Source organism: Chiloscyllium punctatum, chromosome 11, assembly GCF_047496795.1.
Source record: "Chiloscyllium punctatum isolate Juve2018m chromosome 11, sChiPun1.3, whole genome shotgun sequence".
NCBI lineage: Eukaryota > Metazoa > Chordata > Chondrichthyes > Orectolobiformes > Hemiscylliidae > Chiloscyllium > Chiloscyllium punctatum.
Window position 1 is genome coordinate 51,603,143 of NC_092749.1, and position 109,148 is coordinate 51,712,290.

The following is a 109,148-nucleotide window of genomic DNA, read 5'->3' on the forward strand; positions in this document are numbered from 1 at the left end:
TGTTTGAATTAACCTTTTTTGCCAAGGGGTGTGTTTATGGGATATTGCAGGAAATGGGAACAGTTCTTTAAGTTATGATTCGGAGATGCCGGTGTTGGACTGGGGTGTACAAAGTTAAAAATCACACAACACCAAGTTATAGTCCAACAGGTTTAATTGGAAGCACACTAGCTTTCGGAGCGACGCTCCTTCATCAGATGATTGTGGAGGGCTCGATCGTAACACAGAATTTATAGCAAAAATTTGCAGTGTGATGTAACTGAAATTATACATTGAAAAATTGATTGTCTGTTAAGCCTTTCATTTGTTAGAATACAGTGATAGCTTCACTTCTTTCATGTGTAAATCACAAAACCCTTTTTTTAAAGTTGCATTCTCAGGTTAGCTGTTAACAATGGTGATAGTTAGACAATATGTTGAAGGTGTTAGCCCCCTGTGTTCTCTGTCTATGACCTGATGTTTAGATTGATTCTAATCTAAAAAGTGAGATAACAGAGTTTTACATAAATTCATGCGGTTTTTGAGCTCAGAGTTCTACATGAATGTATGTAGTTTTTGAGCAAAGTGCAATGTAACTCTGCAAGTACAAAAAAATTCACCCCACAAAATATATATGTGCATGTGGGTCTCTGTCTGGACTCTGCAGAGTTAACTGAGCTGGACATGCCTTTGTGTCTGCTATCTTGATTGATACAAGGTGGTCCACCTAGTTTCATGATATTTTATAGCAGCAATTTGATACAACTGAATATCTCAGTAGGACCAATGCCCAAAGTGTTCTTCCAGGTTTTTGGATTAATAATTCAATAATATAATTTATTTGCTATCACATGGTTGGTCTTACTATTATGAAAAATTGAAACTAAAGCTTATTTAAAATCAGTCACAAACAATTGAAATTTAATTAATTTCTGTACAATTGTATACAAAATGCTGGAAAAGACATAACAAACACATAGGTATTACATTCCTATTCTGTAATGAGTAAAATATTACAATTTTTTTTAAAAAGCACAAGTTTATTTGTCTTTTACAAATAAAACCATAGTACATTAATATTTTCTCATGTACTGAATAAAGGCTGTTACTGGTTATGAAACCTTACCCTACAAACACAGACTGGAAGCTCAGAACACAAAATTAGGCCTATGAAAAAACTGACTTGTTACAAAATCACAGCACATTTAAAGATTTTTCTGAATTATTCAAATTAATGGCTTCTGGGATGACCGAATAAGGTCCCCCAACTCAAAAAAGTAACTTACGAGACACTAGGGAGCTGCCAATATTTTACAGAAAATTGAAGTCAGGATTAATAGAATAGTTTAGAAATAAAATACAAAAGTGTCAGTTTCCTGCAAACAGTAATCTTAATTATTTTGTAATATTACTAAGCTGCACCTTTACAGAGGAAATTTTATTGCTTTAAAAGCTGTTTTATATATGATAGTTGGCATTATTAATGGAAACAGTGATTTACAGAGAGTAAAGATTGTACTTTGTGCACTTTAATCAGCTTTGGTATTTCCATTTTGTACCTCCAGAACTACTGCAGAAGATTTTATAATAGAGTTCACCTGCTAGTACTGTCCTATTTCTACTATGTTTGTTCACTGTACTTTGCAATTTTCATTTTCTTCACTCACAGTAATCTGTTTGGTGGAATGTTTCTTTTGTTCCATAAATTTCTTTGTATTCATTGGGCACCTACTTTTTTCCGATTGCTTCCCATCATTAGTATTAAAGCCCATTTTCTTTGCACTGTTTGTTACTGATGATAGAGGTGGCTCTGCCATAACTGGTACTGAATCCAGATGCAATGCTGGAAATTCAGCTGATTGCTAAAAAACACAATAAAGATAGATGTCAAAACACAAAATTATATCATATGATATGAGCAAATATCATCAATCATTTTCTATTTATTATGAGGGAATGCAATCAAACAGGTGAAATATGAATAGGAAACTGCAGTCCAACAGACAGGAGAAAATTCCATTCCAACATTTGCTTTTGTGGCTGTGCTATACACTAAAGGAGCTAATAATTTGGAAGTATACTTTTAAGAAAAGCTTTTGACATGATTTTTTCTTTGTAAACACTCTGCAACAAGGCTCTCATATTCTAGTCGTGTCACTAGTCTGGAAAAACACAGCAGGTCAGGCAGCATCCGAGGAACAGGATGTTGCAGCACACCTGCTGTGCTTTTCCAGCACTACACTCTTGACTCTGATCTCTAGTCCTCACTTGCTCCTTCACATTACAAGAAGAACATAACCATACAGCTAGCAGACGCAGGGACCTGACAAAGATGCAGCACAGTGGCTCAGTGGTTTGCACTGCAGCCTCACAGCACCAGGATCCCAGGTTCGATTTCAGCCTTGGGTGACTGTCTGTGTGGAGTTTGCACGTTCTCCCCGTGTCTGCATGGGTTTCCTCTGAGTGCTCAGATTTCCTCCCACAGTTCAAAAATGTGCAAGTCAGGTGAATTGGCCATGCTAAATTGCCCATAGTGTTAGGTGCATTAGTCAGAGGCAAATGGGTCTGGGTGGGTTACTCTTCAGAGGGTCGATGTGGACTGGTTGGGCCGAAGGGCCTGTTTCCACACTGTAGGGGATCCAATTGTGTCGCTAGTCTGGTAATTTAAAATTAATGTGTTGGGGACATGGATTTGAATACCACTAAGGCATACGCTAAAATCTAATCTGGAATTAGAATATAGATGACCATATAGCCACAGTACATTATTGTAAATATCTAACTGTTCCTGGTCTGGTGTCTTTGGGACTCCAGACCAGAGCAATATATTTGACTCTTAACTGCCCTCTCTAATAGTCTAACAAGTTCAAGGGTAATAAGGGATGGGCAATAAATGCTGGCAATGCCCATTTCACATGAATGAATAAAAATGCTTTTTTAGAGTTAGAGAAGAATTAGTCCACAAAAGGAAGAAGAGAAAATTCAAGATAAAATATAATTTAAAACTTAATTAACTAAACACTAAGCCTAAACTGAAGTGAAACACAATGAAATAAGAAAAACAAAATAAATACTTCATTAATTTTTATATAGACAAACGGATGAAGATTAGTGACTAAAACTAGTTGAGATAGGATTTAGTCAGAAATTAAAATTTAAAATTCTCAATTTCATCTCAACATGCCAGATTCAATGGATGTGGAACAAGAAATGAAAAGCAAACCCCAGGTGCTGAGTTGGTAATTTAAATATTTAAACAAAGCAGGCAGCCTCTGACTTAACCTGCTTTGAGATTTTGTAGTAGCCACTTAGGAAACCTAGCACCTGAAGCACTTCAAGGAGAGCTTTGGGGAAGAAGCAAGTAACTTTACGGCATTGAGCAAGGCAATGGAAAAGTCTTTTCTCCACTCCTCTAAGCTCCCCACTATCAGACCCCCATGCCACTCTTTGTGCCATACTACAACCCCAGAAGTAAAGACTAGACCTTTCTTCATTAGCGTCAACATCTAGGCCAAAGTAACTTATTAGCCTCACTCACCAGACAATTCTACATCTTGAAGACAGTGTAATATTTCTGAAGGATACAGCCTCAATTTTTTGCCATGTTTATTTCTTCACATTCTACCAATGGGCCAACACTTTTATATCAGGACTAAAGGGTCTGTTTCATGCTATTTGCCTCTATCAATTATATAATCACAGGAAGTAATGCACCTGCTGAATAAAATTACCTGCTCGACAGAACTGCTTTCTGCTATTGTCTCCGACTTGTTGCAGATTTGCACTCCTCCCTTATGTTGCATCTGCCTATAGGGAGATATTCTGCTCTGAACTGCAAGGCTGGAACTAGCTCTGTTGAGTAAGGTTGTCCTACGCAGTATGTAAGGGCTGTGTGATACAGTGGGAATGTCCGCAAAACCTGAATAAAAAAAAAGACGATTATACATAATCACTGCATAAGTTCCAGAATTGCACAAATATGTATTGCATCAACAGTTGTTCAACCTGCTCATGAACAAAAAACCCTAAATCAATTAACTTTTGTAAATAGGTTTCAACATTTTTGCATTCAAATTCACCTTTTTCATTAAGACACTGACTTGCAGGATTATTAGAACCCCTCAAGCAAAGGATTACAGACACTGCCAGAGGTTTCATTTGACATCATTCAGGACAAAGTAGCCAGCTTGATTGGCACCACATCTACAAGCATTCACACTTTCCATCAACAATCCTCAGGAGCAGAAGTATGTACTATTTATGAGGTGCACTGCAGAAATTCACCAGGGATCTTTAGACAACACCTTTATACCCGCATCCATTTCCAGCGGAAGATCAATGGCAGCAGATACATGGGAACATGCCACACACCAACCTGACTTGGAAATGGATCATTCTTGCTGGGTCAAAATCCTGGAATTTCCTCCCGAATAGCATTGTGGGTTTACCCACTGCACTGGTTCAATAAAATAGCTTATCACCACCTTCTCAAGAGCATCTAGGGACAGGCAATAGACACTGGCCAGCCAGCAACACCTACAACCCAAGGGAGAACATAAAAGAATTCTCCTCTCCATTAAAGAGATGAAAACCAGCCACAGCATAAAAATGGAAAGTCAATTAGGCACCACTTATCTTTTGTTGCTGCTGAAAATTAGAATCAGCCTTTTTCATTTCTGGCGTTCTACCTAAGCTAAATAGCCAATTTGTTATTAAATTGGTCTTAAGTAAGCATTGTCAAAGCATCTGACTGGGGGAGGGAGGTGCTTGTGTGATGTCTGTGGTGGTAGTTTAGAGAATGAGAGAGAGAGAGAGAGAAAGCAAATAAAAAGAGAGAGAGACAGAGAGAGGGAAAGAGAGAGACAGATGTTTTCACTTGGAATTAAGCTGCAAACTTGGCTGATTGTTTGCAGTTCTTGTCCTTGGACATTAGTAAGGTGTACCATATGTGCAAAAGTTAAGTCGGGAAATTATCTTCCAGGTTTCAGTGATTGATAAAACCACAGAAACAAGTTGGCAATTATAATGATCTTGATCTTTATCATTCCATAGGCATGTGATTGAATAAACTCACCCTTTTTAACAATATGTGGAAGACCCTCTGGTTCTGATGGAGATTTATCTTTTGCAACAGGCCTTAAAATATTCTCATGCTCTTTATCACTTCTTGTCCTCTTTGCAGAATTCTGCAAAGCTTCTGATTTCAATTTATCTCGTTCCTCCTTAGATTCTGCTCCCCTTACTCTCTTTGCAGTAAGGTTTGATTGAGCATCTGGGCGCTTTTGGTGACTTTTGTTTCCAGCTAATTCCAATGGAGCATCCATGGTCTGTTCTGCAATATTGCACACACTTGGAGACCTCAGATATTTTTGCTGACTCTTGGACTGACTAGGTGACTTCTTTTCACACTTGTGTACAAGTGATCTTGGTACAGCAACTTGTTCTACAATACCATTCTCATCTTGAGCATTTGACTGTTGGAATTTATTGCTCAAGAAGACCACCCTGCTCTTTAACATTTCATTTTCCTCCTCCAGTTTGTGGCTGCTTTTAATCAGGTTCCAATATTTCTCCATATTTTCGTCAGCTTCTTTTGTTTTTTCCTCTAGTGCCTCTTTTAGTTTCTCCACCTCAGTCGTTTGGTCCTCTATCTGTGAATCTGGACAAGACATTAAAATGATTAATCTATGAAAGCCTTACAAAGATTGAATAAAATCAGGGTTATGGCAAGCTAAGTGAATTTTATAACCATTGTTAAATTTGATTTGCCTAAAATTTATCATTCATAACACTCATCCATAAATAGGTCAGGTCCTGTTATCATCTCATTTTAATCATTTGGCACAGTGCTGGTTAAAGAAAATATACTTGTGATGATGAACAAATAAATATATTTCTATGTTAAAATTTAAGTTCAGAGAGAAAATAAAGAAGAAAATGTGTCTGTATGATGCATTGCCACCTATCAAACTTGAAATTCAAAATAAAAATTCAAATAATTATGAGGTATAATAATTGTTGTTGAGAATATACATAACAATGGTAATGGTATAGATAAATTATTTTTTGAGCAGCAAAATGAAGGACTACAAAACAGATTCATTTTGCAATCTTCTTTACTAAGGATAGAAATATTAACATGATCGAAAAGATATCAAAGGTACTAAAGGAAAAGAACACAGTGCAACTTTTAACAAGTTTTTTTTTCAAAAAACGTTTGAAGGAATAGTATCCCTTTGTTCCTCAAATGCAATGTCAGTAATTTTTTCCAAAAGAATGCAGTGCAGTTTTTAAAGTTATTTTTAGAAAAGTAAGTGAAGGAATAATATGCAATAATACCCTTTGTTCCTTGAATACAATGTCTGAAAAGATTTCCAAATTGCAGCAGCGCAAATCTTTGCATCTCATAATCAGTCAAGAATGATTGCTACTAGAATAGTCCGTGTAATGTCAACGTCTGACAAATTTTGAGTAATTTTCTGTTGTGAATGAATATAATATATAATTTAATTTTTAAGCTCAGAATTTCTTTGAAAGAATGGATGTCATTGTTTGCACAATTATGAAAAATATTGTTCAGTAAAGCAAATACCAAAGGAAAAGATTTACAAGTTATGATTAGGAAGGAGTCAGGCAGAAGTTAACAGATGTTTTAATTAGTCCAAAATAAATTAACTAGTTCAAAGGATGAACTAAACCATCTGCATTACTTGCACATTTTGTTTGAACTGACAAAAGTTAGTTGAATTTCACTCATTTTCTTTAGTTCAAATGCTGGATTCATCTACGTCTACTTACCTAGTTTTGGGTTTTTTTGTAGTTGTGCAATTAGCTCCTCTTGTTGCTGAATGTGTTTCTTCAGTGACTCCTTTTCATGTTCAAGCTGCTTACAGCTTTTCATCCAGAGTAGCAGTTTATTTTGAGCACATTCTTTGTCTCCTTTTAGCTTAGCCATAGATTTTTGCAGTTCATCTGCCTAAAAAATCGTCATTGATAAAAAATTCTTCAATAATTGTTTAGGTACTTTTATTTTCCAAATAAATGTGTTCATTCAAGTTTGTAAACCATTTAATAACTTCTTAGATACTAAAACAAATTCTCTCCTTCCTAGGCTCAAGAAAATCACGTGATGAAGAATAGAACTAGAATTAATCTCAAAACACTTTAAAAAAGCATCTAGGTAGAGCTTTTTCCCAAGTAAACTTTATTCTTAAAATTTGTAAAAGTTATATACAAACATTTTGACTTGAAAATTCAATGTCAAAATACAGCAGGTTCCATTTTTATATGTCTCAATACAACTTTCTGCCCAATTACCTGTTTCTTTCAATCTATTCCTATTCATAGAGAATAAATTAATCTCCAGTTAATGTATTGCATTGCATACAACTGTATACAATTAATTCACAGCAGAGGTGGGTCATGAAGTGCTGCAATTCAGCGTTTAGATACAGTACTCGATTAATGTTTACAGAGGAAGTACTGAAATGACATTGGTTCAAATGCTAACAGTCCAGCAGCAGGGAGAGGCGCCTTTTGGCCCAAACTGATCTGTGCCGACCAATATGTCCATCCACACTAACCCCATTTCCCTGCACTTGGCCCATATACTTCTAAACCTTTCCTGTCCAAGCATTTGTTCAAATGCCTTTTAAATATTGTTAATGGACCCACATCAACCACCCCTCTGCTGGCAGCTCATTCCATACACGTACCACCCTCTATGTAAACAGGTTGCCCCTCAGGTTCCCATTTATTCTTTCCCCTCTTACCTCAAACTGATGCTCTCTAGTCCTCGAATCCCCAACCCTGGGAAAAAGACAGAGTATTCAAAGTATCCATGCCTCTCATGATCTTATACAATTCTATTAGATCCCCTCTCAGTCTCCTATTCTCTAAAGAAAAAAGTCCTAGCTTGTCCAACCTCTCCCTCTAATTTAGTTCATGAAGTTCTGGCAACATCCCAGTAAATGTCTTCTGCATTCTTTCCAGTTTAATAACAACCTTCCTACAGCAAGGTGACCAAACGAACACAATACTCCCCAAGTGCGGCCTCAATAATGTCCTGTACAACTGCAACATAACTTCCCAACTTCTATACTCAAATCCCTGAATGATTCAGGCCAGTATGCCAAAAGCCTTCTTCACTACCTTGTCTACCCGTGACTCCACTTTCAAAGAACCATGCACCTGAACGCCAAGGTCCTTCTGTTCCACTACATTCCCGAAGGACCTACCTCTCACCATGAAACTCCTACCTTGATTTGACTTTCCCAAAATGCAACACCTTACACTTATATACATTAAACTCCATTTGCCATTTCTCAGCCCACTGCCCCAGCTGATCAAGGTTCTGCTACAATTTCTAATAACCTTCCTCACTGTCCTCGATGCTGCCTGTTTTAGTGTCATTTGCAATGTGCTAAGCTTTTCAGTTCGTTGCCCAAAGATTTCAAACAATTAATTAGCCCGAGTGCTTGTTTGTAAACACGTCACATTCACTATATTAGAATATGCATGATCGTGCGCACTAGGAAGGATTATTTAGTATAAGCCTTTTCCTGTAATTCTGAACAGAGGAAAACTAGAGAAAGAGACGGGCGGTTAGATTTTTATTTTTAAAAATCCCTGCAAATGTAACCCTCTATAGGCTTCAAAACAGAATGGAACTGGGGAAAAATATTTTGATAAAGCAGGACAATTCTGTTATTTGTGGTAGGAAGCATTTTCATTCCTTTGTACTATTACATATTACTCTAATCATCTAGTAAATCTGATAATACTTTCTGATCTTACAATTGCAAACATTAAAATTAAACTATTTTGCGTTTCTTTTCTGTTCCTGTTTACTGAACAGGTGCACACTTCCAACGAGAATATCCAGGTCAAATCATACCCTCGAGTTAGACTATTGCACAATGTTTTTATTGGGCAGCATGCACATTAAACTAAAGATATGTCTGTCAGATTTGTATAGCATTAAAACCTTGAACAATTTGAACACTTGTCTGTGGTCTGTTTACATCAATAGAAGTCTTAAGTGTAGTAATAAGCTGCTATCCAGACTTCACTTAAGTTTTACCTTGCAGATGGCATCTTTTAAGGTAACATTCATTTCTTCTTTTGCAGCTTTTAGGTTGTTCATTTCTATTTCTTGTTCAGTTAGCTGTTTCTGCATTCCAGCCAATCTTTTTTCATCCAGCTGCATTTGAACATCATGCTAACAAATTAAATGTAGTATTTATAATTAGTAAGGAAGTATTCAGTCTTTGGGGTAAATACGAACAAAATTCTCTGAAATAAACACTGATAAAGTAAAAGCAAAACAAAAAGGTTACTTATAACAAGATTTTCATGACTCTGTCCAATTTGGAACGGATATTGGTGAGCTTTAAAAATGACAGTCAGGACCCATTTCATGGTCTTTGCCCACATCAACAATTTTTAGCCACACAGGGTAAGGGTACAGGAATAAAGCCTACACATAGCATTCCTGACCTCGGCAGCTCCATTGCAAATGTGGGCATTTCAGACCCTGAATTTTAATAGAAGTCAAGCCAGCTTTTTAAGATATAGTCATGGCAGCTCAGAGAAGTTGTGAACTGTAAAGGATATTTGGTCTGGTACAGGGTATCTTTTAACAAGTAAGTTTCAACGTATTACTAATTTCACATGTCATAATTCTGTATATTGAATCTGTTTAGAATGCAGCAATTGATGATGCTCTTAAAACTGACCATTAATCTGACCTGCCTGATGAGAGTAAAAAAATGTTCCAATACTTTACATTACATTATTTAATATATAAAGTGCATTGGACAGTACTGTTATTCAGATGTGACTGTATCAGTTGTTCCCTGTAGTTTAAAGTTTTCGTTACTTGACAGCTCTGACATCTCTGCTTCTGCTTTAAACTGTTAGCAGCTTTTTCATTGTCAGCTCAGTCATCTGTTTCACCTAGTTTATGCTTTGACGACATGGTTCAACACTGTCATTGAATTTGAAAGCCTTAGTGTATTCAGCTCCATAAGTTTTGTTTATACAGATGGGCTATGCAATTCTATATGAGTGCTCGGATAGGTTCTAAATGTCAGAAATGGATTCAGCCGATGAGGGGTTGTTGTCACAGCTCTTAAGGGAAATGCAATTTTATTCAGCTTATAGGTTTAGGTCTACTTTTTAAGAATCTTTGTCTTGAAATGGTTGATGAAATAACATTTGTTTACTTCAATAGTTTTACCACCACAGATGACTGAATGATTTTGTTTTGAGAGTTTAAGAGCATCACAAAGACTTTCCAATAGTACTGCAGGGCTTAAAGGTTATATATAATGGATGCAGAGTGAGTGGCCATGAAAGTGATGGATATGGGTGAGAGGATGTGGTTGAGTGTTATGGAGAGGATGGCAGGGGAAGCAAGGTTGGTAGCTTGACACTCAGCTACCAAGTTGTACAGATGTTACAGGGTACTGAGGGAGGACTTCTAACCTGACAGCATTGGCATTTGTCCACCTCCATTTCTTCCTCAGGTTTGCATTATGAGGCGGAGTTCCTGACTCCAGCCAATAATCAATCAACTGTGAACATTCTTGTTTAACAAACCCTTCAATGTTTTATTTAACGAATTAGATTAGATTAGATTAGATTACTTAGATTAGATTAGATTAGATTACTTACAGTGTGGAAACAGGCCCTTCGGCCCAACAAGTCCACACCGCCCCGCCGAAGCGTAACCCACCCATACCCCTACATCTACATCGACATCTACCCCTTACCTAACACTACGGGCAATTTAGCATGGCCAATTCACCTCACCTGCACATCTTTGGACTGTGGGAGGAAACCGGAGCACCCGGAGGAAACCCACGCAGACACGGGGAGAACGTGCAAACTCCACACAGTCAGTCGCCTGAGGCGGGAATTGAACCCGGGTCTCTGGCGCTGTGACTCTGGCGCTGATCCCTATCTTTGGGCCATGACTTTAAAAAGTGTTTTTTGTACCTTTCCACTCAATCTCATTAACATTCTGTTTAAGTCCTAAAAACATCAAAGACCCAAAATATACATCTTCCATGTGGAAAAGCTTACTTTTCTATCAAAGAACAAGAAACATAGCTTCACTCTGGGAAACCATCAAAATTGCTTGTCTATGTGCAGTTATTGCCAGGACCTGCCAACTAGAACAAGCAATATGCAAATTCAGATCTAGGTTAAAGGTTAATTACTTCCCACAATGACACAACAAGTGCCTGCAACAGCAATAAGATGCACAATTAAATACTCAATTTTAGCAATATTGTTTAACAGACAATAGACAATAGGTGCAGGAGTCGGCCATTCTGCCCTTCGAACCAGCACCACCATTCATTATGATCATGGCTGATCATCCTCAATCAGTATCCTGTTCCTGATTTATCCCCATAGCCCTTGATTCCACTATCCTTAACAGCTCTATCTAACTCTTTCTTGAAAATATCCAGAGACTTGGCCTCCACAGCCTTCTGGGGCAGAGCATTCCATACACCCACCACTCTCTGGCTGAAGAGGTTTCTCCTCAACTCTGTTCTAAGTGGCCTACCCCTTATTTTTAAACTGTGTCCTCTGGTTCGGGACTCACCCATCAGCGGAAACATGTTTCCTACCTCTAGAGTGTCCAATCCTTTAATAATCTTATACGTCTCAATCAGATCCCCTCTCAGCCTTCTAAACTCAAGCGTATACAAGCCCAGTCGCTCCAATCTTTCAGTGTAAGGTAGTCCTGCCATTCAGGGAGTTGACCTCGTGAACCTACGCTGCACTCCCTCAGTAGCCAGAATGTCTTTCCTCAAATTTGGAGACCAAAACTGCGCACAATATTCCAGGTGCGGTCTCACCAGGGCCTTGTACAGCTGCAGAAGGACCTCTTTGCTCCAAACTCAATTTCTCTTGTTATGAAGGCCATCATGCTATTAGCTTTCTTCACTGCCTGCTGTACCTGCATGCTTGCTTTCATTGACTGATGTACAAGAACACCTGGATCTCGTTGTACTGCCCCTTTACCTAAATTGATTCCATTGAGGTAGTAATCTGTCTTCCTGTTCTTGCCACCAAAGTGTATAACCACATATCTATCCACATTAAACTGCATCTGCCATGCATCTGTCCACTCACCTAGCCTGTCCAGGTCACCCTCCTAACATACTCCTCACATTTCACCCTGCCACCCAGCTTTGTATCATCAGCAAATTTGATAATATTACTTTTAATACCTTCATCTATATCATTAATGTACATTGTAAAATCTGCGATCCCAGCACTGATCCCTGCGGCACACCACTGGTCACCGCCTGCCATTCCGAAAGAGAGCCATTTATCACTACTCTTTGTTTCCTGTCAGCCAACCAATTTTCAATCCATGTCAGTATTTTGCCCCTAATACCATGTGCCCTAATTTTGCTCACTAACCTTCTATGTCGGACTTTATCAAAGGCTTTCTGAAAGTCCAGATTTACTACATCCACTGGATCTCCCTTGTCCATCTTCAGAGTTACATCCTCAAAACATTCCAGAAGATTAGTCAAGCATGAGTTCCCCTTCATAAATTCATGCTGACTCTGACCTATCCTGTTACTGCTATCCAGATGTGTCGTAATTTCATCCTTTATAATTGACTCCAGCATTTTTCCCACGACTGAGGTCAGATTAATTGGTCTATAATTCTGTTTTCTCGCTCCCTCCTTTCTTAAAACGTGGGACAACATTAGCCACCCTCCAATCCACAGGAACTGATCCTGAATCTATAGAATATTGGAAAATGATCACCAATGCATCCACAATTTCTAGAGCCACCTCCTTCTGTACCCAGGGATGCAGACCATCAGGTCCCAGGGACTTATCAGCCTTCAGACCTAACAGTCTCTCCAACACCATTTCCTGCCTAATATAAATTCCCTTCAGTTCAGGTCCTTCAGCCACTATTACATCTGGGAGATTGCTCGTGTCTTCCTCAGTGAAGACAGATCTAAAGTACCAATTCAACTCTTCTGTGATTTCTTTGTTCCCTGTAATATTCACCCGTTTCGGTCTTCAAGGGCCCAACTTTAGTCTTAACCATTCTTTTCTTTTCACATACCTAAAAAAAGCCTTTACTATCCTCCTTTATATTTTTGGCCAGTTTACCTTCGTACCTTATTTTTTCATTGCGTATTACCTTTTTAGTTACCCTCTGATGTTCTTTAAAAGCTTCCCAGTCCTCCAATTTCCCACTCATCTTTGCTATGTTATACTTTTTCCCTTTTGTCTTTATATGGTCCTTAACTTCCCTCATCGGCCATGGCCACCCCTGCATCCCCTTAGGATCTTTCTTCTTTTTGGAATGAACATATCCTACATCTTTTGCATTATACCCAGAAATACAATACCTGCCATTGTTGTTCCACTACCATCCCTGCTAGAGTATTGCACCATTGAACTTTGGCCAGCTCCTCCATCATAGCACCATAGTTCCCCTTATTCAACTGAAATATTGTCACTTCGGATTCTGCCCTCTCCCTTTCAACTGCAGATTAAAGCTGATTGTATTGTGGTCACTACCTCCTAATGGCTCCTTTACTTAGAGGTCCCTGATCAAATCAAGTTCGTTACACAACACCAGATCCAGAATTGCTTTCTCCCTGGTAGGCTCCAGCACCAGCTGTTCTAAGAATCCATCTCGGAGGCACTCCACAAACTCCCTTTCTTGGGGTCCAGTACCATCCTGATCCTCCCAGTCGACCTGCATACTGAAATCCCCCATAACAACTTAGTAATATCTTTGCAACAGGCCAATTTCAGCTCCTTATTCAACTTACACACTACATCCAGACAACTGTTTGGGGGCCTGTAGATAACTCCTATTAGGGTCTTTCTACCCTTAGAACTTCTCAGCTCTATCCATACTGACTCTACACCCCCTGATTCTAGGTCCCCCCGCGCAAGTGAGTGAATATCATTCTTTACCAACAGGGCCACCCACCTTACGAAAACACGTATAGCCTTGAATAATCATTTCCCAGGCCCTGTCCACTTGAAGCCACGTCTCAGTTATCCCCACATCAACGTAACTGCCAATTTCCAAATGAGCCTCAAGCTCATCCACCTTATTTCTAATGCTTCGTGCATTCATATATAATATTTTTAATTTGTTACTCCCCTCACCCTTCCTATCAATACCCATTTCACTTGACCTTACAGCATGATCCTTTTTTGAGTTTTCTGCTCCATTGATTTCGTTGTCTTTCTTGACTTCTCTTGTTCTAACTTTTCCTTGAACTTCCTTCTTAAACTTCCAGTTTGTCCCCTCCCCCCGCTATTTAGTTTAAATGCAGCGGTGTTGCAGTGGCAAAGCTACCTGCCAGAATGCTAGTCCCCCACCTATTAAGGTGCAACCCGTTCCTCTTGTATAATTTATCCTTACCGCTAAACATACCCCAGTGATCCAAGAATTTAAATCCTTGCTTCCTACACCAGTTCCCCAGCCACACATTAAAGTCCAGTATCTCCCTGTTCCTGTCCACTCCAGCCCGAGGAACTGGAAGCAAATTGGAGATAACCACCCTGGATGTCCTGCTTTTCAGCCTTCTTCCGAGTTCTCCGAAGTCCCGCTGTAGAATACCCTTCTCTTCTTCCCAACGTCATTTGTGCTGACATGCACCACCACATCTGGCTCTTCACCTTCGCCCTTGAGGATTTCCTGCACTCTGTCTGCTATGTCCTTAATCCTGGCACCAGGAAGGCAACACACCATCCTCAAATCCCGCCTGTTGCCGCAGAAACCCCTTTCAGTCCCTCTCTCTATGGAGTCCCCTATTACCACGGCTCTGTGTGATGTCTGTCTCCTTGGCTCTGCCTCCACACCAATTTCTGATTGGCAGACCTGACCGCCTCTCGGACTGGCAGTGACGTCTGTCTCTACGGTTTCCAAGAGATTCAACCTGTTCCTGGCAGGTACTTTCCCCAGGGTCTCTTGCACTTGTCTCATCTCTGCCTTCCTCATAGTCTTCTCCCTTCTACTCTCTCCTGGTATGCTCAGTGTAATAACCTCGCTGAAGGTCCTGTCCAGAAAGATCTTGTTCTCTCGGATGAGCCTGAAGTCATCTCGTTCTTTCTTCAGTGCTGCAATATGCTCTGTCAGAAACTGAACGTGAACACATTTTCCACAGTTATACGAGCCAGCTACACCAGCGTCCCTGACCTCCCACATCATGCACGCAGTACACTGAATCAGCTTGGCAGTCATGTCTTCACCCTCTTCAACTGTGGCATAATCACTTCTCTCATTTTCTTTGTCAAAGACTCCTGAGCCAAAGACTCGCTCTTTTCTCAACAGAAACTTCCCTCGACCCCCAAGTTTTGTTGCAAGTCTGTGGACCTGGGGCCTAGAACACGCCTACTTAAATAGCACTCACCCACCTTCCCAACAGCCTCTGCGTTCCGACTTCACTTCCGCCCAGGTCCCACCACTCTCTGCTGCAAAAGTGTGATGGATAAATAATGACAAGGAAACAGGGAAAGCTTGCATACACTTCTGCAAATAATTCCAACTATTGTTTATCTCTGCATACTCAGCCAATGGACCTTGATGTAACTTCTCTTCAAAAATATGGCCCCTTCAAAATTAAAGCGTTCATTCTGCTGAGGTGCAAAGATGGATTATGTACTCCTCTAAACTGATTTTAAACTCACCAACCTCTGTCTCTGAACTGAGACTGCTACAATTGAAGCATGACAGGCAACGTACACATCTGGGTGCTTGAAAACAGAGCAATTAAATACTGAAATAATCAGAGGGCAATAAGAAAGAGAAAAAGGTTTCATAATGTTGACTCTCATATTAGAGGAGAGTATTGCAAATATTTGCATATAAAAGGAATTCATATTATGCTTGAGGTCATATTAAATATAACTAAATCACAAATAACCGGCCATTCATCCCATTACGTGTACTAGGCCTTTACCGCTTCCTTTTGTCATGCAACAGTCATTACATTCTAAAGTTAATTCACCATATTATGTGAAACCTGATTAATGTCAATCCGTGTATTCTGCAAGATTCCCAATTCTACACACAAAACTAATTATTTAATTTTTGTCTTAGTGCTGGATGAATCTGTTATCAGCCCCGGTTTGGTACAATATATTACCTGATCTTGTAAACCTTTAAGCACATCTTGATGCTCTTCCTGGATGCACTTTAATCTGTGTTTATGTTCATCTAGATCCTTCTTGAGGACATCAGTGATCTGAAGTTCATTTTGAAAATGTCCAACATTCTTTTCTAACTTGTTTTTTTCTGATTGAGAAATTTCTAGCTGCAACTAAAGTTAAAGGCAATTTTAAAAATGGAGACAAACACATCTAAAATATTACTTCTATTACTATTTTTCATTCTTGTATTGAATCTTCAACTAACTTTTCAAGGAATCAATGAATAATTAGCCTCCATTTGCCTCTATTACAAAAAAAATGCTATTCTGGTTAGATTCAAGACTGCAGTCACAACTAATTTCTTAATACCAGGAAGTGTAGGTGACTAAGTTATCATAAAAATAGTGTCTTTTTTAACTTTACAAAACCCATTCCTACAACCAATACTGCTGTTTTTTCATAAATATTTACTTTGGTCACAGTTTTATAGATAAATACCAAATTGCTTGCACTAAAAAAAAATCCAAACAATCAATACTGCTGTTATTTTAAATATTTACTTTGTCCACAAAACTGTGACCAAATACCAAATTGCTTGCGCTAAAAAAAAATCCAAACTTCTTATACTTTATTGTTAATCACATTGGTGAAAACTTTGATTTTTGCAAATGTCAGATTGCTGGAATTTTATGATACTGAACCTTAAAACTTTCTGTCTGACTTCTCAACTCTTCAAGTTGTGCAGAAATCAAATTCTTCTCCACATCATATTCCTGCTGCATTTTCAGAATCTTTTCATTGGCTATAGTTAAGTCATCCAGCAGTTTACGATTATTCTCTGTCAGATCATTTACCTGAAAGATAGCAATTTCATTGATTACTAAGCATTACAGTTGTTTGATCACTTTACCAAGTGCCAATATCTTGTCATGCATTTGATGTGACAATATCAAAAGTTACCTTGGAAAAAAAAAGTTTCATTTTTAATATTAACATAATTGCTTTAAGACACATTTGATAACAGTGGTCCAGATTTTGCAGCCAGCAATGTAGTGAAATACATGAGCTAGTTGGCTAGAGACTCTCTAGTTCCAGCAGTGCCAGAACACAGTAGTGACCACTGCAGTAAGTACTAGTTCACTGAAAACTGAATACGTCTTTTGACTTTAGGCATTACAAATTCATATTTTCCATCACTAATACAAATGTAATGCCAAGTCAGGGACAGCTCCAGGTGATACAGACATCAATTAAACAGCGTGAATAGTAAACCACATGGAAATTCTCATGGATAATAAAGCTGACAGTAAAATTCATTTGTAATGCCCTCTCAATGATGTTTACAGAAAGCAAAAATACACATTGGAAGCTGAAATATTGGGAAATATTTTATGTTCCGTCACCAGCATATATGAAGTTTAAGAATGAAGTTACATAAAATAAAGCAGCCGGTCAACGCATAACCTTGCTACACACGCTTGACTCGTCTCCCATATGACCATGGGTGGGAAACTGACCACTGCAAAACCTCATTCCACCTCTGTGGCTGTGAAGTATGCACCTGGGGAACAATCAGCCAGTCTAACAGCGGGTAGGAAAGGGGAATACTACCTCTTCTGGTAAGAATCCATGGCCAGCCGGTACCTGCACCCTCATGATGATAAAATCTCATGTCATTAAGGTCACCACCACAGCAGTATTACCGCAGGGAAGCCAGATTTGAAGTCAGCGAGGTGCTAACCAATTTTTCAAACGGCATGAAAGGAATATTTTCCCCTACAAATTCATCCATTATTACTACACTTATATTATTGATAGTACACAAATATAAAATTAATTTTCAATGGGCCAAGTGGTTGTTCAATAATAGTTACAAATATGTATACTATTAAATATACAGTTACATATTATTAGCAAATCAATACCTTTTTCAGACTTTAACAATAACGTTACACAGGAAAAGGGAAGTCCTCATCCTTTCAGTGATTTGTAAAAAAAAATTGTACTGAGTGCTCCAACAACATACAGGAGCAGGGAATCTCTTGACAGCAGCTTTTGGATTTTCGTGTTGAATTGCATATATCTGAAGACCATAATGATGAACACCAACTCTTTCACCATTATTAAATTACTTTATCTCGGAATATAGTCTGGTAGCCGTTCAAAGATCATTATGTGTAACCAGGTATATAGATACATAGGGTGTAGGTTTGCTCACTGAGCTGTAGGTTTGATATCCAGACGTTTCATTACCTGGCTAGGTAACATCATCAGTGGCGACCTCCAAGTGAAGTGAAGCTGTTGTCTCCTGCTTTCTATTTATATGTTTGTCCTGGATGGGGTTCTTGGGGTTTGTGGTGATGTCATTTCCTGTTCATTTTCTGAGGGGTTGATAGACGGTATCTAGATCTGTGTGTTTATTTATGGCGTTGTGGTTGGAGTGCCAGGCCTCTAGGAATTCTCTGGCATGTCTTATATAGATATATTTACAGTATTTACACTGTCATGTTTACCTGATTTTTTATGAAATCAGTGACAGCACTATTTTGCCACCTACATTTAAAAAAAACCAAAGTGCAAAACTGGAAATTTTGTATTAAGTATACAAAAATCAAGAAATACTAAATATTAAGTCAAGAAACAAGAAATGGCCTTCTGCACTTGACAAAACACTATCTATCATTGGTAGAAAAAAAATCAAGCCTTCTCTCAAAATTTTTATTCATTCACAAGATATTATGTTAATCTTCCCTTTAGGCTGCAAGGACTGCTTGTCTCATTCTAGAACAAATAGGCTGTGTGAGACCAATGTTCCCTTTGAGATGCATACATGTATGGAGATACAGCAAAGAACTGCACAATGCAACAAATGTGCCCCAAAACGAAAAAAGACATTTGGGACAACATTCCTGGTAAAGTCAGCATTTATTACCCGTTCCCATATGCCTGTAAATGGGTGACGCTATACCACTTCAAAGGGCAGTTTAAAGCCAACCAAAGTGCAGTAGATCTGAAGTCACATTCTGACCAGATCACAAAAGGTGGCTTTCCTTTCCTAGAATAGGATATAACATATCTTTTTAGGGAAGTCCTGTAGTTATGTGCGCACTATTACTGGTACTACTTTTAAAATTCCAGATTCCTTTCTAATTGAAGCAAAACCCACGGTTTTTCCCAATCATTAGTCTGGACCACTGGACTTTTGATATGGTAGCAAAACCACTCTGCTAGCAATTCCAATGACTTCTTCCTGAAAATTCCATTGCCACACCTCATTCTCTTTTTCAATACAGGTTTAAAATCCAAGGTGGTACTCTCCCATTTTCAGACAAAGTACAAAAGCAGATAAGTTTCGAGGAAGGAAACCTGCAATCTATGATTAAGAGAATGTTCACCATAAGAAAACCCATGAGATCTTCCAAGGAAGTGGCCGGTAAATTACTTGCTGTTGGTCTTTTTATTGGATTTAAGACCCAAGTTGAGACTGTCCTGGCCACCAGCCAAACAGAGCCTGGCAACAGCAGAATTTGGTAGCATCATATTGGAGGCTGTGGCTGCTGCCAGTATAACAGCCCCTACACCCCCAGTTTAGGAAAAGGTGACATTACAGGGAGGTAATGGCCTAGTGGTATTACAACTATATTATTAATCCAGAGATCAGATAAGGTTCTGGAGACCTGGTTTCAAATCCTGCATGGACTATGACATAATCTGAATTCAATAAGAAAATCTAAATGAGAAAATCAATGAGAGTCTAAACTATTGTCAAATGCCAGAAAAACCCAGAAAAACTGCAGTTTTAACCTGGTCTGACCTCCATGTGACTTCAGACCCATAGCAATGTGGTTGACTCTCAACTGCCCTCTGTGCAATTAGAGACGGGCAATAAATGCTGTCCGAGCTAGTGATGCCCACGTCCCATGATTGAATAAAATCTTCTTGGTAGAGGTTGCAGTTACAGAGAGGCAAGGGATTGCTCTCATCAGCGAGCTGACCGTGAAAAATGACATTTGGCCAATTTGACCATAGATTGTGGGACTCCCTCCCACTTCCACACCCAGAAATTTCCCACCCACCCATTCCAGTTAACCAAATGGATAGAGTAACTCTTATTCATTCCTGGAGCTGCCCAGGTAGGTCAAAATCCTTCCACCGTTTTTAATTGACAATTCAGGTTTTACTTGGTAAGAGGGCAAGAATGTGGGTATTAGGCCTTCCAGTTTAGTACTGAAGTGAAACAAAGCTGGTGAGTTTTGGTCCATCACTATACCAGTTAATCAAGTTCCCTTCCTGTCTTAGTACCCAGAAGATTCTGCTCCAAGACTCAGGAGGAGTATGGCATATTTTTCTCTGTTTTAAAATTGTGATTGCAGACACTACCTGGATAGAAGGCTAAGGGTTTCGCCATATTGGCCAACATCTCGTCTTATCAATCTCCAATGTCTCTGTTTAGCTTAGTAATGGGAATGCTTTGTATTTTTGAAGTATTTTCTACATTAATGATGCTCTATCAAAGCAAATGTTCGACATTGTGATTACAATATTGGTCAGAGCATTTGCTCATGCAATTAATGTTTGCTTTGCTTAATTTATGAATATAGAACATAGAAAAATACAGCGCAGTACAGGCCCTTTGGCCCTCGATGTTGCACCGATCCAAGCCCACCTAACCTACACGAGCCCAGTATCCTTCATATGCCTATCCAATGCCCGTTTAAATGCCCATAAAGAGGGAGAGTCCACCACTGCTACTGGCAGGGCATTCCATGAACTCATGACTCGCTGAGTAAAGAATCTACCCCTAACATCTGTCCTATACCTACCACCCCTTAATTTAAAGCTATGCCCCCTCATAATAGCTGACTCCATACATGGAAAAGGGTTCTCATGGTCAACCCTATCTAAACTCCTAATCATCTTGTACACCTCTATCTTCTTTTCTCCAATGAAAACAGCCCCAAGTGCCTCAGCCTTTCCTCATATGATCTTCCTACCATACCAGGCAACATCCTGGTAAACCTCCTCTGCACCCGTTCCAGTGCCTCCACATCCTTCCTATAGTATGGTGACCAAAACTGCACACAATACTCCAGATAAGGCCACACCAGAGTCTTATACAACTGCAACATGACCTCAGGACTCCGGAACTCAATTCTTCTACCAATAAAAGCCAGTACGCTATATGCCTTCTTCACTGCACTATTTACCTGGGTGGCAACTTTCAGAGATCTGTGTACAAGGACACCAAGATCCCTCTGCTCATCCACACTACGAAGTATCCGACCATTAGCCCAGTATCCCATCATTTTGTTACTCATACCAAAGTGAATCACCTCACACTTACCGACATTGAACTCCATTTGCCACCTTTCTGCCCAGCTCTGCAGCTTATCTATATCCCGCTGTAACCTGACACATCCTTCCTCACTGTCAACAACTCCACCGACTTTCATATCATCTGCAAACTTGCTCACCCAACCTTCTAGCCCCTCCTCCAGGTCATTTATAAAAATGACAAACAGCAATGGTCCCAAAACAGATCCATGCGGAACACCGCTAGTAACTGCACTCCAAGATGAACCTTTACCATCAACTACTACCCTGTGTCTTCTTCCAGCCAGCCAATTCCTAATCCAAACCTCCAACTCACCCTCAATACCATACCTCCGTATTTATTTGCAGTAGCCTACCATGGGGAACCTTATCAATGCCTTACTAAAATCCATATACACCACATCTACCGCTTTACTCTCGTCCACCTGCTTAGTCACCTTCGCAAAGAATTCAATAAGGTTTGTGAGGCATGATCTGCCCTTCACAAAACCATGCTGACTATCCTTGATCACATTATTCCTATCCAGATGTTCATAAATCCTATCCCTTACAATTCTCTCTAAGACTTTGCCCACAACAGAAGTGAGGCTCACTGGCCTATAGTTACTAGGGTTATCCCTACTCCCCTTCTTGAACAAGGGAACCACATTTGCTATCCTCCAGTCTTCTGGCACTATTCCTGTAGACAACGAGGACATAAAAATTAAGGCCAATGGCTCTGCAATCTCCTCCCTTGCTTCCCAGAGAATCCTAGGATAAATGCCATCAGGCCCAGGGGACTTATCTATTTTCACCCTTTCCAGAATTTCCAACACCTCTTCCCTACATACCTCAAAGCCGTCCATTCTAATTAATTGTGACTCAGTATTCACATTGGCAACAATGTCCTGTTCCTGAGTGAATACTGACAAAAAGTATTCATTCAGTGTCTCCCCAACCTCTTCAGCCTCCACACGCAACTTCCCACTACTATCCTTGACTGAACCTATTCCTACCCTAGTGATTCTTTTATTCCTGACATACCTACAGAAAGCCTTTGGGTTTTCCCTAATCCTAACAACCAAGGACTTTTCATGTCCCCTCCTTGCTGCTCTTAGCTCTCTCTTCAGATCCTTCCTGGCTACTGTCAATCGCCCCAATTGAACCTTCATGCCTCATCTTTACATAGGCTGCCCTCTTCCCTTTAACAAGGGATTCCAATTCCTTATTAAACCACGGCTCCCTCACACGACCCTTTCCTCCCTGCCTGACAGGTACATACTTATCAAGGGCACTCAATAGTTGCTCCTTGAACAAGCTCCACATATCAATTGCGCCCTTGTCTTGAAGCCTACTTTTCCAAGCCACGCATCCTAAGTCGTGCCTCACCGCATCATAATTTCCCTGCCCCCAGCTATATCTCTTGCCCTGCAATGCACACTTATCCCTCTCCATGACTAGAGTAAAAGTCACCGAATTGTCACTGTCCCCAAAGTGCTCACCTACCTCCAATTCTAACACCTGGCCTAGTTCGTTACCCAGAACCAAATCCAATATGGCCTCACCTCTTGTTGGCCTGTCTACATATTGTGTCAGGAAACCCTCCTTGCACACATTGGACAAACACCGACCCAGCTAACGAACTCGAGCTATAGCTTTCCCGGTCAATATCAGGAAAGTTAAAGTCCCCCATAACAACCACCCTATTACTTTCACTCTTCTCCTGAATCATCCTCGCAATCCTTTCTTCTACATCTCTAGGACTATTAGGAGGCCTGTAGAAACTCCTAACAGGGTGACCGCACCTTTCCTATTCCTAACCTCAGCCCAAACTACCTCAGATGGCGAGTCTTCATCCATCGTCCTTTCCACCGCTGTAATGCTATCTTTGACAAGCAATGCCACACCTCCCCCTCTTTTACCCCCACCTCTGACCCTACTAAAACATTTAAACCCTGGAACCTGCAACAGCCAATCCTGTCCCTGTTCTACCCATGTCTCCGTAATAGCCACAACATCGAAATCCCAGGTACCAACCCACACTGCAAGTTCACCTACCTTATTTCGTATACTTCTTGCATTGAAGTATACACACTTCAAGCCACTTTCCTGTTTACAGGCACCCTCCTTTGAGATTGATGCCATGTTCCTAAACTCCCTACACTCCAGGTCCTGCACCCTAAAGCTACAGTCTAGGTTCCCATGCCCCTGCAGAGTTAGTTTAAACCACCCCACCCCACGAGCACTAGCAAACCTCCCCCCAAGGATACTGGTGCTACGAACTTGCAATTACTTCATGAAGGTTTCCAATTATGACAACTAAATAACATTGAAACCATTGTAAATCTTTCAAAGGCAATGCAAACTTGTTAGCTGGAACACTATTTGTACTAATATTCCACTGCAACATTTTCACTGGGAATCAGTACGTCAATAATGACAAGGTAAATGTAAAGGACTGAAGTTTCACTACAAGTAGGTCAAGTGTCATTTTCAACGAGGTAAAACAATAACTGCAGATGCTGGAAACCAAATTCTGGATTAGTGCTGCTGGAAGAGCACAGCAGTTCAGGCAGCATCCAACGAGCAGCGAAATTGACGTTTCGGGCAAGAGCCCTTCATCAGGAATAAAGGCAGTGAGCCTGAAGCGTGGAGAGATAAGCTAGAGGAGGGTGGGGGTGGGGAGAGAGTAGCATAGAGTAAATGACCTGGGAGTTGCAGTGAGAGAGGGACTCCCTGAGATTCTTGGAGAGAGAGGACTCTTAGGGAGTCCGATAATGTCCTATATTCTATAATGTGCAGTTGTACAAGAACACATCTAGAAACACTATCTGTATGCCATGAAGATATAGAGAAGCTGGTACTTGATAGATTCAACTTTCCATGACCACAGGGTACTTATGGCACGTACTCTCAGATGTTGGCGATTGATGTCAAAGATTGAGGTCTAGAGGAAAAAGCGTAACCATTTGTGACATTCATGACTGTCTAGTGTCTATACGGTAATTGGGTGAGGTGCAATGATGGATTACGTACTCCTCTAAATTGATTTTAAACTTACTAATTTCTGTCTCCGAAGTAAGGCTGCTACAATTGAAGCATGACAGGCAACCTCCACATTTGGGTACTTGAAAATTGAGTAAATAAAAACCGGAATAGTCAGAGAGCAAAAAAAAAGAGAAAAGGATTTCATAATGTTGACTCTCATCTGGGCAGAGAGTACTGCAATTATTTGCATATAAATGGAAGTTGTATTATGCTTACGATCATCTTAAACATAACTAAAAACAGAAACAACCTGCCTTTCATCCCATTACATATAATAGGCCTTTACTTGTACAAAATGGTTCCTTTTTATCATGTGACAGTTGTCATATTCTAAAGTTAATTCACCATATTATGTGAAACAAGGCTATAGACAGTTCTTGTATTTTGCAAGATTTCCAATACTAAACACAAAACTAATTACAGGCATGCCCTGCTTTTTGAAAGTTCATTTTACACCACTTTGCTTTTATGAAAGACCTACATTAGTACCTGTTTTCGCTAACCAAAAGAAATCCAAAGAGCATTTTCATTTTTACACAAAAAAGCAAAATTTATCCCATATAAATGAATGCTTCTTCGCGTTATGCCATTTCAGCTTACGAAAGGTTTCATAAGAACGATCTACTTTCGGATAATGGGGGATACCTGTATTTAGTTTTTGTCACAGTGCTGGATGAATCTGTTATCAGTCCTGGTTAGGTACAGTATATTACCTGATCTTGTAAACCTTTAAGCACAGCTTGATGCTCTTCCTGGATGCACTTTAATCTGTGTTTATGTTCATCTAGATCCTTCTTGAGGACATCAGTGATCTGAAGTTCATTTTGAAAATATCCAACATCCTTTTCTAACTTGTTTTTTTCTGATTGAGAAACTTCTAGCTGCAACTAAAGTTAAAGGCAATTTTAAAAATGGAGACAAACACATCTAAAATATCACTTCTATTACTATTTTTCATTCTTGTATTGAATCTTCAACTAACTTTTCAAGGAATTAATGAATAATTAGCCTCCACTTGCCTCTATTATAAAAAAAATGCTGTTCTTGTTAGATTCAAGACTGCAGTCACAACTAATTTCTTAATACCAAGTGTTGCTGGCTGAGTTATTGTAAAAATAGTATCTTTTTTTTACTTTATAAAACCCATTCCTACAATCAATACTGCTGTTATTTTGTAAATATTTACTTTGGTCACAGTTTTGTGGACAAATACCAAATTGCTTGCGCTAAAAAAAAATCCAAACTTCTTATACTTTATTGTTAATCACATTGGTGAAAACTTTGATTTTTGCAAATGTCAGATTGCTGGAATTTTATGATACTGAACCTTAAAACTTTCTGTCTGACTTCTCAACTCTTCAAGTTGTGCAGAAATCAAATTCTTCTCCACATCATATTCCTGCTGCATTTTCAGAATCTTTTCATTGGCTATAGTTAAGTCATCCAGCAGTTTACGATTATTCTCTGTCAGATCATTTACCTGAAAGATAGCAATTTCATTGATTACTAAGCATTACAGTTGTTTGATCACTTTACCAAGTGCCAATATCTTGTCATGCATTTGATGTGACAATATCAAAAGTTACCTTGGAAAAAAAGTTTCATGTTTCATTTATTATTTATTAAAAAGTTTCATTTATTAACATAATTGCTTTAAGACACATTTGATAACAGTGGTCCAGATTTTGCAGCCAGCAATGTAGTGAAATACATGAGCTAGTTGGCTAGAGACTCTCTAGTTCCAGCAGTGCCAGAACACAGTAGTGACCACTGCAGTAAGTACTAGTTCACTGAAAACTGAATACGTCTTTTGACCCAAGTCATTATGAAGTTCATATTTTCCATCATTAATACAAATGTAATGCCAAGTCAGGGACAACTCCAGGTGATACAGATATCAATTACGCAGCTCGAATAGTCACCACATGGAAATTCTCATGGATGATAAAGCATACACTAAAATTCATTCATAATGCTCTCTCTATGAAAATTACAAAAAGCAATAATACGTACTTGAAGCTGAAATATTACGGTAAGTTTTATGTCCCATCACCAGCATATGTGAAGTTTTTGAGTGAAGTTACATAAAATAAAGCAGCTGGTCAACGCATAACCTTGCTACACACACTTGTCCAGTCTCCCATATGACCATGGGTGGGGTACTAACCACTCCAAAACCTCATTCCACCTCTGTGGCTGTGAAGTATGCACCTGGGGAACAATCAGCTAGTCTAACAGCGGGTAGGAAAGGGGAATACTACCTCTTCTGGTAAGACTCCATGGCCAGCAGGTACCTGCACCCTCATGATGATAAAATCTCAAGTCATTAAGGTCACCACCACAGCAGTATTACCGCAGGGAAGCCAGATTTGAAGTCAGCGAGGTGCCAACCAATTTTTCAAATGGAATGAGAGGAATATTTTCCCCTATGAATTCACAGTATTATTAATAGATTTATATTATTGATAGTACACGAATATAACATTAATTTTCAATGGGCCAAGTGGTTGTTCAATAATAGTTATGAATATGTATACTATTACACAGTTGCATATTATTAGCAAATTGCAACCTTTTTCAGACTTTAACAGTAACATTACAGAGGAAAAGGGAAGTCCTCATCCTTTCAGTGACTGTTAAAAAAAATAATTATACTGTGAGTGCTTCACAACATACAGGAGGAGAGAATCACTTGACAGCAGCTTTTGGATTTTCATGTTTAATTGCATATATCTGAAGACCAGTACTGAACAACAATGAACAATAACTTTTTCACCATTATTAAATTACGTTATCTCAGCAATATGGTCCTGTATCCCTTCAAAGCTCTTGCAATTTGGAATACATGTAAAGCCAATAGCTTACTTTCTGCCAACTATTGTCAACAAAAAAGCTTAGCTTAAAAAGAGAAAAGATGTCTGTGTAGAGTTTGCACATTCTTGCCGTGTCTGTGTGGGTTTCCTCTGAGTGCTCCGGCTCTTTCCCACAGTCCAGAGATGTGCAGGTTAGGTGAATTGGCCATTGTGTTCAGGGATATGTAGGTTAGGTACATTAGTCAGGGGAAATGTAGGGGATTAGTTCTGGGTGGGTTACTCTTAGGAGGGTTAGTGTGGACTTGTTGGGCCGACTGGTCTGTTTCCACACTGTAGGGATTCTATAACTTACAGTTTTCACACCATCATGTTTACCTGATTTTTATGAAATCAGTGACAGCACTATTTTGCCACCTACGTTTAAAAAAAACCAAAGCCAAAAACTGGAAATTTTGTATTAAGTACACAAAAATCAAGAAATACGAAATATTAAGTCAAGGGTCAAGAAATGGCCTTCTGCACTTGACAAAACACTCTCAAACGATCATTGGTAGAAAAAAAAAATCAGGCCTTCTTTCAGTTTTTATTCATTCACAAGATATTTTGTTAATCTTACTTTTAGGCTGCAAGGATCTCATGTCTCATTCTGGAAAAAACAGGCTGTGTGACCAGTGTTCCCTTTGAGATGCATACATGTATGGAGATACAGCAAAGAAATGCACAATGCAACACATGAGCCCCAAAACGAAAAGAGACATTTGGGACAACATTCGTGGTAAAGTCAGCATTTATTACCTGTTCCCATATGCCTGTAAATGATTGACGCTATACCACTTCAAAGGGCAGTTTAAAGCCAACCAAAGTGCAGTAGGTCTGAAGTCACATTCTGACCAGATCACAAGAAGAGTGGCTGATTTCCTTTCCTAGTATAGCATATAGCATATCTTTTTAGGGAAGTCCTGTAGTTATGTGCGCACTATTACCGGTACTACTTTTAAAATTCCAGGTTCCTTTCTAATTGAAGCAAATTCCCCAGTACCCACGGTAGGGTTTGAATTCAATTCTCCCTCCCATTTTCAGACAAAGTCCAAAAGCAGATAAGTTTCAAGGAAGGAAACCTGTAATCTATGATTAAGAGAATGTTCACCATAGGAAACCCCATCAGATCTTACAAGGAAGTGGGCTGTAAAATTACTTGCTGGTGGGCTTTTTATTGGATTTAAGACCCAAGTTGACACTGTCCTGGCCACCAGCCAAACAGAGCCTGGCAACACCAGAATTTGGCAGCATCATGTCAGAGGCTGTGGCTGCTGCCAGTATAACAGCCCCAACACCCCCAGTTTAGGATAAGGTGGCATTACAGGGAGGTAATGGCCTAGTGGTATTACAACTATATTATTAATCCAGAGATCAGATAAGATTCTGGAGTCTTAAATAACAGTTTAGACTCTCAATTTCAGATATTTTTATTGAATTCAGATTCTGTCATAATCCATGGCAGGATTTGAAACCAGGCCTGAATTTAAACAAAGCTGGTGAGTGTTCGTCCATCACTATTCCAGTTAATCAAATTCTCTTCCTGCCTTAGCACCCAGAAGATTCTGCTGCAAGACTCAGAAGGAGTATGGCATATATTTCTCTGTTTTAAAATGTGATTGCAGACACTATCTGGATAGAAGGCTAAGGGTTTCACTATATTGGCCAACATCTCATCTTATCAATCTCCAATTTCTCTGTTTAACTTAGTATTTTTGAAGTATTTTTGAAGTATTTTGGGGTATTTTCTATATTAATGATGATATATTGATGCAAATTTTCAACACTCTGATAGCAATATTAGTCATAGCATTTGCTCATGCAATTAATGTTTGCTTTGCTATGAATTTGGGAGTTCAGTTCGTCGTCACTGGGAATCAGTACATCAATAATGACGAGGCAAACATAAAGGAGTGAAATTTTACTACAAGTAGGTCAAGTGTCATTTTCGTCAAGTTTCATGGATGCTTTCTCTCTAGGCCTAGCAGTTTTTTCTCAGATGATTACCACAAACACACCTCATTATGTAAGTACTGCTAAGCAAATACTCACTCCTTGGGATCCTTTGCATTGGTGCCATTTTTGAACCACAGCCATGTCCCCAGTCAAATGCTGGTAGACTTGATTTGCCCTTCACCACATGCTGTGGGACTGCATCGACAATCCAACATTTCTCATGCCACATACATGGCACAGCTGACATATCACTGCACAATTATACATTCCTGCACTTGTTACTTTTTAAGCATCAATTCATAAAGCCACAGCCCATCTTACAAAGTGATCTCAGTCACTGCTACTCTTTCTCAATGCACAATCCCCCACGCTGCACTGCAATGAAAAATGCCAGTGCACTTCAAAGTGCAGCACTGCAGTGCAGGTGCAAACTGTAAAGAGATTGGACATTCTGCTAGAAGTTGCATTCTGTTAATGCAAATTCGCTGTAGTGATTGACAAGTTGGGGACAATGTTCCTAAAGTGTGAACTTTTAAAATGTGTTAGCTGTGATGCAATTACATCGCCAACACTTTAAGCACTGGTTCTAAAGCACGATAACGCCAGGTTGCACAAGAACACAACCATCACAATGTAGAAAAACCACCTGTACGCTATGAAGATATAGAGAAGCTGCTACTTGATGGCTTCAGTTCTCCATTAACATAGAGTATTCATGATGCGTACTCTGAGATTGATGTCCAAGATGGAGGTCCAGAGGAAAAAGCATACCCGTTGTGACATTCATGTCTGTCTAGTGTCTATATGGCAAATGGGAAAATAGGAGACTGCATACTAATGAGGCATGATTACATAGTAAGGAGGGTCAGAATATTGTCTTGACATTCAGCATTTGGTTAGAAAATCTGACCTATTAGTCTCAAACTAAAAATCATCTCACTTAATTTTCTCAAATTTCTCACCAAATCCCACATCCTTCAGGGCCTGGAAAGATTCCACACAAATTGCATCAAAGTAAATGCATCAAAGATCTACAAAAATAAATCTTCCTTGTAAATTGATTAACGTAGTATGATAGGTCTAGAATAATTAAATAGGCTGCATACTCAGCCCCATAACTGTACTCCTTATACACTCATGAGTGTGGCCAAATTCAGCTCTAACTCCATTTTTAAATTTGTTGCTGACACCACCACGGTGGGTTGGATCTCAAACAACGACGAGCCAAACTACAGGAAAGAGATAGAAGAGTTTAGTGTAAAGACAACAATCTCTTCCTCAATGTCAGTAAAGCGAAGGAGCTGGTCATCAACTTCAGGAAACGGAGTGAAGGACACATCCAACAATATTGATGGTGATGATGTGAAGGTAGTCGAGAGCTTCAAGATCGTAGGAGTAAAATATCATCAACAATCTGTCCTGCTTCATCCACATCGATGCTTACAGTCAAGAAAGCACACCAACATCTCTACATCCTCAGAAGGCTAAGGAAATTCGCAAGTCCACCGTGACTCTTACCAATTTTTATTAATAGCATCTTATCCGAATGCATCACAGCTTGGCATGGCAATTGCTCTGCCCAAGACCACAAAAAATCACCGAGAGTTGTAAATGTAGACCAATCAATTAAGGAAACCACCCTTCCATCCATTTACTCCGTCTATACTTCTCACTTCCTCAGGAAAGCAGATAACATAATCAAAGACCCATTCCACCCCAGTTATACTGTCTTGCACCCTCTTCCATTGGGCAGAAGATACAGAAGTTTGAAAACACATACCAACAGATTCAAGAACAGCTTCTTCCCTGCTATTATCAGACATATGAATAGACCTCTCATACATGAGAATTGATCTTTCTCTGCACCTTCTCTGTGGCTGTAACATTATATTTTATGTTTTGTTCTATTATCCTAATGTACTTATGCAAAGTATGATTTGTCTAGATAGCATGCAACACAATTTTTTTCATTGTATCTTGGTACATGTGACAATAATAATAAATCAAATCAATAGGGTAAATCATAATGGAATTACTGCTCTGATCCAAGTTTGGGAGTTAAAGAAACATGGGAACAGCAATATGTCATTCAGTCCTTGACGCAAATTCCACCAATGAGATCATTGCTAATCTGTGGCCAATCTATTTCCAAATACCTGACTTTGGCCCATACCTGCTGATACTTTTGCTTAACAAAAATTTATCTATCTCAGATTTAAATTAACTTCTGATCTCATACCAAGTGTGGACTGTGAAAGAGAGTTCCAGACCTCTACCACCCTGTGTATGTAGAACGTATATACTTTCTAACATCTTTCCTCAATGATCTTACCCTAATTTGTAGACTATGCCCCTAGTTTTAGAATCTCCAGTGGAAATAGTTTATTTTTACCTTGTCTTTTCCTGTTAATAGCTTGAAGATTCCAATCAAATCATCTGCTAACTTTCTAAATTCTAGAGAAAACAGACTTAATTTATACAATCTCTCCTTATAACTTAATCCTTGAAGTCCAAGTACCATTCTTCTAAAACTACAGTAGTCCCTCCAAGGACAAGGTATCTAAGATATCTTCCCAAGGTGTGGTGCCAAGATCTGCTGAACAAAAGGAAGTGAAGATAAGACAAAGACAGTTTATCTAAACTATAATTTAAAACTGAAATGGAGGCTTGTGTATGTAATGCTACCAATCTGTTAATTGCCTAGTTCAATATGTAATTAACACAAATCTGCTGAATGTCTACTTTAAATGTTGCAATGTACTAGGAATATGAGGAAGAGTTAGCCAAACTTGGTGCACTACAGCGAAGGCACTGGATGTGTGTGGGGATTGCTGCACTGAAGGGATTGTTTTACACACAAAACATCACCATATAAGTTTATAAAGGATTGAGATGAATGTGGTTAGAAATCCAATATGCTAGGTTTATAATTTATTTTACCAAAAATTGAGAGGAATATCTAGTTTATATTGTACTCTTTGGCTAACTATCACAGTTTGAAATGGACACGTGCACAAGTGAAAGACATTTAGAATTTGTGCACGATAAAAGCCATGGTCAATTTAACCTCTCCTAACGGTGTTCAATTTACATTAAGCGACATATGTTGCATGTGGCCAGATTCCACTATGTTTACCTTGCAGATGGCATCCTTAAAGGCAACATTGATTTCTTCCTTTGCAGCCTTTATCTTTTTGATTTCCATGTCTTGTGCAGTAAACTGTAATTCCATTTCGACCATTTTCTTTTGGTATGACTGTACTTGAACTTCATGCTAACAAATTAAAGACAGCACTTGATAAGGAAATATTTGTCAAATTAAGTATGTACAAAGTACTCTGACATTAATACTAATGGCCGATAAGGTAAAATAAAAAAATACTAGCCAACAAGCATTTGATCTCCGAAAAGTCCAAAACATGTCAAATGATTATTACAATCAAATTGCAACAAATTTCAATGAATGATTTACATCAGTCTAACTTTGACGAATAATTAGCTAAAAATAAATATTATCTCTCACAAAACCGTTTATTCAATGTTCTATTTAGGAAAAGTATTTTTCTTTTACTGTCCTTACCAACGAAAAACATATTTATTTTCTTAGAGAACTCAGAATTCATCTTCTAGAAGGAAGCAGCTTGTTCACTTCATTTCAAAGAATGATAAATAACAACAAAACTGTATGCAGGAGCAATATTATTTCAAAGAATTTCTCAAATAAATACTTAAAATCCAAGCAATCTGAAGCAGCATTTTGATTAGATTAGATTCCCTACAGTGTGGAAACAGGCCCGTCAAATTTAATTCAGATTATTCATGGCTAACTAACTAGTCAGGTATAAGCAGGGAATGAAAACGCTCTACATATCACAAATAAAGAGGCAAAACAATAAACTTTCAGTCTGCATGGCTAAAGAAGAACAAATATGAAAGAAGTGTATTCATCTGACAAATGGAAGGCAAGCTTATTGCTGAACCTGCAAAGTTTGAGAGGCATTTTTAAAACCTTGACATCATTCTATTGCGTTCAAAGTTTCAGGAACAGCAAATAATTCACTCCCTTGCTGATTCATTCCACAGTGTGGAATGCAGATTCATACTCATTGTATTCAAACAAATAATTTTAATTCCAGAAGTGAATTAAAATCTTATGCCCAAAGACTATATTCAACAAGTACAGTAATAAGCATAGTCTCTTCACAATGTGCAAGATTCCCTGGCATCCCTACCCCAGCTAAGGGAATGGGGTAAAGATTGCCAAGATGATCGCTAATTAGCTATTAATGGACTTGAGGTAGACGACCTTTACCTCGGGACAGCAAGTCCTGTCTAACTTGGAAGGCAACTAGAGATCAGCAGCTCCCAAGATTTTCATCAGAATCATGCAATGTTGGATCAGAATTTGTACATTTGGAAATCTTGTCAATTGTTAAGATGGCAGGAACTTCTCGGATGGACAGATGATGGTAAACCTCTCAGATGGTAAAAATGATGGACAGCCGAAGTTTGAGAGGCCATTAAGGGAGACTATTGTATGGAGAAATATAATTTTGGGAGGGGCACTCAAGATGGAATCAAGGAGCCCAATTAAGGAGGATAATCCACTGCTCATCATCAGCTCTTGCAGGGAATCTGCTGGACCATTTCAGTGGGGGCCTCTTCTGCTGTTGGTTGATGCTCCAATCCTTAAAACCTTTTTGACAGGGAAGCATAAAATCTATTTCCAACCATGACCCATGCAATTGTACCTTGCAGCTTCTCGCATGGTCAAACAGAAAAGTACCCATAAATCAAAAAGATATATGAACACACAAGTGGTGGACTGAAAGTACCTTGGATCACGCAGCTGCTCCTGAGACTCAGGCTTATTTCTAGATTTATTTCTAGATTTCTTACAGTTATTAAGAAATACTTGGAGGGAGATGGGCCAAGCCCAGGTAGGTGGGGCTAGTTTATTTTGGGATTGTGTTTGGCATAGACTGGTTGGACCAATGAGTCTGTTTCTGTGCCATATGACTCCATGAGAATAAATATTGGCCTGGAAACAGGGAAAGCTCCAACTTCTCATAAGAGTGTCACGAGATCTCATCCTCTCCAACAAAGGACTGAATAGGCCTCTGAATTAACTTATCTGTGCATAGTTTCCTCCATACTCTACCAAGGTGCCAGCCTGGATTATGTGCTATGGGTTCAAAATCAAACTTAGATTTGGAGTTTACTATTGAGCCACAAAAAGAAAAGTACATGTCAGAGAAGAAGGACAATTAAAGACTGGAACACTCTGGCTGTAAATAGAAGAAGGAAGAAATTCGATAACATTGACCTTCAACTTCATTATTCTGAAGAAGAGTAGTTTCCAAGTATTATGGTGTCTGGTGGAACGACACAGGGCAAACCCTCCTGCTTAATTTAAAACCAGCAACACCAAAAGATTTATCCCGTACAGTAATCTGTAAAGAGCGAGTGGCCAAGAACTATTTAAAGTAAAAATTAACTACTTTATTCCTTAAAGTATAACAGAGAATAATGAACTAAACACTATTTACAATTTATTTCTATAACTTATCTTTTAGCTTCCCTTCTATAATACTAGTCCAATAAAACTCACAATTAAAAATTTACAAAACAATACTTCTTATCTCAAAACCAGGCAGCTGTAGGTTCTTGTCTTCGGATCTTCCAGTGTCTTCTTTTCTCCTTGTTAGGAAGTTCGGCATTACAGGTACTGATTGAAAAGGGACTTTTAAGAGAACTATTTTTAGATCGTCTGGTTACATGCTGGGGCTTATCAGTTCTCCTCTCAGCTGTTCAATTTTTCCCAGTCTTATACACCAGAGCATTGGATTGTGTCATTGTCTTTTAAGATTGTCAATATACTCAATTCAAACATAATTTGAGTTTGATATATTTCAGGTATATAACTGATTGACCAAATTCAAATTTGTTTTTGTCACCAAGCAACGAAATAATCAAGTGGTTCGACTCAGTGTTACATTGTTACCATTTTTGAGTACACTTGGTGCTGGGTCCGGTAGTTCTGCTGCTTTTAACTCTCTTAAAGGTATACCCACATCTTCATAACACTGGAGTCATCTGAAATCATCATTATATTTGATAGCAACCAATCATTCCTCTCATTACATTTAATAGGACTTTGCTCATACATATTAGTTCACATTTTGAATCTGACAGTATTTATGTTCTAAAGGCAATTTGAGATGTTAAGCACTGGGATGATCAGAAAGGGGTTATATTTTGAAAGGTTTCCAACTCTGAACACAAAATTAATAGTCTGAGCTTTATCTTAGCACTGAATCTTTTATCAAACCTAATTTGGTGCAATAAGTTACCTGATCTTGTAAATCTTTAAGCACAGCTTGATGTTCTCCTTGAATGCATTTTAGTCTTTGTTCATGTTCATCTAGTTCCTTTTTCAGGACATCAGTGATCTGTAGTTCATTCTGAAAATATTCAACATCCTTTTCTAACTTGCATTTTTCTGATTCACAGATTTCTAGCTGCAACTAGAGATAAAATCAATTTTAGAATGAAAAGAATCACATTGAAATCACCACGTCCAAACTAACATCCACATTATTTTCTATTATTATAGCTCATATTTTATTACAAAAAACAACAGGATGTTTTTCTCCTCAATATATCTCTCTGTTACAAAAAAATAGGAATGCTGTTCATGTTAAAGACCATGGTCACAAAGCTTTCTTGTTTCCCTAAATGTATGGCATGGCTAATTTATCATAAAAATAAAGCACCTTAAAAACAAAGCACCTGTATTATAATACTTGTGCTCATTTATCTATTTTGAATAGAAAAAAATAAATTTGCAAATAGGGCTCAAATTTTACTTCCAAAGTTGGAAAATTCCTGATTCTCCAAACCAAACTTAGGAGGAAACCACCTGGAAGCTTTGAATTTCACTCTGGGTGAGCAGATGTTTAACAGAAATCGAGCTCACCTCCCCTGAAAAATAGTGCAGAGGCGGCCATAGCAATGTGAATACTAGATGCATAGAAAAAATCCAATTAAAAAAGAAGACAAAAAAAACAGTCTGTTCACCCTTCACATCTCCACATTCTCTATCCATAACAACTCATGCCCCACCACACCACTGCCTGTTGTACTCCCCAAGCAAACTTATGCCCCTACCCACCCTACAATGACCCCTCACCCCCCCGTGAGAATCCATGCCTCTCTGCCCAGTTTTCATGACCCTTATATCAACCTACAGCCAATCATAAACACACTTGCCTTGACATCCTCCATTGCCAACCCCAGTATCCACCACAGGCATACCTCAGGAGTCATACTGAATTCAAATAAAGTTCTAAGCTTTTCTTATAGACAATCAATGATAAAATCTCATTCATTACGTTCAAATGATTTAAACTACCTTTCAAAATCACACATTTCATTCAAGTACATAATTTTTTTATCAGAATATAAAAATGTATAAAAACACTTGCACTCATAACCCTGCATATAAAAACTTTTGAACAATCAAACAGTGAACTGACAGACACCAAACCTTAATAATGATAATCAGTTATGAAGCACGAAACTTTAAAAATCTTTCAGATTTATGCCAACACAGTGTTAAAGCAAGCACTCATTTTTATTTTAAAATTGCAGATGCTTCAATTTAAAGAGAATTTAAACAGCTTGATAGCTTAAATAGTTTATCCACTCTTTATACTTTCATATCTACTTTTAACAATCCAAAAAGGGAGTTAACTTTTCTCAAAGGTATTCCTGATCCCTTATCTGTTTAAAAGGATACCCACTTCCCAAAGAACTCCAATAAGTTAGATCTTCTCCTGAAAGGTATGAAGCTTAAGTTACATTACAGAAAACTGGGTGGCAAAAATAACATTTGAGTGAAGACATTTTCCACAACGTCTTTGTGTGTGAGACTTTGAGTGAGCACTGTAGCATTAAATGCCAGAATGAACTTGCAAATAAACAATCTTATCGCTCTAAACACACAAAAAGTTTGCTGCTGGTTCTCAAATTATCCTCACATGGGGTTTAAAAATGTGAGCACTTTCCTTTCAAAAGATTATTAATTATAGACCGTTTGGAAATTGGATGAGAATTTTCTCTCATCCTATCTACAATAGTGTAGCTAAATAGCTTCACATAACATATATTTGGAACTTTTGTGCTCCATGGCTTTCCATGGTTAGCAGCTTCAGTAAACTATGGATGTGCAAAGTACAACTCAATCACAGTCTCCTCCGCCCTTCTACAGAGAAATTAGTGGATGATGAGTTTGGGGATGAGACTTTTGAAATGGGGCCATGTTGGAGAACCTCTTGAGCCAAAAATACTTTTGTTCTTATGCCCAATAAAGATGTCATATTCCAAATTTTCAATGAACAAACTTAACTAATGTCAATTTCAAGAAATCCACATTTCCTTTAACACGTGGACAATGAGCTGGAAAGAAGGAGTGAGATTAGAAATTTCTTCACTCAGAGTAGTGAGCCTGGGGAATTCTCTGCACAGGAATCTGCTCAGGCCAAAACATTGGATGTTTTTAAGAAGGAATTAGATATAGTTCCTCGGGCTACAGTGATCAAAGGGAATGAAAGTGGGAACAGAATTCCAAGGTGAATAATCAGCCACAATCATACTGAATGACGGGGCAAGCTTGAACACCTAAATGGCCTACTCCTATTCTCTGTTTCTATGGTCATCAAAGGTCAGATCATCTAGCTTGTATATTTAAAAACTGACTTACCGTCCAACAGAAAAAATCAACATCTGAAATGAAAAGATATTAACCACACATATTCTGAAAACATAAAAAAAATTCCCAAATTGAATGGGTCTGCTTTGAAACAAAGGATGTGATCAACATAATGTCCCTTGGGATGTGTCTATAAAACAAAATGTGGTTAATCAACCAAATACCTCACTATATTTAAGAAAGAAACTGAAGTTGTGAGAAGTCACATAATAAGGAAGCTATGTTTGTCCTTTTTCAATTTTTAAAGGCTGACTGCAGAACATAAGATACGGCAAGAGCAGAAAGGCATCTGTTCTTCCTTTATGGGTCCACTAATCCAGCAAATTGACCCCAGTAAAAAGACTACAAGCAACTAACTTTATGACATGCAGAAAGTCCATCCCTTCGAGAGAATCCTGAAACGAATTTGGAATGCGGCTTCAGCTGTTGAATTCACCTAAACTACGCTTTAGGAATGAAGGCGTCTTCCTCATCAGGCCTGCAACATGTGTTTTCCAGAATAAGAAAATCATGTGAATAATTAACTATTCTTTTGCTGATAACCTGTAAAAACGCAATATTCTCATCAACTGCATTCTCTTTGTGTGTGAGACTTTGAGTGAGCACTGTAGCATTAAATGCCAGAATGAACTTGCAAATAAACAATCTTATAGCTCTAAACACAAAAAGTTTGCTGCTAGTTCTCAAATTATCCTCACATGGGGTTTACAAACATGAGCACTTTCCTTTCAAAAGATTATTAATTATAGAGAGTTTGGAAGAGAATAGGGGCTTCAGCAATTTTCTCTCATCCTATCTGCAATAGTGTAGCTAAATAGCTTCACATAAAATATATTTGGAACTTTTATGCTTTTTGCTGATTGAAATCGTAAAATCTTTGACCTTTGGCAAATGAGAAATTCTTGGACTTTTTCTTATACTGAACCTTAATGCTTTCTGTCTGATTCCTGAATTCTTCAAGTTGTGCTGAGATCAAATTCTTCTCTGCATCAAATTCCTGCTGCATTTTCTGAACCTTTTCACTGGCCACGGACAAATCATCTTGCAGCTTACAGTTATTCTCTGTAAGATCATGAACCTACAAGACATGATGGTTCATTATTAAACTAATGTTGGAGCATTTCAAGAAGATTATTGATTGGATTTCCAAGTGATAATATATTAATGATACAAAATGTAAATACACAAAAGGTTAACTTGGAAAGGATGATCTGCACCAATATCAAAATTGTTGAGAAAGGATATATTTTGTTGAAGACATGCTGTTTGATATGGCACTTATTTAAGTGATGGCCAAAATGTTATTTTGGCTTGGCAAGACCATTCTGTTAATTGTGAACACCTCTTATGTTGCATCTGCCTGGTGGCATTGTGAAACAGTTAACTTCACCATTGATCAAATTTCAAATCACTAGGCATCTACTAACAATCGATATTACCAGGGCAGAATGGACCATGGAGCAGCATGTCCTGGCAAGCCGAAAGGATCACCTCAGCAAACCCTGTGGACAGAGACGATTAAACCAACTTCCCAAACTTTTTCTCCATCCATTACACCAATTTATTTTGCGTGTATCTGTAATGTGTGTGTATCCAGAGTTTTAAAAGATAACTAGACTTTTACCAGTAGAGTTATATATAGACAGTTCATAGTTGTTCACCTATACCTAGAATCTATTTTCAATAGTAATTTTTGTTAAATACAGAATCCTGACTGTGCTTTTTGTCAATCTAAGTCTAAAAAGAGATGTAATTTGAAAAATTTTGGGCATTTTGATAAGATTTTTTATTCCTGCAGGAATATCGGCCTTGATTTCCAGCATGCTACTCCAATGATTTGTGATAATATTAAAAATAACAGGATTAATCTAATGCAAAAATAAGGCATTTCACAGTATATAATTAGTTTTCCAGGGCAAACAGTATATACAGCACTAGTTATTAGTCAGTACATTACTAACCTAATAAACCTGTTTGTAGATGTTATTGCACACCCTCTGAAGCAGGTGGAACTTGAACATAGGTCTGCTGGTTCAGAGGTTGAGACACAACCACTATGCCACAAGAGCCCCACTTTAATAGGGTATCCTGTGAAGGATTAGGGGAAAAATGAGCAGACTTTTTTTGATTTCCACATTTAACAGTAACGTGGAACACAGAAGCAACTGTCAGTCTTACAAGGCAATGATGGCAAGTGGCAACAGTTTTGAAGACAATACAATTGAAATATCTGGGCTAATAAATTCCTGTTCCCATTCTAAAAACCGGCAAATTAGAAAACATATAAAACTAATTCCTTAATCTTTGCCTGTCATATAGAGAAAATTAAGGCTTAAAAACAGGTGAAGAAAAGGATGAATGAACTTCTTTTACATTTCACAAAACAGTTAAATGGGAACTTTGACTGTATTGATCTGTTTTGCATAAGGTCAATAATGGCATTGGATTTTTTATGTTCACTCATGGTTAAAAAGTAAACTATGTTACAAACTGCACATTCCATTTTCACATAGTCAGGGAACAACAAATGATCTCATGCATCTCTCAAAATTATTTGAGCATGGGTTGGAACTTACCAATTTCTTTTAAACTGTAGGATAACATGTTAAGTGGCGAGTAACATGCCACTCCAAACTGGTGAGGTAACGCAGAGTGCCTGCCATTCAGCTCACTAAAGCAAATGAGGGTGAGGATCTCACCCAATCACAGGCCTTTACACTATTGACCAGCAATGAAAAGATAGATTTTGTTTTCTTCTTGTGGGGCAGGGTATGGAGAGAGGGGGTTTTGAGCAAGGGAAGGCAAATGGCTTTCAGAAACCATTCCTTTGTCAGCCATCATGTCTCCAACTGACCCCAGATTAGGGCAATAGGAGGCTCCCCACCAAATCAGTGAACAGGTTGCCATAATTTCTCAGTTAGGAAGGCAGCTGATGGAGGTGGCATGTTGAAGCCCTTAATTGCGAGTAAAAGAAAGCTAGCCATGGACCTTCTTTCTGATCTCACAGAGGTAGCTAGAAGGGGTTGGGTTTCCAGGGCACAGGCGAACAATTATCTCCCCTTCTCATCATCTCTAGCAAGGGGAAAATCTGTCCATTAAGTACTCAGCTACCTAGATGCCCTCTCGAAATTTCCACCACTAACCTGTGTTCTTTCTCTTTCTCCCCTTTTAAAAACTACACTAATAAATTAATGATCATAGGGGTACAGAGTATATTTCCTGGTGTCTAAATGATATGGGCAGGGGTACCCCAAGATTGCAAGGTCTACAGCCTTATTATGATGACCAATTTCTAGTCCTGTTTAATTGATCACCCTCTTAATCAAGTCAAATCACCCTCTCATCAGTCAAAGTATTGAGTACGGGAATTGGGATGTCATGTTACAGTTGTACAAGGCATTGGTAAGGCTACATTTGGAATACTGGGTACAAGTGTGGTTGCACTGCTAATAGGAAGGATGTTATTAAACTGGAAAGGGTGTAAAAAAGATTTGCAGGATTTTACTGAGACTGGAGAATTTGAGTTATAAGGAGAGACTGGATAGACTGGAACTTTTTTTCCTGGAGTGTAGGAGGCTGAGGGGGTGACAAAATTGAGGAGTTTTAAAATCATGAGGCATAGATAAGGCAATTAGCTAAAGTCTTTACTTCAGGATAAACTGAAGAAGGGCTGATGCCCAAAACGTCGATTCTCCTGTTCCTTGGATGCTGCCTGACCTGCTGCGCTTTTCCAGCAACACATTTTCAGCTCTGATCTCCAGCATCTGCAGTCCTCACTTTCTCCTCCTTCAGGATAAACTACACAGGATAGGATTAAGGTGAGAGGGGAGAGATGTAAAAGGGACCAGAGGGGCAACTCTTTAACACAGGAGGTGGTGCATATGTGGAACGAGCTGCTAGAGAAAGTGGTAGAAGCCAGTATAATTACAGCACTTCAAAGACATTTGTACAGGCACATGGATAGGAAAGATTTAGAGGGATATGGGTCAAATGCAGGCAAATGGGACTAGTTCGGTTTCGGAAACCTAGTTAGTATGGATGAGTTGGGCCAAAGAGTCTGTTTCCGTACTTCCATAGTTCCGAAGAATCTGTTTCCATGACTCCATAATGCTAACACGGAGTCAAATTTGGGATTCAATAGTCTGATGACAGAATGTAGTGAAGATAGCAAGTAAAGTGGATACATTAATTCAAAAGTATTTTGAAGAGAATTTGGGAAAGATTATTAAATGTGGATTTACTGTTTGTGATTAGCAAGTCATCTAAACCAAAAAAGTTAGAGGTATTTTATTGAAATGATTATACCTGATCAAGAAGTGTAGTAGTTTGCAATTGTGCAACCTGTAGTTCGTTTTGTAGCTGCTTCTCAGAATTTTCCTTCATGTTTTGCATTATTGTTAGTCTAGATGTCAAATCTTGTGCTTCTTGCTGAGATTTCACTGCTGCTGTCTGCAAGTTGTGCATTTCTCTCTTTAAATTCTCCGTGTCAATATGCAAATTACTCAAATCCATAGAATTTTTCTGCTTCAATTGCTCCAGATCTATGATCTGCTGCTGAAGTTTCTCTTTCTCTTCTGTATGCATATCCAACTGATGTTGAATTATTTGAAGATCTTTACTTAGTATTGTATTTGTAGATTGTAGCTCCACATTTAACTCATCAGCTTTACAAAGTTGGTTGGTCAAGCGAATATTTTCGCACTCTAAATGTGTATTTTGATTGAGGGAATTTCTCTCATTTTCTCTCAATTTTTCCAAATTTTCTTGGCAGATTTTCATCTTTTCATTTATATGGCTAATGTGAGACTGCAGCTCACTAACAGAATTTTCATAGGCTTCAGTCATTTTGACTTTTTCATTTTCAGATGCTTCAGAATTTCTTGCCAAACTTGAGCATTCAGTTTCTAACTTTTCCTGACTTTCTTGCAGTTGCTTCTCTAAAGCTTGTTTCTCAGCGTTGATGGCATTGAGGTCCATTTTCAATCGCTTCATATTTTCGGTAATCATTTCCTTCTCTTCCTTTAATATTTCAACCTGCTCCTTTGCAGTTTCAGCTTCTAACACCATTTGCTCCATATTTTCTTCGGAGGTCTGAAGCTCCCGTTCAAGTGCTTCAAACTTGTCTTGAAGGGAGTCTGTTTTTCGTTCACTGATTTTAAGTTTTTCAGCCATATGCTGATGTTTATTATGATCTACCTCAATGCGCACTTTAAGTTTCTCAATAGCATGCCGCATTTCAGCTACTTCTGCCTCGGTGGAATTTAACCTCGCTGCAACTTCACTTTTTTCTGATTTAGAGAACTCCAAAGACTGGAGTAGTTTCAACTTTTCAAGCTCTACCGCATTAAGCTTGCTCTGCAGAGCTTCAGTTTGCTCCAGAATGGATATGTTTTCCTTCTTCAGCTGATTTAGTTCTTGTTCTAATTTCTCCTTTCCTTCTCTATCCAAAACTGAATTGTTTTCCAAACAATCAATTTCCTGGATTATGATTTCCTTTTCCTTTGAACTTTTGTCCATTTGTTCAGTAAGAGCTTGTCGCTGACTGGTTAGTTTCTTCACTTCACCTTCAAGCACCCGGATTGTATTAAAATTGTAGATTTTCTCTGCTTCAAGCTCTTGAACTTTTTCCTTTAGCCTTTTACTAGTTTGCTCCAATTCATTATTTGTCTCCGCTAGGGTACTAATCTCCTGAATGAACTCATTATTTTCGGTTTCAAGCTCAGACACCTTTTCTGTCTGAATGGAAATGGTCTTTTGACTTGATTCATGTTCTTTTTCTAACAATTGCTTTCTGATTTGTAACTTATCCAGATCAACTTCCATTTCAAGGATGTGTTTTTCCAGGTTAGCTTTATCTGATTTTGCTCGCTTCAGTTCATTTTCTAGTTCAAGGAATTGCTCACTCCTGTCTGTGTTATTCATCTCTGGACTCTCCAACATCTTGGTTGCATCAGGCAATTTAACTTTATCCATTTTCAACTGTAATGTAATATTGCTGAGCTCCTTTTCCAAACTGTTTACTTTGTCTCGAAGATTTTGATTTTCAAGAACAGAAGACTTCAATTCATTACATAGTTGGAGCTCCTTCTCTTCAAACATTAGCATTTTCTTTTCTAACTCAGTGTAAACAGTGGTTTTATTAAATAGTTCTTTTTGACTGGTATTTAGCTTGCTATGCAAATTCTCTATCTCATGGAGTAGTTCTTCAGTTATTTTCTTATTTTCATCATTTAGAAGGAGATGAAGAGCTTGGCTAGACTCCTGGTCCAATTGTAACTGAGATCCAACAAAGGTTTCATGGATTGATTGGTGTTCCACCGGGACACTAACTTCATCATTACCTAAATGTGTTGATTCAGCTATGCGCTGTTGTTCTGCGTTGCTTTCATTCAGTTCATTATCAATGTTGTTGCTTACATTCTTAGCATCATTAAAGTAGATGGTGTAGTCTCTAGTAAATACAGGACTTTCTCCTGTTTTGCCAGATTGTAAACTGGGTTGTTTCTCCCTTTGAACATTAGAGTCAAGGGACACATTTTGTCTGGTAACAGATCCCATTTGATCAGTGATGATCATCACCTCTGTTTGATGTTCTTTTGAATCAGTATGCTTCAACTGAAAAACAAAAATAGTTATAATTTAAACATATCAATCCTTACAAACAAAATATAGTCAATTGTTGGTTTCAAGTATGTAATGCCAAACTTGATATATGAATGAAATACTGTAATTATGTAGCAACATACAAGTCATAAAATAAAACAGTAAATTATCCCATATAAAGCACAGTACTAAAATATGCCTGCCATTTTATGTATTTATTTAATGCTCTTACATCTTAGACAAAACAATTGGTTCTAAAATATTAGTAAGTAACTTTGAGATGTCCACAATGATTGGTACGTACTATGAAAGGTAATCATGTCCTTCTAAAATATACACACTGGTAATACTTTTGCAATTGTACACATGATTAAAATGCTCAAATTCCATTCAAAACCAAGGTTAAGTTTTTAAAATGAGTTAATTATGTATATACTACTCATATATTCTTCTCAATTAAAGAGATATGCAGAATGAATAGAAAATATGGAATTATTCAATATCTTGCCAAAATAAAAAATATTCTATGAAATTTTCAGATTGTTGGATACACTTTCTGTACTATACTGAAGACAGTTCACAAGCTCTGATTCACTGATTTCAGATTGAGTGACAGAAGAAATACTACAAATGGGACTGATTAACCGTGATCACTTGAGAGAGAAGGTTTATAGAGCTAGGATTGCTATTTCTGAATGTCATTTGATTAGTACTGCTATAAGGAAAGACATGCTTAGTAATGCTTATTCGAGATCTAACCAAAGATTGCTGTGATTTCCTTCATGAACAATAAAATATTTTTCAAGAGTTACAGCATTTACTTAATTTAACAAGTTCACACTCTATTCACACACTATGACATTTATAATAGACCAATGAACCACTTACTACATATCTCAAAATTTCACAACTATTAATATTGATTTTTATCATTCACCTTATGCGGAGTACTCTCTTTGGAATGAGAGCTAGCAAACAGCAATGACTGGGAACTGAGGTCCAGAGATTGAAGCTGAACTCTCGCACCTTCTAATTCTGCAGACAGCTGCTCAGTTTGCTGCCTCTGTGCAGCCAACTTTATTTCCATCTCCGTTGTTAGATTGGTCAACTTCAACTGCCATTCTTCAATTTCAGATGAGTGTTTTTTTTTCAGAAATTCAAGTTCTTGCTTTGTTGCAGTTAAGGTTTGATGCAGTTCCCAGGCTTCTTGATCTGTAGCCTCTTTCTGTTTTTGAAGTTGTTCTCTAAGCAATGTAATAGACTGGTCAGAAGAGTCAGAACAAGGTTCCAGTTCCACAGGTTTCATTTTCAGGTTATCATCTTCAACAGAAAAGGTTGTTTGGTCACTTACAATAGAGTTGGGTGAATTTTCAATTGCGTTCAAAAGGTTTTTCATTTTATCTGATGAATGATTCTCAATAATGTCAGCCACCTCTTTCTCTTCTGAAATGTTTTGATGCCGACATTCCAGGGATGCAATCATGACTTCTTTTACGACTTTACAGTCTTGAGTATCAAGATCAGCACTATTGTTTGTTAAATCTACTTTACACAACAGCAATGTTTTTTCAGTTTCCAAAGCTGCATTAAGAGACTGTAACTCAGACACCATTGAGGTGAGATGTGTTTCCTGTTCTTTACTTTTTTCAAGTTCGTTCTTTAGATCCTCATTAGTTTTCCTTTGTAGAGTTATCTCTTCCATCAAAGATTCATTATGACGTTTGCTTTCAATGACATGCAAGTTCATAGCTGATAATTCAGACTGCACCTTACTGAAGTCTTTCTGCAGAAGAGCTCTTTGCTCCTCACTCTGTTGCAGTGCAACCTCCATATTACTCAAAGTAATTTGCATTTGTGCTTTTAGCTCCTGTTGTTGAGAAACCATTTTAGATGCAATATCACTATTTTGACTCATTAAATCACTGATACGAATTTCAGTCTGACACAGTTTCTTTTGAAGTTCCTTTATCTCCTCGTCTTTCAGATTGCATTGCCTTTCTGATTCTTGGTTTTCAGCAAGCTGGATTTGCAAGGAATGGAGATAATCAAGATCCATTTTTTGTTTATCAAATTCACTCTGCAGCTCTTCAGTTGTTTGCCTCTGTAGTGTTATTTGTTCCAGCAAAGCTGATTCTTGGTTCTTGCTTTCATTTAATTTCAAATGCATATTTTCCATCTCTGTCTGCATTGAACTTAATTCCTTCTCTAGAAGAAGCCTATTCCCCTCACTATTCTGAAACTTACTCTCCATACTACTAATCTCACTTTGCATTTGTTCTACTTGAGAAATATAAGACTCTAAAGAAGCCTCTTTATCTTCAAGGTCCATCTGCAGAAGCTGAAGTTGAGTTTGAATTTTCTGAAGTTCAATTTCTTTTGTAATGACAGTGTCTTTCAGTTGTTCTGAAATAATATCTTTCTCTGTAATCAACTTACAATGGTTAACATTTTCAGACTGCACTCTTATCAAATCATTTTCAAGCTTTTCTAATTTAGTTGTAAAAATGGTTTCTTTTTCAATTTTCTTTGTTATCAGATGCGTTAATTGTTCTTTTTCCTGCAGCAATTCATTGTGATCTTCCAGTATTTTGTTTTGTCTTGCACGTGATTCAACAAGTTCTTTTTTTAATTGATCAATTTCTTCCATCTTCTGCAGCTGTAACTTGAAACCATCTATTTCTTCAAGCATGGTTTTAATCCTTTCTTTACAGTCTAGAATTTTGGCATTATATTCTGTGGAACACTCAGTATGTTTTCTTTGCAGGTCCTCAGCTTCTGTATTTCTCATCAATAATTCTTGTGATCTCTCATGCAACTGCATTTCCAAAAAGTCTTTGTTTTCTTCTAAAGCACTGCATTTTTCACGAAGATGTTTTAACTCTCCTTCTAAAGCAGCATACTGTTGCATTAACTCAGCTTCCCTAGTTTCCTTCTCATTTATCTTCTCTAGCAATTTCTTAGTGTCACTTTCTTTCTCTGTGACTGTGTTCTGAAGTAATCTTTGATTTGCACTTAGTTCTTCATATAGAGTTTTAAGATCTTTGAGTGTATTTTCTTTAGTAACAGCTTCTCCTTCATATTTTTTAGTTAATTCTTGTAATATTGTTTCATTTCTTTTCATTTCATCAGCGAAACTAGAATTCACTTTGTTCAACTCTATATTTTCCTGCATCAAAGAATTGTTGGAATTTTTCAGTTCTTCATTTTTCTTAGAGAGCTGTATGAGTTCTTTTTCCTTCAAACTAATTAACTCCTCTTTTTCCTGAATGCACTTCTCAGACAAAAGACAAGCTTCCAGCTTTGCTTCTAACTCTTCATTGGCTACCTGCATACATTTCAAATTACTTACACTGGTCTCAAGTTCTTGTGCAATATTTTCAATAGATTTATTTTTCTCATCTAAAGTAGCTTGCAATACTCCATCATGTTGCAGTTTCAGTTGATCAATTTCTTGTTCCATTTCTTTTTGCAAATCAACATATTCCTTTTCCCTCTCCTCAATTTTTTCTTCAAGTTCTTCTCTCTGTTTTAATAGAGCTTCACATTTGTTCTCAACCTCAGATCGTTGTTGTTTCTCAAGATTCAGTAAAGATTCTTGAGAAGTAATCTGCTCCTTGAGGATGGAAATATCATGTTGGTAAATTTCTAATGTTGACTTTATATTTTCAATTTCAAGTTTGTCAAGTAAAACCTTTTCATACTCCTGCATTACATGCGTTTTCTCTGCTTCAACTTTAGCAAGCTGTCCTTCAAGATTATTTGTGGTTTGCAAAATGTTGTCCTTCAAGCTCAAAATTTCCGTTTCTTTAAGTTCAATGAAGCACTCTTTTGACTTCACCAGATTACTGACATTTTCATAATCAGCAATCAATGCACACTGAGACTCTTCAAGTTTCACAACTTTGCTTGTTTCTTGTTGCAAATTTCTCTCCAGTTCAGCTATCTGTGCTGTGAGCTGAGAAATGCTCAAGTTCAGGTTTTCTATTTCCTTTCCATTCTTTTGCTCTTGCTGCTTTGCTTCTTTCATGAATTCTTCAAAGGATTGCCTTTGTGTTTCTAACTCAGAAGTTTTGCTGTCTAGAATTTGCTTGAGATCATCAGTCTGGCATTGCAAATTCTCTTTTTCATCTTCAACTGACCTAAGTTTTTCTGCTTGCTTTTCACTTTTGTGCTGATGAACTTCTAGATTCTGCTCATGTTCTTGATTTTTTTTCAAACTCATTTCAAGATTATGTTCTAATTCTTTAATGTTGTTATTCATCACCTCCTTTTCACTTTGAAAAACATTCATAACATGCATATTTTCCATCTTCCACTGAGCCAGGGAATTACTTTCCTCTTTTAGTTCTTGAAATGCCTTTTCTTTTAGATGTATATTTTTTTCTAGTTGTTCAATTTCATTTGCCATTTTTTGAACTTTGATATTTAGCTGTTCCATGTTTTTTTCTTTCTCTTTCATACCCTTACAAGCAGAATCAAGTGCCTGTTTCAACTTTTCCACATTTATACACATTGACTTGCTTTGTTCATCTAAATTGTGTTGTAGACTTTTTATCTCAGCTTCTTGAGCACTGTTCTTACCTAAAAAGATAACAGGCATGTAAATATCAAAAGCAATAACCTTGTCCACAAATCAATACTCGACAAAAAGAGGAAGTGACAATGGGCTTCCAATAGTTAATTAATATTCAAAACATATGTCTACCACATTTGTGAAGGAGGAGGACTTCCTCTGCGTGTTACGATTAAAGTTGTAAATATATTTAATTTACAAACATGAATTAGTTCACCAGAGTATAGCTTCTACAAAGTACTTAACTTGCAGGAACGTGGGGCTGATGACACTAGTCTGACCCACAACAATCATTCCTGCAGTAAGTTTCTGTAGTTTGAGGAACTTTGACTGAGAGACAATGAACAATAGTCCAAGCTTTGGACACTGATGTTTCAGGAATGGAGAGGTTTAGTTCAAAGTAAGGGAGGAGAATGTGACTGTGAATGAGGCAAGTATGGGTTTCTATTTAAGAAGCCTCACCCTTTGCACTTTCCCAGCAAATACACAAGTCCAAATTTTCCAATGATGGCACTATTTTTGAACAAGTTGTACATAGGAACCTTCAGGAATCCTTTTCGTAGCACACCCCAAAGGAATTGCAGAGGATGTCAAGTTTTCTGCTGGGCAATTTATTTACAGCTGAATCTCTCTGAAAATCTTCATTTGAATTAAGAGTTCAGCATGTTCCAATGAAAGTAAGTAAACGAATTACTTAGAAAAAGTTTGAATATTTAATGCATGGTCTAACTCATGAACAACTATTGACAGGGGCTATAACTTACCTCACACACACTCCCTGATCTAACCCAAATCCCTCCATTCTACATATAACCCCCCATTTAGAAGCCACAGAACAAATTACTTTACATATGCTATTATACAATGAGACTCATTAATCCAAAAGTAATAATCATACAAGAGCTGGGAAATTTGGTAAAAGAACAAACTGAGAGGCTTTGTACCTGAATGCAAGACTTATTGGAATTTGGAATAAAATTAATGACTTAACATCACAAAAAGAGACAAATGAGTATGATTTGGTGACAATTACAGAGATGTGATTGCAAGGAGGCCACATTTTGGAATTGAATGTCCAAGGGTACTCAGTATTTCAGAAGGACAGGCAGGAAGGAAAAGGAGATAGTGTAGCTTTGTTAGTAAAGGATGACAAATAGTAATGCAAAATGATATCATCATTCAAGGTAAAGACCTGGAGTCTGTCTGGGTAGAGATAAGAAACTGCAAGGGAAAGAAGTTCCTGGTGGAAGTAATCTATAGGTCCACCAAACATAGTTGCACAGTGAGACATTGTATAAACCAGGAAATCCTGGGGGCTTATAAGAAATAGTCATCAATCATGATGGGTGATTTTAATATGCACACAGACTGGATGAATTAAATTGATAGAAGTAGCCACGAAGGAGTGTTAACTCAATGTACGAGAAATTGTTTCCTGGACCAACCTGGAAGCACTTTTTTTTTGGATTTGGTAATATGTAATGAGGTGGGATTAATTTCTCATTGTAAAGGATTCTCAAGTGAAGAAGTATCGTACCATGCTATGATTTCGAATTCACCTGAACAGCAAATAACTGGAGCCCCACATTAGTATTTTTGAGTTAAACAAAGGCAATCACATAGGCATGAGGAAAGATTAGCTTCAAATAGATTGGGCAGAAAGACCATATGGTAAGATAATTGATAAGCTGTGTCAGATGTTTAAGGAGATATTCAATTGCTCCCAAAATATACTCCAGAAAGGAAGATAGATTGTGGTGGGGCGCGAAGAAACATCCATGACAAAGCAAGGAACTTAAATATTCAAAAAACTATGGCCAATGACATGCTGGAGGACTGTGAAACTTTGAAGATCAACAAAAAAAAGTAACAGAGATAGTGAATTCACCAGTTACAATATTCCAAAATTCCCTGGATATAGGACATGTCCCACTGGAATTGAAAAATACGAAAATAACATCTTTATTAAATGAGGGAGGGGGAGGCAGAAAGTAGGAACTATAGACTAGTTAGTTTAACTTGTGTTATCAAGAAATTGTTAGAATCCATTATTAAGACAGTAATAACAAAGACATTTGGAAAGTTAAAACACAATCCATCAGAGTTAGCATGGTTTTATGAAGGGTAAATTATGTTTGACTAATTTGCTTGAGTTCGTTGAACATGTAACAAGCAAGGTGCATAATGGGGATGCTGGTGATGTGGTATTTTGGACTGTCAGAAGGCATTTGATAAGATACCCCACAAAAAATACTACATAAGGTCGGATCACAAGGGCTTGGATAATTTATTCACTTGGATAGAGGATTCAGTAGTCATCAGAAAGCGGAGAGGCAGGATAAATTGGGTTTTTTTCTGGTCAGCAAGATGTAATTATTGGGGTGCCATACGGTTTGGTGTTTGAGCCCCAACTACTTACAATCTACACTCATGACTAGAATTCAGGGATACAAAAAAATTGCAGATAACACTAAAAATTAGTGGGAAATTAGATTGCAATTAAGAAATAAGAAATTTACAAATGAATATGGATAGGTTAGGTTTCGGGACCAAAATTTGGCAGATAGGTTTAATATGGATGTGTGTGAAGTTATCCATTTTGATCAGAGGAATAGAAAAACAACTTATTATCCAAGTGGAGACAAAGATCAGAGTGCTTCAGTGCAGAGGGATCTGGGTGCCCACATGCATAAATCACAGAAAATCACCTGCAGGTACAGCCGGTAATAAACAAGGTAAATGGAATTCTAGCATTTATTGCTAAAGGAAAATATAAGAATAGATAAGTGTTGCTGCAAATGTATATGGAATTAGTGAAACCGCACCTTGAGATTTGCATACAATTTTGGTCTCCTTGTTTGGAGTTTAAAAGAATAAGAAGAGATCTAATTGAGATACACAAGATGTTAAACAGTATTGATAAAGTAAACATAGATAAGATATTTCCTTACATGGGGCATTCTAGAATGAGAGATCATTGTTTCAGTATATACAGGGAGCAAAATTAAAATAGAGGAGGAAAAATTACTTCTTTCAAAGGGCAGTGATGTTGTGGAATTCATTGCCCTAGAGTGTAGAGGATACTGGGACATTGAGTAAATTTAAGGAGATAAACAGTAATTAGTAATGAATTGAAGCATTATGGACAGCGGGGAAGAAAGTGGAATTTAGGCCAAGATGAGATCAGTTGTGATTGTATTATTCGGTGGACAGGGTTTCTAATTTTTATATTCTTATAAAGGCTCCTCAGAGCAAGAGTGATCCTATTATAATAGAATTTTATGTTCAGTTTCAGAGGAGAAATTTAGGTCTGAAACTCATGGCTGAAACTTAAATAAATGAATTACACCATAGTATAAAAGATGGATTGTGTATGTAGATGAGGAAAAATAGGTTAAGATTTAAGATGATTAAGTAATGGTAGGCATTTCAAGAAGTCAGTTCATTACTCCCAACAAAGATGCATTTCATTGAGAAATCAACATCTGAGAAGGGCAAACCATTCATAGCTAAGTAAGAAAGTTAAGGATGTTATCAAATTGAATAAAAAGCATACATTGATAAGAAGAACTCAGTGTTGCGGGGGCAATCTATTACTATAGATCGAGGATTGGCCAACCATTGGAAAATATAGTTTAGATAAATGGTAAAACAGGACATTTTGAAGATAAATATCCAGAATCCAAATTTACTGACAATATAAAGACAAGTGGAAAAGTGACAAGAACATCAGGAAGTCGGAGTGGTTGATGGGGATCTTGCCCATTGGCGGGACAGCACCATGTCACCTCTTTCCAGAAAAGCATCCACATTAAATGCCTGAAGGCAACAGCAACTACTGTAGTCTGCAGAGCTCTGATGGAGATTGCTTTGCATGTTTCCAGAGTGGAAAGTACCTGCAATCTTAACCTCCCTCTTGCCCAATTAAATTCTCTCTTCATCATAGGAGGAGACTATTATAAGATTACAAGACAGTGAAATATGAAGCCAGGTGCAATACAAATTAGATATACAAAAAGAATTTTGATCTTTACTGAAAAAGGAACTGAAGTATAAAAGAAGGCAAGTGTTGCCATAACTGTTGTGAGTACAGTATGCACCCTGCATTTAAGGAGAAATGAACTTACATTGCGACAATTCAGAACTCGTTAGGTTGATACATAGAATGAAGCAATCATGTTATAGGGAAACGCTGAGCATGTTAGGTCCATGGTTTTTGGAGTTTATAAGAATGAGGTGACCTATTAAATTCTGAAGGAGCTTAACAAGTGTGGAAACGGAGAGGACATTTCCATTGTAAGGGAATTTAAGCGGGGAGTAATTTCAGAAAAAGGACTTTTGTATTGAGATGGATAAAAAAGCTGAATTTCTTATCATGGAAACAGACCCTTAAGTCCAACTAGTCCACACCAACCATGTTACCAAACTAAACGAGCCCCATCTGCCTGCGCTTGGTCCATATCCCTCCAAACCTTTCCTATTCATGAACTTATCCAAACGTCTTTTACATGTTGTAACTGTACCTGCATCCACACTTTCTCTGGCAGTTCATTCCATACACGAACCATTCTGTGCAAAAATTTGCCCCTCATGTCCTTTTTAAATATTGCTCCTCTCATGTTAAAAATATGCCCCATCGTTTTGAACTCTTCCACCCTAGGTAAACAACCCTAGTCATTCACTTTATCTATGCCCCTCATGATTTCACAAACCTCAGTAAGGTCACCCCTCAATCTCCCATGCTCCAGTGAAAAACGTCCCAGTCTTTTCAGTCTATTCTTATATCTCAAACCCTCTATATCCAGCAACATCCTAGTAAATCTTTTCTGAACCCTCTCCAGTTTAATAATCTCTTTTCTCTAACAGAGTGACCAGAATTGCACACAATACTCCAAAAGAGGCCTCACCTACATCCCGTCTAACCTCAACATGACATCCCACTTCCTATAGTCAAAGGTCTGAACAATGAAGGCAAGTGTGCTAAATGTCTTCTTAACCACTCTGTCTACCTGTGACACAAATTTCAAGGAATTGTGTACCTGAACCCCTAGGCCTCTCTGTTCTACAACACTACCCAGGGCCTATCATTAATTTTGTATAAGTCCTATCTTTTATATTATCAAAGTGCAATATCTCATATTTATCCAAATTAAACTCTGTCTGCTACTCTTCAGTCCAGTGACCCAATCGATCAAGATCTCTTTATAGTCTTAGACAACTTTCTTCACTGTCCATTATACCACAAATTTTGGTGTCATCTGAAAATTTACTTATCATGCTTCCTTTATTCTCATCCAAGTGATTTATATAAATGACAAACAAAAGTGGACCCAATATCAATCCCTGTGGAACACCCCTGGTCACTGGCCTCCAGTCCAAAAAATTAATCCTCGACAACCATCCTCTGACTCCTACTACAAAGCCAGTTTTGTAATAATTGGCAAGCTCACACTGAATCCCGTATGATCCAAATTTACTAATTAATCTACCATGCAGAACCTTATCAAATGCTTTACTAAAATCTAAGTAAATAACATCCTCTGCTCTGCCTTCAATCTTTTTGGTTACTTCACTAAAAAATTTAATCAAGTCTATGAGACACGATTTTCCTCGCACATGACCATGCAGATTAGCCCCAGTCAATACCAGTATGTAGCTCTCCTCAAGCAGCTTGGCTGTGGACAGCCTAGTAGAATCGAGTTGGAAAATAATTTCTTGGTAAATACCTAACATTTTATTCTGATCCAATAATGTTTTCCTGCATAAGGTCAAAAAAGGGCAAGGGAACCTCATGTTGATGTTTAACTATTCCCACCCTCACCATGCCTCAGCTTATGAGTCATGTTGAGAACCATTTATACAGAGCACGTTGGGAAAAGTTTAGTCATTTAAATAAAAAACTGACAGGGAGAGGATGGACACAGGACTAGAAACATTAAGTTGTTGTTTTCTCTCGACAGATGCTGAGTTTCTCCAATGTTTTTAGTATTTTTCTTTCAACGTTTATTCATTTATTCATTCATGGAATGTAGGCATTGTGGACTGGGCGAACCCATGCCTAGTTGCCACTGAGAATGTGATGGTGAGCAGCCAAATGAGATTTGGAACTATCATAGCCATTTGAAATTTTCTACATCAAGAAAGCACTGGAATCCCTTGATGCTACAGATATTCAATGCTGATTGTGTTAAAGTTTTGACTTACAAGGCAATCAAGTAATATGGGGAGCAGAGAATAAAATGGATGGTGAGGCCATAATCAAATCAATCATGATCTTAGTGAAGAGGGAAACAGGCTCATGAGGCCAAAATTTCCTACTCCTCTTTCTTTATAAATAATTAGCATAAATATTAGTTCATATATTTTGTAACCAACCCTAAAACTATTATTTTCTTTATTCCATAAGTCTTGTTCTGAGTATTATTCTAAAGTTGATATTGGAATAATATTCTATTGAACTGATTGGGAAATCATCCATAACTATTACTGGTATTAATCCAGAAACTCAGGTAATGTTTTGGGGACCCAAGTTCAAATCCCACTCCAGCAGATGGTAGAATTTGAATGCAATCTTAAAAAATCTGGAATTAAGAATCTACCGATGATTGTTGATTGTCAGAAAAAAATCAATCTGGCTCACTACTATCATTCCAGCAATTCTTACCTGGTCTGGCCAACATTGGATTCCAGAGCCACGGAAATGTGGTTGACTCTCAATTGCCATTTGAAATGGCTGAGCAAACCACTCAGTTGTATCAATGATTGCAAGTCTCAACAAAAAACATGAAACTAAGTGGACCACATGGCATCAGGAAAGACAAGGGAAGAAACAGCCCTGTAGACCCTGCAAAGTCCTCCTTACCAATATCAGGCAGCTCGTGCCATAAATGAGAGTGCTGTCTCACAGACTAGTTAACCAACAGCATGACATAGTCATACCCATAGAATCATACCTAGAGACACTAGGAATAATGTGGTAAGTAACTCACCTCCTGACTCCCTAAAGCCTGTCCACCCTCTACAAGGCACAAGTCAGAAGCATGATGCAGTCCAACAACATTCAAGAAGCTTGACACCACCCAGGACAATGCATGACTTCTTCAAGTATCCACTCCCATCACCACCAATGTTCAGTGGCGGCTGTGTGTACTATCTATAAGATTCACTGCAGAAATTCACCAAAGATTCTTAGAATACCACCTTACAAATCCATGACCACTTCCATCTAGAAAGACAGGGCAGCAGAAAGGTGGAAACATCTCCACCTTTAAGCTCTCCTCCAAGCCACTCACCATCCTAACTTGGATATATATTGCCATTGTGCCTGGGACAAAATCCTGGATTTACATCCCAAAGAGCAGGGTGGGTCAACCTGCAGCACATGTACTGCTGCAGTTCAAGAAGGCAGCTCACCATCACCTTTAGATTAGATTAGATTAGATTACTTAGTGTGGAAACAGGCCCTTCGGCCCAACAAGTCCACACCGACCCGTCGAAGCGCAACCCAGCCATTCCCCTACATTTACCCCATTTACCTAACACTACGGGAAATTTAGCATGGCCAATTCACCTGACCTCCAAATCTTTGGTGCTGTGGGAGGAAACCGGAGCACCTAGAGGAAACCCACACAGACACGGGGAGAATGTGCAAACTCCATACAGTCAATCGCCTGAGTCGCGAATTGAACCCGGGTCTCTGGCGCTGTGAGGCAGCAGTGCTAACCACTGTGCCACCATGCCGCCCACCTTCTTCAGGGCAACGAGGGATTGGCAATAAATGCTGGCTCGCCAGTGATTCCCACATCCCACGAATGAATAAAATAAAATTGCAAAATATGGCATGAGAAAGACTGTTACTGTCGATGATGCTACGCTTGCCCATAGGCTGTAGTGGAGAGGTTCCAAAGGACCTGTAAACCCCAAACAATCATAATAGGAATTTCCATTCTTAACACAATTAGTTTTGCTGTAAAAACCCATGAAAAATGTTAAACCTTCTTAAACAATGTGTAACCAGGTTTTTAATGTCATACTAGCTTCATAATTATTACTAATCATCCCCAGTGATCTGGAGAAATTAAACTTATGTTTAGGGAATGCCAAATTTCTCCACTCTGATTAAAAACTAATTATTTAAAACTTGTGCTTTTCTAAGAATTTTGGTCACATCCATTTTAGTCACTATCCAATACAGTCATGCATTCATTTCCCTTTACAAAAATTTGAATTAAAAGTGAAGTAGTTCTATTGCTTTTTAATTCCCAGTTGGCGAATACTTCAACCAGAATGTTTGCCTATCTGCTTGCTCATATCACTATTGCAACTCCTGATTTAATCTGCCATGGTAAAAGGAGAAACCAATGCCAGAGATGACTTGACATCAGTCGTCAGATTGATTCATGGTCAGTGGCAATGTCCGGCAACAGCCTCGCCACTTAAACTGACTTACACCATGCCCTACATTCTCATTTCTGATTTGTGGCCTTTAACTGCCTTTGCTGCCTTTTTGCTGTTTCTTCACTTCATTTAAATTGAGTCTATATCTGGCTCTTCAAATTTAAGATCTGTTCTCACTAATATATTGATCTCAAGTTTTATTACCATACCTGCTTTGTCTTTTCACCAACTCTTCTTAAAGACAGAAGGATTACGCGGCGAACTAGGTTCAAGGTACTCAGTTGGTTTTTCATATAAAAATTATAGATCAGGAGCGTAGCCCACCCTTATTATTTGCTTACATATGGGAACATAATTTTCATTTACTACATTTTCATTTGGCACACTTCTTCTTAGATTGCTAAACCAGTGATATCTATCCCCTACAACACACCAGATTTTAAAGGAACTGTTTTTAAAAATTGGTTCAACATGAAATTATAGCAGTTAACCAGTTTTGCTAATATTTGCATATTCTATAAAGATATTGGTTAAAGAGTTTACTTTTCATCTCTTCCCCAAAATTCCAAGAGTGGTTAAAATCCTGTTTGGTCTTCTTTAATTCATCTTCCAGTTGGTGAATTTGTGTAGAACTCTGAGTAAGCTTGTTGCTCAGGCAGTTTCTTTCTTCCTGAGTACTCTGTAATTAGAAAGTTGTTTGCAAAATTTGATTCGACTTAAATTGATAATGTGAATAAATAGCTAAATTTAAAAATGTGAAGTGTGTAAAAAAAAAGTCACTGATAACTGTTACTATTCAGTTTCTCCCAAAGGAAATAAAAGCAAAAAAAAGTAAGACCTCTAGCTTCTACCATGCCTAATTCATTTGCCACTCTAACCACCCAGCAATAGGTCATTTCCAAACTCAAACACTCTAATGCTCTTCGATGACCTTTTTGAGGTTTGTTAAGGTTATTGTGCAATGAGAAGATTAATTAGCAACATTGTGGTGCAAGATCCTTGGGGAATACTGACCATAATAAGGTAGAATTCTTCAGTAAGATCAAGAGAGACACAATTAAAACTGAGATTAGGGTCCTAACTTTGATGCTATGACGCATGCATTGGCTAGGATAAGCTAGCCAAGGATACTTAAAGGGTTGACACTGAGATTAGGCAATGGCTGACATTTAAAGAACACATGGATGAACTTCAACAAGTGTACACCCCTGTCTGGCATAAGAGTAAAACTGGCAAGATGGCTCGACTGGCTAATAAGAGAAATCAGGGATAGGGTTAAAGCTAGAATAAGGAGCAAACCGGAGAACTGGGAGAAATTTAAAATTCAGCAGAGGAGCACAAAGGGGTTCATTTGGAAGAGGAACAATAGAATATGAAAGTAAGATCGCAGAAGACATAAAAACTGACTACAAAAGCTTTGAAAGATATGTTAAGTGAAAAAGACTGGCAAATCTGTTAGAAACAGATGAATTCATAATGGACAACAAAGAGATGGCATACCAGTTGAACAAATACTTTGGATCTGTCTTCACGAAGGAGGAGACAAATAACATTCTAGAAATGCTAGGGGACAGAAAATCAAGTATGAAGGAGGAACTTAAAGAAATCCTTATTAGTCAGGAAATGCTTTGGGGAAACTGAAGGGATTAAAACCTGATAAGTCCCCAAGGCCTGATGCTCTCCATCCTAGAGTACTTAAGGAAGTGGACCTAGAAATAGCAGACACATTGGTGATCATTTTCCAGCATTCTATAGACTCTGGAAGAGTTCCAATGGACTAGAGGGTAGCTAATGTAATCCCACGTTTTAAAAAAGGAGTAAGAGAGAAAACAGGGAATTATTGGCCGGTTAGCCTGACATCAATGGTGGGGAAAATTCCAGAATCAATTATGAAGGATGTAATAACTGAGCATTTTGTGACAGAAAAGCTCCAAATGAGCATGGATTCACTAAAGGGAAATCATGCTTGATAAATCATTTTTGAGGATGTGACCAGTAGAGTGGACATGGGTAAATCAGTAAGTTTTGAGTATCCAGACTTTCGAAATGTTTTTGACAAGGTTCCACACAAGAGGTCAGTCAGAAAAATGAATGGTCATAGCATCTGAAGTAACGTTTGGACATGGATAATGAACTGGTTGGCAGACAGGAAGCAGAGAGTTAGAGTGGCAGTCTAATGGGATATTGCAGGGTTAGGTCTAGGACCCTAGCTGTTCACAATATACTTGAATGATGTGGACGAAGGAACGGAATTCAATATCTCCAAATTTGCAGATGACACGAAGCTAAGTGGCAGTGTATGCTTAAGGAGGATGTTAAGAGCCTGCAGGGTGACTTGGACACGCTGGCTGAGTGGGCAAGTAGTTATATAATGTGGATAAATGTGAGGTTAGCTATTTCAGTCACAAAAATCTGAAGGCAGATTACTTGAACGGTGGGGTTTAGAGAAAGGCAAGATGCAAGAAGTTTTGGTTGTCATGGTGCAACAGTCACTGAGGGTTGGCATGTAAATGCAGTAGGCAAAGAGAAAGGCTAATAGCATGGTGGCCTTCATAGCAAGAGGATTTGGATATAGCAGTAGGGATGTCTTGCTGCAGTTATACAGGATCTTAGTGAGGCCACACATTGGGAATCGTGTGCAGGTTTGGTCTTCTATTCTTAGGAAAGACATTCTTGCAATTGAGGAAGTCCAGTGAAGCTTCATCAGACTGATTCCCAGGATGGCAGGATTGAAATATGAAGATAGATTAGATCAACAGGCCTTGTATTTGCTGCAATGTAGAAGAATGAGACGGGATCTGATAGAAATATATTAAATCCTGATGAGACTGGACAGGTTAGATGCATGGAGAATGTTCTTGATGTTGGGAAGTTCAGAACCATGGGTCACTGTCTAAGAATAAAGAGTAAGCAATTCAGGATGGAGAGGAGGAAGAATTTCTTCATTCACTGAGTTGTGAACCAGTAGAATTCTCTACCACAGAAATCTGTTGGGGCCAATTTGTTGGATATATTTAAGAGGGAGCTGGATGCGTTCCTTGCAGCTAAAGGGTTCAAGGAGTTTGGGGAAAAAGTAGGAATGTGATACTGAAATTGCATGATCAGCCATGATCATATTGAATTGTAGTTTAGGCTCAAAGGCCAAATGGTCTACTCCTACACCCAGTTTCTATGAAATCATCAGGTGCCCTGATAAGGTGAATGATAGGGTGGGGAGATCAAAACTAGGAGGCATATTTTTAAGGTGAGAGGAGAAAGATTTAAAAAATGACATAAGCAACAATTCCTTTTAGTGTGCAAAACTGCCAGAGAATGTGCTGAATGTATGTACAGTTACAACATTTAAAAGACATTTGAATAAGTTCATGAATAATAAAAGCTTGGGTGAGATATGGGCCAAGAACACACAGGTGGGACTAGTTTATTTTGGGAACATGGTCAGTGTATACTGGTTGGACTACAGGGTCTGTATCCATGCTATATGATCTATGACTCTACTCTAATGAGATACCTATTCTTCACTTTGAAGTTTTGGCTCATCCAAAATGCAGCATTTTGTATCAAGTCCTATTCATCAATTACCCTGGCCCTCCATACCTTACATTAGTTCTCTCGCCCTGTCATTGCTCAAAATTTTAAGTGTTAACCTTATATAGAATTATCTCTTCATTTCTTCACAACCTCCAAACCTGACAACTCCCCCACTTGCACAACCAAATGATCTGCTCCTGACTTAGTCTCTTGTGCAGTATCTCTCCTTTTCTGCCTACCACTATAGCTGCCTAGGCATTGAGGTAAAACTATAAGAAAGCAAATGCTAGAAATCTGACACAAAAAATGAGACGACTGGAGAATCTCAGCAGGTCTGGCAGCATCTATGGAGAGAAAATACAGTTAACATTTCAAATCCAGTTGAGGCTGCCATCCTTTAAATATTATACTTTCTAAAGTCCTTTGGTTCAGAGTAATTTTTCCCCAAGCCTCAGTGATATACCTAGAGTGTTTTCTGCCTCAAGACTCTGTTTAAAAGCAAGTTACCGTTGATATGACAGGTATATTGAATATCAATGATATAGTCTGCCTCATTCTTTGAATGCTGTCTCGCTTCTATATACAAAACAGTGTAAGAACATTCATTGAGAAAAGGGAAGTGCACACTTATTTAATAAACTAAAATGCCAAGCAGAATTGTTCATTCTTCCAAAAAAGTTTGAATTAGTTACTAAATCTTACTTCGAGTTTTTTTTTCAAGTCAATTTCCTTTGTCTGATTTTCCTTTAGCATTTGGTTAGACCAAGATAATTGTTGCTTGATTTCATCTAGTTCCCTTTCTAGTTTTTGTTTGTGTGCTGTTACCTGTAATTAAAATTTCAAATGTTAAAAACCTTTCGATCACTTTTTATCCTTAAGTAAAATGAAAATATTTTATAAGATCAGTTTTCCTAATTTGAAAGTAATTAAATCTTATTGAATGGACATTATAATGAATGGACTGTAAATCCCAGTTCTCAAACACCTTGTGCACCAAAATGAGAAATTTGCATATAGTTTGAATCATAGCTCACATTGCTTTTGAAGCATAACAGAGGAATTCAATATCCAGACATTGTTAGAGTTACAGCTTAAAAAATTGAGCAAACGAGTCTAAATTTGTCAGTAAGTGCATTCATTCAGATAGTTCAACACAGCAAGTTGTACACATTAGATACATGAATTGAGTCCAAAATTACATACTTTATCATTCTCCAACTGTAGAGCACTATAATCATTTTTGGCTTGCTGTAACTCCTGGTTCAGCTTATTTTTCATTTGGCTGAATTGTTGGTCCAGGCTCTGCAGGGAGTGTTGTTGATGAGAAAGCTCCTATGAAAGATATAAAATTTAGAGATTAAATATACACATATGTCTATATAAAGGAGCCCTGGCAAAGCTGGAACTTTGGGAACTAGGGTGAAATCTCTTCATTCATTGAAATCATAGAGTACAAAGGAAGACTGTTTTGGTTGTTGGAGGTCAATTATCTCAAGCGCAAAATATCACTGAAGCAGTTGGTAGTGAAACTTGAACAGATGTTCCAGTCTAAAGGTAGGGACACTGCCACTGTGCCCCAAGAGCCCAATGAATTTCTTAAGTTAGATACTTTCTATTCAAACTCTTTGGAAATATTATTACACACCTCTGGAGCAGGTGGGATTTGAACCTGGGTCTCCTGGCTTAGAGGTAGGGGCACTATCATTGCATCCCAAGACTGTCAGACCCAACGATTTACAGTTGCCTCATTAATCATTTTCCATCCACCATAAGATCAGAGGTGGGCATGCTTGTTGATGATAGCACAATGTTCATATACTGAAGTAGCCCACGTCAGGAGTGACAGGTAATATTCATGCTGCAAAAGTGCAAGGCATTGACCATCCCCAACATGAGAGAATATAACCATTTCTCCTTAACATTCAATGGCATTAACATATCTTGCGGTTACCATTGATCAGAAACTACACTGGATCCGTCAGATTGATACTACAGCTACAAGAACAGATCAGAGACTGAAAATTAAGCAATGAATAATGAACTTCCTGACTCTTCAAACCCTGCCCAGACATGTCAGGAGTTTCACTGAATGATCTTCACTTGCCTGATTGAGTGCAGCTCCAACCACACCTTTGAAGGTCAGCAACACCGAGGAGAAAGCAACCTGCTTGACTGGCACTCCATTTCGGACCTTCAACATTCATTCCCTCCACCACTGACAAAACCTAGCAGCAAAATGTAGCATCTCCAAGATGTGTTGAACTAATTCAAAAAGACTCCTTCAACAGCATATTCCAAATCTCTGATCTGGATTGCCGAGAGTTACAGGGAACAGGTACATGGGAACACCACTACCTGAAAGTTTCTTTCCAAGTCACATACCACCCTGACTTGGCCCATTCCTTTACTGTCACTGGGACAAAATCTGGAAGCTTATTTGTTGCCTGTTGGCCACCACCCTTGAGAAGGTCATGTCTATTTTTATACCATAACATTCACCCAAACATATTACAGGTCACTGAATAATACATATCCTTTTTCGCAAGGTTTGCAGCTCAGGTTGAGGTTTACTCGCTGAGCTGTAGGTTTGATATCCAGACGTTTCATCACCTGGCCTGGTAACATCATTAGTGGCGACCTCCAAGTGAAGCAAAGCTGTTGTCTCCTGCTTTCTATTTTATTTATGTCTTTCTCCTGGATGGGGGTTCCTGGGGTTTGTGATGATGTCATTTCCTGTTCATTTTCTGAGGGGTTGATAGATGGCATCTAGATCTATGTGCTTGTTTATAGCGTTGTGGTTGGAGTGCCAGGCCTCTAGAAATTCTCTGGCATGTCTTTGCTTAGCCTGTCCCAGGATAGATGTGTTGTCCCAGTCGAAATGGTGGGTTTTTTTTTCATCTGTGTGTAGGGCTATGCGGGAGACGGGATAGTGTCTTTTTGTGGCTAGCTGGTGTTCATGTATCCTGGTGGCTAACTTTCTTCCTGTTTGTCCTATGTAGTGTTTGTGGAAGTCCTTGCATGGAATTTTATCGATGACGTTGGTTTTGTCCTTGGGTTGTACTGGGTCTTTTCAGTTTGTTAGTTTTTGTTTGAGAGTGTTGGTGGGTTTGTGTGCTACTAGGATTCAGAGGGGTCTAAGTAGTCTGGCTGTCATTTCTGAAACTTCTTTGATGTATGGTAAGGTGGTTAGGGTTTCTGGCTGTGTTTTGTCTGCTTGGCGTGGTTTGTTCTTGAGGAATCTGCCCACTGTTTTTTGAGTATCCGTTCTTCTTGAATACGTCGTATAGGTGGTTCCCCACTTCCTCTCAATTCTAGAAACTAGTACTGCTCTGTCCCCTCTCCAGTCATGCTCAATGCCAGATGAAGCTCCACTAGGTTATTCATGCCTAGAATTTTGTGTACTAGTGTTTAAGTCAAAGATATTGACACACCACAGTTCTTGACACACTACTCTGAACTATTGAAGTTTTAAACAATTACGGAAAAGCCCCCAAAACCAGACATTGCATTAGGAGCAAGAATAAATCGTCCTTTGTTAGAGACAAAAAAGTTGCAGATGCTGGAATCAAAGGGTGACATGCATGAGGCTGGAAGAACACTGCAAGTCAGGCAGCATCAGGAGGCGGAGAAGTCAACATTTTGGGTGTAGCCCTTCTTCAGGACCATCCAGAACAAAAGATCCAGCAACTAACTATCAACTGGTTGCTGTTCCCTTTGGATAACACTTGGGTAGGGTGGGTTTGCAAGGGAAGATTTTGTAAATTCAATGGTATGAAGGGACATATGATGCTAAGGAAGCACACACACTGCAGTGTGGAACTAAAAAATGGCACTAATGTCAAAGCATCATTACACAATGATGGATGTTACAAATTTGCCTGTTTTATGTGCTCCCAGTTGTTTTTAGTTTGCCTGAACACACACCTTTATAATTGCACGGTCCAGTGCACTTTGTATTCAAACTATGCCTGTATGTAAACATGATCTTGACAATTGAGGAGATCCACAAAAATAGGTGCTAATAGAGCCCTTTTTGACCCTTGATCTCAGCATAATGGCTAACTTTTACGGATCATTCTGGTCCTGCCCCATTCGGCTAGAAAGTCAGCAATGAGCACACACACCATACTGTTGGCTGTACTTTAGCAATTGATGATCAGAATCAGCATTAATTGCTATCCCATAAGACTTCTACTCTATCTTGAGGGTAAGTCTTGCTTCAGAGAGCTGGAAGGATGTAAGCTCTGTAGTCCCAGCAGCATCACAAAACAACAGTGGCCACTGCTGGGACTACAAGCAGAAACAATGAATAGGAGCTTGATTGATAGGTCAATCCAGGCTCTCGTTAGGGCCAGAAAAGCAGTTGCTGGCAAGGAGGGTGGAGGGCCATGATGAGCGGTCAGATGGACAAGCAAAAGAAGAAACATAATCTGGAGATGGTGCAGCGTTGCCTCTGATGGGCATAGTGCTGGACTAATCCCATTGCAGGTAAAATGGCAGCACAGGCAGGATGTGGACTATTAGTTGCCCATTTAAAAACCTCAAAAGCTCCAAGTATGTGCTAGCTGCCACCTCTCTCCCGTCCCTCACAAAATATCAGACAACTTAGGAGTAGGTAGCAGGAAAGTCACACACTGGATTTTACAGCATTCAAACCCATGACTGGATACATGTAGCATCCAAACCATTCATATATTTAGGATGCGATACATGTAGAAACATAAATAAAGTGATAGAGATGTACAGCAGAAATAAAGGCCTTTGGCTACCCTAACTTTGGCAACATTAATCAAGTCAGGTTGGTAGATGCGGAAAAGCCTGAAGAAATTCATCCCCATGAGTGAACTCCAAGCCACACATATCAGATACAATAGTATATGGAAATTGCATACATACTATCAACTGTTTTTGTCTTCAAACTACAATGCAAACTTTTACTTTAGCGGGTGTTGATTTCAAATAATGCTGAGAGCATTGTTATCACCTGTTGGAAATCCTTTTCCTTATCTTTTAACTTCTGTTCCATGTTGCGTCGTGTACTTTCAGCATTTTGTCTGTGACAACTCAGTTCATCAGATACTTGCTTCAGCTTTTGTTCAACCATCAGACACTAACAAAATCAGAAACAAATATGGATGTGACTTCTTTATTCTGGAATGGATTCTAGTACCAATACAAGCAGAAGCAAAGATAATGGAATATAATGCATAAAATATCAAATTGAGGTTTCTTATTTGATTTTATGCTACTTATACCTACAAAGATAGACAAGTTGATTTCACAGCAGTTCTCACAGTTAGAGCTTATATCTTGATCAAATCAGGATATGGAATATTTTGCCTTTTGATTAAATAAATCCTCTGTTCTTAGCTGAAGATGGTGGCTGGAATCTTTCTGTCACCAATCAGACAAGAGTGGAGGTGGGCTAGCAAAAATAAATAACATGTAATGCAGGTGAAAAACACCATATCTCTCCCCCACCCTGAATTTGTACTTGCAGAATTACATTTTACTTTGCTCAAAAACTGCATGAATCCATGTAAGATTCTGTAAATCCATTTTTTAGATTAGAATCAGTCTGACCATTGTGGCACAGACAGTTTCACACAGGGCAGCTCCCACCTTCAATACATTATCTGGGCCAACATGACATCAATTGTTAAAGTTCACTTGAGAATGTAACTTTTTTAAAAAAGGTTTTGCGATTTTCATATGAAAGAACTGAAACCAACATGGTCATTCTAAAAGATGAGAGACTTATCAAACAATCCAGATCTTTTTTCAATATATAATTTCAGTTACATCACACTGTAAACTTTTGCGATAAATTCTGGGTCTTACAATCTTATTCTCCACACCATCTGATGAAGGAGTAGCGCTCCGAAAGCCAGTGCTTCCAAATGAACCTGTTGGACTATAACCTAGTGTTGTGTGATTTTTAACTTTGAAGCAAATAAGCATGACAGATAAGAAGGAGAAAAGCTAACTTGGTAAGATGGGAATAAAATTGAAAAGATAAACTAAAAACAAATACAAAGAGATAGAACAATAAAGAGTAATGTTTAAAACTGATTAATAGTTCAGGAGCTACCTGAAATAACAACAAAAAATGCTGAAAGCACTCAGCCAGTCAGACATCATCTGTTCAGAGAGAAACAAAAATTTTTGTTTAGATTAATGACCTCTTAGAGTACTGATTCTCAGCTCCGGGACATCTCTGCAGGACCTCCTTAGGAGTGTCCTAAACCCAAACATTCACAGCTTCTTCATCAATGACCTTCCCTCCATCATAAGGTCAGAATGGAGATGTTCACTGATGATTACGCAATGCTCAGCACCATTTGTGATTTCTCAGATACTGTTGCAGCCCACGTTCAAATGTAACAAGATTTGGACAATATGCAGGCTTGGGCAGACAAGTAGCAAGTAACATTTGCACCAGACAAATGCCAGGCTATGACCATTATCAACAGGAGACAATCCAACCATCACCTTCTGACATTCAATGATGCAACCATCACTAAACTCTATACTAACAATAGCCTGGGAATTAATTGTTGACCATAAACTCAACTGGATTAATCACATAAACACAATGGCTACAAGACCAGACCAGAGGCTAGGAATACTGCGGCAAGTAACTAATCTTCTGATTCCCAAAAGCCTGTTCTTCACCCACAAGGCACAAGACAGGAATGTGATGTAATACTCCCCACTTGCCTGGATGAGTGTAGCTCGAACAACGCTCAAGAAGCTTGACACCATCCAGGACAAAGCAGCCCACTTCATTGGCACTATATCCATAAGCATCCACTTCATCCACCACTAATGCTCAGTAACTTCAGTGTGTATCATCTGCAAGATGCAGTGCAGAAATTCAAAGATCCTCAGACAGCACTTTCCAAACCGATGACCACGTCCATTTAGACGGGCAAGGGCAGTATACACATAGTCGAGCGTGTGTTACTGGAAAAGCACAGCAGGTCAAGCAGCATCCAAGGAGCAGGAGAATCGACGTTTCAGGCAGGAGCCCTTCCTCAGGAATGGGCTTGGGGAGTACAGTGAGAGAGATTCACTGAGATCTTTGTTGAGATAGGAGGAAAACTTCTTAAAGGTAGGCATCCTTGGAAGATGCTTTATGGTCAGGTTAAAATCAACTAGGAGAAAAGGAAGGTCTGCAGATCAGAGGCGAGAGTGTGTTGCTAGAAAAGCATAGCACGTCAGGCAGCATCCAAGGAGCAGGAGAATCGACATTTTGGGCTGGAGTCCTTCATCAGGAATGATTCTTGATGCTTTTCCAGCAATACACTCTTGACTCTGATCTCCAGCATCTGCAGACCTCACTTTCTCCCAGCATATACATTCAGGTTCCCCTCCTAACTTGGAAACATATCGCTGTTCCTTCACTGCCACTGGATATAAATCCTGGCATTCCCTCCCTAACAGCATTGAGGGTATACCTACAGCGCACGGAATGCACCAGTTCAAGTAGTCAGCCCATCACTACCTCCTCAAAGGCAACTAGGGACAGGCAATAAATGCTGGCCAGCCAGTGATGCCCACATCCCATAAATCACCAAGAAAAAAGACAAAGATTCCATACCTGAATTAATTATTTCTCTCTTCACAGATGCTGGCTGACATGCTAAATATTTCCAGCATTTTCTAATATGATTTCAAATTTCAAACATCCACAGTACTTTACTAGTTTTTAAAATCAGGAGAAATATATTTCACTAAAAATCAACAAACTAACCAATAACAATATTCTATGGATGAATAAAGACAAAATGAAACTAAGAAAAACACATTGGGAAATATGATGTATTTATACATATAGCACTTTTTGCAATAAAAACTTTGATTTTGCTGGTCTAACTCAAGAATAATTGTCTCGAACAAATGAACTGCATACTGAACTGACATAGTTTTAAAGAGTTCATCCGCTTGTTGCAGTGAAACATCAAGTGGTAAAAGGGCAAAACTACTCTTCCCCTTCTCACCTGGTTATAACAGGATACACTCAGGAATCACTAAAGTAAGCAAATCAGCTTTAGGAGGTTCATGAGGTAAAGCAACCAAGCACTGGGAAAAAAAATTCTCGAAAAAAACTGAAAAGTCAGGGAAGTTAAACTTGAATTCAGGAACAGTTGGAATGATATATACTGTTCAGGTAATCTTATTATAAAAATACAAAAGCAGTAGAATCATTGTGTAAAAAGAAAAGTTTAAAAAGTTAATACCAGAATTGGTAAGATTGAGTACAGGAGTTGGAAGGTTATGTTGCAGCTGTACAGGACATTGGTTAGGCCAGTGTTGAAATAGTGTGCGCAATTCTGGTCTCCTTCCTATTGGAAAGATGTTGTGAAACTTGAAAAGGTTCAGAAAAGATTTACAAGGATGTTGCCAGGGTTGGAGGATTTGAGCTATAGGGAGAGATTGAATAGGCTGGGGCTGTTTTCCCTGGAGCGTCAGAGGCTGAGGGGTGACCTTATAAAGATTTATAAAATGATGAAAGGCATGGATAGGATAAATAGACAAAGTCTTTTCCCTAAGGTGAGCCAATACATATCCAGAGGGCACAGGTTTAGGTTAAGAGGGGAAAGATAATAAAAGAGACCTAAGAGACCCCAACTTTTTCGGACAGAGTGTGGTACGTATGTGAAATGATCTGACAGAGGAAGTGGTGGAGGCTGGTACAATTTCAACATTTAAAAAGCATCTGGATGGGTATATGAATAAGAAGGGTTTGGAGGGATATGGGCCAGGTTCTGGCAGTTGGGACTAGATTGGGTTGGGATTTCTGGATGGCATGGACGAATTGGACCAAAAGGTCTGTTTCCATGTTGTAGGTCTTTATGACTCTATAAAAACAGCTGAGGAGTGACCTGAAAGAGATCATTAATATAATAAAAAGGTTTGATCGGGTAGAAATAGAGAAAATGTTTCTACTGCTGAAGAGGTAGAAAACCAGAGATCAGAAGTATAAGATAATCACTAATAAATACCACAGGGAATTAAGATTCTTCTTTACTCAGAATGGGAAGAATGTGGAATACAATTCTACAAAGAGCATTTGAGGGAAATATAATTGATTCATTGGAGGGATAGCTAGATAATCTTGTAACAAGAATGAAATTTCCTGATATAGTTAGGAGGAGGAGAAGGATGGGACAAGATTCATGCGAGCATAAATGCTGCCATGGGCCAGCTGGATCAAATGCTTGTTCAGTGTAGTACATTCAATGCAACATTCTCATAAGATAAAAGATAAACATAAAAATGGAAAATTATTCAATGTCAAACAGGTAGTGTACATGAAAGAATAATTTATAGTTATTGATTTTAAAAACTGAATAAAATTAAACTAATTAGCTACATTATAATCATTATAATAAAAATGACAAATTAGCGTTAAAGTGAATTAATGGATCTTACTGTACCTTTGTACTGGCTTGTTCACACTGTGCAGTTACCTTGGTCAATTCATCTCTGGACTTACTGAGTTTTTGTTCTTTCTCTGAAAGATCTACTTTAGCTTTATCAAACTGGAATTGGATTTCATGAAGTTTATTCAGATGATTTTTGATTTCTTTCTCCTGAGTTTTAAGTCGAAATTCCAGATCAGAAACTTTAGCTTGCAGGTCTTCAAAACAAAAAGTGCACATCTTTCATCAACTCTACAAATTAAATATAACTGCAGTCCAACAATTAATCATTTATTCTGCTTGAAACATTTCAACACTTAAAACTATTTTATTCAAGAGCAATATTACAGCTAGTACTAAAACACTTCAGAAAACACAGGGGCATCAGTCGGGTGTACAATTATAGAATGCAGTATATCTCAGGCTGTTAGATCCAAAATTTATATTCAATTTATTATTCTAGCTTGTTGTTCTGATGTGTAAATCATTATTGTGTAATTGTTCTACAAATGACAAATTTCTGTCAGCCAATACTTTTCACCATTCAAACAAGTATAGGTAATTCAATAAAATGAACCATTGTTGAATTTACTAATTTCACGTCATGTTTTATATGGAATTAGAAATTTAAATAAAAATATTGACAACATTGCGATTTTTAAACTGCTGGCTCATCAGTTATGCTTTCATCCTTATTTTAATAAGTGGCCAACTGTTTGGTAAATGGAAGTATAATGTGGGAAAATGTAAAATCGTCAATTTTGGCAAGAATAAAAAAAGCATATTATCAAAACGATGACAGATTGCAGAGCTCTGAGATACAGATGACTCTGGGTGTCCTACTGCTTACACCACAGAAAGCTAAAGTAGAAGAAAGCAAATAATTAGGAAAGCTAATGGAATGTTATTTATCATGAGTGGAACTGAATAGAAAAGTAGGGAGGCTACGCTTCAGTTATGGAGCACTGATGAGAAAACATCTGAGTATTGTGTGCAGTATTGATCACCTTATTTAAGATAGGCTGTAAGTATGTTGGAAGCAGTTCAGTGGAACCTTACTCAACTAATACATATTTTTGTCTTGTGAGAAAAGGTTTGGATAGGCTAGGCTGCATACTCTGGAGTGTATAAGAGGAAGAGATGACTTAATTGAAGTAAGAGATCCTGAAGGATTTTGACAGGATAGATTTGAGAGGATGTGGCAGAATCTAGAACTATGGGTTGTTGTTTAAAAATTAGGGGTTGTGCATGTAAAAGAGATGAGGCAAAATATTTTCTCACAAAGGCCCATGTGTTTTTGGAACTTACTGTCTGAAAAGGTAATGAAACATTGACATTTCAGTATTTTAAAGGTATAAGTAGATAAGCTTGTTGCAAGTAAGGGGGCAGAATGGTATCAGATGTTGGTCGATATTCCAATTTATGGTTAAAATCAAATCAGCCATGATCTAGTTATATAATGGAGCAGGTTTGAGGGCTGAATGACTTACTCCTGCTCCTTATTCATAACATACATTGATAAGACCACATAGTTAAATTTAAAACTGGCCAATAATATGACAGCTTCGTGACTAATTTAGCCAGTGAAATTTTCTCATTGTTAATGAAATCCGTTTTCCTCTGTAAAAGTATGGACCATCCACTCTTGCACTAATAGCAAAACACTAACAGTTCAAAATGACTGTCAAATCGTGGAACAGAAAATTTAAATCATCATCCAGAAGCTGAAAATCATCAAGTAAATCAAGTAAGGCACAATGTTAATATTAATTTCAAAAAGAATTAGGATTTCTGAACAAATACGTTGTGGCTGGCATAAAGATGAAGAAAGGTTGAAAAACATGTCAAGATGAATGACAGGAGTATATAGCAGTCCCAACACAAGATGATGTGGTCACTATGGATCATCATGAGGCCCTAGTGTATTTGAGTCAAGAGAAGACAATGCTACATAAATGACTCAAACATAAAAATGCTGACTTTGCATTACTACGTAGTACACCAGGAAATGAAAAAAGTACAAATGGTAACATACTATAGCCTGCAAAGAAAACATAAGAATTTCTTATATGCTCAATTAGTTGATTTACTCTAATTCAGGGCAATTAATTTAATGATTTTAAAAAATGCCATGGGATAATCAGAAAGATATAGATTTATAAATCGGTGTAAAGATTAAATTGCATAAAATATATATTATTTATCAAATAAAGGATTCTTAGGATTGGATGAACTTCTCTTCAATCTTTCGGAGTCTTCATTTAAACCCGGTTATGTCTTCTACAAAATGAATTTGAGTAATCCACATCTTAGTGGATGCAAAGATATACTACAAAATTGATACTAGTTTGGATGTAGTGAATACTTAATTGTGTGAAAGGTAAAAAGATTTACTCTTATGCAGTACAGGGATCAGTTCTAAAGTTGAATTAGGGTGCATTACTTAGAATAAAGAATGTTAACTATAAGTAAGAGATTGAAGAACACTGCAGGACACCTCAAAGATTAGAATGATCAAGTGAGATGGACAAATCGAGAAGTATATTTAGTGAAATGGGTATATTTGTTTGCACACTACTTGCGATCCTCATGCTTTATAGAATTATAAAATTGTTTCTGAAAGCAATTTCTCTCAAAATGGTTAGTTATGAGTAATTACTTTTGGATCACTACAATACCTTGATTTTGTAATTTCAGTTGGTCTTCCTGCTTAGAGCTGTCCACACTGTTACTAATCCAGCTTGTTGAGTGTGTAGTCTTTTGCAGTGATTTGGGACAATGCTTCAAGGGAGTTTCTTCTTGGTCCCATTGAAAATTCATGGCAATACCCTTCTTCATTGGGGTTTCTAGTGAATGAGAGGTTTGGTGACTTGGAGTTTGTTCTTGTTGCCATGGAAATACAAAAGAGGATCGCTGATGTGCCATATTCCGATGGCCAGTGGTGCTTTGAGACTGCGTCTGGTTAGACAACTGAAAAATGGGAAAACAAATTCAATTCAGAAAGGAGTTCTCTAACAAGTGCTCTACTTTTAAATATATTTGTTAATCTGAAACTGAGAACACTCCTATTGCTGTATGGATTTTAATTTATAGTCAGCATAGATATAAACCAGATTACAAAAGCAGGAAAGTGTACTCATTTATTGTACAATCCAGGTCATCAGGAAAGTGCCTTGCTACATTAGAGATGAGAACTATCAAGAACTACCACAATATTACTGAGCATTTATATGAAATTTCTAAAATGGACTATATTGCATAGTGCTTCAAAAAGGTATAACAAAAATAAATGCCACCAAACCAAAGAAAATTAAGTGAGAGGAGCTAAAGGATTGTTAAAGAGCTGAATTTTAATAAGGATCCTAAAGGAGCATAGGGATGTGGAAAGGCTGAGAGCTCAGAGACAGAATTGCAGAGCATGGATCCTAAGTAGCTGAACACAGAGCTGCCAGTGGACGGAAAGAACAGGAGGTTTTCAAACTAGGTTTAGTAGAATGAACTGTAGAATCAATTGTATGATTGGGGTATCTTACAGATATACAATAGTTTAGCAATAAGGGCATTGAAAGATGAGATCAAACAAATATCCAATACAAATGTCCTATCTTGGTATTTTTTGACTGATCCTGCAAGGTACTCACCTTACTAATTTCTTTGTTGTGTCAGTCATTTGAACCATTTGACTTGGTCACTAGACCAATAATCATTACCACATTCTACCAACACCTTGCCCCTGAGTGAAGCCTCCCCTCCAAACAAGGCTTTTGAGAAACTGCTTGCCAAATCACTACAATGTTGGTGTGGCTTTTAACCACCAACTTATACTTTAGTCTCACTTCTCCTACTCCATTGGCTCTATCCCCTGTTGAACAAGTCACCATTCCTCCCTTTAAAACCATGGTTTCTTCCCTCACTTTAAGCCCCAACAAATGTATCTCACTAAATTATACTCCAAATTCCACCTCCCCACTCTCAAAAACTCATTACTGCTTCTCTTGCTTTCTCTCCTCTGAATTCACTGCCTCCACCATCCCCACAGTCCATACAAAAGGTCTCCTTCATACAAATCCTTCTACCCATTCTTACTATCAGCCTCTTAAAATTACCCAGTGTCCATTTCCAATATCTCAAATTAATATAGTATCTGCAAATGCTTCATTGTCACTTTTGGCAGCCACAACCCTAACTCCATTACTGGGCAAACCTAAAATTACTGTCAGTGTTTCCAGTCAGCTGTGGATGCATGCAACTGCACACTCAGAGGGTCCTATGTAAGATGCTGTGGATGCAGTGTATACAAAATTGAAAAGTACCATGCATTAATACTAAGAAGCCATGTACAATGAAAACATTTAGAGGGAACATTGCTTTCAGCTGTATTTTTCATCTCAACTTTCTAGCTTTGGCTCTCCAATTTCCCAAACACGTAATTTTTTTTTATTCATTCATGGAACATGGGCATTTCTGGTTAGCCAGCATCCCTAATTGCCCTTGAGAAGGTAGTGCTGACCTGCCTTCTTGAAGCACTGCAGTCTATATGCTGTAGGTTGAGCTACAATGTCCTTACGGAGGGAATTCCGAGATTTTTACCTAGCAACAGTGAAAAATGGAGATATATTTCCAAGTCAGGATGTTCAGAGGCTTGGAGGGGAACTTCCAGGTGGTGGTATTCTCATTTATATGCAACGCTTGTCCTACTAAATGGAATCGCTTGTGGGATTGGAAGGCGCTGTCTAAGAAACACTGGTAAAGTTCAATAGTCCATCTTGTAGATAGCACACACCGCTGTTAGTGAGCATCAGAAGTTTATGCTTGTGGATGTGATGCCAATCATCAGGCTGTTTTGACCAGCATGCTGTCAAGCTATTTCAATGTTGTTGGAGCTGCACTCATCCAGGAAAGTGGGGAGTATAACTTCACATTTCTGGTAAATGATATATAGCCTTTGGAGAGACACAATGCGAGTTATTCACTGCAGTATTACTCACTGCCCCTGACCTGCTTTTGCAGCTGCTGTATTTATATGGAAAGTCTAGTCGAGTTTCTGGTCAACAGTAACAACAAAGGTGTTGATATTGGGGAGTCAGTGACGTTAACGCAATTGCATGTCAAGATGCAGTGATTAGATTATCTTTTATTGGAGATGGTCATTGCTTGGCATTTGTGTGACATGAATGCCACTTGTCAGCCCAAGCCTAGGTATTGTTCAGATATTGTTGCTTTTGAACATGGACTGCTACAGAATCTGAAGAGTAACAAATGGTGCTGAAATTTATGCAATCAGCAATCATCGCATCTTCTGACTTTATAATGGTGGGAAGTCACTGATGAAGCAGCTGAAAATAGTTTAGAACTAGGACACGACCCCAAGGAATTCCTGCAAAGATGTCGTGGACCTGGGATGACTGATTTCCAATAATCACAACCATCTTCCCATGTGCCAGGTACGACTCAAACTAGTAAAGAGTTTGCCTTCTGATAAACCATCGATTCCAGTTTTGCTCGGTGTATTTGGATGCCATTCAGTGTCAAATGTGGGCTTGACATCAAGGATGGTTAATCTCATCTCACTTCTGGAATTCAGCTCTTTTGGACCATGTTTGAACCAAGGCTGTAATGAGGTCAGGAGCTGAGCGTCAAAACGCAGGTTATTGCTGAGTAGGTGTTGCTTGATGGCACTGCTGATGACATCATCACTTTATGACGATTGAGAGTACACTAACCGGACAATGGCTGGCCGGGTTGAATATGCCCAGCTTTTTGCGTACAGCACACACCTAGGCACTTTTCCACAGTGTTAGGTAGATGCCAGTGTTGTATCTGTACTGGAAGAGCTTGGCTATGAGAGCAGTTCTGAAGCAGAAGTCTTCAGTACTATTGCCCAAATCTCATCAGGGCCTCTGCTGTCTGGAATAATGTTGAGGACACCCAGGACAAATCCCTCCCAACTGTATACTACTGTGTCACCATCTCTACTGGGTCTGTCCCGCCTGTGGGACAGGACATATCAAGGGGTAGTGGTGACTGGGACATTGTCTGTAAGGTATGATCCCATGCCAATTTATTAAGGGGAACTTTGCAGAGTAGACAGAGCTGTTTCTGTCATTGTCTTTTCCAGTAGTGTGTCCGGGTTCAATCCTTCGTTGAGATTTTATAAAGATTGATACAACTGAGTGGTTTGCTAGGCAACTTCAGAGGGAAGTTGAGAGTCAACTGTATTCTAGTGGATCTGGAATCACATGTAATCCAGTCTAGGTGAGGGTGGCAGATTTCCTTGCCTGAAGGGAATTTTTCATGCTATTCATGATCATCAATATATTAATTCCAAACTTTTCTTGATTGAATTCAAACCCAGATCCCCAGAACTTTAGCAATAATGAGGCTATCGCCTCCATATACAATAATCAACATGTAGCACTCTGGTGAGAAAAGCTAGCTAGGTGGCTTCAGAACATACGTGACAGGTGACCATCCCCCCTACATTGAAAGATATTACCACGAGGTGCAAAGAACAATAGGAAAACTTGACCTTTAACACCAAAGGAATTGTAGAGTTCAAAGGTATATGAGAGAGAAATTGAAGACAGGTGTGAAAGGCTTTCTATAATAGGGTAGCAATGGCAGTTTGTAAAGGAACGAGGGGTGGTGGATAGGACACAGACTGCTTGGATTGACTGTTAACATGGAGATTATGAAGGAACATTAGATTGTCAGCAGCTAAATGGAAACAGGGTCAAAGGATCAATAGGTTTAATGCAACAAACTAGGTGCGGAAGACAGAATGAAAACTAGAGACAAGGTTTCAGGCTGCAAGCAGACAAGGGAGAGGAAAGCAGCAGAGGGGCTTGAAGACAGTTTCAGACCTGGTCTAAGAAGTTCTTGATCTCCTAAACTTGTTAGAGATAAGGTAAGACTTAAACAGTTGATAGATGAAACATGAATTTATCTTTAAAATTTGGAATGCCAGTGATTTTATAGTAACATATCAAACCTTGCCTTACTTTATTTTCCAGACAATTATATTTGTAATGATCAAACTCCATGCTTTTACAATTCCAGATGAAGATGCTACCTGTGAGAAGTGCTAGAGTGGAGCTCATTAACAGAATTCATGGCTATAGTGAAATTTGTGGTACAGGCAGGTGAAAAGTCTGGCAAGGTCTACCTTTGTTATTGGGAGCATCGTTTATGGGCAGGGCTTCATGGGGGGGGGTGAACAGCAACAATTTTTCATTCCTGTCTAGCACAAAAGTAAACTGGGAAAGGTAGCCAAACTATGGTTTACCAGAGAAATTAGAGATAGTGTTAGATCCAATGAAGAAATATATAAATGGTCCAGAAAAAAAAAAAAATTGAGGTATGGGAGCATGGATTTACAAAAGGGAAGTTATACTTGACACATCGTCAGAGAATTCCAGTAGATTTAGCTATTAGAACTGATGGAAGCGGACAAAAGTGGAGATCGTTTATTTGCAAATTTTACTCCTACACAAGACTGTGCAAAATTTTTTTTTATTCATTCATTTTATGGGATGTGGGCATCGCTGGCTGGCCAGCATTTATTGCCCACCCCTAGTTGCGATTGAGAAGATGGTGGCAAGCTGCTTCTTGAACCGCTGCAGTCCACCTACTGCAGGTTGATCCACAATGCCATCATGGAGGGAATTCCAGGATTTTGACCCAGTGACAGTGCAGGAATGGCAATGTATTTCCAAGTCAGATGGTGAGTGGCTTGGAGGGGAACTTGCAGATGATGGTGGAGTTCTCATACATCTACTGCTCTTGCCCATCTAGATGGAAATGTTATGTGCTTAGAAGGTGGTGTCGGAGGTTCCTTGGCAAATTTCTGCAATGCATCTTGCAGATGGTATTCACTGGTGTTGTTGAGAGTTGGTGGTGCAGGGAATAGATGCAGTGCCAGTCAAGCAGGCTGTTTTGTCCTGGATAGTGTCAAGCTACTTGAGCATTGTGGCTCTCATTCCTGCCTTGTGCCTTATAGATGGCAAGCTTTCGGGAGTCACGAGGGGTGTTACTTGCCACAGTATGCCTAATCTCTGACTTGCTCTTGTTGCCACTGCATTTATGTGGCAAGTCCAGTTTTGTTTCTCATTAATGATAATGCCCAGGGTGTTAAAGTAGGGGATTCAGAGATGGTAACACTATTGAATGTCAAAGAGCAGTGGTTAGACTGTCTCTTGCTGGTGATGGTCAAACTCTGGCATTTGTGTGGCACACATGTTACTTGCCACTTGTCAGCCCAAGCCTGGATATTGTCCAGATCTTGTTGCATTTGGACACAGATTACTTCAGTGTCTGAGGAGATGCGAATGGTGCTGAACATTGTTCATCGATGATTTCAGAAGTGGGGTTGTGCACTTTATAATGATGGGAAGGCCATTAATAAAAAGTAGCTGAAGATGGTTGGGCCTAACACACTACCCTGAAGAACTCCTGCAAAGATGTCCTGGAGCTGAAATGATTAACCTCCACCACCATCTTCCCGTGTGCCAGAAATGTTTTCCCCACATATCTGTTCATTCCAGTTTCACTAGGGCTCAGTCATGCCACATTCAGTCGAATGCATCCTTGATGTCAAGGACTGTTATTTTCACCCCACCTCTGAAATATAGCTCTTTTGTCCATGTTTGAAAGAAAGCAGTTTTGAAGTCAGGAGCAGAGTAGCCCTAGCAGACTCTAGGGGTCACTGAGCACATTATTGCTGAGAACGTGCTGCTCAATAGCACTGTTGATGACACCTTCCTTCACTTTACTGGTGATCGACAGTAGACTAGTAGGGCTGTAATTGGCTGGTTTGTCCTGCTTTCCATGTACAGGACATACTAGGGAAAAATTCCACATTGTCAGGTAAATACCAGTTTTTTTTAAACTGTACTAGAACAGCTTGGCTAGGGGAGCTGCAAGTTCTGGAGCACAAGTCTTCAGCAGTAATGCCAAAATGTTGTTGGGGCCCCACAGCCTTTGCAGTATCCAGTGCCTCCAAACATTTCTTGATATCACAGAAAGTGAACTGAATTGGCTGAAGACTGGTATCTGTAATGCTGAGGATCAATACAGGAGGCCAAGATGGATCATCTACTCAGCATTCTTTGGCTGTAGATTGCTACGAGACCTCCACCCTTATCTTTTGCACTGATGTATTGGGCTCTTCCATCATTGAGAATGGGTATATTTGTGGAGCCTCTTCCTTCAATGAGTTATTTGATCATCCACTACCATTCACAACCAGATGTGGCACCACTGCAGAATTTAAATCTTATCTGCTGGTTGTGGGATCTCTTAGCTCTGTCCCTCACTTGCCGCTTATGCCGTTTGGCATGGAAGTGGTCCTATTTAGTGGCTTCATCAGGTTGACATTTCATCTTCAGGTATATCTGGTGCTGGTCCTGGCATGCTGTCCTGCACTCTCCATTGATCCAGGGTTAATCCCCTCATTTGATGGTAATAGTCGAGCAGGGGGATATACCAGGCCATGAGGTTTCAGATTATATTGAAGTACAGTTCCACTGCTGTTGTTTGCCCAGAGAGCCTCATTGATGCCCTGTCTTGAATTGCTAAATCTGTTCAAAGTCTGTCCCATTTAGCATGGTAATTGTGCCACCCAACACAATGAAGGCAGGACTTCATCTCCACAAGGAATGTGTGATACAGTCATGGACAGATGCATCTGCACCTAGCAGATTGTTGACCTCATCCTTACGCTTTTCCCTCTTGTTGGCTCCCTCACCACCTGCTGCAGACCTAGGCGAGTAAGTATGTCATTTAAGATGCGACCAGGTCAAATGGTAGCACTGCTGGTAAGACACTCTTAGCAGTGGACAATAAAATCCCCCACCTGGAGTACATCTTGTGCCTTTACCATCCTCAGTGCTTCCAAGTGTTGTTCAACATGGAGTAGCGATTCATCAGTTGAGGGAGGAGGGTACGTGGTAATCACCAGGTGGTTTCTTTACTCATCATTAGAGTGGTCCTGGAAAAGCATAGCTGGTCAGGTAGCAGAGGAAAAAAAAAACTAACTTCGACCAGTTTCAGGCAAAAGCCCTTCATCAGCTCGTTCACCTGAAACATCGATTTTCCTGCTCCTCGGATGCTACCAGACCTGCTGTGCTTTTCCAGCACCACTCTAATCTTGACTCCAAGCTCCAGCATTTGTAGTACCCACTTCTGCCTGGCTTCTTTACTCATGTTTAACCTGAAAGCTACGAGACTTCATGGGGTTCAACGTCATTGTTGAAGACTACCACAGCAACTTCCCTACCGACAGTTTACCACTGTGCTGGGTCTATCCTGCCAGTAGACAGGATAGTAGAGAGTGTGGTGCTGATAAAACACAACAGATCAGGCAGACACACACACACACACACACACGTGGCCGATCAATTCCTCTTCCCATTCCATCAAGGACATGCAGGTCCTTGGCCTCAGAACGCCCTCCCATTTATCTCTCAGCCCAGAACCCACAAGCCTAATTCCTGATGAAGGACTTATGCCTGAAACGTCAATTCTCCTGCTCCTTGGATACTGCCTGACCTGCTGTGCTTTTCCAGCACCACGCTCTCAACTCTGATCTCCAGTCCTCACCTTCTCCGGTGAGACAGGACATATCCAGGGTTAGTGATGGTGGCATCTGTGATAAGTCATATGTATGGAAGTACAGTGAGGGGGACTTTGTAGGGTCAACAGCACTCTTTTTACCATCCTCTCTTCTGGTGCCTAGGTAGCAAAATGCCCAGTGATTTGTCTGGTCTTACTTCTGAGACATTGTAACGTTTGGTAAAACTGAATAGCTTGCAAGGCCATTTCAGAGGGCACGTGAGAGTCAACCACATCGTTGCGGATCTGAAGTCACAGGTCAGCCAGACTGATTGAAGATGACAGATTTCTGTCCCTGAGGATATTAGTGAACCAAATTTGTTTTCCCCCCAACAATCATTTCATGGTTATTAGTAAATTCTTAAGTCCAGATTTTTTAAAAATTGAATTCAAATTCAACCATGTGCCACAGTAGGATTCAAACCTGGGTCTCTGGATTCATAGCCTAGCCATAATAATACCACAAGGCCGTCACCTTCCTCTGTCGAAGCATTTCAGATTGAGGTAAAGTATTGAGATTTATAGAAAACTTGTTGGCAAACAGAAAACAAAGAAAATAAATAAATGAGTTGTGTTCCAAATGGAAGTCAGTGTCTAGTGGGGTACCACACGGTTCAGTGTTAGGACCCCAGCTAATCACAATATGTATTAAATGATTCGGATGAGAAAATTTAACATATTATTTCCAAGTTTACAGTTGACAGAGCTGGGAAGGGTGAACTGTGAGGAGAATGCAGAAATGCTTCAGTGAGATTAAGACAAGCTGAATGACAGGTAAATGTATGGCAAATGCAGTACAATGTGGATGTGATTATTCACTTTGGCAGCAAAAACAAGGCAGCCGATTATTATCTGAATGGCTATAAATTAAGGAGGGGGAATGTGCAATGAGACCTGGGTGTCTTCATGTATTAGTCACTGAAGGTAAGCATGCAGGTGCAGCAGGCACTGAAGGAAAATGGTTTGTGGTTTTCATAGTGAGATGATTTAAGTACAGGAGCAGAGATGTCTTACTGCAATTGTACTGGGTTTTAGCCAGATTCAACATGGAACCTCCTTAGCTAAGGAAAAATATTCTTGCTATAAAAAAGGGAGTGCACTGAAGGTTTATAAGACTGATTTCTGGGATGGTGTGATTGATGTATTAGGAGACACTGAATGGGTTAGGGTTATATTTGGAGATCAGCAGAATATGGAAAGGAGTCTCAGAAACCTATAATAGGGCTAGACAGGGTAGATGCAAGAAGGATGTTCTTGATTTTTGGGGACACTACCTCAGAAGGCAGTCAAGGCCAAAACATTGATTTCAAAAGATATAGCACTTGGACCTGAAAGAATAAAGCATGTATGGAAAAACAGGTACAGGTTATTGAGTTGGATGATCAGCCATGATTATGATGAATGGCAGAGCAGATTTGAAAAGCTAAGTGGACGACTCCTGCTCCTATTTTCGATATTTATGTTTTATGCTGCTAAGTGAAGAGGCAGGTTTCTCACGAGCCAGTGAGCCAATTAAAGCGGTATTATAGCTTAAACACTATAGAAACATCACAACTCACTTCAATAATATTCAGCTTCCTATTTTACTAAACACATCAAACAAGTTAGACATTGAGAAAGATCGCCACGGAAGTCAGAGAGGGTAGTTGGTGACTTCAGTTTATGATTGGCTGCAACTTGCTGTTTAGTGCTGAGTAGCTTACAGGCATCTCATGGCATGATTGTGGGCACCAGCTGCATACACCTTGTGTCCATTGACACTGGCAACTGACATTTGTTAATCCCTCACAATCAATCATTGTGCCACCTCTCCAAAGATGCTGAGAAAGCACAGACCTGCGATGACAGACTGCTGAAAGAATACTTTCTGCACGAGGACATACATCCACTTTATACACTGGGCTGCATCTCCAGATTGCTTGTTTAACCTTGCTTACTTAGCCTCTAACTGTATGCTTGCAACATTCATGCCTGGTCTTGCTGTTCCAATTAATGCACTTGTACAACCATGTAGCTCACCTAACCAAATAGCATTCCTCAATGAAGGCCACGTACACTTTTGCATGCTGCAGCATGCCATGTCAATCTTACATCTACACCATGTGCTAGCAGGTTACACGGTCAACACAAAGCATGTGCAGTAATCAAGCACCCATGTCTCAGAGTTATACTGGAGAAATCCTCAAAGTGCATGGAGCCACCCGACACTCAGGAGGTCCCAGTACAGGATAGCAAGGACAGCCCCTGGGGCGCCAAGAAGGGTTACCAGAAAGGGGATCTCAATGTTTAGGGCCTCAATGACAGAGGCTGAGACTGGAATTCATTGACCAAAGTGCACTGACAGAATCCTTCCATCATGCAGCAAGTCAAAAGTACAGAAAAAAAGAAAATGGCTGTTGGACCTACTGATGAGAGGACTTAAAAGGGAAACATTAACCACAGTCCTAAACACTGTATAGAATAGAGATTTGCAGGGTCCCGAAATGTTTGTTGCAAATTTCGCTGGCCAACACATCATTGACCACCTCATTCACACCAATGCTTTTGAACAAATAAGCCAGGGAAGGAATAAGGATGTAAAAATGTGTTGCTGGAAAAGTGCAGCAGGTCAGGCAGCATCCAAGCAGCAGGAGAATCAACATTTCAGGCATGAGCGCTTCTTCAGGAATGAAGAGAGTGTGCCAAACAGGCCAAGATAAAAGGTAGGGAGGAGGGACTTGGGGGAGGGGCATTGGAAATACAATAGGTGGAAGGAGGTTAAGGTGAGGGTGATAGGCTGGAGTAGGGGTGGGGGCGGAGAGGTCAGGAAGAAGATTGCAGGTTAGGAAGGTGGTGCGGAGTTAGAGGGTTGGGACTGAGACAAGATGGGGGGGGGGGGGGGGGTGGAAAATGAGGAAACTGAAGAAATCTGAGTTCATCCCTTGTGGTTGGAGGATTCCTAGGCAGAAGATGAGGTGCTCTTCCTCCAGACCATAGCAACACAACGGCTGGCAATGGAGGAGTCCAACGACCTGCATGTCCTTGGTGGAGTGGGAGGGGGAGTTGAAGTGTTGAGCCATGGGATGGTTGGGTTGGTTGGTCCGGGTGTCCCAGAGGTGTTTTCTGAAACGTTCCGCAAGTAGGCAGCCTGTCTCCCCAATATAGAGGAGGCCACATCAGATGCAGTGGATACAGTAAACGTTTGTGGAGGTGCAGGTGAATTTGTGGCGAATATGGAAGGATACCTTGGGGCCTTGGAGGGAAGTAAAGGGGGGGGGGGGGAGGAGGAGGTATGGGTGCAAGTTTTGCAATTCTTGCAGTTGCAGGGGAAGGTGCCTAGAGTGGAGGTTGGGTTGGTGGGGTGGTATGGACCTGACGAGGGAGTCACGGAGGGAGTAGTCTTTTCAGAACGCTGATAGGGGAGGGAAATATATCCCTGGTGGTGGGGTCAGTTTGGAGGTGGCGGAAATGACGACGGATGATACGATGTACATGGAGATTGATGGGGTGGTAGGTGAGACCAGTGGGGTTCTGTCCTGGTGGCAATTGGAGGGGTGGGGCTCAAGGGCAGAGGAGCGGAAAGTGGAGGAGATGCAGTGGAGAGCATCGTTGATCACGTCTAGGGGGGAAATTGTGGTCTTTGAAGGAGGCCATCTGGGTTGTTCAGTATTGGAACTGGTCCTCCTGGGAGCAGATGCGACAGAGACGAAGGAATTGGGAATATGGGATGGCGTTTTTACAGGGGGCAGGGTGAGAGGAGGTGTAGTCTAGGTAGCTGTGGGAGTCGGTCAGTTTATAGTAAATGTCAGTGTTGATTCGATCGCCAGAGACAGAAATGGAGAGGTCTAGGAAGGGGAAGGAGTCTGAGATCGTCCAGGTAAATTTGAGGTCGGGGTGGAAGGTGTTGGTAAAGTGGATGAACTGTTCAACCTCCTCGTGGGAGCACGAGGCAGCGCCGATACAGTCATCGATGTAGCGGAGGAAAAAAAAAGGTGGGGCTGGTGCCAGTGTAGCTGCAGAAGATGGACTGTTCCACATATCCTACAAAGAGGTGGGCATAGCTGGAGCCCATGGCTACTCCTTTGGTTTGGAGGATTGGAAAGAGAAGTTGTTCAGAGGAGTGAGGACCAGTTCAGTCAGTCGAAGGAAGGTGTCAGTGGAAGGGTACTGGTTGGTACGGCAGGAAAGGAAGAAGCAGACGGTTTTGAGACCTTCGTGATGGGAGTGTACATGGACTGGATGTCCATGGTGAAGATAAGGCGTTGGAGACTGGGGAAGTGAAAATCATGGAGGAGGTGGAGGACGTGGGTGGTGTCCCGAACGTAGGTGGGGAGTTCTTGAACTAAGGGGCGCAGGACCGTGTCGAGGTATGCAGAGATGTGTTCGGTGGGGCAGGAGCAGGCTGAGACAGACAATGGGTCGGCCGGGGCAGTCAGGTTTGTGGATTTTCAGCAGAAGGTAGAAACAGGCAGTGCGGGGTTGTGGGACGATGAGGTTGGAGGCAGCGGATGGGAGATCCCCTGAGGAGGTGAGGTTATGGATGGTCTGGGAGATGATGGTTTGGTGGTGGGAGGTGGGGTCATGGTCAAGGGGGCAGTAGGAGATGGTGTCCGCGAGCTGGTGTTTAGCTTCAGCGATGTAAAGATCGGTGCTCCAAACTACTACCATGCCTCCCTTATCTATCTGTTTGATAGGGAGGTTGGGGTTGGAATGGAGGGAGTGGAGGGCTGCATGTTCTGAGGGTGAGAGGTTGGAGTGGGTGAGAGGGGTGGAGAGGTTGAGGCAGTTAATGTCATGGCGGCAGTTGGCTATGAAGAGATCGAGGGCAGGTAACAGGCCAGCACGGGGTGTCCAGGTGGATGGGGTGTGTTGGAGGCGGGAGAAGGGGTCGTCAGAGGGTGGGTGAGAATCCTGGTTGAAGTAGGTGCAGAGGCGAAGGCAGCAGAATTGTTCGATGTCTCGCTGTGTGTTGAACTCGTTCTCCTACGCTCTCGGATTAACGAGTTGTCCTTCTCGTTGGGTGCCTCCTAGTACCATCCTGTCTGCTTGGGAGGAAAAGCGCACAGTGGAAAAATAGGTTCCCTGTACCTGTTGCATCTTCAGTTACGATGATCAATGATGGGCTGATGGAGTGCAGGAGTATGCTTCTCCTGCAAACCCTCAGTGCTGGACCTAGCTCACTATGGCAGTTAGCAACCAATCCATGGAGCAAGACAATTAAATGAGTCACTGCCCTACTGCAGCTCTGAGCAACAAGGTCAATTGCATCCCATACATCTGTCTACTGTTCCTGTTCTTTCCTGTGCACGTGGATGAAGTCCCTGATTGACACCAATGGGTCCCATCCTGTCAAGGACTGAGCAAAAGCTTTGTCACCAGCAATCATCCGATTTGCCAATGGCCTTGGGCATTTTTTTCCCCCCCTCAGCCAGTTGCAGAGATTTCACAGCGAGGTGCTCAGATTGTGATCCTACCTTGTTAATACTAACATCCTCATTTGAGGTAGGAGAAAGTGAGGACTGCAGATGCGGTGATTTTCCAGCAACACATTTTTAAGCTCTGATCCCCAGCATCTGCAGTCCTCACTTTCTCCTAGTTGATTTTAACTTACAATTCTCTTGCAAGGATGCTTTCCTTGAAGAAGCTCTCCTCCTCCCTCTAGCTCATTCCTGAAGGGCTTATGCCCGAAACGTCGATTCTCCTTCTCCTTTGATGCTGCCTGACCTGCTGCGCTTTTCCAGCAACACATTTTTAAGCATCCTCATTGAGGTGTCAGTCTCCAAGTTGGTAAAGGGGGTGGGCACAGGATTCAGCCATGCTGGTTGGGGGTGGCGTCTGGGGAGCTAGTCATTTCACCATTCTTGTACTCAGTCCTCAAGATATAAAGGCTGGGATTCAATTAGCTTTCTTACTTATTGTCTGTACAGGTTCTTGACATTTTAAAAACCTGTACACCTGAACTCCCAAGTCTGTTTGGACATTCACTGTATTTAATTTCATTCAATCTAAAAAAATGCCCTTATCTAGCCTTTTACGGTCCAAAATGGTAACCACACAGTTGCTTACATTGGACACCATCTGTTGATGTTACATTGAGTGTTGTAGTGGAACAAATAATGCCACTTATCATTTGGTGCCTTGGCATCTTTACAGTAGTTCCAATCTTCTCTTGTGATGGCCAGGATTCTGAGCACGTATTAGCTGAGGAGTCATACACTGGGCACCCTCCACCCGCCCAGCCCCTTTTTACTTTATTATGGGTTGTCTTCTGGAACAAGTGTAAGTTCTGAAGTGAGTGAGGTGAAAGGTAGTGAGGCGCTTGAGTGGGCAGTATAGGGTTAGTGGTGTGGAAAGTTGAGGCTGGGAGCAGGTGAGGGAAAATGTTGTAGGCGATATGAAGATTGGCAGAGCATGATGTGTGAGGTGTGTGCTGTAGCAAAGATAGAATGAACCCTAGTTGACAGAGGGAAGATTGTGTCATTTACCCTGGTACAGCAGAGAAGATCATGGACTTTTTTTTTTTTTTTTTTACAGCACTACTAGCCATTCTACCACACAGCTGAGACAGCACTGACCTGTTTGGCCATCTCTGACTTGCTTGCCCGGGTCTGGTGGTATGACAACCTCTGCTAGTGCTCCAGCAAGAGGACTCCTTTTCTTTGTGCCACCACTTAACCAGGACTTCCAGGTCTGTGTCAGAGGCACTCAGCATCATCTTTCCATTCGCAGACATGTTCAGATTCCACCTTTGATCAAGTGGGCAGCTTCAGAATGCCAAGGTTTGTCCAGGTGCACAGCAGCCTTTTAAGTATGGCACAGGCACCAGTTACACTAGTCTTTCGACAACATGCAATGGGTAGCAAGTTGTTCCAAAACAACAGTTAGTAAAATTGGATGCGACTGATGCAATCAGAGCAGGTAGGTGGTAATTAAGTTAATAAATATTTGGTAACACAAGATGCGATGTGTCTCTGGGCCTGGGGTAAAACTTCCTCCTAAAAACATGACATCAACTTCTGTTAAGCCAAAAAAAGGTAAGATTCAGTGCCATGTATCTCTTTCCTCAAATGAAAGTGCTTTGCAGCTGACTCTCTCAGATGGCAGAGCTAGGATCAGAATCTGCCATACAGAAGACAAGGAAAATAAACTTGAATTGTAGCATTAATGTCCCAATAAAGCTATTTTCTAATAAAATAATTAGAAACCAAACCAGACAGCAGGATAAGCGAAAAATAAAATTTAAATGCCGGTCCTTTATCCCCAGTGGCATATTGTACGAATACAGTTCAGTGGGTAGAAAAAGGCAAGGTTAGGAGAGAAGGAAGAAAGTAGTAATTGACAATGTAGAAAATTAACTTTGGCTTGGCATCATTCAACATGTGTGAAAGTTGGTGTTGTATTCATGCGACCAAAAGGAATTTGTCAAGCAAACAACCAACATCAAACAAATACATTTCCTAAGTGCAAAGGAAGCGGTTTTAAAGAAGGCGTAATTTTAAAGTCAGACAGATGGAGGACAGAGGGCGAGCAAGCACCTTAATAAAATAAAGTGTTATTTCCTCCTTTCAAATTCATCAACACTTATTTACACCAGCATCCAAAGGGTAAGGAAAATTAAAACCATTACTTGAGTTCTCAAAGTGAATTAAAATTGTAAAAAAAAAAAAAAAAATTGAAGGAAAGAAAGATATACAAATATATAAAAACGTTCTTGGCCAGCAGCACAAAACTGACATCTTGGCAGTCAGACTTTATTACCCAAATAAAGTCAATAGAAATAAAGGAATCTGGCCAAGTGTATTAAGAGTTGACAATCTGCCATTGCTTGTGTTGCCCCACCACAATTTGAAATTTCATCCTCATAAGTCTAGTTAGCATCAAACAGCATTTTTAGAAGCCTAATAGATGATTTACATTTCAAAAGCAAAATGTTGCAAGTTCTGGAAATTTGAACTAAAACAATATTTTAGCAGATCAGTTCAACACACTAAATTAAACCAATAAATTAACAGTGAAAGAAAGAGAACAAAATGTAAAACAAAAGTCCTAAATGTACCTCTCAAGGAAGCATTTAAATCAGTTCAGGTAGAAATACATACACCAGAACTGAACACTTTTCGCTTCAGTTACCTTTCAGTCATTTTTCGAAGTGTCCACAAATTTGTTGCATATTTCCAGCAAAGACATCAAAGATCTATCTTACCTTGGTCTGAATTGTTTTTAGTTCAGTTTCCAATCGCTTTCTTTCTTCCACTTCTTTATTGTATTGTTCCTGCAGTTCCTCTAGTTTTGGATCTGTAAATCAAACAGACCCTAAATTTTGCTTCAGAAATTTGATAAAAATTAACGTTTTTGAACATTCTGCAAAATGAATTGAGATTCTATTCCCCGGTTAGCAGTACAGATCTGTCTGTGAATTTTAAAATAAGTCTTAGTGTTCCAAATCATATTGACCCCATATATTGGCAAATCGTAGGCATAGCAGCTACAAGGAACATTATAATCAATGATACACCAACTAAAAATCAGCTTAGATTACATGCTACAGTCTTGAATAGTGCTTGTGGCATAAATATCAGTCTCAAAACAGATTGTGCTACCAATAAGCACCAAATTGTGATTTACTTTAATGTTTACATCTTTAAACATTATTATTTCTAACCGAGCTTTCCAGCGATATTCTTAGTTGGTGTCACAGGTCCGGAGAAATTTCTTTGTGGTGTTCTAGACTGTGCATCCCCTGGCATTACAGTCTGTTGGCTTCGTTCAAGTTCTGACTTGTATCTATAAAAACAAGATTGCTAGTTAAATGAAAACCTGATCTAGCTGCCCTTATGCTCACAGAAGTAGAATTAATTATTAGTTTATTTCAGACTAATATAGAAAAATATTTCAAATATAGTTCAGCCTGTCTACATGATAAAAACTGGAGTTAGGCAATTGACTTGTCTGCATCAGTTTTCTTGGGCATCGAGGTAATTTGCATCACTATTAATTCCCCAGACCTATATTTCTTCCATTTTCCACAAATGGCTTTGCAATATGCAATCTAGCCACCAATTTTATTTTACAGCTTCTAACTCCTCGCCCAGTGGTTCCCAACCTATTCAGCATCAATGCACTCTTCAATAAGGCAAGTAATGCCACAGCATACCCACCTTTTTCAGTTGAATTGTTCACACAGGTCACATTTACTTGCATTTAATATGCCATCGTAGCAATGGAGATACAGAGCAATTGATGATGTTCACCATATGCTATCCAAACAATCAACTGGCTGCCTCTCAATGCATACCCACCTTGCAGAGGTCGTCACATGGACCAATCATGGAGGGGAAGCCCTTTAGTCTGCAACAGCAGCTGCTCCCGACTGTGAGGCCGAGTGAGCCAATCTCCTGTCCCCTGGGTTCAGCTCCAAGAAAGGGCTGGCTCTGCAAATTGCAGTTCCAGCACCTACTATTTTCTCAGCTCTGCTCAGGTGAGTCCCTAACCAAATGCAATAGCAGCAGCAGCAGATGATCCAATTGACTCAGTGCAAAGGTAAAAAAGCGATGACTCACTAACGTCGTGCACGATTGACAGTGGCATACACCAGACACACTACCCCACAATAACAGTGCCTGCTATCAGCAGGCAAAGCTCACTGCTTCCCAAAAATTCCATGGCATACTTCTCACTTTGCTGCAGCACACCACTTGAAAATCACTATCTAGCCTACACAACAGCATACTGTTAGACACTAGCTCATAGTTAAATTGCAATTTATGTAATTTGTTAAAAGGAATATGCCCTTATATACAGAATAGATTATACTATTATAGTAAATGTTAATTTAATGAGGATAACTTCTGAAATCACATTATTTTGAATACAGATTTTTAAAATCAAATCTCTATCCTCTTTTCTGAAAATTGACAGGTTGCTAGCATCCAATCCACAAACACCAGTTACCCTCCGATATCTAATCCAAGAAATTCAGCTCATTGTGAGCATGCAGGCAAGATCTGTGTCTCTATGTCACAAATTGACATGACTAGAAAATTGGTTGGTTAATAAGCAGCATTAATAGATCTTTTCCTCATCAACAAGATGTAATGCGTTGTGTGCCACAGGGATCAATGGGCTATCTTATGAGGAAAGGTTGGATATGCTAGGCTCACAGATTAGAATAATAAAAAGATGATTTAATTGACATTAAAAGATCCTGAGAGTATTTGACGGTTTAGATGTGGAGAGGGTGTTTCTCCAGACAGGAGAATCTGGAACTGGGGAGGATCACTATTTTAAAAAAATCAGGGACAACTCATTTAAACAGGGGCAAAATGCTCTTTTCCTCTCAGCAAGCCAGGAGTCTGTGTAACTCTTCCTGAAAAAAAAAAGAGGGTAGAAGCAGCAGAGTCCTTGAATATTCTTAATAAGCAAAGAGGTTAAAAAGTTATCAGAGAAAGGTGGGAATGTGGTTTACAGTTTACCTGAGACCAGCGATGAATATATTGAATATGGTGGAGCAAGCTTGAGGGCTTAATGGCCTATATTGCTTCTAATTTGTACGTTATTTATTTTCAAAATTAAAATGGAAATGTTTGGAGGGATATGGGTCAGAAGCAGGCAGGTGGGACTAATTTAGTTTGGGATATTTTTAGCATGGACTGGTTGGACCGAAGGGTCTGTTTCCATGCTGTATGACTAAGTAGAAAGCCAGAAGATGGTTTTACCACATTTAATATCATTACAGCACTGCCTAATACTAATAGCTGCCATATTTACCAATAACAGTTATTCCATTTCAAAAGTTATTTGTCGTGCGTAGTAAGCTTTTGGGAACATGCAGAGACAAACAGAAAACAAACTCACCAAAAATTCTAAAGAAAATTATTTTGGCAATATTTGAAAGTGTAAAGAACAACTAAAATCAGTATATGCTATGAATGTATAGGTTCATTTGGAATTTACAGGATAGTGATGAAGAATAGGAATATGGCAAATGTTTATGTCCATGTTGCAGAGAAAACAAAGACAATTCTAGCACAGTCATTGGTGTTGGTATAGAACAATTAGCTAGCATAAATGGGGAATTTTCTTGTATTTACAACTTAGCCAATCACCAAATGAACTGGGTAAACTGAAGTGCTCTTTTACTTTCATAATTACAGGCAGGAGTATTGAAGTAATATTAGACGAAACATGAACTCTAAGTTTCAGTCTCCAAATGCTACTACATTTGCTGAGTTTCTCCAGCATTTTTATTTTATAACTCTGGTGGCTCAGTGGTTAGCACTGCTACCTTACAGCACCAGGGACCCAGGTTAGATTCCAGCCTTGGGCAACTGTCTGTGCAGAGTTTGCACATTCTCCCAGCGTCTGCATGGGTTTCCTCCGGATGCTCCGGTTTCCCCCCACAGTTCAAAGATGTGCAGGTCAGGTGAATTGGCCATTCTAAATTGCCTATATAGTGTTAGGCGCATTAGTCAGAGGGAAATGGATCTGGTGGGTTACCCTTCAGAGGGTCAGTGTGGACTTGTTGGCCTGAAAGGACTGTTTCCACACTGTAAGGAATCTAATCTTAAAACATGTAGGATGAAACACATTTTATGCAAATCTGCTCTGTTATTCCAAGAATAATTCAAACTGCTTCATGAATTTAACTATCACCCTCTGGTGGCTAACTATTATACCAGCAGGTTTCCTGATATTTCATAATTGCAATTAACATTTGTAACCAAGAAATTGGGGGTCATAGGTTTTCTGTGATAATACATTTTAAAGTCTTACATTAATATGAGGAAGACATCGTTCACCAAGGTGGAGTTAATCTGGGTCACTTAATTGAAAGCATTGTTTCCGGCAGTGCTTCATCCCTGACTTTTGGTAACAAACAGTGCCTCTTTAGTACTTTGTATGTCCATGCATTATAACATCTTGAGCCAATTTATCAACACAATATATAATCCCCTTTACCTCTTGTTCTCTTGCTCAAGTTTATCCATCCGTATCTTGTTTGATGCAAGCTGTCCTTCCAGATAATTAACTTGTGATTCCTTCACTTGCAGATCATGGGAAATTTTCTGTCTGATTTTCTCAAGGTTTTCACATGATTCGATTAGGTTCTGGTGTTCACGCTTCAGAGCACTGGTTTCAGTCTTCTCATTCTCTACCTGGTTTACAAACAAAGCCATGGAAAATATATTTTCAACCATAGAAAGAAAAATTGCAGTTGTTTTAACTCTGTTTTGTCCCCTTTCTGAAAGTTTTAACATTTTAATAGGCTATGAATCTTCAGTAGCTATTTTCAGCTATTTGTTGATTTCAACCCATGAGCTTCAGTATGCTATTTTCCCCACAGATGCATCACAGTGAGAATAGATTGAAAGTCAAATTATGCATAAAGCATGAATTTACAAATATCAAACAGGTGTTGATAGTACTCTCATACAGTCTTGAATCAGAAGACTTCTAAACAAACAGGATGAATTTCTATCAAGGAAAGGGGAAAATCATCTTTCTTCTCCCACTGCAGTCACACTGTCAGCAGCTTTGGAGTTAAAGAGCATTACCACAATATTCTATCACCACAGGCTCACTGTATGCCCATGTCCACTGGAAAAGGGAGCAGGTAAGAAAAAAATTTGTCTGCCAAATTCAGTTCCATAATTGTAGTAATAACAAAATAACCCTTTTATCCATATTGGTGCAGGCATCCTCTACAGGTGCCCAAGTGGCATTCACCAGCAAAAATTTCTCCTTTATTCTTTCATGAGATGTGTGCGTCATTGGCAAGGCTAATATTTGTTACCCAATCCCATTTGAGCTTGAACTGATAAACCATTTTAGATGGGAGCCAATATTTAATCACATTTATGCAGTTCTGTGATCACATGTCAATCAGACTGGAAAAGATGACAGATTTCCTTCCGTAAAAGGACATTAGTGAATCAATAATCAATGATAGTTTCATAGTTATCGTTCTGAAAATACATTGCTTCTACCAATCTTTCAGGCGAATGGAATTCTGACTGTCAAAAGGGAATTAAATATTTAGCCAAAGGGAAAAAAATTGCAGGGCTAGGAAGTAAAGGCAGGGATGAGAGACTGATAGAACTTGGTCTTGCAGAAAGGCAGCACAGAAATGAGAGGTCGAATGATCTCCTTCTGAACTCCAATTTTAATAAAATATAATGATGAATACTGAAGAAATATTCTTGATTACAAATCACCCAAACTCCTAAAGTTATTATTATAAAATAAATCTTAACATATTATTTCACAGGCTCTATTTCTGTTGTTTTTATTTAGAAAGCTTCATAATTGTACATGTTCTTCCAATAAATTTTATCTTTCGTTTGCATTTACTGAACTTTCCATATAGACTTTCTCATTTGTTTTATTTCCAACAGCAAAAATGTACCATCATAATACATTCTCTATTACTACATAACTCACATTTCAGTAGCAAAACTACATTGTTTTTATCATCTAAATGTCCCCGTCCTCATTATTTATCGATTGCCTTAATGTGAACATCATTTATACGCCACACTTCAAATTCTTCTAATTTTCTCCACTGTCAAAGTATTCTGAAAGTCACTATTCTCATGTAGAAGACCATCAAAGTCAAGTTTCACACAAGATCCCAAAATCAACATTTAGATAAATAATCTGTTTTAGTGGTTTTAGTAGAATGATAATTATTATCAGGACATGGGTAGAAATTGCACACTCTTTCAAATCTGCTTAACAGAAACTATTTGGTGCTTCACTCAAAAGAAGCAACTCAGAAAATGACTTCAATTTACAACTGTGAAGAGGTTAAAGTGCTCCAGCTAAGCTGATGTTGCATCATATGTCTAATGCTGTTAACTTTGATAAGGTGATGTGGAAAAGTGGTGAGTGGCCTGTTACTTGAAGCACTTGGTTCTTTCATTGATGCTATTTACCTAATCCACATGGGATTAATGTTGGAACACTGGCCCACTGGTAGTCTGCAAGACAGCAGTGGTCTCCAGCATTGTTGATCTCATTCTTCGCAGTAGTTCATTTTGCTGGAAACACCACTGTTGAAATAACTTTGGTCAATTGCACATAGGAAAATTCTCAAGCTTTAGATATCTTAACTTGTAAACTGTAGCTATTTGGGGCTTGGGTTGTATAAAGCTATTTTTAATAATTTCCAGAATAGACTTTAATGTATTAGAAATCCATTTTAATTGGAATTTTAAAAAAATTATTGGTGGTTACTAGACCTGAACCACATTAACCTCCACAAGGATGACACTAGTAGTAAATACCAATGCACTTGGTACTTAAGAAAACATGCAATATGATCATGAAGCATGCAATCAAAAATATCATCTTTGAATGATGGGTTAGTTTTACTATACATTGCATATATGTTAAGCAGAATGAGTTAAATAAGGTTGCAGAGATAGATTGTGGAGTTGACAAAACCTTCAACCTATCCCAAAGCACTTTACAACCAAATGTTCTAATGCAGTCAGTTGTTACCATAGGAAACTTTAATGGCCAATTTTATTTTGCCAACCAACATAAACAGTTCATGAGCCCTTGCTATGTGTCAAATTGACTGGTAAGTTTTTGTTTAAAAAGAAAACTTTAAATCCTCAAGTCCATCAGGATACTTAAAATTACAACTCTTTGGATGGGTCAAGAAGAATAACATCCAAGGAATAAAACCTGCCATCTATGAACAACTAAACTATTTCTTGAAGAATCATCACCTTTTGCTTTTGTTTCAATAGTGCAGCTTCCAGGGATTCCAGTTGAAATTGTCGCTGTTGGCGTTCCTTTTTGAGTTTATCCAACTGAGTTTCAATTTCCTGTATCTTCTGGAGCGCCTTTGTGGGCAAGCCCTGTTTCCACTCTTCCACTACCCAACTCATTTTGCTCAATTGTGTGAAAAATCTATATCATGATCTAAGAAACAAACAAAAAAAAGTGTAATTGTCAATGCCATTTACAACACAGGAGCAGGCTGGACATCCCATGAAGTTCTGTCAGAGTTCTATGACTATGTATCAATAGAAAGATATTGCTATTTCAAAACTAAATAAATAAATTACTCAATTCAAATGAAGTTAAACTTGAGCAGTACCATTAAAATACCAGAGATGATGGAACATAAAATGACAGTTGAAATCAGTTCAACTAGGACAAAAGGAAACAAGACTACTAGTTTTGATTATCAATTGCAAAAAAAATAAAGAGTTATGGGGATAGTGGGTAAAAGGCATTCAATTGTTTGATCAGCCATGACCATATTAAGTAGCAGACCAGGCTCAATGGGCCTACTCCTAGTTCAAGATTAACACGAAAGAAACTGTCAGGTGGATTAGACAATTTGAGTGTATTAGGCAATGTTAGACTTCCATTTGAAAATTTTCTTCACACAGGTGGTCACTCGACAATTACTACTCTACATCAGTGGAATTGCAGAAGGCATTCCAGAACATCAGCTTTTGAGTGTTGTGGAGTTCATCTTCTGAATGGTTGAAGTTTCAAAACTTCCTTCCCTTGTTACACATACAAAGACCTGACAACCTTGCAAGATCGATCAGATCAATTCAAAAACCTTGGAACCTTTCTAGATTGCATGAGGCAGTTCCATACCAAGGAAAGTTCAGACTTAGAAAAGCATCATGCAAATACAAATCTTTCATCTTCAGAAAATCTGTAATCTAACGTAGAATAAAAAGCTATCTCGAAACTTCAAATCTAACCAATGCAGAACTGTCAGTGTATCACCTATGAAAGATGAATAATTTAACATACATATTAAATAATTTTTGAAATCTGGATTTCAAAATAAACAGTGTGCATTTGTTTACTTCTCCAAAGGGTTTTTTTTTACTCAAAGTAAAAAGCAAGGCTGTACTTCTTATTACGATACGGAGATGAACCTCCTGTTAATTAAACCAAACACTCAGAAAAGGCTCACCTTGCCTCGTAATCTGTTAAAGTAGAAGTGACTGAGAACTCCCAAATTCCACCATTTGAGAGAAAAAAAAATCAATTTATTCTTTAACTCTAAAAGTGAACATTAAACATTAACTATTCACAACTCTAAGCCCCCCCCCCCCATTTCTCTTAACTGTTTATTATCTGCCTCCAACTCTCTAACAATCTGCCTCACAGCACCAGAGACCAGAGTTCAATTCCCACCTCCGGCAACTGTCTGTGTGGAGTTTGCACATTCTCCCCGTGTCTGCGTGGATTTCCTCCAGGTGCTCCAGTTTCCTCCCACAGTCCAAGAATTTGCAGGTTAGGTGAATTGTCCATGCTAAATTGCCCATAGTGTTAGGTGAAGGGGTAAATGTATGGGGATGGGTCTGGGTGGGTTGCGCTTCGGCAGGTCAGTGTGGACTGGTTGGGCCAAAGGGCCCGTTTCCACACTATAAGTAATCCAATCTATTATAATAAACACACTTAAGATTACATCAACTTAATTTCAAAACCATACACAGTGGCTGTTGTCTGCAGTGTCTGACTTCTTCTGGCCTAAGATCTCCCTGGGTTATCCTTCTTTTTACTGTAAAGATGTTTCATATGAAAAGGTACCTTTGATACAGAGAATTTCAATCTTTTGGGTCTCTCTCTCGATGGCGGTAACTGATTTTCAAAATGCCCGTTTTTTTTCTACCCCCAACATCAGATTGTTTCATTAGTTCGATGTTGGCAAAACAATAAATTAAACGCGATTGGGTTTTTGTATCCTGGGGCATAATTTAAACTGATTTGATAACAATTCAAATTTAACCAAACAACCACCAACTGAGGTATCCATTTCACAGCCAAATGTTACATATTTTCAATTTTTCAGTACACTGAGATTGCTAGCTAGTCACCACAGGTGCTTGTCAGCTCTTAGTTCAGAACAGCATTCACTCTCTCAAAAGGTACAATACCACCTTCAACTTCATAACATTCTGGAACAGTAATCAAATGTAGCTTTTGTTAGAAAGTAGTGATTGCACACTCCTATAGTGTTAATCAAAAGACGTTTATACAGTCTCTTCTGCTATAACATTTGTTTCTTAAACACAAGTGGGCTTTAACGTGATTGAAGAAGTAGACTAATTTGTAGAATGCAAACTTTCCTAATATGTATTGGCTATAACACGAATCCAGTCCCATTAGTTTGGGTGGCACAGTTATTGCATGATTTTCTTATAATGTGAGATCACGGAGGTAAGGAACTATCGCATCACATCAGAACTGACTGTTCTGTAATGCTAATGACATTAGCGTAAACATCCAAGCCTAAGCCTTTGTTTTCTGTTCAGAAAAATTAAGGCTGAAAGATGTTTCTATTTAAAAATCAGTTCAGACGACACCAATGTTAAGTTTAGAAGCATAGGTAGTTTGTCTTCTAGGCAGAGCTTTTCAGGGCAGTTCAGGGAACTGGGTATCTCAGCAGAAGGGTTTGTTTAGTTTATAAAACTTCCAAACCAGGGGATTATATCTGCAGGTGATTAGAGTGGAAAAACTTTAGACTCCCAGATTTGAGAAGTCAGCAAATTTCAAAAACACTCAAATTTTGTCCACAGTCCAAGGCCAAGAAACTGTCACAAGTCAATGAAGTGAAATACTAAAGAGTTGAAATCACAGTCTTAGTTTATCCGGACTTGAGTCTATAGAAACTTTTTTTGTTGTACCTTTTAGATTTTGTTGTCTTCCATATTTAAAGCACTTCAGTGTTTTTATTTTAGATTAGAATTTAAAGTGCTGGTGGTATGCAAAAGAAGAAGTGTGCATTCATACAGTGGGGAGCTTTAATTGCTGAAGATGTTGATGGTCACTTGATAATTCAGGAACTATGGCAGAATTTCAAAACAAACTCCTAGACAAATAGGGAAGCTCTTTATCATGGCTACAGCCTTCTTGCTAAACTCCACTGCCAATGCATCATCAGAACAGACACATTGCTAATGTTCCAGACACATATTTCTCATGTCTTTCCCCAACTGAGGATGTCCACCCAGAATGGCTGATTTGGCCCTCCACCATACTTGATCTATTCCATGTGTTTTTATTCTGACTTCTCTTTTTTTCTAAAAAACAGAGACATGGTTGCCCAATCAGCTTCTATCAATGAAAATAGCAGAGGACTTTCCATTAACTCTAATGTGATGCCACCACTAAACATCTGTCCTTGTCCTTTTTCAGCATTAGAGTCATAAAGGTCTACAGCACAACAATACATTTTTTTTAAACCACAGATTCAATCACTTAACTATTCAAATCCCATTTCCAACATTTGGTCCTTCCTTTATACCCCAGCTATGCCTCAATTTTATATATCTTATCATACCACTTTTCAGTCCCCTCTGCTCCAAAGAAAACAAGCCCAGTGTATTCCAAAGAAACTGTCCCTTGCTCAATACTCTGATCCATTTCTAACACCACCTCTAAAGACAATGTGGTGCCCTGTCCAATGGGGGAAGCCAAAAATAGCCTGTTATGAAGAAGAGTCACTGGACTCAAAGTTAACTCTGCCTTCTCTCCACAGATGCAGCCAGACACAATGCATTCCTCCAGCAAGTTGCAACTGCATTTTTTTGCTTTATAGGAAAGGTGACCTTTATGGAGCACTTTCATTCAGTGCTCAAAAAAGACCCTGAACTTCCAGTTATTTCACAGACTAACACTGTACCACAAGGGACAGCGTCTGTCTGTTTTGTGACATAATCTATCGTTTGTTTTGCTAACTTGTTTCTCTCTTCATCCTTTCATTTTGCATTTAGATAGGCGTTATGCTGCCACTGAAGCTTTATCTGCATACAAATGCTTGTTTCCTTATTATTCTCTTAGAAACTTGCATAAACACTATTTTACCAGGAAACCTCCTGTCTCCAACAGCAGTTTAACCCTATTATACCTTGTATACTGCCAATTTTCTATACTACTGGTTTAAAAACCTTGCATTTCTATCTTCCTCAAGATACTGCTTGAAAGGCTGAGTATTTCCAGCGTTTTCAGATCTTATTTCACGACTTCCACTTTAGCATTTTTCTTTTGTATCAACTGTTTTAAAATGGTTTATATTTTTTAATCATAGATCACAAATTGTAACCATTACAAAGATTTATAACTGGGTTGGCCCAGTAATCTTAGGCTCGCTCACCGAAAAAAAAGCTGCCTCGACACAGGTTCGCTCAATAATGAGATATTAAAAAATTGGAGCAAAAACCATTTGGTTTCCCCAGCTAGCACTGTCAGTCTATAATATCGTGGCGATCTACTTGCTTTACAAAGTCCACATTCCCATCTACACCGATAAGCTTCGAGTCCCTCACCTAACTAAGAATCTATCCACACGGTCTTAATAATATACAGTAAACTTAACACCACGCTACCCAAGGCACAGAGTCAAAGTCGTACAACCCACCAGCGATCAAAAAAAAACACATGGCTCTCTCGAAAGGGCTACCCCGATTTTAAATGTGAGCACTGGGTCTGGAGGGACCCACAAGAGGAAATATCCTTTCGACGTCTACTTTGTCAGGACCATTCAGGATCCTGCATACTTCAGCTCAGTCACCTGTCACTCCTGTGGAAGTAAACACAACCTGTCGTACATTTCCTCGCAAGGTAAACCTCCTATTCCAGATATAGGAAACCTTCTCCGGAACCCCTCCTACGTATTTACACCCTCCCTTAAGTTAGGGAACTAAAACCGCTAAGGTCGGGCTGTGGTCACCATTGTCTTGTCACTAATCGCGCTGTCTCCAAAACGGGGTTACACTTTTACTATTAGTGGTGCTAGAAGAACACAGCAGTTCAGGCAGCATCCGAGGAGCAGTAAAATCACCGTTTCGGGCAAAAGCCTTTCATCAGGAATAAAACCACTAATCCAGAATCTGGTTTCCAGCATCTACAGTTATTGTTTTTACATTTTTAACTAGCCCCGTACTTGAACACTTCACACTCCTTCCAAGTGCTCAATACTGTTGTTTAATCGGCTTTGCACATACCGCCCGATCCCTGGTTCGGCAGAAAGCGAGGGCTAAGATTAACGGAGCCCAAACACCGCTCACTTGTTAAATGGACCGGTCACAACAGCTGCGATGCAAAAAGCCGATTCGCCAACCGACCTCTAAAAGCACTGAGCCAAGGGATGCAAGCGTCTCACACCTCGTATTCATAAACCGACAACAACCCAGACATATCGCTAAAACAGAAAATATCAAAACACACACCAGACACCACCGCTCTCTCAGCACCAACAGCTCGATTTCAAATTGCCACGGTCTTTCCAACAGCCTCCACGAGCCAACGGCGCGGCAGCTTAGCTATCGGGCCGTCCTATTGGTTAAAAGGCGTGCCCGCCCCTCCTAGCCTGGCCTCTGATAGGCTAGCTCTGACGGTGACGCTGCATGGGTGCGAGGTTTGATTGGTTTTAAATTTAAATGCGAGCCTCTATGGCTATTGGCTGGCTCTCCGCAGCCGTTGGCCTTGTCCTGGTGAGCCGGCTGTTGATTGGACAATCAAGCCAGTGATGGCGGAGAAGTGGCTTCTTGAGACCAAAGGTAAAGCTTGTTTGTTGCTGAGATACGTCCCAGATACGATGTAATGTCATCTACAACTGAAGTGAAACAAAAACACCTCCGTTCAAAGAATACAAAGACGACAGGTTTCATCAGAAGTGAATACAACGACACAAGAGAGTGGGCCTTTTTCAATTATACGTAAGAAACAAACACCAGGTTATAATCCATTGGAAAGTACAAGCTTTCGGAGAGCGCTGCTTCTTCGTCAGGTAGCTATAATGGCAAGATCAATGAATACAGAGTTTTTAGTAAAAGGCAATTGACGTTGGAACAGCGCTCTCCGAAAGCTTTAAAAACCGACAGAGCTGGAAAAACTGAGCAGATCTGCGGGAGATATTGAGATAACTCTTCTTTCTGTTGAGTTTCTCCACCATTTTCTGTTTATCTTCCCCAAGATTTACAGCAGCAGCCGTATTTTGCTTTAATTTGGGAATTTTCGATTTGTCTCGTGCTTCTGGTTTGTGTTGGTATTACACACTCGCATCCCGATTTTGCCATCATGAATGAATGTGGTTCACGATGTAACAATGACCAAATAAACTTTTTTTTTGTTATTGAGGGACAATTTTTGCCCAAAGCGAGTTTTCTTGCTTTTTTTTGAATAACGCTTTCTGCTCTCCGAATTCTGTACTCACATTCTTCCAATATTTCCATCAATTATGTAATGTTGAATTTCAGGCAAACATAAAGGATCTATGTCACTACGTGACAAACTTTCGGAACAATTTTACTGGTTTGTACTTTATTACCTAGAGGGTCAGGAACAAGGATGCACTGTTTGGAGATGCCTGTCAGTTGCATCACTTTGTTGTGGCAAACCAATGTCTTCTCAATCAGTCGGGTATCCAAAACACTATTAATCTTTCATACTTCTCAAATCAATAATCTTCGAATAAAATTTTTGGTTGCTCCTCTGGGTTTCATTTGTCAAAAATGGATATCAACAACCAGGATCCAGAAAGCTCAAATATGACCAGTTAAAATGTTGCACATTATCAGCACCAACTAAGATGAGTACAGCATTGGAATGCCAAGTCAGAGTAAGACTGAGTGGAAAGGATTCCAACAATTAATGACAGGTCTACCTTATATGTATACCATTAATAAGATAGCACAGTATTTGTTATTGCCTAGAATACAGCAAACCTGCCTGACATGGGTAGAGGTATTCATTTTGTCACAGAGGCTTAAATTGGTATCAATCTCCAGTCACCAAGCACACCACCTTGGTGCCATTTCTAATCCAAAGAATCACAATTTTTTTCATTCATTATAAGGAGGCTTCACTGATTAGGCAAATGGCCCAATAACAGCGAAGAAATTCTGATGTGGTTCAATTTCAGGATGATGTGTGGCTTGAAGGAGAATTTGCAGTTGGTGGTGCAGCCACATTTCTGATGCTCTTGTGGAATTTTCATCAAGTGGGCTAATTTGTCCTGAGTGATGTCAAGCTTCTTGAATATTGTTAGAATCCACCTATCCAGGTTGGTGGATAATATTCCATTACATCCCTGATTTGTTATTTGTCAATGTAGGATGGGCAATGGGAAGACAGGATGTGAATTGCTTGCCACCTAATTCCTGGTCTCTCACCTGCTCTAACTGCCACATAGCAAAGTTCAGTTTCTGGTCAGTGTAAGCTACAGGAATCAGAAATGTTTAGATTCCATCCTGTTCAAAATGGTCATTGACTCACACTTGTTTAATGCAAATGTTACTTGAATGTTGTGCATGTCTTGTTGCGTATGAATATGGTCTGCTTCACTATCTGATGAATCGTGATGAACATAGGCAACCATCAGCAAACATCCAACTCTGAACTTTTGATCGGAAGAAGGTGACTGATGAAGCAGCGGACAATCTTTGAGCTGAGAATAATATTTTATGATGTTTTGGGACTGAGACATTGGACCTTCAATAAACACAACCATATTCCTTTGAGCTCGGTGTGAATCTATCCAACAGTTGTTTTTGTTTCATTTGATTCGCATTGACTTAAGTTTTGCAAGACCTCCTTGAAATCATACTTGATCAAATGCTGCCTTGATAACAAGGGTAGTCACTCTCACGTCAACACTGGAGTCCAGCTCTTTTATCAGTGTTTGGACACCTGTCCTAGTCCATCAACATCAATGCTACAAAGAAGAAAGCACACCAACCCCTCTACTTCTTCAGAAGGCTAAGGAAACTCGGCATGACCACAATGACTCTGAACAATTTTTATGGATGCACCATAGAAAGTATCTCGTCCAGATGCATGACAGCTTGGTGTGGCAACTGATATCCCTAAGACCGCAAGAAATTACAGAAGGATAATGAATGCTGTCCAATCACAAAGGCCAGCCTACTTCCACTGACTCCATCGACCCCTCACCACTCAGAAAAGTAATCAACATAACCAAGGACCCCCTCCCACCTCAGTTATACTCTCTTCCACCATCTCCCTTCAGCAGAAGATACAAAAGTTTGAAAACACATACCAACAGATTCAAGAACAGCTTACCCACTAATATCAGTCTTATAATGGACTTCTTATATATGAGAGTTTTTCTTTCTCTGCACCTTCTCTAAAGCTGTAACACTATATTCTGCATTCTGATCTATTACCTGATGTCTTTATGTAAAGTATGATTTGTATGGTCAACACACAAAACAATACTTTTCACTGTATCTCTTAATTGTGACAATAATAAATCAAATCAAATTAAGGCTGCAATGTTATCAAATTCTTGTTGAACATAAACTGAGCATTAGTGGGCAATCTGTTCCTTTTAAAGTGCTGCTGCTTGATAACACTGTCAGTGACCCCTTCCATCACTTTGCTGATGATCGAGAATTGACTGATAAAGCAGTAAGAGACACAAAATGCAGGAGAAACTCAGTAGTTCTGGCAGCATCTCCGAAGAAGAGAAACAAAGTTACCATACCATCTGGTATCAAGAGTGTGGTGCTGGAAAAGCACAGCAGATCTGGCAGCATCCGAGGAGCAGGAGAATTGACGTTTCAGGCATAAGCCCTTCATCAGGAATTGTGGGTCGTGGCTGAGAGACAAATAGGAGGGGCTGGGGTTGGGAGGAGGTAGCTGGAAAAGTGATAGAAGGTGAAGGAGAAGGTGATAGGTCAGAGGGGCCAAGTTTGGATGAGTCTGGAGGATAGTGCTGAGTTGGTGGCGTGGGATTGGGATAATGTGGGGGGAGGATAAATGAGGAAGTTGTTGAAATCCACAGTTATCCCGTGTGGTTGCAGGGTCCTAGGCGGAATATGAGGCATTCCTCCTCCAGGCGTCAGGAGAAAACTCAGGACCTGCATGTCCTTGATGGAGTGGGAGGGGGAATTGAAGTGTTCAGCCACAGTCTGGTGGGTGCGGATATCCCAGAGATATTCTCTGAAATGGTCCGCAAGAAGACGTCTCCCCGATGTAGAGGAGACCACACCGGGTGCAACAGATGCAGTAGATGACATTGGTAGAGGTACAGATGGACCTCTGACAGATGTGGAAGGATCCCTTGGGGCCTTGGACAGAGGTGATGGGAGTGGTGTGGGTGCAGGTTTAGCGCTTCCTGCGGTGGCAGGGAAAGGTGCCAGGAATGGGGTGTGGGCTGGTGGGGAGTGTGAACCCGATGACAGAATCGCGGAGGTAATGGTCTTTTGGAATGATGATAATGGTGGGGAGGGAAATATATCTCTAGTGGTGGGGTCCATTTGGAGGTGGCGGAAATGGTGGAGGATGATGCGTTGTATGTGGAGGTTGGTGGGTTGGAAGGTAAGGACCAGGGGGTTCTGTCCTTGTTGCGTTGGGAGGGGTAGTGTCCAAGGGTGGTGGTGTTGAAGTGGAGGAGATGCGCTAGAGGGCATCATCAAGCACGTGGGAAGGGAAATTGAGATCATGGAAGAAGGAGGTCATCTGGGACTTTCTGAGGTGGAATTGGTCATCCTGGGAACAGAAGCGGCAGATGTGAAAGAATTGGGAATAAGGGATGGTGTCTTTACAGGAGGTGGGGTGGGAGGAGGTGTGGTCGAGGTAGCTGTGGGAGCTGGTGGGCTTGTAGTATATGCCTGTGTTAGTCTATCGCCAGAGACAGTGATGGAGAGGTCCAGGAAGGGGAGGGAGGTTGCCGAGATGATTCAGGTGAATTTGAGGTCAGGATGGATGGTGTTGGTAAAGTTCATGAACTGTTCAACCTCCTCGTGGGAGCACGAGGCAGCGCCAATACAGTCATCGAAGTAGTGGAGGAACGTGAGGGGTGGTGCTGGTGTAATTGCAGAAGGTGGGCAAACAGGCAGGCATAGCTGGGTCCCATTTGAGTGCCCTTTGGTTTGAAGGAAGTGGGAGGACTTCTTCAGAACACCTGAAGATTCTTCTTTTGAAGAGTGTCATACCAGACTTGTAATATTAATTGTTTCTCTTGCCGCAGTTGAAGCCTGACCTGCTGATTTTCTCTGGCATTCTCTGTGATTGTTTCAGGTTTCCGGCAACTGCAGTTTTTTTATTCTAGTGACATAGCAGTAATTGGCTGCGTTATATTTGTCCTTTATAGAAAGAGCATACCAGGAAAATTTCCCTATTGCCAAGTAAATAATAGTGTTGTGTCTAGAAGGTAACAGCTTGGCTATGTGCGGGGCTGTTTCTGGAACACAAGTCTTCAGTGCCACTGCCAGAATATAATCAAAGCCTATAACCTTTGCATTATCTACTGCCTTTCAACTGTTTCTTGATATCATGGGGGATGAATCAAATTGTCTGAAGACAGCACCTGTCGTACTGGGAGTTTAAGGAGGGAAATTGTCATTGAGATGGGGGTTATTTGTGGAGCCTCCTCTTTCTGTTCATTGATTCATTGTTCACCATCATTCACACCAGGATGTGGCAGAACTGCAGAACTTAGACTTGATTAATTGATTTTGGGACTGCTTATCTTTCTCTAGTGCTTCTGCAGTTTGGGGTGCAATGTAGTTTCACCTTGCTGCCACATCATTTTTAGGTATGCCTGGAGTTACCACTGACATACCCTGCTGTCCTCATTGAGCAAGAGTAGGTGTCCAAATTGATGGTCATGATAAAGTGTGGAATATGGTATACTATAAGTCTGCACATTGTGGTTCAGTACAATTCTGCTGCTGCTATTGGCCCACAACTTCATCTTATACATTTAATAAGAGTTAGTTTGAGCTCTTGCTATATTGAAAGCAAGTGCCAAGACATTTTCACACATAATGTACTGCACAGCACAAAACACTATAAAATGTGTGGGTAATCCCACCATTTGCCTGACAATAGCATGGTCATATATAACATATATTAAACTTAATATATAAAGTTTTCTCTAAGCTGCATGTCCATCAACCTCTGGGAACCTCTGGAAAACTCCTCTACACACAAATAGGTTTCCTCTTCCAGAAGCTGATGCCCCATACAAATGTCATAATTCCACACATTGGCAGGAAAAATTAGAGGAAATATTGATTATAAGTGCAGATTTTTAGCAGTTTATCTTACTGCAGTCTATTTTCATTAAGTAAAAAAATGAAAAACCTCAGGTTTATGTTGAAATCACAACAAATCATATTTATAGATTACTTTTAAAGTAGTAGAAAATCTTTAGTCAAAGTTTGACACCATACCACATGAAATGATATTGGGGTAGATTACCTAAAGTGAGCAAATAGTTGGTGGGTGAATGATTATACTTGTCCATTTCACTAACAGTCTCCTTTTGGGCTTAACCCTTCGCCAGGACTCCCCTGACGAGGGGTTAAGCCCAAAACATCAACTGCCTTGCTCCTCAGATGCTGCCTGACCTCCAGTGCCTTTTCCAACATCCCACTTATCGAGTCTTTCCTATCTTCTCAGCCATTGCAGTCCAACCATTTTGTTCCTTGTACACCACCAATTTTATCCACGACTGGTTTAAAAACACTTCCATTTGTATCTTCCTTCTTTTCTGAAAATTTGTCATCAGCCTAAAAGGTTAATACTGTTTGTCTCCATAGATCCCGCTTGGCAAGGTGAGTATTTCTCGTGCTTTCAGTTTGAATTTCACAATTTTCTGGATTTGCTGGAAGTATTTTTTCTTTTGTATCAATTCAGCTTTTAAATGGTTTATACTTATATCAAAAATCACAAATAGGATAGGCTGTAACTTTGTTCACTGGAGCTTAGGAGATTGACAGGTGACCTTAAAGAAGTGTATATAATAATGTGGGGTATAGTTAGAGTTAATTATAGTTATCTTTTCCCTAGGATGGGGGATTCACAACTCGGGACCACATCTCTTAAGGTGAGTGGAGGAAGATTTAAAAAAGACATGAGGGGCAATTCATTTACACAGAGGATGGTTCACATGTGGAATGAACTTGCTGAGGAAGTGGCAGATGTGGGTACAATTACAACATTTAAAAGGCATTCGGATAAATCTATGAATAGGAAAGGTTTGGAGGGATATGGGCCAGGAGCAAGCAGGTGGGACTAGTTTAGTTTGGGATTATGTGTGGCATGGATGGGGCTAGACCAAGGGGTCTGTTTCCATGCTGTATTACTCTATGTCTGTGGCTCTTACCCTTTACAAAGACTTGCACATGACTTGCACAGTAATTCCGGGCTCACTCTTCAAACTGTCCAGACATGCTGCTAGCCTGAAGAAGGGCTTATGCCTGAAACGTCGATTCTCCTGCTCATTTGATGCTGCTGACCTGCTGTGCTTTTCCAGCAACACATTTTTATGCTGCTAGCATTGCCTTCCTTGCCTTCCACAGTGCTCATGGTTCTGCCTAGGCTACTAATATCCAGGAATCTGTGTTCCACATGATGACAGCTATGATGTGAACGCTACATGTCTTAGACCTTGCTATGTTGCCATTTGCTGTTCTGTAGAAATATAGAAACATCGAAAATAGGAGCAGAGTAGCACAGAGCAGAAAAAGTCTCCAGAACACAAAATAATTTGTTTGGAAAGGGGTAGAAATCAAACTTCAAGCACATTGGATAAAGGGCTGGTAATGAGAAGAGGGATGGTAAATACATGACTGAAGGTGTTGTATAATGAATGAACGCAGTATACAAAATAAGGTAAATGAGCTTGTGGCACAGATGGAAATTGGCAGGGATGATGTGGTGGGCATCACAGAGACATGGCTGCCAGGGGATCAGGACTGGGAACGAAATATCCAAGGAAATATATCCTCTTGAAAAGAGAAGCAAGTGGGCAGAGGGGTTGAGGTTGCCTTATTAGTAAGAAATGAAATTGCATCAATAGCAAAAAATGACATAGGGTCAGATGTAGAATCTGTTGAGGAACCACAAAGATGAAAAAGCCATATTGGAGATTATGTACAGGCCTCCAAACAGTAGTCAGAATTTGGGACACAAGATATACCAGGAGA

At 39.3% G+C, this 109,148-nt stretch overlaps 1 protein-coding gene across 5 annotated transcripts; it reads right to left on the reverse strand.

Annotated features, from left to right (window-relative positions):
- Positions 1-869: 869 nt before the first annotated feature.
- On the reverse strand, positions 870-101,496 carry LOC140482976 (centromere protein F-like). Of its 5 annotated transcripts, none has more exons than XM_072580786.1 (25): positions 101,418-101,496; positions 95,940-96,135; positions 93,163-93,359; positions 89,867-89,988; positions 89,408-89,499; positions 73,293-73,584; positions 70,630-70,832; positions 66,171-66,296; positions 62,390-62,518; positions 61,889-62,011; positions 58,199-58,334; positions 45,623-49,266; positions 42,388-44,697; positions 39,008-39,160; positions 35,663-35,773; positions 32,446-32,583; positions 25,832-25,984; positions 25,218-25,391; positions 16,845-16,997; positions 16,140-16,313; positions 9,062-9,199; positions 6,778-6,955; positions 5,054-5,638; positions 3,711-3,898; positions 870-1,841 (listed from the first exon to the last, which is right to left on the reverse strand). In XM_072580786.1, exons 2-25 carry the CDS (start codon positions 96,099-96,101, stop codon positions 1,611-1,613), a joined length of 9,912 nt encoding a protein of 3,303 aa, XP_072436887.1. In that variant the 5' UTR covers positions 96,102-96,135; positions 101,418-101,496; the 3' UTR covers positions 870-1,610. The 5 variants fall into 5 exon arrangements, with proteins under 5 accessions (XP_072436887.1, XP_072436884.1, XP_072436885.1 ...); XM_072580783.1 differs by having other exon boundaries at positions 35,663-35,836; XM_072580784.1 differs by lacking the exon at positions 101,418-101,496 and adding an exon at positions 101,256-101,379 and having other exon boundaries at positions 35,663-35,836.
- Positions 101,497-109,148: the final 7,652 nt, after the last annotated feature.

Excerpts from the sequence above, each read along its gene's own strand:
- LOC140482976 (XM_072580783.1), bottom strand. The coding sequence starts at position 96,101 with ATGAGTTGGGTAGTGGAAGAGTGGAAACAGGGCTTGCCCACAAAGGCG. Across the intron at positions 73,585-89,407 it reads TAAAAACAATTCAGACCAAG|TTGTCTAACCAGACGCAGTC; the intron begins GTAAGATAGATC and ends CCCATTTTTCAG. Across the intron at positions 44,698-45,622 it reads AAGAGAGTACTCCGCATAAG|TTGAAGCATACTGATTCAAA; the intron begins GTGAATGATAAA and ends TTTGTTTTTCAG.